Here is a 144,179-nt window from a genome sequence, read left to right on the forward strand (position 1 = left end):
CCCACCCTGACAGACTCGCGTCTGTCGTGACCACTGCCCAGGATGGGGGCAGGAATGATCTTCCCTGCGTTAATGAGGTGGGAAGGAGCCACCATAGCAGAGAATCCTTGGCCGTCTGAGAAAGGGAGACTTTCCTGTCTAGGGAAGTTGTCTTCCCGTCCCACTGGCGGAGAATGTCCCATTGAAGTGGACGCAGATGAAACTGCGCGAACGGGACTGCCTCCATTGCTGCCACCATCTTCCCTAGGAAGTGCATGAGGCGCCTTAAGGGGTGCGACTGACCCTGAAGGAGAGACTGCACCCCTGTCCGTAGAGACCGCTGCTTGTCCAGCGGAAGCTTCACTATCGCTGAGAGAGTATGAAACTCCATGCCAAGATACGTTAGTGATTGAGTCGGTGCCAGGTTTGACTTTGAAAAGTTGATGATCCACCCGAAAGTCTGGAGAGTCTCCAGCGCAACATTCAGGCTGTGTTGGCATGCCTCTTGAGAGGGTGCTTTGACAAGTAGATCGTCTAAGTAAGGGATCACCGAATGACCCTGAGAATGCAAGACTGCTACCACTGCCGCCATGACCTTGGTGAAAACCCGTGGGGCTGTCGCCAGACCAAATGGCAGAGCTACGAACTGGAGATGGTCGTCTCCTATCACGAAACGTAGGAAACGTTGGTGCTCTGTAGCAATCGGCACGTGGAGATAAGCATCTTTGATGTCTATTGATGCAAGGAAATCTCCTTGAGACATTGAGGCAATGACAGAGCGGAGGGATTCCATCCGGAACCGCCTGGCGTTCACATGCTTGTTGAGCAGCTTTAGGTCCAGAACAGGACGGAATGAGCCGTCCTTTTTTGGAACCACGAAGAGATTGGAGTAAAAACCTTGCCCTTGTTCCTGCAGAAGAACAGGGATCACCACTCCTTCTGCTTTTAGTGAGCACACCGCCTGCAGAAGGGCATCTGCTCGGTCGGGATGTGGGGAGGTTCTGAAGAACCGAGGCGGAGGACGAGAACTGAATTCTATCCTGTACCCGTGAGACAAAATGTCTGCTACCCACCGGTCTTTGACCTGTGGCAGCCAAATGTCGCAAAAGCGGGAGAGCCTGCCACCGACCGAGGATGCGGAGGGCTGAGGCCGAAAGTCATGAGGCAGCCGCCTTGGAAGCGGTTCCTCCGGTTGCTTTCTTGGGGCGTGACTGAGCCCGCCAGGAATCTGAGCTCCTTTGCTCCTTCTGAGTCCCTTTGGACGAGGAGAAATGGGTCTTGCTGGAGCCTCGAAAGGACCGAAACCTCGACTGCCACTTCCTCTGTTGAGGTTGCTTGATCTGGGCTGGGGTAAGGAGGAGTCTTTACCCTTGGATTGTTTAATGATTTCAGCCAATTGTTCACCAAACAGTCTATCTACAGATAGTGGCAAGCTGGTTAAACATTTTTTGGAAGCAGAATCCGCTTTCCATTCCTTTAACCACAAGGCTCTGCGCAAGACAACAGAGTTGGCAGACGCAATTGAGGTACGGCTTGTAGAGTCCAGGACAGCGTTGATAGCGTAAGTCGCAAACGCAGACATTTGCGAGGTTAGGGACGCTACTCGCGGCACTGCTGGACATATGATAGAGTCCACCTGTGCCAGGCCAGCTGAAATAGCTTGGAGTGCCCACACGGCCGCGAATGCTGGAGCAAACGACGCGCCAATAGCTTCATAGACAGACTTTAACCAAAGGTCCATCTGTCTGTCATTGGCATCTTTAAGTGAAGCCCCATCTTCCACTGCAACTATGGATCTAGCTGCAAGCCTGGAGATTGGGGGATCCACCTTTGGACACTGGGTCCAGCGTTTGACCACGTCAGGGGGAAAGGGATAACGTGTATCCTTAAGACGTTTGGAGAAACGCTTATCTGGGTAGGCATGGTGTTTCTGGACTGATTCTCTGAAGTCAGCGTGGTCCAGAAAAGTACTCAGTTTAGGCTTGGGATACCTGAAATGGAACTTCTCCTGCTGTGCAGCTGCCTCCTCTGCAGAAGGGGCTGGGGGAGAAATATCCAACAGTCTATTGATGGCCGCTATGAGGTCATTTACCATGGCGTCACCATCAGGAGTATCCAGATTGAGAGCGGTTTCAGGATTAGACTCCTGATCACCCTCCTCTGTCTCATCATGTAGAGACTCTTCTCGCTGAGACCCTGATCCGCGTGATGACGTGGGGGGTCTCTCCCAGCGAGCACGCTTAGGCTGCCTGGGACTGTCATCTGAATCAGAGCCGTCAGGCTGAGATGCCTGGGACCCCCTTGAAGCACTGATTAACTCCAACTGAGGGGGACCGGGGAACATTGCCGCAGCAGTGTCCATGGACTGAGTAACTGGCCTGGCCTGCAAGGTCTCTAGGATTTTTGTCATAGTGACAGACATCCTGTCAGCAAAAACAGCAAACTCTGTCCCCGTCACCGGGACAGGGTTCACCGGCGACTCTGCCTGGGCCACTACCACAATAGGCTCCGGCTGACGAAGTGGCACAGGGACCGAACATTGCACACAATGGGGGTCATTGTAACCTGCCGGTAGATTAGCCCCACAAGCGGCACAAGCAGCGTTCACAGCCTGTGTCTTGGCACCCTTGCGTTTTGCAGATGACATGTTGTCGTCTCCTCAGAGCAATAGGGGTATACAGCCAAGAAGCGACCTTACAGTGCAATATATATAGATATATCTGGTACAGGAAAAAGTACACCAAATAACACTGTGGCACTAGTGGGGCCAGCACGAATGTGCTGCTTACCGCCCGCTTAACGCGGGTGTGTGGTCGCCAGAAATCCCTTGTCTGGGTCTCCCAGAGCCTGACGTCTCTGTGGAGGGGGGGCGGGCCCTGGGTGTGCTCAGACAAAAAGCGGGAAACCTGCGTCCCACTGTGCCCAGTGAGAGGGCTGGAGCATGTAAATAAGGCTCCAGCCCTCGGCGCTGACGATTGCACAACGCCTGTCCCCTTCCCTGATTGACAGGGAGGGGGCGGGAACGAAGCGGAGCTAGGCCGCAAAAGCCGGGGACTAGATTTATAAGCGCCGCCGTCGTAAAAGCACGGTCGGCGCTAAGTCCCCGGCGCACTACAAGTCCCAGCCGCGCCGCCGCTCCCGGAGCGGCCGGCGCGGTAGTTCCCAACACATAAAGTCACTCAGCCAAGCTGCAGTGACTCAAACCCCAGCGCGCAGCGCTACTGTCCCCGGCGCACTAGCACACCCAGCAAGTCTGGAGTGTGCGCGGCCAGTCCATAGGGGGACACAGAGTACCTGAATGTTGCAGGGCCTTGTCCCTGAACGGTACCCCGGCTCCTTATCCAGCAGGTTCAATGGGTCTGTGGACGGAGCCCGGCCTCAGGGCTTGGAGGCCGGTAAGATCCCACTTCCTCAGAGCCCCTCAGGGGGATGGGGAAGGAAAACAGCATGTGGGCTCCCGCCTCCGTACCCGCAATGGGTACCTCAACCTTACAAACCGCAAGTGGGGTGAGAAGGGAGCATGCTGGGGGCCCTAGTATGGGCCCTCTTTTCTTCCATCCGACATAGTCAGCAGCTGCTGCTGACTAAACAGTGGAGCTATGCGTGGATGTCCGACCTCCTTCGCACAAAGCAGAAAACTGGTGAGCCAGTGATCCCACTGGGGGTGTATAGCCAGAAGGGGAGGGGCCTTACACTTTTTAGTGTAATGCTTTGTGTGGCCTCCGGAGGCAGTGCTATACACCCAATCGTCTGGGTCTCCCAATGGAGCGCCGAAGAAATGGATGTGTTCTTCTATTCAAGCAAAGTCTATGGGAATTTGGGTTTCTTGTTCACACTATGTTGTTCAAAATGCTGCCTTTTTGTGGCAGAACTTTGGTCAAAAACTCAGCTTTGCAGTGCAAAACCCAAATGGCAAAAACAATTGACATGTTGCTTCTTTGAAAAGCTGAGTTTTTGACCAAAGTTCTGCCTCAGAAAGGCAGCATTTTGAACAACATAGTGTGAACAAGAAACCCAAATTCCCATAGACTTTGCTTGAATAGAAGAACACATCCATTTTGGCATTAAACAGCGCAGAAGAAAAAGCAGCAAAAAAGCAGGTAAAAAGCAACGTGCGCACATACCCTTAGTCTTTCTGATGCAGTCCCCTCTTTTGTGAAACGGATGCCAGTTTCTCAGTCAGCTGTCTGCAATCTGCTTTTGTGGTCAGATTTTGTCCCTTTTTTCTCATGTCTGCACCAGCCGGGAGAAAGGCAATGATTTAGGGGTCCCATACACAATAGACAGGTATCAGCCCCCTGATGGTTCCTCCAGCAGCGCTCTCCCGACTACTCCAAAATTATGCATTTATTGTGCCATTTTTATTTAAGTCAGAGGATTTCTTTAATATTTTCTCTTAACCCCTTAAGGACGAAGCCAGTTTTGTACTTAATGACCAGGCCATTTTTTGCAATTCTGACCAGTGTCACTTTATGAGGTCATAACTCTGGAACGCTTCAACGGATCCCGGTGATTCTGACATTGTTTTTTCGTGACATATTGTACTTCATGATAGTTATAAATTTAGAACGATATTTTTTGCTTTTATTTGTGAAAAAATCGGAAATTTGATGAAAATTTTGAAAATTTTGCAATTTTCAAACTTTTAATTTTTATGCCCTTAACCCAGAGAGTTATGTCACACAAAACAGTTAATAAATAACATTTCCCACATGTCTACTTTACATTAGCGCAATTTCTGAAACAAAATGTTTTGGGGTTAGGAAGTTAGAAGGGGTCAAAGTTCATCAGCAATTTCCCATTTTTTCAACAAAATTCACAAAACCATTTTTTTAGGGACCACATCACATTTGAAGTGACTTTGAGAGGCCTAAGTGACAGAAAATACCTAAAAGTGACACCATTCTCAAAACAGCACGCCTCAAAGTACTCAAAACCACATCCAAGAAGTTTATTAACCCTTCAGGTGCTTCACAGGAACTAAAGCAAAGTGGAATGAAAAAAAGCAAAAAAATAAAATTTTACCTAAAATGTTGCTCTACCCCAAATTTGTTCACTTTTAGAAGAAATAACACAACAAAATGAACCCCAAAACTTGTTACCCACTTTCTTATGAACGCGCCGATACCCCACATGTGGTCAGAAACCTTTGTTTGGACAAATGGGAGGGCTCGGAACAGAAGGAGCAATATTTGAATTTTGGAAAGCAAATTTGGCTGAAATAGATTGCGGGCACCATGTTGCATTTACATGTCCGCCAAGGTACCTAAACAGCAGAAACCCCTTACAAGTGACACCATTTTGGAAACTAGACCCCTTAAGGCTTCTATCTAGGGGTATAGTGAGCATTTTGGATCCACAGGTACTTCACAGATTTTGATAACGTTACGTTGTCACATTGAAAATTTTCATTTTTTTCTCAAAAATGTTGCTTTAGCATCAATTTTTTCACTTTTTCAAGAGGTAATTCCAAAAATGTGACCCCAATGTTTGTTACCCACTTTTTTATGAGCGCGGTGATACCTCACTTGTGGTCTGAAACCTTTGTTTGGAGAAATGGGAGGGCTTGGAACGGAAGGAGCAATATTTGAATTTTGGAAAGGAAATTTGGCTGAAAAAGATTGCGGGCACCATGTCGCATTTGGAGGACCCCTAAGGTACGTAAACAGCAAAAAAACACCACAAGTGACCCCATATTGGAAACTAGGCCCCTCAAGGAATTTATCTTGATGTTTGGTGAGTACCCTGAACCCCCAGGTGCTTTACAGAAGTTTATAACGTTGAGCCATGAAAATAAAAAAATAAAATTTTACCACAAAATTGTTACTTCAACCAGGTAGCTTTTTTTTTCACAAGGGTAACAGGAAAAAAATCACCATGAAATTTATTGCGCAATTTCTCCTGAGTTTGTTGATATCTTGTATGTGGTGGAAATCAACTGTTTGGGCACACTACAGGGCTCAGAAGAGAAGGAGTGCAATTTGACTGCAAAATTGGCTGGAATCAATAGCGGACGCCATGTTGCATTAGGAGAACCCCTGAGGTGCCTAAGCAGTGGAGGTCCCCCACAAGTGACCCCATTCTGGAAATAAGACCCCTCAAGGCTTTAATCTAGGTGTATATTGAGCATTTTGAATCCACGAATACTTCACAGAATTTGATAAGCTTAGGTTGCCATATTGAAATTTTCATTTTTTTCACAAAAATGTTGATTTAGCGACACATTTTTCACTTTTTCAAGAGGCAACAACAAAACGTGTACCCCACAGGTTGTTATCTAATTTCTTGTGAGCGCAGGGATACCACACATGTGGCCAAAAACCTTTGTTTGGATAAATGGGAGGGCTTGGAATGGAAGGAGCACCATTTGAATTTTGGAAAAGTTGAAGTAAATTGCGCGCACCATGTCACATTAGCAGGGCCCCTTGGGCACCTATACATCAGAAACCCCCCACAAGTGACCTCATTTTGGAAACTGGACCCCTCAAGGATTTTATTCAGGAGTATAGTAAACATTTTGAATCCACAGGTACTTCACAAAACTGTTGCTGTATCAAAAAATTTCTCACTGTTAAGGGGGCTTTACACGCTGCGACATCGCTAATGCGGAGTCGTTAGGGTCACGGAATTGGTGACGCACATCCGGCCGCATTAGCGATGTTGCTGCGTGTGACACCGATGAGCGATTTTGCATCGTTGCAAAAACGTGCAAAATCGCTCATCGGTGACATGGGGGTCCATTCTCGATTATCGTTACTGCAGCAGTAACGATGTAGTTCGTCGCTCCTGCGGCAGCACACATCGCTATGTGTGACGCCGCAGGAACGAGGAAGCTCCCCTTACCTGCCTTTCATGTGACACTAAAGGATGCCTAGCCTTGTATTTAGCCCAAAAAAAAAAAAAGAATTAAAATAAATGACGTGGGGTCCCCCCTATTTTTGATAGCCAGCTAGGGTAAAGCAGACAGCTGTAGCCTGCAAACCACAGCTGACAGCTTCATCTTGTCTGGTGATCAATTTGGAGGGCTCCCCAAGCTGTTTTTTTTTTTTAATTATTTATAAATAAATAATTAAAAAAAAAAACAAACGTGGGGTCCCCCCAAATTAGATCACCAGCCAAGGTGAAGCTGACAGCTGGGGTCTGGTATTCTCAGGATGGGAAGAGCCACGGTTATTGGACTCTTCCCAGCCTAAAAATAGCAGGCCGCAGCCGCCCCAGAAGTGGCGCATCCATTAGATGCGCCAATTCTGGCGCTTCGCCCCAGCTCATCCCGCGCCCTGGTGCGTTGGCTAACGGGGTAATGAATGGGGTTGATACCAGGTGTGTAATGTCACCTGGCATCAAGCCCAGCAATTAGTTATGTCACGGCGTCTATCAGATACCCGACATAACTAATTGACAGTAATAAAAAAAAAATTGACAACAAAAAAAAATTTATTTGAAAAAACACTCCCCCAAACATTCCCTGATTGACCAATTTATTGAAAAGAAAAAAAAAAAATCCACAATAATCCATTTGGATGTCCCACGTCGCCTCTGGACCTTCTAGAATATGGGGGACACGTTCAGGGAACGTATCCCCCATTTTCTAGGAGGGCAGACCCTCCATTTGAGGAGAGTGGGTGCAAAGAATCTGCACCCACTCTCCCTGGGTCACAGCTGCAGAGTGCGAGCAGCCAGCGTCCTGAACACAGGAAGCTGACAGCTGCGCTCTGCTCATGTGACCGGAGTCTGCAGAGAAGGAGCCGGAGGAGGGGGCCGCGGGGGATCAGGGCTCCGACAGGTATGTATGACACCGGGGGACACCGGGGAACACCAGGGGGGGGTAGGGGGGGACCCGGCGGGGCCTAGGGAGCAGGTTTCTGTCGTATGTGTTATGGCACATACGACAGAAACCATAGGAACAGTGGAAATGCGGCCGGCGCGCTGCTGTGATCGCCGGTGCGCGCGGCCATCTTGGATTTTCGGGAGGGGGTTGGGGGTCGGGGGGGGCACTTTGGGGACACCGGGGGACCGGAGGGAACCGGGAAAAAGATTTATCTCCCATCTGGCATGTTTGATCATGCCAGATGGGAGATAAATCATTTTTTACCGGCGAGGTCATTTACTATAACTTGATGATCGGTATACGGTGTATACCGGTCATCAGGTGAGCGGGGACCGGAAAAACCGGCCCGAATCATGATCTCCAGGGTCTCAGCTACCCCCGGCAGCTGAGACCCCGGAAATTTTCTGACTCTGGGGGGCGCTAGACCCTTTTTTCCGACCGCCGTTAAAAAGCGGCGGATCGGAAAAAGTACCCTTATTTACCGCCGTTAAAAGGCGTATCGGCGGTCGTAAAGGGGTTAAATATCCCAAGAATTTAAATGCCTTATACCGTAGTATACACTTTGGTCATACCAACACTTTATTTGCAATTTACATATAGATCCCACATATGTGTATTTTGGATATATACAACCCCCCAGTGGAGCTCCTCCGTGGGTGCTCTACCTGCTTTCACGCTGCGCCTCACGTTTCTTCGGTTCCTGTATATACAGATGAGATTCGGATGAGTCTATTTCAGCCCCTCTCACAGATGACCTCGATCACACTCTGCTCCATGGGGGCCGGATCCAAGCACCGGTGAGCAGCGCTACCTACAACCTCATCCAAAAGGCAATGGACTAGATTCTCATCACTGACAAAGCGCCATAAGTAGAGCTGCAGGTAGTGACAATCCACCTGGATCTGCTGGAGACCAAAGCGGCCAAATGTCCTCAGGCGGACGCACTCCAGGAATGTCTTCAGGCTGATCTTTATAATTCCTGTAAGAATAGACACCTGAAATGAGAGAAACGGAATATAAATATTAAAAAGTAAAACAGGACCATGAATTAAATCAATAATTGGGATGGGGTGGGGAATCTAATTCCTACGACTCCTGCTAACCAGCAGAATAAAGCAACCACTGTGCTTCCCTAACTAAGTATGGACAATGGAGACAATACCTATGTTAAAGGGGCGGTTTTACCATCGATCATCAGGACCCAGTCTCTTGCTTGATTGACAGATCGGATCTGCAACTTCTTTGTTCTGCTGACCAGAACTTTGGGCTTTCCAATGCTGCTATATGAGACAGCTTCGGGACAGCGCAAGGGCACGGACGCTGATAAGATTCAGCAAAGTAGGAAAATTTCAGCGCAGCACTTACAAGCTTCATAAAAAAAAAAAAAGGAAGATCTTGTACGTGCTGTACTCCCTGATAAAAATCCCTGCACTCTTCAGAACGGATAGGATTTGTAATATCAAGCAAATTGCAAAGTTACTCTTTTTTTACAAGCGCTTTACAATTTTAACAATCTAATATAATGAGAATGACCCTTTAAGAATAAGTTATTTCTGGTTGACAGTAATCCAGGGAGTTAAATCTTATGGTGATTGTCTATACTGAAGATACACCATTAAAAAGTCTTGGAAAACTTCTTTAAAGGGAATCTGTCACCAGGTTTTTTTCTCCCCCATCTGAGAGCAGCAAAATGTAGAGACAGAGACCCTGATTCCAGCAATGTGTCACTTACTGAGCTGTTTGCTGTCATTTTGATTGAATCAATATTTTCTCTGCTGCAGATCTAGCAGTTATACAGAGCTCATGAATATGCTGGACTACCTGCAGCACGCCAAGTAGTCCTGTAATGATAATCTACTTCTGATTAAACAGTGACTTTATGAAAGAAGGGAATTTTGTTTACTTACCGTAAATTCCTTTTCTTCTAGCTCCAATTGGGAGACCCAGCCAATTGGGTGTATAGCTATTGCCTCCGGAGGCCACACAAAGTATTACACTTAAAAGTGTAAGGCCCCTCCCCTTCTGGCTATACACCCCCAGTGGGATCACTGGCTCACCAGTTTTAGTGCCAAAGCAAGAAGGAGGAAAGCCAATAACTGGTTTAAAGACCAATTCAATCCGAGGAAACATCGGAGAACTGAACCATACCACATGAACAACATGTGTACCCGAAAAAACAGAAAAACCCCGAGAAAACAGGGCGGGTGCTGGGTCTCCCAATTGGAGCTAGAAGAAAAGGAATTTACGGTAAGTAAACAAAATTCCCTTCTTCTTTTTCGCTCCTAATTGGGAGACCCAGACAATCGGGACGTCCAAAAGCAGTCCCTGGGTGGGTAAAAGAATACCTCGTGATAGGGCCGTCAAACAGCCCTTTCCTACAGGTGGGCAATCGCCGCCTGAAGGACTTATCTACCTAGGCTGGCGTCTGCCGAAGCGTAGGTATGCACCTGAAAATGCTTGGTAAAAGTATGCAGACTCAATCAGGTAGGTGCCTGACACACCTGCTGAGCCGTAGCCTGGTGCCGTAATGCCCAGGATGCACCCACGGCTCTGGTAGAATGGACCTTCAGCCTTGAGAGAACCAGAAGCCCAGTAGAACTGTAGGTTTCAAGAATTGGTTCCTCGATCCCCCGAGCCAGGGTGGATTCAGAAGCTTGCGACTGTTTACGCCGACCAGCGACAAGGACAAAGAGTGCATCCGGGTGGCGCAGGAGCGCCATGCGGGAAGTAGAACCTGAGTGCTCTCACCAGAACCAACAGATGCAAATCCTTCTGAAATTGATGGACTGGACGAGGACACAAAGAAGGTGAGGTGATATCCTGATTGATATGAAAGTGGGATACCACCTTAGGGAGAAATTCCGGAATCGGACGCAGAACTACCCTGTCCTGGTGAAGGACCAGGAAGGGAGATTTGTATGAGAGCGTTGCTAGCTCGGAAACTCTCCTAAGAGACGAGACCGTTACTAGAAGGCCACTTCCCGAGAAAAGCGGGAAGGGAGACCTCTTTCAAAGGCTCGAAAGGCGGCATCTGGAGAGCAATTAGAACCTTGTTCAGATCCCAGGGCTCTAACGGCCGCTTGTACGGAGTGCTGAGACGACAAACTCCCCGTAGGAACGTGCGTACCTGAGGAAGTCGTTTCTGAAAAAATACAGATAGCGCTGAGACTTGTCCCTAAAGGGAACTGAGCGACAACCCTTTTTCCAACCTAGATTGCAGGAAGGAAGGAAACATAGACGATGCAACCGGCCAGGGAGAAACACCCTGCGCCGAGCACCGAGATAAGAATATCTTCCACGTCCTGTGGTCAATCTTGGCGGACGTTGGTATGCTAGCCTGTCTCATGGTGGCAACCACGTCCTGAGGTAATCCTGACGACACTAGGTTCCAGGACTCAATGCCACACCATCAGGTTGAGGGCCGTAAAATTCAAATGGAAGAATGGCCCTTGAGACAGCCAGTCTGATTGGTCTGGTAGTGCCCCCGGTTAGCCTACCGTGAGGCACCACAGAACCGGGAACCACAACATCCTCGGCCAATCTGTAGCGACGAGGATGGCGCGGCCGCAGTCGGTCCTGATCTAGCGCAGCACTCTGGGCAACAATGCCAGAGGTGGCGCATAAGGTAGCTGGAACTGCGACCAATGCTGAACTAAGGCGTCTGCCGCCAGAGCTCGATGATTGTGAAACCGTGCCATGAAGCTGGCACATTGTTGTTGTGCCGTGACGCCATTAGATCGACGTCCGGCCTCTGTCAGCGGCGCCAGATCTCCTGAAACCCGTCCGGGTGAAGAGACCATACCCTTTCGGCCACACCCCGGCGACTTAGGAAGTCAGCTTCCTAGTTTTCCACGCCTGGGATGTGAACTGTGGATATGGTGGATGCCGTGTCTTCCACCCACATCAGAACCTGCCGGACTTCCTGGAAGGCTTGCCGGTTGCGCGTTCTTCCTTGGTGGTTGATGTATGCCACCGCTGTGGAGTTGTCCGACTGAAGTCGGATTTGCTTGCTGTCCAGCTGCTGTTGGAAGGTTTGTAGGGCAAGATACACTGCTCTGTGTTCAAGAACATTGATCTGAAGGGTGGACTCTTGCTGAGTCCACGTACCCTGAGCGCTGTGGTGGAGAAAAACTGCTCCCCACCCTGATAGACTCGCGTCTGTCGTAACTATCGCCCAGGATGGGGATAGGAAGGACCTTCTTTTTGACCATGAGGTGGGAAGAAGCCACCACCGTAGAGATTCCTTGGCCGCCTGAGAAAGAAAGACGACTCTGTTGAGGGAGGTCGACTCCCCGTCCCATTGGCGGAGAATGTCACATTGTAGTGGACGCAGATGAAACTGCGCGAAAAGAACTGCCTCCATTGCTACCATCTTACGTAGGAAGTGCATGAGGCGTCTCAATGTGTGCGACTGGTTCTAAAGAAGAGATTGCAGCCCGTAGTGAATGCTGTTTGTCTAGCGGAAGCTTCACTATCGCTGAGAGAGTATGAAACTCCATGCCTAGATATGTTAGCGATAGGGTCGGGGTCGGATCTGACTTCAAAAAGTTGATGATCCACCCAAAACTCTAGAGAGTCTCCAGCGCAACGTTCGGGCAGTGTCGGCATGTTTCCTAAGAGAGTGCCTTGACAAGTAGATCGTCTAAATATGGGATCACAGAGTGACCCTGAGAGTGCAGGACTGTGACTACTGCTGCCCTGACCTTGGCGAAGACCAGTGGGACTGTCGCTAGCCGGAAGGTAGAGCTACGAACAGAAGGTGTTCGTCTGCTATAACGAAGCGTAGAAACGCTAATGCTCTGGATCAATCGGCACGTGTGGATAAGCATCCTTGATGCCTAATGATGCTAGGAAATCTCCTTGGGACATTGAGGCGATGACATGGCGGAGGGATTCCATCCGGAACCGCCTGGTGTCCACGAGCTTGCTGAGCAGTTTTAGATCCAGAACGGGACGGAACGGCCCGTTCTTATAGGCACCGCAAATAATTTGGGGTAGAAACCGTGACCTTGTTCCTGAAGAGGAACGGGGGTCATCACTCTTTCTGCCTATAGAGTGCACCCTGTTTGCAGAAGAGCAGCGGCTCGGCCGGGAGGTGGAGAAGTTCTGAAGAATCGAGTTGGAGGACGAGAAGTGAGCTCTATCCTGTACCCGTGAGACAGAATGTCTCACACCCACCGGTCATTGACCTATGGCAGCTAAATATCGCCAAGGCGGGTGAGCCTGCTACCGACCGAGGATGCGGAGAGAGGAGGCCGCAAGTCATGAGGAAGCCGCCTTGGAAGCGGGTTTTCAGACTGTCTCTTTTTTGGGCGTGACTGAGCCCGCCAAGAATCTGAGCTCCTCTGATCCTTTTGAGTCCACATTGGACGAGGAAAAATGGGACCTGCCCGAGCCTCGAAAAGACCGAAACCACGACTGCCTCCTGCTCTGTTGGGGTTTGTTGTGTCCGGGCTGAGGAAAGGATGAATCCTTACCCCTGGACTGTTTAATGGTTACATCCAAACGCTCACCAAACAGTCGGTCAGCAGAAAAAGGCAACTGGTTAAGCAACCTTTTTTGGAAGCAGAATCTGCCTTCCATTCACTTAACGAGCAGACCAGGCTCTGCTTAAAAACACGGAGCAGCGTAGGCTACTGCCGTACGGTTCGCAGAGTCTAGGGCAACCTGAATCGCGTAAGAAACAAATGCAGACATTTGAGAGGTTAAGGATGCCACCTGCGGCACAGATGTACGTGTAACCGTGTCAATCTGTGTAAGACAAGCTGAAATAGCTTGGAGTGCCCCAAGGATGAGAATGCTGGGGCCAACGGTGCGCCGACAGTCTCATAGATGGATTTAGACCAGAGATCCATCTGTCTGTCAGTGGCATCTTTAAGTGCAGCTCCATCTCCCACTGCAACTATGGATCTAGCTACAAGCCTGGAGATTGGAGGATGCCGCCTGGGACACTGGGTCCAGTCCTTGACCACGTCAGGGGGCAGGGATAACGTGTATCCTAAGCCGTTTGGAGAAGCGCATATCTGGATAAGTGTGGTGTTCCTGGACTGCCTCTCTGAAGGCAGAGTGGTCCAGAAAAATACGTGAAGCTGACTCCTCCACTGGAGGAGCTGGGTGAGAAATAACCAACATTCTATTGATGGACGCTATAAGATTATTCACTATGGCGTCACCATTAGGTGTATCCAGATTGAGAGCGGTCTCAGGATCAGAATCCTGAGCCGCTACTTCCGCCTCATTACACAGAGAGTCCTTCTGCTAGGACCCTGATGAAACCGAGGGCCGCTCATAGTGAGCCCGCTTAGGCTGTCTGGGACTGACGTCTGTGCAGAGCCGTGACTCTGGGATGCGTGTGACATTCCCGGAGCTGTTAGTTGTTCACACTGAGGGGGGCCATGGATCAATGATTCAACAGTGCCCATGTTGTGAGAGACATGTCCGGACTGCTAGGCTTCTAGTATCATAGCCATAGTCTCAGAAAATCTGTCAGTAAATACTGCAGACACCGTCCTCATCCTCTGGCCATTAGCAGAGACTCCGGCTGAGTTAGACATAATGGGGGTCTATGTAACCTGCCGGCCGTATAGCCGTACATGCTGTACCGGCTGCATAGAAAAACATGTGGTTCTGCACCTTTGTTTTACACAGAGAATATGCTGATAACTCCTCCGCACAATCCAGGAGGGTATATACAACGTGCGACCAAACAGTGCAATGTATATAGTACAAGCATATCTATAAGTGCACTTCTGCACTAGTGGGGTTAGCACCACAGGTGCTGCTTAACGCCTGTTGCAGCGATTGTGTGACTATCAGAATGCCAGGGTCTTCCACACTTGTCTCTGTATCGTACAGAAACTGACACTAATGGCTGCCGGCGTCCTTGTAGAGAAGGAAGCCGTGGGCGTGCCTGAGAAAGTGCGGGAATCCGGTTTCACAGTGCACACAGTGAGAGGGGTGGAGTATGCAAAACATACTCCAGCTCTCAGCGCTGCTGTGCTATGCAGCGTCACGCCCCTACCCTGACTGTCAGGCCTGTGGGCGGTAACGAAGGGAGACTAGGCCCAGAAGCCGGGGACTCGAGTTAATAAGCGCGGCCGGCATATCAGTGCTGGCCGGCGCGGAAGTCCCCGGCGCACCACAAATCCCAGCGGCGCCTTAAATAAAAGTGGCAGCGGCGGTTAGCGCAGTAGTCACCCAATACACTAACACACCCAGCAACGCTGTGGTGTGCGATGGCACTAGTGCGGACAGCGCCGCTGTCCCTGGCGCACTAACACACCCAGCAGTGCTGCCGTGTGTCTGCGCGGTCCCCACAGGGACACAGAGTACCTCCATGTAGCAGGGCCATGTCCCTGAAGATACTCCGCTCCATGTCCAGCAGATACCAGGGGCTGTGGATGGAGCACGGTCTCAGTGCCTGGAGACCGATAGAATCCCACTTCACCCAGAGCCCTGTAAAAAGGGATGGGGAAGGAAGCAGCATGTGGGCTCCAGCCTCCGTACCCGCAATGGGTACCTCAACCTTAACAAACACCTCCGACATGAAGTGGGGTGAGAAGGGAGCATGCTGGGAGCCCTGTATGGGCCCTCTTTTCTTCCATCCGACATAGTCAGCAGCTGCTGCTGACTAAACAGTGGAGCTATGCGTGGATGTGTTGCCTCCTTCGCACAAAGCACAAAACTGGTGAGCCAGTGATCCCACTGGGGGTGTATAGCCAGAAGGGGAGGGGCCTTACACTTTTAAGTGTAATACTTTGTGTGGCCTCCGGAGGCAATAGCTATACACCCAATTGGCTGGGTCTCCCAATTAGGAGCGAAAAAGAAAACTACACTAAACAGCCCAGTAAGTGACACATCGCTGGTATCAGGCTCTCTACCCTACACTATGCTGATCTCAGATTAGGTGTTAAAAACCTGGTGACAGATTCCCTTTAATACATAGGGCGGCTTTGCACATTGCAATATCGCACGTGCGATGTCGGTGGGGTCAAATCGAAAGTGACGCACTTCCGGCGTCACTTTCGACATCGTTGTGTGTAAATCCTAGATGATACGATTAACGAGCGCAAAAGCGTCGTTATCGTATCATTGGTGCAGGCTCCGACTTTTTCATAATTACGGTGCCGCGACAGGTACGATGTTATTCCTCGTTCCTGCGGCAGCACACATTGCTGAGTGTAAAGCCGCAGGAGCGAGGAACATCCCCTTACCTGCCGCCGGCGGCTATGCGGAAGGAAGAAGGTGGGCGGGATGTTTACATCCTGCTCATCTCCGCCCCTCCGCCGCTATTGGCCACCTGCCGTGTGACGTCGCTATGACGCCGCACGACCCGCCCCCTTAGGAAGGAGGCGGGTCGCCGGCCAGAGCGACGGTCGCAGGGTAGGTGAGTGCATGTGAAGCTGGCGTAGCGATAATTTTCGCTACGGCAGCTATCACAAGATATCGTACCTGCGACGGGGGCGGGGACTATCGCGTGCGACATTGCAGCTTCGGCTTGCGATGTCGCAACGTGCAAAGCCCGCCTTAGGGTGTGGATTCACCTTGACACTAAACTAGGGTCTAAAGCAATACAATCATTTTACCTTGTTAAACTGGACGGTGCTGAAGATATCGATTCTCTCGGAGAACAACTTTTGGATGTTGCTGAGAAGGTTTGTATCGAGAGGAGCACTTGTAGTAGAAAAGGAAAAGCATTATTAGTCCACTTATTGGAGGACCCAAATGTGGTAATCTCGAATAATGGTATATTTACCTTGGAGTGTAGCTCTGAGCATATCTGCCCTGCAGCCGAGAGCTGCTATACACAGAGAAGGTGCGTTTACTGGAATCACTGCTGTGGGCTTTCCGGACCCCTTCCTCGTATAAAAGCCCCACCTGGGAAAAGAAGCAGATAAGTGGTTTGTACATCATGAAGTACTATAAGGCTATGTGCACACGCTGCGTTTTTTTGACGCTGCGTTTTTGGCCGCTAAAAACGCACAAAAACGCACCTACAGCAAAAAAAGCGGCGAAAAATGCATGCGTTATTACAGCGGTCTGGTGCGTTTTTGCCTGCGTTTTGCTGCGTTTTTGAGCTCTGCGTTTTTCCAATGCACTGCATGGGGGGAAAACGCAGAAAAACGCAGGAAAGAATTGACATGTGCATTTTTTTTTTAAGCTCAAAAACGCAGCTTAAAAAACCCCCCAAAAAAACGCTGTGTGCGGACAGCAAATGAAAACTCAGACTTTGCTGGGGAAGCAAAGTCATGCAGTTTTGAGGCCAAAAACGCACCTGAAAAACGCGCAAAAAACGCACTGTGTGAACTTACCCTAAGGCTGCGTCCACAAGTAGTGGTCAATGTGCTGCGGAAGAGGGGTGTTCTCACCAAAATAAGCAATGACAAACAAAGATAGGTCATCACTTGTGACCGGAGATGGTGCAAACGCTACGTTCAAAGTATTCCTCGGAGTGAAGAAGCAGTATAATGCTTCTTCCCACTATTTCCCTCCACAGCGACGCTCCCGTCCACCACAGTCCTAGGCATATAAATGAGGGGATGATGCAGTCATTTGCACACCGGGGTCTAGGGAATGAACTGAACGCACTGTGATAGGGAACTGCTCTGACGCCACCAAGCACATTATATCATATGGATTCCTACTGTACAATAACCAGGAGAACCCAGTGCCCATCATCCCCAACCCCATTAATCCATAATTGCCATATTTTTGCTTTTGCAAGGCGAGTGGATAATGTATTTTTTGGATTATAAAACCCCTTTTTCTTCCCAAAAATTTGGGAGGAAAATGAGGGTGTATCTTATAATCCAAATGTAGCTTACCGGGAGGTGGTGAAGAGGCGACCAGGGGTGATGTGCTGGTGGTTGCGGGCGCTGTGCTGGTGGTTGCGGGCGCTGTGCTGGTGGTTGCGGGCGCTGTGCTGGTGGTTGCGGGCGCTGTGCTGGTGGTTGCGGGCGCTGTGCTGGTGGTTGCGGGCGCTGTGGGCTGCTGCGCTGCAGGCAGTAAGGCAGGGACCATCCTGAAAGCGTCAGTGGTGCAGGCTTCACATAATGGCTGCCTGAGTTGGGGCCTGCGCAAATGGAGCTCTTGACTCAATATCTAATCTGCACATGCGCCGCCTCCGGCCCATTGATCTCCTAGTAGTGGACTTAAGAAAAATGGCGCCCAGAGGTGGCACATGTGCAGATGAGATCTTGGCTTGTTACTGAGCCAATAGCTCAATCTGCACACGCGCCGACTCTGGGTGCCATTTCTTTGAAGCCCGCACCGCCGACAGATTCTGGATGTTGCCGACTTCAAAGTGCCCGCAGCGAGCATCTGGGACACCCACCACACTGCCCGCAGCATTGCCCTGGTCCACCACCACCCCTTCCTCCTGTGACCCCGCTTCACCACCACTGCCACCACCCCTCCCCTAATAAGACGCCACTGAAGACGGTCCTTTTTTTTTTTTACCTTTTTTTCCCTCTAAATTTGAGGTGCATTTTATAATCTGGTGCGTTATATAAACCGAAAAATACGATACATATGAAGATGAAGAGACGTGGCAGCAGAAATCTGCCAGACAATGGAGTTCTGGTAAGGAAAAAGATGAAGGGAATTTTGTTTACTTACCGTAAATTCCTTTTCTTCTAGCTCTAATTGGGAGACCCAGACAATTGGGTGTATAGGCTATGCCTCCGGAGGCCGCACAAAGTATTACACTCAAAAGTGTTAAGCCCCTCCCCTTCTGCCTATACACCCCCCGTGCTCCCACGGGCTCCTCAGTGTTGGTGCAAAAGCAAGAAGGAGGAAAAAGAATTATAAACTGGTTAAAAGTAACTTCAATCCGAAGGAATATCGGAGAACTGAAACCATTCAACATGAACAACATGTGTACACAAAAAAACAGGGGCGGGCGCTGGGTCTCCCAATTAGAGCTAGAAGAAAAGGAATTTACGGTAAGTAAACAAAATTCCCTTCTTCTTTGTCGCTCTATTGGGAGACCCAGACAATTGGGACGTCCAAAAGCAGTCCCTGGGTGGGTAAAATAATACCTCATAATAGAGCCGTAAAACGGCCTCTTCCTACAGGTGGGCAACCACCGCCTGAAGGACTCGTCTACCTAGGCTGGCAGCCGCCGAAGCATAGGTATGCACCTGATAGTGCTTCGTGAAAGTGTGCAGGCTCGACCAGGTAGCCGCCTGACACACCTGCTGAGCCGTAGCCTGGTGCCTCAAAGCCCAGGACGCGCCCACGGCTCTGGTAGAATGGGCCTTCAGCCCTGAGGGAACCGGAAGCCCAGCAGAACGGTAGGCTTTGATAATTGGCTCCTTGATCCACCGAGCCAGGGTTGATTTGGAAGCCTGTGACCCTTTACGCTGGCCAGCGACAAGGACAAAGAGTGCATCCGAGCGGCGCAGGGGCGCCGTACGAGAAATGTAGAGTCTGAGTGCTCTCACCCAATCTAACAAGTGCCAATCCTTTTCACATTGGTGAACTGGATGAGGATAAAAAGAAGGTAAGGAGATATCCTGATTAAGATGAAAGGAGGATACCACCTTAGGGAGAAAATCCGGAACCGGACGTAGAACCACCTTGTCCTGGTGAAACACCAGGAAAGGGGCTTTGCACGACAATGCTGCTAGCTCAGACACTCTCCGAAGAGAAGTGACTGCTACTAGAAAAACCACTTTCTGCGAAAGTCGTGAGAGGGAAATATCTCTCATTGGCTCGAATGGTGGTTTCTGAAGAACCATCAGAACCCTGTTTAGATCCCAGGGTTCTAACGGCCGCTTGTAAGGAGGAACGATGTGACAAACCCCCTGCAGGAACGTGCGTACCTGTGGAAGCCTGGCTAGGCGCTTCTGGAAAAACACAGAGAGCGCTGAGACTTGTCCCTTAAGGGAGCCGAGCGACAAACCCTTTTCCAGTCCAGATTGAAGGAAGGACAGAAAAGTGGTCAAGTCAAAAGGCCAGGGAGAAAAACCCTGAGCAGAGCACCACGACAGGAAAATTTTCCACATCCTGTGGTAGATCTTGGCGGACGTTGGTTTCCTAGCCTGTCTCATAGTGGCAATGACGTCTTGAGATAACCCTGAAGACGCTAGGGTCCAGGACTCAATAGCCACACAGTCAGGTTGAAAGCCGCAGAATTCAGATGGAAAAAACGGCCCTCGAGATAGCAAGTCTGTTCGGTCTGGTAGTGTCCACGGTTGGCCGACCGTGAGATGCCACAGATCCGAATACCACGACCTCCTTGGCCAGCCTGGAGCGACGAGGATGGCGCGGCGGCAGTCGGTCCTGATCTTGCGTAACACTCTGGGCAACAGTGCCAGCGGAGGAAACACATAAGGGAGCTGAAACTGCGACCATCCTGAACTAAGGCGTCTGCCGCCAGAGCTCTGGGATCTTGAGACCGTGCCATGAACATTGGTACCTTGTTGTTGTGCCGGGACGCCACGAGGTCGACGTCCGGCACCCCCCAGCAGCAACGGATCTCCTGAAACACGTCCGTGTGAAGGGACCATTCCCCTGCGTCCATGCCCTGGCAACTGAGATAATCTGCTTCCCAGTTTTCCACGCCTGGGATGTGAACTGCGGATATGGTGGATGCCGTGGCTTCCACCCACATCAAAATCCGCCGGACTTCCTGGAAGGCTTGCCGGCTGCGTGTGCCGCCTTGGTGGTTGATGTATGCCACCGCTGTTGAATTGTCCGACTGAATTCGGATCTGCTTGCCCTTCAACCACTGCTGGAACGCTTTCTGGGCAAGATACACTGCCCGTATTTCCAGAACGTTGATCTGAAGCGAGGACTCTTGCTGGGTCCACGTACCCTGAGCCCTGTGGTGGGGAAAAAACCGCTCCCCACCCTGACAGACTCGCGTCCGTCGTGACTACTTCCCAGGATGGGGGTAGGAAGGATTTCCCCTTCGATAACGAAGTGGGAAGAAGCCACCACCGAAGGGAAGCTTTGGTCGCCTGAGAGAGGGAGACGGTCCTGTCGAGGGACGTCGGCTTCCTGTCCCATTTGTGTAGGATGTCCCATTGAAGGGGACGCAGGTGAAACTGCGCGAAAGGGACTGCCTCCATTGCTGCCACCATCTTCCCCAGGAAGTGCATGAGGCGCCTCAAGGGGTGTGACTGGCCTTGAAGGAGAGATTGTACCCCTTTCTGTAGTGCCTACTGCTTGAACAGCGGAAGCTTCACTATCGCTGAGAGGGTATGAAACTCCATGCCAAGATATGTCAGCGATTGGGCCGGTGTCAGATTTGACTTTGGAAAATTGATGATCCACCCGACACCCTGGAGAGTCTCCAGGGAAGCGTCGAGGATGCGTTGGCATGCCTCTTGAGAGGGTGCCTTGATCAGCATCCAAGTTCGGGATCACCGAGTGACCCTGCGAGTGTAGGAGCGCTACTACAGTAGCCATAACCTTGGTAAAAACCCGTGGGGCTGTTGCCAGGCCGAACGGCAGTGCCACGAATTGCAGGTGTTCGTTTCCTATGTCGAAGCGCAAGAAGCGCTGGGCTCTGGAGCAATCGGTACGTGGAGATAAGCATCTTTGATATCGATCGATGCAAGGAAATCTCCTTGGTACATTGAGGCGATGACGGAGCGGAGGGATTCCATCCTGAACCGTCTGGTTTTACATGTTTGTTGAGCAGTTTCAGGTCCAGGACCGGGCGGAAAGACCCGTCCTCCTTTGGGACCACAAACAAGATGGAGTAAAAACCGTGGCTCAGTTGCTGAAGAGGAACCGGGATAACCACTCCTTCTGCCTTCAGAGTGCACAGCGCCTGCAGAAGAGCCTCGGCTCGCTAGGGAGGCGGGAATGACCTGAAGAATCGAGTCGGGGGACGAGAGGTGAACTCAATCTTGTAACCGTGAGACAGAATGTCTCTCACCCAGCGGTCTTTTATTTGTGGCAGCCAGGTGTCGCAAAAGCGGGAGAGCCTGCCACCGACCGAGGATGCTACTAGAGGAGGTCGAAGTCATGAGGAAGCCGCTTTGTTAGCGGCGCCTCCGGTGGCCTTTTAAGGACGTGACTTAGACCGCCATGCATCAGAGTTCCTTTGTTCTTTCTGAGACCTTTTGGACGAGGAGAATTGGGACCTGCCCCGCCCTGAAAGGACCGAAACCTCGACTGCCCTCTCCTCTGTTGTGGTATGTCCTGTTTGGACTGGGGTAAGGATGTATCCTTTCCCTTGGATTGTGTGATGATTTCATCCAGACGCTCGCCAAACAGCCTGTCGCCAGAAATTGGCAAACTGGTTAAGCGCTTTTTTGGAAGCAAAATCTGCCTTCCATTCCCGTAGCCACAAGGTCCTGCGGAGTACCACCGAATTGGCGGCCGCGACCGCCGTACGGCTCGCAGAGTCCAGGACAGCAATAATAGCGTAAGACGCAATTGCCGAGGTCTGGGTGGTAATGGATGCCACTTGTGGCGCGGCCGTGCATGTGGCTGCTTCAATTTGCGCTTGACCTGCTGAGATAGCTTGTAGCGCCCATACGGCTGCGAATGCTGGGGCAAAAGAAGCTCCGATAGCTTCATAGATGGATTTCAACCAGAGCTCCATCTGCCTGTCAGTGGCATCCTTGAGCGAGGCCCCCTCTTCCACTGCAAGTATGGATCTAGCCGCCAGTCTGGAGATTGGAGGATCCACTTTGGGACACTGAGTCCAACCTTTAACCACGTCAGGGGGAAAAGGATAACGTGTATCCTTAAGGCGCTTAGAAAACCGCTTATCTGGACAAGCATGGTGATTCTGGACTGCCTCTCTGAAATCAGAGTGGTCCAGAAACATACTCGGTGTAAGAGAAGCTGACTCCTCCGCCGGAGGAGCTGAGGGAGAAATATCCAGCATTTGATCGATGGACGCAATAAGAACGTTCACTATGGCGTCCCCGTCTGGAGTATTAAGATTGAGAGCGCCCTCAGGATCAGAATCCTGATCAGCTGTCTCCGCATTACCACCAGAGATTCCCCCCGCTGAGACCCTGAACAATATGATGTCGAGGGAAATTCTAAGCGAGCCCGCTTAGTCGGTCTGGGGCTGGGGTCTAAGTCAGAACCCTCAGTCTGGGATGTATGAGATACCCCGGGAGGACATTGTTGGTCCAACTGAGGGGGGCCAGGGAACAATGATTCAACAGAGTCCCTTTGCTGAGATACCGGCCTGGACTGCAAGGCTTCTAGTATCTTAGTCATAGTCTCAGAGAGTTTTGCAAACTCCGTCCCCATCACTAGGACAGTGTCAACAGGTGGCTCCCCCTGGGCCCCTCTTAGCAGAGGCCCTGGCTGAAGAAGTGTCACAGGGGCCGAACATTGCACACAATGAGGGTCAATGGAACCTGCCGGCAGCTGGGTCGTACAAGCGACGCAGGCAGCATAATAAGCCTGTGCTTTGGCACCCCTGCCTTTTGTGGGCGCCATGCTATTGTTTTCCCTGAGTAACACACTAGGGTATATAGCCAGAATGAACTGTGCTCATACAGTGTAAAATATATACTATAAACAAATAATGTATCAATACACTACAGCACCATGGGGCTAGCACCACAGGTGCTGCTTACCATCCGCCTAAAGCGGTTATGAGGCCACCAGAGACCGTGCCTGGGTCTCCCAGGGTTAATCCCTCTCTGCAGCGTCGGAGGAGCTGACAGGAATGGCTGCGGCGTCCTGACGAGAGGAGGGAGCCGTGGGCGTGGCCGAGGTGCTCACACTGTGCACAGTGAGGGGGGTGGAGTATGGAAATCATACTCCAGCCCTCAGTGCTGCTCGTTCCGTGCAGCGTCCCGCCCTTCCCCTGCCTGTCAGGGCTGAGGGCGGGAGAAAGCGAAACTAGGCCGCAAGCAAGCCGGGGACTCGAGTATACGCGTGGCCGCCGTAAAAGCGCGGCCGACGCCGAAGTCCCCGGCGAACTACAAGTCCCAGCCGCGCCGCAGTTTCCCATGGCAGCGGCGGTTAGCGCGGTAGCCCCCTACATATAAACACACTCAGCGACGCTGAGTGTGTAATGGCACAGTTTAACCCGGTCAGCGCCGCGGTCCCCGGTGCACTAGCACACCCAGCAAAGCTGAGGTGTTGCCGTGCGCGGTCCCCACAGGGATACAGAGTACCTTCACGTAGCAGGGCCATGTCCCTGAACTGTACCCGGCTCCTATCCAGCAGGCTCCACAGGAGTTGTGGATGAAGCACGGTCTCAGTGCCTGGAGACCGATAGGATCCCACTTCACCCAGAGCCCTGAGGGGGATGGGGAAGGAAAGCAGCATGTGGGCTCCAGCCTCTGTACCCGCAATGGATACCTCAACCTTAACAACACCGCCGACAAGAGTGGGGTGAGACGGGAGCATGCTGGGGGCCCTATATGGGCCCACTTTTCTTCCAACCGACATAGTCAGCAGCTGCTGCTGACTAATCTGTGGAGCTGTGCTGTGCGTGTCTGACCTCCTTCGCACAAAGCAAAAAACTGAGGAGCCCGTGGGAGCACGGGGGGTGTATAGGCAGAAGGGGAGGGGCTTAACACTTTTGAGTGTAATACTTTGTGCGGCCTCCGGAGGCATACCCTATACACCCAATTGTCTGGGTCTCCCAATAGAGCGACAAAGAAAAGAACGATTCTGCTATACAGAAAACTACACAAAAAAACAGACCTACGGCACATTTTCATTAAAGTATAGGGCCAACCACACTATAACAGAAAAGTGTTGAACCCATAACCTACTCCAATAGTGATACAAACAGGAAAAGGACAATGGAGTTTTATAGGTGAAAACATTAAAATGCAATTTTATTACCATATAAATATACTTTAAAAATACAGGATTATGTGCTAGTTTACATGACATGGACAATAAATGCAAGGATAAATATACAATAAATAGCAAAAAGAAGCACAGTGGGTGGACATGAGATAGTGACTGGAAATACACAGTCTCCTGGCGCAGCCCAAATAACACAATCCCCAAACCTAGACGCATAATGGCGTTACATACTAAGAAGGAATTGGGAAGCAGAAAGATTATTACCTATGGTGCCAGTACACATAGCGTGCCGATGGAAGGAGAGCTCCATGTGGAGGACCCGACGTACGTTTCGCAAAGAATTATGGTCGCTTATTGATTAATAATAATAATAATAATAATAATAATAATAAAGGTTTTCACCTATAAAACTCCATTGTCCTTTCCCTGTTTGTATACAGCAAACTAGCAGAGTAACAAACAGCTGAATTCACCTGCACATCTACGCCAGTGATATCTTCCACAACTCGCTTCATGACAGCTCGGACATTTCGGGGTTCGATGGTGGTCACCCAGTCCCTGGTCTCAACACTCTTGCGTAACATCTGAGAAATGACCAGCCCTTGAGACTTTACATACTGATTGAGGAGGGTCTGGGCTGTGGATCGAGCCAAGGTGCAGAGAGTGCTGACGGGGGTTACTGGAGAGCGGTCCTAAACACGTGAGAATATGATTAGGCTTATGTACAAGAACATATATACTCAGACTACCCATCTAGCCGTATTCCTTTTACCTGTCCCAGAAACTGTTCGTCTGTTAGAGTCAGGATGTAGCTGATGGTTGAAGTTTCATAATCCAGGCAGAGGCGAGAAAGAAGCAACAGGAGCAGTGGTGGGGTATTGGCTCCTTTCTCTCCCGGGGAATCGCAGAACTGTCGAGCAGTCTGGCACACGGACTTGATAAAAGCCACGATCAATCCTTCTCGGACGCCCTGACTGCAGAACTCGCCCTGGGAGAAGATATAAATGGAAGGTGTATTAGAATAAAAGAAAATAGGACAACCATCGACCCGTATAGTTCTCCTTCCTCTCACCTTGAAGTATTGCTTGTCGGAGAAAGCCACATCTTTAGCTGTGAAGAGATGTACAGAAGCCAAAACAGATTTAATTTGGTTTAGAACGGATCCGGACAGCACAGACAATAAATCACCCAGTGCTGGCGACTCTTTCCCGGGAATCCTTGGAGCAGCAAGGGCCTGTCTAACATCGGTAATGCAGACCTGGAAGAAGTCCTTCAAGGTTTGCAGGTATTGCGATAACCGCTCCTGTGCTGCCCTTACTACAATCTCTGTGCCCCGTCTATTAAAGCTGCATCCTGGTACTAACTTAGATGGTGCCTGCAGGCGTCTGTGGAATCGGTCCAAGGCTCTTACTAGTAGAGAGTTGTCCCCTGGATTCTTCTCTTCTCGCAGACGTTTCTCCACCAACTCAAAGTAACCCTCACTCAGCTCATCTAAGAACTGGGTCAGCTTCTCCTCAGCCATTTGAGCGGTGCCTCCAGGCTCCTTGCAGAAAAGGCTTTGATAAGAGGCTGCCAGAAGGCAGGCGTCACTTATAAAGCCACCACAACCCCGGTCAACAAACTCCAGAATGTCACTGGCTTCCTCTAACTCCGAGAGGTGGGACGCCAACCGTCCACGTCCGTGGGCAAGGAATTCGTCACACAGGAGATGAGCTGGTTCCTCCAAGCTCAAGAGGAGCTCCACACATTCAGAAAGGTCCTGAGGGGAAGATGAAGGATCCCTACAAAACAAAGAAGGGAATTTTGTTTACTTACCGTAAATTCCTTTTCTTCTAGCTCTAATTGGGAGACCCAGACAATTGGGTTGTATAGGCTGTGCCTCCGGAGGCCGCACAAAGTACTACACTTAAAAGTGTTAAGCCCCTCCCCTTCTGCCTATACACCCCCGTGCTCCCACGGGCTCCTCAGTTTTGGTGCAAAAGCAAGAAGGAGGAAAAAGAATTATAAACTGGTTTAAAGTAACTTCAATCCGAAGGAATATCGGAGAACTGAAACCATTCAACATGAACAACATGTGTACACAAAAAAACAGGGGCGGGTGCTGGGTCTCCCAATTAGAGCTAGAAGAAAAGGAATTTACGGTAAGTAAACAAAATTCCCTTCTTCTTTGTCGCTCTATTGGGAGACCCAGACAATTGGGACGTCCAAAAGCAGTCCCTGGGTGGGTAAAATAATACCTCGTAAGAGAGCCGTAAAACGGCCTCTTCCTACAGGTGGGCAACCGCCGCCTGAAGGACTCGTCTACCTAGGCTGGCATCCGCCGAAGCATAGGTATGCACTTGATAGTGCTTCGTGAAAGTGTGCAGACTCGACCAGGTAGCCGCCTGACACACCTGCTGAGCCGTAGCCTGGTGCCTCAAAGCCCAGGACGCGCCCACGGCTCTGGTAGAATGGGCCTTCAGCCCTGAGGGAACCGGAAGCCCAGCCGAACGGTAAGCTTCGATAATTGGCTCCTTAATCCACCGAGCCAGGGTTGATTTGGAAGCCTGTGACCCTTTACGCTGGCCAGCGACAAGGACAAAGAGTGCATCCGAGCGGCGCAGGGGCGCCGTACGAGAAATGTAGATTCTGAGTGCTCTCACCAGATCTAACAAGTGCAAATCCTTTTCACATTGGTGAACTGGATGAGGACAAAAAGAAGGTAAGGAGATATCCTGATTGAGATGAAAGGGGGATACCACCTTAGGGAGAAATTCCGGAACCGGACGTAGAACCACCTTGTCCTGGTGAAACACCAGGAAAGGGGTTTTGCATGAAAGCGCTGCTAGCTCAGACACTCTCCGAAGTGAAGTGACTGCTACTAGAAAAACCACTTTCTGCGAAAGGCGTGAGAGAGGAATATCCCTCATTGGCTCGAATGGTGGTTTCTGAAGAACCATCAGCACCCTGTTCAGATCCCAGGGTTCTAACGGCCGCTTGTAAGGAGGGACGATGTGACAAACCCCCTGCAGGAACGTGCGTACCTGTGGAAGTCTGGCTAGGCGCTTCTGGAAAAACACAGAGAGCGCTGAGACTTGTCCCTTAAGAGAGCCGAGCGACAAACCCTTTTCCAGTCCAGATTGAAGGAAGGACAGAAAAGCGGGCAAGGCAAAAGGCCAGGGAGAAATACCCTGAGCAGAACACCACGACAGGAAAATTTTCCACGTCCTGTGGTAGATTTTAGCGGACGTTGGTTTCCTAGCTTGTCTCATAGTGGCAATGACGTCTTGAGATAACCCTGAAGACGCTAGGATCCAGGACTCAATGGCCACACAGTCAGGTTGAGGGCCGCAGAATTCAGATGGAAAAACGGCCCTTGAGATAGCAAGTCTGGTCGGTCTGGTAGTGCCCACGGTTGGCCGACCGTGAGATGCCACAGATCCGGGTACCACGACCGCCTCGGCCAGTCTGGAGCGACGAGGATGATGCGGCGGCATTCGGCCCTGATCTTGCGTAACACTCTGGGCAACAGTGCCAGCGGAGGAAACGCATAAGGGAGCTGAAACTGCGACCAATCCTGAACTAAGGCGTCTGCCGCCAGAGCTCTGGGATCTTGAGACCGTGCCATGAACATTGGTACCTTGTTGTTGTGCCGGGACGCCATGAGGTCGACGTCCGGCACCCCCCAGCGGCAACAGATCTCCTGAAACATGTCCGGGTGAAGGGACCATTCCCCTGCGTCCATGCCCTGGCGACTGAGATAATCTGCTTCCCAGTTTTCCACGCCTGGGATGTGAACTGCGGATATGGTGGAGGCCGTGGCTTCCACCCACATCAAAATCCGCCGGACTTCCTGGAAGGCTTGCCGGCTGCGTGTGCCGCCTTGGTGGTTGATGTATGCCACCGCTGTGGAGTTGTCCGACTGAATTCGGATCTGCTTGCCCTTCAACCACTGCTGGAACGCTTTCAGGGCAAGATACACTGCCCGTATTTCCAGAACATTGATCTGAAGCGAGGACTCTTGCTGGGTCCACGTACCCTGAGCCCTGTGGTGGAGAAAAAACGCTCCCCACCCTGACAGACTCGCGTCCGTCGTGACTACTTCCCAGGATGGGGGTAGGAAGGATTTCCCCTTCGATAATGAAGTGGGAAGGAGCCACCACCGAAGGGAAGCTTTGGTCGCCTGAGAGAGGGAGACGGTCCTGTCGAGGGACGTCGGCTTCCTGTCCCATTTGCGTAAGATGTCCCATTGAAGGGGACGCAGGTGAAACTGCGCGAAAGGGACTGCCTCCATTGCTGCCACCATCTTCCCCAGGAAGTGCATGAGGCGCCTCAAGGGGTGTGACTGGCCTTGAAGGAGAGATTGTACCCCTTTCTGTAGTGACTGCTGCTTGATCAGCGGAAGCTTCACTATCGCTGAGAGGGTATGAAACTCCATGCCAAGATATGTCAGCGATTGGGCCGGTGTCAGATTTGACTTTGGAAAATTGATGATCCACCCGAAACCCTGGAGAGTCTCCATGGTAGCGTCGAGGCTGCGTTGGCATGCCTCTTGAGAGGGTGCCTTGATCAGCAGATCGTCCAAATACGGAATCACCGAGTGACCCTGCGAGTGTAGGAGCGCTACTACAGTAGCCATCACCTTGGTAAAGACCCGTGGGGCTGTTGACAGGCCGAACGGCAGTGCCACAAATTGCAGGTGTTCGTTTCCTATGGCGAAGCGCAAGAAGCGCTGGTGCTCTGGAGCAATCGGTACGTGGAGATAAGCATCTTTGATATCGATCGATGCAAGGAAATCTCCTTGGGACATTGAGGCGATGACGGAGCGGAGGGATTCCATCCTGAACCGTCGGGTTTTTACGTGTTTGTTGAGCAGTTTCAGGTCCAGGACCGGGCAGAAAAACCCGTCCTTCTTTGGGACCACAAACAAGTTGGAGTAAAAACCGTGGCTCTGTTGCTGAAGAGGAACAGGGACCACCACTCCTTCCGCCTTCAGAGTGCCCAGCGCCTGCAGAAGAGCCTCGGCTCGCTCGGGAGGCGGGGATGACCTGAAGAATCGAGTCGGGGGACGAGAGGTGAACTCTATCTTGTAACCGTGAGACAGAATGTCTCTCACCCAGCGGTCTTTTATTTGTGGCAGCCAGGTGTCGCAAAAGCGGGAGAGCCTGCCACCGACCGAGGATGCTACTAGAGGAGGTCGAAAGTCATGAGGAAGCCGCTTTGTTAGCGGCGCCTCCGGTGGTCTTTTTAGGACGTGACTTAGACCGCCATGCATCAGAGTTCCTTTGTTCCTTCTGAGACCCTTTGGACGAGGAGAATTGGGACCTGCCCGCGCCCCGAAAGGACCGAAACCTCGACTGCCCTCTCCTCTGTTGGGGTATGTTCTGTTTGGGCTGGGGTAAGGATGTATCCTTTCCCTTGGATTGTTTGATGATTTCATCCAGACGCTCGCCAAACAGCCTGTCGCCAGAAATTGGCAAACTGGTTAAGCGCTTTTTGGAAGCAGAATCTGCCTTCCATTCCCGTAGCCACAAGGCCCTGCGGAGTACCACCGAATTGGCGGCCGCAACCGCCGTACGGCTCGCAGAGTCCAGGACAGCATTAATAGCGTAAGACGCAATTGCCGAGGTCTGGGTGGTAATGGATGCCACTTGTGGCGCGGCCGCTTCAATTTGCGCCTGACCTGCTGAGATAGCTTGTAGCGCCCATACGGCTGCGAATGCTGGGGCAAAAGAAGCTCCGATAGCTTCATAGATGGATTTCAACCAGAGCTCCATCTGCCTGTCAGTGGCATCTTTGAGCGAGGCCCCATCTTCCACTGCAAGTATGGATCTAGCCGCCAGTCTGGAGATTGGAGGATCCACTTTGGGACACTGAGTCCAACCTTTAACCACGTCAGGGGGAAAAGGATAACGTGTATCCTTAAGGCGCTTAGAAAAACGCTTATCTGGACAAGCATGGTGATTCTGGACTGCCTCTCTGAAATCAGACTGGTCTAGAAACATACTCGGTGTACGCTTGGGGAACCTGAAACGGAATTTCTCCTGCTGAGACACTGACTCCTCCGCCGGAGGAGCTGAGGGAGAGATATCCAGCATTTGATTGATGGACGCAATAAGATCGTTCACTATGGCGTCCCCGTCTGGAGTATTAAGATTGAGAGCGCCCTCAGGATCAGAATCCTGATCAGCTGTCTCCGCATCATCAACCAGAGATTCCCCCCGCTGAGACCCTGAACAATATGATGTCGAGGGAAATTCTAAGCGAGCCCGCTTATTCGGTCTGGGGCTGGGGTCTAAGTCATAACCCTCAGCCTGGGATGTATGAGATACCCCGGGAGGACATTGTTGGACCAACTGAGGGGGGTCAGGGGACAATGATTCAACAGAGTCCCTTTGCTGAGATACCGGCCTGGACTGCAAGGCTTCTAGTATCTTAGCCATAGTCTCAGAGAGTTTTGCAAACTCAGTCCCCGTCACCTGGACAGTGTCAACAGGTGGCTCCCCCTGGGCCCCTCTTAGCAGAGGCTCTGGCTGAATAAGTGCCACAGGGGCCGAACAGTGCACACAATGAGGGTCAGTGGAACCTGCCGGTAGTGGGGTCATACATGCGGCGCAGGCAGCATAATAAGCCTGTGTTTTGGCACCCCTGCCTTTTGTGGGCGCCATGCTATTGTTTTCCCTGTGTAACACAATAGGGTATATAGCCAGAATGAACTGTGCTCATACAGTGTAGAGTATATACTATAAACAAATAATGTATCAATACACTACAGCACCATGGGGCTAGCACCAACAGGTGCTGCTTACCACCCGCTTTAAAACGGTTGTGAGGCCACCAGAGACCGTGTCTGGGTCTCCCAGGGTTTGTCCCTCTCTGCAGCGTCGGAGGAGCTGACAGGAATGGCTGCGGCGTCCTGACGAGAGGAGGGAGCCGTGGGCGTGGCCGAGAAAGTGCGGGAACTGGTGCCCGCACTGTGCACAGTGAGGGGGGGTGGAGTATGCAAATCATACTCCAGCCCTCAGTGCTGCTCGTTCCATGCAGCGTCCCGCCCTTCCCCCTGCCTGTCAGGGCTGAGGGCGGGAGAAAGGGAAAACTAGGCCGCAAGCAAGCCGGGGACTCGAGTATAAGCGTGGCCGCCGTAAAAGCGCGGCACACGCCGAAGTCCCCGGCGAACTACAAGTCCCAGCCGCGCCGCAGTTTCCCATGGCAGCGGCGGTTAGCGCGGTAGCCCCTACATATAAACACACTCAGCGACGCTGAGTGTATAATGGCACATTTAACCCGGTCAGCGCCGCGGCCCGGTGCACTAGCACACCCAGCAAAGCTGAGGTGTTGCCGTGCGCGGTCCCCACAGGGATACAGAGTACCTTCACGTAGCAGGGCCATGTCCCTGAACGGTACCCGGCTCCTATCCAGCAGTCTCCACAGGAGTTGTGGATGAAGCACGGTCTCAGTGCCTGGAGACCGATAGGATCCCACTTCGCCCAGAGCCCTGAGGGGGATGGGGAAGGAAAGCAGCATGTGGGCTCCAGCCTCCGTACCCGCAATGGATACCTCAACCTTAACAACACCGCCGACAAGAGTGGGGTGAGAAGGGAGCATGCTGGGGGCCCTATATGGGCCCACTTTTCTTCCATCCGACATGGTCAGCAGCTGCTGCTGACCAATCTGTGGAGCTGTGCTGTGCGTGTCTGACCTCCTTCGCACAAAGCAAAAAACTGAGGAGCCCGTGGGAGCACGGGGGGTGTATAGGCAGAAGGGGAGGGGCTTAACACTTTTAAGTGTAGTACTTTGTGCGGCCTCCGGAGGCACAGCCTATACAACCCAATTGTCTGGGTCTCCCAATAGAGCGACAAAGAAAAGCTTGTTGTCCAATCATATGCTAGAGAATTAGGAGAACAAGGCTACCAAATGAAACTCTTAAGTAATGCAACACATGTACAACCAGTCCTTCACTTCAGAAGTGGATCGGTCACAAGATTTCACAAAGAAAGTTGCACACAAGATCTGAATCCTAATGACACTGGTGTATTTATTTTGAAAACCCATGGCAGAATGACTGTACAATCCGGATATTAAGAGGTGAGCATTCACCATTGAATACGATCACGGTTTATTTGACATGTCCAAGCTAATTGCACTAATCTCGAGTATTTATTTTTGTTGTTTCATTTTCGTGTTATCATCCATACTGACTGACGTGTTAGTGTACAAACAGTAAGCAATGTGTTTTCAAGATGTATGCTTAATACATTCCTCATGTTTCCATGAAAATTAATAAAAAAAATAATTGGTAAAAAAAAAACCAAGAAGCTTGTAGTGAGCAGTGCGAGATCTCAGCAGGGAGGAGGGACATTGAGGTCTTTATTTTGAAAACCGATGGCAACATAACTATATAAACCAGACATTAAAGGTGAGCATTTTATGAGAGCAGCTACAAAAGTGAGACCTCAAGAATCCAAGCGTATTTAGCCTGTCTGACAGCTGCAGCTTATAGTAAGCAGTGGGAGATCTCCTCGGGGAGGAGGAACACTGAGAAGCTGTCAATAAGGTTAGGTGGACAAACATGGAGGTAAAGCTGCACAAAAGACAATACAGCTAGTGTGACGTGCATTTTCAAAGTTAACACAATCACCTTATCAGGTTTAGGACACCTGTTTAGTAATGTATGCCGTTTTTACTGTGAAATCTGGTGACAGATCTGCTCTAAAGACCCCTTTACACACTGCAACATCGCTAGCGATATCGCTGTAACGTCACCGGTTTTGTGATGTAATAGTGACCTCCCCAGCGACATTGCAGTGTGAAACGCATCAGTGACCTGGCCCCCGCTGTGAGGTCGCTGATTGCTACAAATCCTTCAGGAACATTTTTTTGGTCCTTTGTTTCCTGCTGCACAGCATGTATCGGTGTGTTTAACATCATTACAACAACTTCGTTAGCGACTTCCCTTTCAAATAGCTGCTTTGACACGTCCCCAACAACCAGCGGGGTTGTTCTGCAGGTCTGTATCGCTGCTGCGTTGCTTGACAGCTCACCGGAGACTTTCCAGCGATCTCGGCCAAGTCGGGATCGCTGGTGGGATCGCTAGAAAGCCTCAGTGTATAAAGGGGCCTTTACAGACTAAAACCTCATCTAGATGTCTGATTGATTGACAGACTGCTCATAAGTTTGCAAAGCAGGCTGTCAATCAACGCGCTGGGGAGTGATTACAGTGCACTTATTATGTAGTGATGGGTGACTGTACCTTCTCCCTGCACCACTACGATGACAGTAAGCGAGCAGCTGCAGAGAGGATAATCATTTCATTTTTTCCCTGTAGCTGCTGCTCCAGCAGTAAGGCAGTCTAACAAGATTTACCTGAAGAGTAATCCCATAGCAAAAGGTAAAATAGTATTTGTGAACTTAACAGATTGCCTTTACTTTCTGGTGAGTGTACCAATGCAGGGAGACATTTAGCCTTCCGTCGGGAATCACTTGCAGGTTTCCTCTCATATCATACATGTCGGTTGTTAATTAGCAACAAACCTTTCCCTTCTTTATTATTACATGCTCCATTTCCACCCTATTTTTACCCTTCTGCTTGGATGTGACTGATGTCATTCTTAGTGCAGAAATCTCTAAAAAGTTTGTGAAAATACCTGAATCTTTGGCGAAGCGTTTCGGCCAAGCCTGCCATGATGGCCTGGCAGTCGGTCTGGATCCCGTGGAAGGAGGGCATGTGCTGGTATTGGTGGAGCACGCTGCGGGCTTTGGCATGATAGGACACAGCCTGGACATAGGCCCGGAGCTCGATGCATTTTTTCAGACGAGCTGGGAGTTCGAACAAGAACTGCAACTTTCGAAGTAAAGTGTGGACACCTGGAGGGTACAGACAGTGTCAGAGGAGAGCCCTTATATTTAACGTTCGATAGTTACCTCTTCCTCTATTATAACCACATCTGCATTACTATATACTCCATAAAACAGGTCAGACCTTTCTATAATTTATGGCTTTGCCTCCCATTCATGCAAAATGACTAGTAAATAATGTACAAGTCCTCTTCTGTTAACCCCTTCACGACCATGGACGGATATATCCGTCATGGAGCGTGTCCCGTTAAGCCCGTTAAGTTTTCAACAGCTGACATGTGTGCCTGCATGTTGCGAGCGGAATCGCTTTCACTTGCAACATTTAACCCCTTAAATCTCGCTGACAAAGTCTGGCAGCGAGATCTATATGCGCGCGGCCATGATTTTTACTTACCGCCGCCCCCACCGGAAGTCACGTGCGTGATCACGTGACTTTCGGTGGTTGCCACCGTAGCACAGGGTCATGTGATGACGCCTGCAGCTATGAAGTTTCACTTTTGTTTTCCCTCGGCCGGGAGCAGAGAGAAACAGGAAGTGACTGAATCTGCTGTTTACAGCTGTATAGCTGTGATCAGCAGATAGATAAGAGCGATCGGATTGCTGATCGCTATAGCCCTCTAGGGGGACTAGTAAAATAAAAAAAAAAAAAAAAACCCCAAAAGTTCAAATCACCCCCATTTCCCACCATTGAAAATTAAAGGGTTAAAAAATAAATAAGTATACACATATTTGGTATCGCCGCGTTCAGAAATGCCCGATCAAAATATAAAATCAATTAATCTGATTGGTAAACGGCGTAGTGGCAAAAAAGTTCCAAACGCCAAAATTACGTTTTTTAGTCGCCGCAAATTTTACGCAAAATGCAATAACAGGCGATCAAAACGTAGCATCTGCGCAAAAATGGTACCATTAGAAACGACAGCTCGAGAAAAGAAGGGAATTTTGTTTACTTACCGTAAATTCCTTTTCTTCTAGCTCTAATTGGGAGACCCAGACAATTGGGTGTATAGGCTATGCCTCCGGAGGCCGCACAAAGTATTACACTCAAAAGTGTTAAGCCCCTCCCCTTCTGCCTATACACCCCCCGTGCTCCCACGGGCTCCTCAGTTTTGGTGCAAAAGCAAGAAGGAGGAAAAAGAATTATAAACTGGTTTAAAGTAACTTCAATCCGAAGGAATATCGGAGAACTGAAACCATTCAACATGAACAACATGTGTACACAAAAAAACAGGGGCGGGTGCTGGGTCTCCCAATTAGAGCTAGAAGAAAAGGAATTTACGGTAAGTAAACAAAATTCCCTTCTTCTTTGTCGCTCTATTGGGAGACCCAGACAATTGGGACGTCCAAAAGCAGTCCCTGGGTGGGTAAAATAATACCTCGTAAGAGAGCCGTAAAACGGCCCTTTCCTACAGGTGGGCAACCGCCGCCTGAAGGACTCGTCTATCTAGGCTGGCATCCGCCGAAGCATAGGTATGCACCTGATAGTGTTTCGTGAAAGTGTGCAGGCTCGACCAGGTAGCCGCCTGACACACCTGCTGAGCCGCAGCCTGGTGCCTCAAAGCCCAGGACACGCCCACGGCTCTGGTAGAATGGGCCCTCAGCCCTGATGGAACCGGAAGCCCAGCCGAACGGTAAGCTTCGATAATTGGCTCCTTGATCCACCGAGCCAGGGTTGATTTGGAAACCTGTGACCCTTTACGCTGGCCAGCAACAAGGACAAAGAGTGCATCCGAGCGGCGCAAGGGCGCCGTACGAGAAATGTAGAGTCTGAGTGCTCTCACCAAATCTAACAAGTGCAAATCCTTTTCACATTGGTGAACTGGATGAGGATAAAAAGAAGGTAAGGAGATATCCTGATTGAGATGAAAGGAGGATACCACCTTAGGGAGAAAATCCGGAACCGGACGTAGAACCACCTTGTCCTGGTGAAACACCAGGAAAGGGGCTTTGCACGACAATGCTGCTAGCTCAGACACTCTCCGAAGAGAAGTGACTGCTACTAGAAAAAACCACTTTCTGCGAAAGTTGTGAGAGGGAAATATCTCTCATTGGCTCGAATGGTGGTTTCTGAAGAACCATCAGAACCCTGTTTAGATCCCAGGGTTCTAACAGCCTCTTGTAAGGTGGAACGATGTGACAAACCCCCTGCAGGAACGTGCGTACCTGTGGAAGCCTGGCTAGGCGCTTCTGGAAAAACACAGAGAGCGCTGAGACTTGTCCCTTAAGGGAGCCGAGCGACAAACCCTTTTCCAGTCCAGATTGAAAGAAGGACAGAAAAGTGGGCAAGGCAAAAGGCCAGGGAGAAAAAACCCTGAGCAGAGCACCACGACAGGAAAATTTTCCACGTCCTGTGGTAGATCTTGGCGGACGTTGGTTTCCTAGCCTGTCTCATAGTGGCAAAGACGTCTTGAGATAACCCTGAAGACGCTAGGGTCCAGGACTCAATGGCCACACAGTCAGGTTGAGGGCCGCAGAATTCAGATGGAAAAAACGGCCCTCGAGATAGCCAGTCTGTTTGGTCTGGTAGAGTCCACGGTCTGCCGACCGTGAGATGCCACAGATCCGGGTACCACGACCTCCTTGGCCAGTCTGGAGCGACGAGGATGGCGCGGCGGCAGTCGGTCCTGATCTTGCGTAACACTCTGGGCAACAGTGCCAGCGGAGGAAACACATAAGGGAGCTGAAACTGCGACCAATCCTGAACTAAGGCGTCTGCCGCCAGAGCTCTGGGATCTTGAGACCGTGCCATGAACATTGGTACCTTGTTGTTGTGCCGGGACGCCATGAGGTCGACGTCCGGCACCCCCCAGCCGCAACAGATCTCCTGAAACACGTCCGGGTGAAGGGACCATTCCCCTGCGTCCATGCCCTGGCAACTGAAATAATCTGCTTCCCAGTTTTCCACGCCTGGGATGTGAACTGCGGATATGGTGGATGCCGTGGCTTCCACCCACATCAAAATCCGCCGGACTTCCTGGAAGGCTTGCCGGCTGCGTGTGTCGCCTTGGTGGTTGAAGTATGCCACCGCTGTGGAATTGTCCGACTGAATTCGGATCTGCTTGCCCTCCAGCCACTGCTGGAACGCTTTCTGGGCAAGATACACTGCCCGTATGTCCAGAACGTTGAACTGAAGCGAGAACTCTTGCTGGGTCCACGTACCCTGAGCCCTGTGGTGGAGAAAAACCGCTCCCCACCCTGACAGACTCGCGTCTGTCGTGACTACTTCCCAGGATGGGGGTAGGAAGGATATCCCCTTCGATAATGAAGTGGGAAGGAGCCACCACCGAAGGGAAGCTTTGGTCGCCTGAGAGAGGGAGACGGTCCTGTCGAGGGACGTCGGTTTCCTGTCCCATTTGCGTAGGATGTCCCATTGAAGGGGACGCAGGTGAAACTGCGCGAAAGGGACTGCCTCCATTGCTGCCACCATCTTCCCCAGGAAGTGCATGAGGCGCCTCAAGGGGTGTGACTGGCCTTGAAGGAGAGATTGTACCCCTTTCTGTAGTGACTACTGCTTGATCAGCGGAAGCTTCACTATCGCTGAGAGGGTATGAAACTCCATGCCAAGATATGTCAGCGATTGGGCCGGTGTCAGATTTGACTTTGTAAAATTGATGATCCACCCGACACCCTGGAGAGTCTCCAGGGAAGCGTCGAGGCTGCGTTGGCATGCCTCTTGAGAGGGTGCCTTGATCAGTATCCAAGTACGGGATCACCGAGTGACCCTGAGAGTGGAGGACCGCTACTACAGTAGCCATAACCTTGGTAAAAACCCGTGGGGCTGTTGCCAGGCCGAACGGCAGTGCCACGAACTGCAGGTGTTTATTTCCTATGGCGAAGCGCAAGAAGCGCTGGTGCTCTGGAGCAATCGGTACGTGGAGATAAGCATCTTTGATATCGATCGACGCAAGGAAATCTCCTTGGGACATTGAGGCGATGACGGAGCGGGGGGATTCCATCCTGAACCGTCTGGTTTTTACATGTTTGTTGAGCAGTTTCAGGTCCAGGACCGGGCAGAAAGACCCGTCCTCCTTTGGGACCACAAACAAGTTGGAGTAAAAACCGTGGCTCAGTTGCTGAAGAGGAACCGGGATCACCACTCCTTCTGTCTTCAGAGTGCGCAGCGCCTGCAGAAGAGCCTCGGCTCGCTAGTGAGGCGGGGATGACCTGAAGAATCGAGTCGGGGGACGAGAGGTGAACTCTATCTTGTAACCGTGAGACAGAATGTCTCTCACCCAGCGGTCTTTTATTTGTGGCAGCCAGGTGTCGCAAAAGCGGGAAAGCCTGCCACCGACCGAGGATGCAGATTGCGGAGGCCGAAAGTCATGAGGAAGCCGCTTTGTTAGCGGCGCCTCCGGTGGCCTTTTAAGGACGTGACTTAGACCGCCATGCATCAGAGTTCCTTTGTACTTTCTGAGACCTTTTGGATGAGGAGAATTGGGACCTGCCCGCGCCCTGAAAGGACCGAAACCTCGACTGCCCTCTCCTCCGTTGGAGTATGTCCTGTTTGGACTGGGGTAAGGATGTATCCTTTCCCTTGGATTGTTTGATGATTTCATCCAGACGCTCGCCAAACAGTCTGTCGCCAGAAATTGGCAAACTGGTTAAGCGCTTTTTGGAAGCAGAATCTGCCTTCCATTCCCGTAGCCACAAGGCCCTGCGGAGTACCACCGAATTGGCGGCCGCGACCGCCGTACGGCTCGCAGAGTCCAGGACAGCAATAATAGCGTAAGACGCAATTGCCGAGGTCTGGGTGGTAATGGATGCCACTTGTGGCGCGGCCGTGCATGTGGCTGCTTCAATTTGTGCTTGACCTGCTGAGATAGCTTGTAGCGCCCATACAGCTGCGAATGCTGGGGCAAAAGAAGCTCCGATAGCTTCATAGATGGATTTCAACCAGAGCTCCATCTGCCTGTCAGTGGCATCCTTGAGCGAGGCCCCCTCGTCCACTGCAAGAATGGATCTAGCCGCCAGTCTGGAGATTGGAGGATCCACTTTGGGACACTGAGTCCAACCTTTAACCACGTCAGGGGGAAAAAGATAACGTGTATCCTTAAGGCGCTTAGAAAAAACGCTTATCTGGACAAGCATGATGAGTCTGGACTGCCTCTCTGAAATCAGAGTGGTCCAGAAACATACTCGGTGTAAGAGAAGCTGACTCCTCCGCCGGAGGAGCTGAGGGAGAAATATCCAGCATTTGATCGATGGACGCAATAAGAACGTTCAGTATGGCGTCCCCGTCTGGAGTATTAAGATTGAGAGCGCCCTCAGGATCAGAATCCTGATCAGCTGTCTCCGCAGTATCAACCAGAGATTCCCCCCACTGAGACCCTGAACAATATGATGTCGAGGGAAATTCTAAGCGAGCCCGCTTAGTCGGTCTGGGGCTGGGGTTTACGTCAGAACCCTCAGCCTGGGATGTATGAGATACCCCGGGAGGACATTGTTGGTCCAACTGAGGGGGGCCAGGGAACAATGATTCAACAGAGTCCCTTTGCTGAGATACCGGCCTGGACTGCAAGGCTTCTAGTGTCTTAGCCATAGTCTCAGAGAGTTTTGCAAACTCCGTCCCCGTCACTAGGACAGTGTCAACAGGTGGCTCCCCCTGGGCCCCTCTTAGCAGAGGCCCTGGCTGAAGAAGTGTCACAGGGCCGAACATTGCACACAATGAGGGTCAATGGAACCTGCCGGCAGCTGGGTCGTACAAGCGACGCAGGCAGCATAATAAGCCTGTGCTTTGGCACCCCTGCCTTTTGTGGGCGCCATGCTATTGTTTTCCCTGAGTAACACACTAGGGTATATAGCCAGAATGAACTGTGCTCATACAGTGTAAAATATATACTAAAAACAAATAATGTATCAGTACACTACAGCACCATGAGGCTAGCACCACAGGTGCTGCTTACCATCCGCCTAAAGCGGTTATGAGGCCACCAGAGACCGTGTCTGGGTCTCTCAGGATTTGTCCCTCTCTGCAGCGTCGTAGGAGCTGACAGGAAATGGCTGCGGCGTCCTGACGAGAGGAGGGAGCCGTGGGCGTAGCCGAGGTGCTCACACTGTGCACAGTGAGGGGGGTGGAGTATGGAAATCATACTCCAGCCCTCAGTGCTGCTCGTTCCGTGCAGCGTCCCGCCCTTCCCCTGCCTGTCAGGGCTGAGGGCGGGAGAAAGGGAAACTAGGCCGCAAGCCAAGCCAGGGACTCGAGTATAAGCGTGGCCGCCGTAAAAGCGCGGCCAACGCCGAAGTCCCCGGCGAACTACAAGTCCCAGCCGCGCCACAGTTTCCCCTGGCAGCGGCGGTTAGCGCGGTAGCCCCTACATATAAACACACTCAGCGACGCTGAGTGTGTAATGGCACAGTTTAACCCGGTCCCCCGGTGCACTAGCACACCCAGCAAAGCTGAGGTGTTGCCGTGCGCGGTCCCCACAGGGATACAGAGTACCTTCACGTAGTAGGGCCATGTCCCTGAACGGTACCCGGCTCCTATCCAGCAGTCTCCACAGGAGTTGTGGATGAAGCACGGTCTCAGTGCCTGGAGACCGATAGGATCCCACTTCACCCAGAGCCCTGAGGGGGATGGGGAAGGAAAGCAGCATGTGGGCTCCAGCCTCCGTACCCGCAATGGATACCTCAACCTTAACAACACCGCCGACAAGAGTGGGGTGAGAAGGGAGCATGCTGGGGGCCCTATATGGGCCCACTTTTCTTCCAACCGACATAGTCAGCAGCTGCTGCTGACTAATCTGTGGAGCTGTGCTGTGCGTGTCTGCCTCCTTCGCACAAAGCAAAAAACTGAGGAGCCCGTGGGAGCACGGGGGGGTGTATAGGCAGAAGGGGAGGGGCTTAACACTTTTGAGTGTGATACTTTGTGTGGCCTCCGGAGGCATAGCCTATACACCCAATTGTCTGGGTCTCCCAATAGAGCGACAAAGAAATAAAGCCGTCACTGTGCCATAGATCCCAAAAAATGAGAACTCTACGGTTTTCGGAAAATGGCGCAAAACGTGCGCCACTTTTATTGGACAAGCTTGTGAATTTTTTTTAACCCCTTAGATACAAGTAAACCTATACATGTTTGGTGTGTACAAACTCGCACCGACCTCAGGCATCATACCCATACATCGGTTTTACCATATAGTGAACACCGTGAATAAAACATCCCAAAAACTATTGTGCCATCACACTTGTTTTGCAGTTTTTCCACACTTGGAATTTTTTTGCTGTTTTCCAGTACACCATATGGTAAAACTTATGGTTTCATTTAAAAGTACAACTTGTCCCGCAAGAAACAAGCCTTCATATGGCAAGATTGACGGAAAAATAAAAAATTTACGGCTCTCGGACGAAGGGGAGCAAAACACAAAAACGCAAGAACGGAAAGTGCCCCGGGGCTGAAGAGGTTAAAGATCCAGAATAGGAACTACCCCTTTTCATTTGGTAATGGTTTGCAGGGGAAATTTGGAACCCCAGAACCATGGATACCAATTATGTTAGACGTCTTCCTACCCTACTTATCATAGAACGCTTTAAGACATCATAATGAACAGTGTCCTAACTTCTCTCACAATTTCAACTCAAGTTTAAAGGGAACGAACCAGCAGGATTTTTATATATAAAGTAAAGCCAGTGCCATACTGGTGCTAGGATGCTGAATGTAAGCATAGCTTCTGTTACGAGATTGGAGGTTTTATTTCAGAAATATTTGCAAGTAAAGTTCCAGCAATGCCCTGCTATTTGATTGACAGGTGCAACAGGAAGGGAATCTGTGGGTCAGGTCTTGCTATCTATTTCCGCCCGTCTGCTTGCGCCAGAATTAACATCTATGACAGGGACAGGTGGAGGAAGGCCAGGCAGACATACAGGTTCGGGAATAGATAGCAAGACCCTACCCATATATTTCCTTCCTGTTGCACCTGTCAATCAAATAGCAGTGCATTGCTGGAACTTTACTTACACATATTTTTTAAATAAAACATCCAATCTCTGAACAAAAGCTATACTTACATTCAGCATCCTAGCCCTACTATAGCACTGGTATTCTTTATATAAGAAAATCTTGATGGTTGGTTCCCTTTAAAGGCCCCTACGCATTATATTAAACCTGTCTATATCGGCTGACAGCTAATGTGAATAGGGGCCTCCGGACTATCCCCACACAAGTGATGTCCAGAGAAGAGGACATCATCAGCGGTCACCACTAGCCTGGGAGGAAACGAATAACTGGACATTTTGAACCTAAAAACATTACACCCTCACTCTCTGTTATTTTTTTTTTTTTTTGCGAAAGCTCCTAAATTTCAAAATGGTGAAATAATGATGAGTAATTTACTTCTTTTTTTTTTTTTTGCAGAGTGACACCAACATACTTGGATCGGTTATTATACATATATATATATATATATATATATATATATATATACACACACACATATACATATACATACACACATATATATAATTTTTTTTTTTTTTTTTTAAAAAAAAAAAAATAACAACCTCTTGTCCATTTTCTGTTTCTTATTAACTTGATAGTGGCTGATCTGCAAAGCCAGCCATAGACCAAGCACAAGAGAATAGGACCCCTTTAAAGGAAATCTGTCAGCAGGTTTTTGCTATGTAATCTGAAGACAACATGAAGTACAGGTTAAAAAACAGATTTCAGCAATTCCTCTCTTACCAAGGTTCATGCTGTTTGCCTGCAATGTTTGTTTTAGTACCAGGAGATTATCATTCCTGCACTACCTTGCCTCACTCTGGTTGATCCTCCAGGATGTCGCGGCTACTATGGCTGGATTTTTAATTTTGCCTTAATAAAGACTGTATGTTTTATCTTACCTATACTATGTAGTTTTTGGAGATTTGCCCTCTTCTGGTTGCCTCACTCACAGTCTGACACGCCCCCTACTGTGATTAGCAGTTCACTGTCTATAGATATTGTCTATATAGAGCCTGGTGTGGGTGGGAGCAGCTTTTTCAGCTGCATTGCTAAATCTAAAAACTATGATGGTGTCAGAACAGCGGCACCCAGTAATCTAAGCCATACATCAATGGATTCAGGGTCTCTTTGTCTACATCGTGCTGCTGTCAGATGAAGTAGAAAAAACCTGCTGACAAATTCCCTTTAAGGATTGCTGATTAACAAGGCCAACAGCACTATATAGAAAATTCACAAAAGACACTTTCCACCATTTATAAAATGCATCTTTGGTAGAGATGAGCACATAAATGTGCAGGAATCTGATCCAGAAGCCATTGGAGACCACCCTGTACCTGCTAGAATTCCCGATGCCTCTCCTTATCTGTAGGCCCGGTGAGACACGACAAATATGGTGTCCAGCTGGGCCTACTGATCAGCAGAGGCTCAGAGGATGCCGGCAGGTAGGCGGCTGTTCGCACAGCTCTCTTAGGCCGCTTTCACACATCAGTTTTTTGCCATCAGGCACAATCTGGGAAAAACTAAAAAAAACGGATCCAGCGTCTGTTGCCACCGGATCCCTTTTTTCCCCCATAGACTTTCATTAGCGCTGGATTGTGCCGGATGGCCTTGCGTTTCATCGGCAAAATGTACTTGTCCGGCGGCCGGATGAAACGTTGAAGTGAAAGTTTTTGTGTCCGGCAAAAAAACAAACGGATTGCGCCGTCGTACGGCATGTTTTATAATGGAAGCTTATGGACGCCGGATCCGGCGTACTGCGGCAAAAAACGGATCCGGCCGCCGGATCAGTTTTTTTTTAACTGAGCATGCTCAAAATCACACCGGATCTGCCAAAAAACTGAAGGAACTGATGGAAAAAACTGATGCAACTGATCCGTTTTTTTGCCAGATCGGTCTTAGGCTACTTTCACAGATCAGTTTTTTTGCCATCAGCCACGATCTGGCGAAAAAACTGATCAGTCGCATCAGTTTTTTCCATCAGTTCCTTCAGTTTTTTGACAGATCCATTGTGTTACTGAGCATGATCAGTAGCAAAAAACAGAATCCGTCGCTGTAAAACGTTGTATGCTGCAATAAGACAGATCCGGCGCAATGCGGCTTTTTGCCAGGGACAAAAACCATTTCATTCTGCGTTCTTTCCGGCTGCTGGACAAGCAAATTTTGCCGAAAACCGGACAGAACGCAGAGCCATGCGACACAATCCGGCACTAATGCAAGTCTATGAAGAGAAAAATGGATATGGCTGCAGCAGACGACGGATCCGGTTTTTCTGCAAAGCGCCGGATTGTGCCTGACGGCAAAAAAACGGATGTACGAGAGCATCCTTATAGGTCCTGGACATCGATTTACTCATCTGTAATCTCCAGCTATTGTAACACAACAGAACAAGCCCCTTGAAGGGTGAAGTCCTGTCCATCCTTTATTCTGGAGGTACAAATAGTAGCGTTACAACATATAATCTGAAATCTACAGCAAATTAACAATCCGGGTCATAGGAAACACGTCCAATAAAAAATGCCGCCACTCACCGCTGAGCTTAGTAATGTGCTGATGTCTCTCCTGCAGGGTGCTACTGATGGAGGCACTAAACTCAGTGATCACCGCCATGTTGGTGGCTAGTCCATCCATTTCATCTTCCATCTTTTTGAAGTCGTTTTTCATTTTCCGGATGGTGTCTGAGGATTTAGAGCATGTCGGTCAGCGCTTTGCCTGGTGGATGCGGGTCCATCCGATCTACACATCTGCCCTCAGCAGCGCAGTGGCCACATATCTGCTGTGTGCACCTACCTGTGGCCGAGATGAACTTATTGTAATTCTCATACACCAGAGTCTGCATGTCGCTGTCCAGCGCTCGGATCTGACGCACCATGTCAGCCTCGATGTCCATCAGCTCAGCCAGGGACTTTTCTTTTCTCAGCTGAGAAGAAATGAGGAAAATACCAGAAAAAATTATCCACATATATACATTTATTTTCAAAAGCATTGTAATCAAGGATCTTTACCTTTGCCATGGCTATCTACAACAATACAGACCTCAAATTAGAGGGAATCTGTCTGCAGGTTTTTGATATGTAATCTGAGAGCAGCATAATGTAGGGGCTGAGATCCTGATTCCAGCGATGTGTCACTTACTGGGCTGCTCACTACAGATCTAAGCTCTGTATAACCCTGCCCACAGCTCTGATTGGCTACTTTCTGCTTATCAGCGGAGGGGTAGGAGTAGGACTACATAGATGCAAGCTTACTAGACATTTAGTGATAATTTCCTGGTGATAAAACAATTATTTTATCAAAACTACAGCAAGCAGCCCAGTAAGTGACACATGACATTATGTTACAGTCACTTGACCGCTGCAGCCAATCACCAATAAAATGATTGTAGAATAGGAAATCATCACTTCCTCTTCCACCAAAGACCGCTGTGCGGGAGCATCAGGGTAAGGGTGGGGCGATTACAGCTTCTATCATAATTTCATATCCTTCTGCAACTTCTGCAATTTAGTTTTCAAGTTGGACAAATCCTTTACCCTCCGTGCACAATATATTGTATAGTTCTTTTGCCATGCAATATTATATATGAATAAATTATTATTATTATATACACACACAGGCTCTTTATTGTCCTGTGTATTCAATGTGATGATGTGCTCTAAGGTCATAAATCAGCTAAAATTAATACAAAACCACAGGTCAAAATGGACCATAAGAATGAGCTCACTGATGAATTCACAGTTACTTCATTCTACAGCTGGTATTAATCAGTGCACAAGGGTTATAGAGGGCACATGGTGCAAAACTTTTAATGAAAGCGAAATAGAGAAGTGATTATTAGCCCAACATACATGTTTTTAAGTAAAAAAAAAAAAAAAAAAAAATATTAACAAAAGTGGACATCCCCTTTAAGTGTCATTTCCTGTATGAGCGGCCGCCTGTATAACCTGACGGATGACGTCACACCCTCTGCGCTCAGGTGTCGTCACCTTGGTGAGGTACAGCTCCGGGTTGAAGAGCACGCCATCGATATCCGTCGGGTCCAGCGACCTCTCGCTGCTCTTCCCTTCGTCATTAATTCCATAGTACAGCTTCAGCATCCCGTGAGCCTTCCGCCTCTTCCCTTCCTCTTCCTCCATCGCAGCTGTAGTCGCCATATTCGCCGAATCGCAAAGTAAAGCAAAACTACGCATGCGCGGAAACAGCTAATGTCTGCGCGTGCGCAGTGAAAGCAGAACGTCTTGTTGTTGTGAGCTGCGCATGCGCGGCCGAGCGTCCTGAGCGCTGTGCGGTGATGAGGTGCAGCCATGCACCCTGCTGCATTGTGAGGGAATACACTAATGGTAAAAGTGGCAAGGAGCCAAAAAAAAAAAATAGATCCTCCCACAAACAAACAACCCCACTCTTGTTTCTAGGCTGCGTCAGGTATTGCAGTTTAGCCTCATCTACTTGAATGGGGAGGAGCTGCAATACCGGTATCAACCTCTGGACTGGGGTGGCGCTGTTTAATGAAGAAAAAAAAACAAACAACTTATTACAAGTATTACTTGCCGATTTAATTCCTTCCATTGTAAGCCTTGCATATTTAATGCAGATTTTATTTTGTTTCAAAGCAACATTTTTTTTTTGCAATTTTTTTTAAAAAAACTGCAGTATATCTATTGCAGAAATGCATCTTTTCGGTGTTGATTTTCCCATTCATTTCAATAGCAACCTTAAATCTGCAGGGTAACTAGTGGCCTGGCAGTGCTTTGGTCTGTTTGTTATTTGTCTGGTACATTTCTGCAAAAAAACAAAAAAAAAAAACAAACACCCCCTCCCCAAGAAACCAAAAAAAAAAACCCCCTCAAAAAAACCAAAACGCACACATGTGAATAAGCGCAGATCTTCCATGCCGAAACGTTGTGTTTTGGAATCTGCAGCAAATTGTAGCAGCTGGACGAACGGGGAAGTCAGGGGAGCTAGCGGCTGGCCGAACGGGGAAGTCAGGGGAAGTAGCGGCTGGCCGAACGGGGAAGTCAGGGGAGCTAGCGGCTGGCCGAACGGGGAAGTCAGGGGAGCTAGCGGCTGGCCGAACGGGGAAGTCAGGGGAAGTAGCGGCTGGCCGAACGGGGAAGTCAGGGGAGCTAGCGGCTGGCCGAACGGGGAAGTCAGGGGAAGTAGCGGCTGGGCGAACGGGGAAGTCAGGGGAGCTAGCGGCTGGCCGAACGGGGAAGTCAGGGGAGCTAGCGGCTGGCCAAACGGGGAAGTCAGGGGAAGTAGCGGCTGGCCGAACGGGGAAGTCAGGGGAGCTAGCGGCTGGCCGAACGGGGAAGTCAGGGGAGCTAGCGGCTGGCCAAACGGGGAAGTCAGGGGAAGTAGCGGCTGGCCGAACGGGGAAGTCAGGGGAAGTAGCGGCTGGCCGATTGGGGAAGTCAGGGGAAGTAGCGGCTAGACGAACGGGGAAGTAGCGGATGGCCAAAACGGGGAAGTCAGGGGGAGTAGTGGCTGGTCAATTGGAGGAGAGGAGTCAAGGAAGGTAGCGGTTGGCCGTAACAGGAATCAGGGGAGCTAGCAGCTGGCCGAACGGGGATGTCAGGGGAGCTAGCGGCTGGCCGAACGGGGATGTCAGGGGAGCTAGCGGCTGGCTGAACGGGGAAGTAGCGGATTGTCAATCGGAGGAGAGGAGTCAAGGAAGGTAGCGGTTGGCCGAAACAGAGGAATCAGGGGAGCTAGCGGTTGGATGAACGATCGGCTGGACTAATTGTTCAGCTGACACTTGTCCATGGAGAGCTTAAAAGGGAACCTGTCACCAGGTTTTTGCCACCTCATCTGAGAGCAGTATGATACAGGAAGTGTAGTTTTGATAAAATCACTGATTAATCAGTAGATTATAATTACAGGACTTTGTTTTCCACAGCTGCATCATTGTGGCCAAATAAAATGTAATCTCAGACCATAAAAGTGAAGACATATGTGTCGCCCTGGGCAAGCCAGGGGACACAGGTCACAACACCACCACACCCCACACTCCAGGTAGGCACATCACAGCTAACCTACAAATCCTTGTTGCCTTCCTCCAGGAGTCTGATGATGCACACCAGGGGGTGGGCCAGGCGGTTGGCTCCGCCCACCGAGGAGCTCACAGCTCTGGAGGCAGGAAGTAACCAGGCAGTTGAGCCCAGGCAGGGCAAGAGTGAAGTTGAGTTAAGTAGAGGAGTTAAGAAAGTGAAAGTAGAAAAGTGGAGAAAGGAGGAAAGCAAGTGAAGTGACAGAAGAGAAAGAAGCCTGAAGGGTCCAGCTTTGTGTAGGGCCAGATCAGCAAGGTCAGCGACGGCGGTGACTGTCTGGAGGGGGACCGTTTGGAAGTTCCTGGAAGGACCCCGTTGGCTGTGTGCCCGGTGGTCTGGAGCAGTGTTCCGAAGGACAGTCAGCACCAGGGCAGGGGCCTCTCGGACCCCGGCAAGGCTAGGAGTCGCCAAATTTGCCGAATCCGTCAGTGACGGGGACGCAGATCCCCCAACAACCAAATCCCGATTGAAGGCAACAGCCCAACCGGAACCGGAGAGACACCGCCACCGCCACGGCACCAGTTTCTCAGGGCCAACGCCTGCGGGCAAAGTGTAGAGCTCCTCCGGCCCAGATTGCAGCCGGGGAGCGGGTAACCGGAGGGAGTCCACCGCTACCACAAGTAAAACATAGGTGCAAGGAAGAGGGACATCACCGTCACCTACCGGGAGTGCAGGTGCAGCCGTCTGTGGGACCGTCCTACCAGCCGTTTGGTTTACCGTACAAACTGTGTCCACGTCTCAGGCTGAGTGAGTACCACAGTGCCGCAAGGCACAGCGCTGCCCCCGCGTCCCTGCGCCCACCAGGCCCTACACTTTACATCTCATCACTGGGCCCCGGGATCACCAACCCCTACCCACGGAGGGGCAACACAACACCTGGCTGCTCCGCATCACCATCCCCGGGACCCCCATACTGAGCAGCGGTGGTGCAATTACCACAACCGTGGGTGGCGTCACGAACTATAACAATCCCCACACCCAACAAACCCCCTTTCACTCACGGGCGAGGAGTGTCGCTCGAGAAACCCCGGGATCCGGCCCACAGCTCGAGCCACCACTGAGCAGCTGCCGGACCCGAGCAGAAGGGGTGAGCGCAGTGTGCTGACACCCTCCTCCCCGCCCGCGACACATACACATGTTCAGCCTCCGCTCCAGTCATTGTCTACAGGACTGCCAGTGAATGCAGTGCACTATTTCTAACACTCCTATGGACAATGGAGCACAGTTTGAGCTTGGGCACCATTGAAGATGGGGGCCAAGAGCACAGTTCTTGGGATTGCCGGGATTCTCAGAGGTTGGATAACTTGCCCCCCCAGTGTTTTTCCTGGCCAACCATGCAAATTTGGGTGCAGATTCTGTGTGTACATAAATCCTATAAATAGAGAGAAATTCATCGCACATGCATTAACCATAAAAGTTTAGCTCGGTAATATAAACAAATATATACCCCACAAAATATTCCATAAACACTTTGTGCAAAAAATTGTTTTTATTGGTTAAAAAAACTAAACACATTTTTAAAATCAAAGTGCACAGAAAAAAGCATGAGGGAAAAGACATGGAAGAAAGGTAATGAGTAGCCTCATATAATATGCAGTAATGTCACATGTGTGATAATAGATAAAGTGCTATACACAGCCAGCAAAAATATTTGATATATAATGTCTTAGTCCTGTCTATGTCCTTGATATATGTGCCATTTGATATATATCTTGAGTCCAAGTTCATATATATATTTCAGAGTTAAAGCTATTTAAAGTGCCAGGTGCATAAATACATAGCATATACATATAATGAGGTAGAAAAAAGGTATATAGCAGCAATGCGTGTATAGCAACAATCAATAGACATAGGGATATTAAATGATGTATCAGGCCATAAAAGTTAATTACCACTCCCTGACGAAGCGGTAGCGAAACGGTTGTTGGAGTGGCAGTGAGGGACTGGTAATTAACTTTTGTTATGGCCTGATACATCATGTAATATCCCTATATCTATTGATTGTTGCCATACACGCATTGCTGCTATTTACCTTTTTTCTCCCTCATTATATGTATATGCTGCTATGTATTTATGCACCTGGCACTTTAAATAGCTTTAACCCTCTGAAATTATATATATATATTATATATATATATATATATATATATATATATGAACTTGGACTCTATATATGTGCCATTTGATATATATCTTATGTCTTGGTCCTGTCTATGTCCTTGATATATCAAATATTTTTGCTGGCTGTGTATAGCACTTTATTATCACACATGTGAGATTACTGTATATGATATGAGGCTACTCATTACCTTTCTTCCATGTCTTTTCCCTCATGCTTTTTTTCTGTGCACTTTGATTTTAAAGAAGATGTCTGTGTGTACATAGCCTAAATGTTTAGTTTCTTTTCAAAGTTTGTGTTTAGACAGATGGAAAAATAAAGAAACCATGCCTGCTGTGTCCACGAAATACAGATACAGAGCCAATTGTATGCTATACCGCATAGTGGCCGTGAGAAAAATCGCTTGTGTTCAATGACCCATAAGTTACTATGTTGTACATTGCGAACAAGGACACCACACTGACCAATATTTAACAACTGCATCTCCAGGTGTTGCTTTTTGCAATATTGGTGCACAATAGCACCTGTGTTCTGCTGTTCTGAAAGCAGCTATCATTTAAGGAAGTAATATTTTGGTAAAGTTTCCTGCATCGGAGTGAAAATAGTTCAACTATAGTAGTAACCGGAAAACCCTCTTTTCATTTCCTATTAATTCAAAATAGGTTTCTTCTTACATAGCAATAGGTCTAAAAGTAAAAACTGTTAAGATTTTCCATTGTCACTAGATAAAAAAAAAAAAAAAATCTCGTAAAAATCCCCAAGCGCTCCCGATTATGCTGCTCTGTTTCATTTTGTTCTGCGTCTCTCCATTGCAGAGATATACACATTTGATCATTCATGAGCACAGTATGTGAAATCTCTGCTTGGAGTCCAACAGGGCATTTGAGTGCTCTCTGGGGGCGGTACCTTTACAGCTCCCTCCTACATGCTGCCAATCACAGCTCAGTAGATTGCTAAATCAGCTGTGATTGGCAGAGCCTGGGAGGAATGGAAACACATCCTCAGAAAAAAACTGAAGAAATGCCCATTTGGGACTGCAAGCAGAGATTTCACATATTGCACTCCAGAATAAACAAATGTCATCTGCACAAAGGAGCAATGCAGTGCAAAACAGAAAATGTCTGCAGAATCGGCTGCTCTCGAGTATTTTTACAGGGCTGTTAAATGTATTTATTAAAGCACCACTGCAGCAGTTTGTTTTTTTTTGTTTTCACACTGCTGGAGTGCTGCTTTAAATGTAGGTCCCTACCACCTGTCTGATACCCACCTGCCACCATTGTGTCATCTTTTTCCAATGGTGCTCCTGTCAGTCTCCTACGATTTGTAACCTGCCAGCAGCTCAAGTGTTTCACGGGGCGTGCCAGAGTACACAACGCCATAAAAGTCTATGAGAGCCTCATTCTGGCTCTCAGAGATGCACTGAGACGCAAATTGTGGCTTCAGAAGTTACGGGCACAAGATGGTGCTGCGGGACAAGAGCAGCGTGGGGGGGGACAAAAAAAAACAAAAAACAGACGAAGCGGCCAAAGGAGAGTATATGACAAGGCTTATATTTAAAGTGCCACTCCACTGGAATACTGATTTAGAGAAAAAAGGTGGTAGGAACATGGCATGATTTATAGGCGGAAACTTATTTTTTCCTACATGGAGCTGAGTTCTCAAATACCAAAGTTACCTTTGTTCTGCTATGGTTAGTAATTTTATATGTGCTTCCTTTAAGTAGGCTGCTCACAAAAGGATATAGGTATTCAACAATCAAAAATACCCAACTTAAAAAAAAATAAAAAAAAAAAAAAATATTCTGGGTTTAACTACATCCATTAAAAAGGACTCGTGACAGATGAGGGCAGGAACTAAGTGGCCCCAAGAGAAGTCAATAGCAAAACCATTTTCAACTTTTTTTTTGTATGTGTATGGCTTTCCCCAGACACCACTAGGGGGAGCACACTGCATATACTTATACAGTGAAAACCATTATGCAAGCTTCCCCTCTATTAGTGCCCACAGTCAGCCAAAATTTTTATTTTAGGTCACTGAACAATTACATTTTAGAACCAAGAGGAAATGGAGAGGCAAGTGGAAAGGAAAAAAAAAAAAAAGAAGGAGGGGGGGGGGGGGAAGAAGAAAAAAAAGGAGCAGGGGGGGAGAAGAGAAATAAGGAGCGGGGGGGGGGAGAAGAGAAATAAGGAGCGGGGGGGGGGGAGAAGAGAAAAAAGGAGCGGGGGGGAGAAGAGAAAAAAGGAGCGGGGGGGAGAAGAGAAATAAGGAGCGGGGGGGAGAAGAGAAATAAGGAGCGGGGGGGAGAAGAGAAATAAGGAGCGGGGGGGGGGGAGAAGAGAAAAAAGGAGCGGGGGGGAGAAGAGAAATAAGGAGCGGGGGGGGGGGGGAGAAGAGAAAAAAGGAGCGGGGGGGGGGAGAAGAGAAAAAAGGAGGGGGGGGGAGGAAGAGGAAAAAACGAGGGGGGAGTGAGAAAAAAAAAAGGGAGGGGGGGGGGGGGAGGAAAGCATTGGGTAACAGATTTGCTTTGTAGTTGAGAATACCGGCCCTTCTTCTTACATGTTCCATAGATGAATGAGAGCCTGTATACAGAGAGATGGTGGAAACAAACCAGATACCCAACTTATGTAATGGTGAAGGCAGTGGTATTTATTACCAGGCATGTACGGCATCCATACACCCTGACAGCATGGCATAGCTTTATGTTCTATGTGACTTTAGAAGCCTACTCATTCCATTTAGGGCGATAAATGAAGATCACAGCGGCCCGGAGCCCACCCGAATACTGACGACCGGGCACTATAATTCACACTTTTTCAGCAATCTCACGAACGAGAATGACCACCATTGTGCTCGGTAAGAGGTACAAAATTAGGGTAAAATAATCAGCATTTTGCTTTTCTGCACATCCAGGATACAAGTAGGTCAACTCTATAGAAGCTTGGATAAAAACTTTTATATTTTTTCATAACAGAAATCACATAGAATCAGAAGGAAAGGCACAGGTTGGTGTTCTGCATTATATATGTTAAGTATGTGCACTGTATAAAGGATAAACCTGCATCACAATATAGGAAATAAAATACTAAACAACGTCAATGTCCATGAAAAAATGACAATGGCACGAAACCAGTCCAGCGACCTTGTGACAATCCGTCCTAATTTGTGCTTTGCATCCATGGATCCTAATCACCATCCATGTGGTGGCAGCTTTGGCCACACAATGTCCCGTTCCAACAATAAGTAGTAGAAGAGCTATTAAAGACTTTCTTGTCCACTCCTTTAAAAGTGGTACTACCACCTTAGAAAGTTATGACCCCCTTAGGATAGTCCATATCGGTTTGATAGATGCAGGTACAACATCCGGGACCCCACCTATGTCTATAAACCCATAGTGAATGGAGGTGGCAGCGCATTTCTATAGAAATGAATAGAGATTTGCACATGTGTGGCTACAAAGAAAGGGGGTCAGTGGACCCCCCCCAGTCTGGAGATAGCTGTGGAACCTGCATTTACCAAGTGAATGTGCCATATCCATGTGAAATGTGGATAGCCCTTAACAGGAACCTGTCAGGTGCAATACAGTATACATCCAGAACCACGAGCAGTTCTGGCTAATCCCTGCCTAACCGTCCCAGTATCTAGTAACATAAAGAGATCTTTAGAAAAAGTATTTCCAAAGATCCTTTATGATATGCTAATGAGCGCATGAGGGATTAGTCAAAAGGGCGTTAGTTCCTGCGCTCATTCTGCCCTCTTCGCAATGTTAGCAAACATGCTATTCAATGCCCATGGCCCAGCATCATCGTCAACCGTGATGCACGTACCCGTGTCCATTGCACCATCTCAGAACGCTGGGCAGTGTGCATGGATCAGAAATCACCGCACATCCGGTTATGCGCACTAGACCTCTTCTGAAGCCGGGATGTGTACACCCAGCTTCATAGTGCACATGACCGGACGCGTGGTGACTTCTGATCACGTGCACTGACCCGGTGACAACGGTACACATGTCCCTGCTGATGACAATGGGCAGTGGGCATTGAATAGCATGTTAGCACGCCCCTATGGGTGTGCAAAACATGCGAAGAGAGCAGGAACTATGACTAGTCCCTGACCTCATTAGCATATCATAAAGGATCTTTAGAAATACTTTTTCTAAAGATCTCTTTATCTATGCTAGTGTATACAGGGACGGTTAGGCAGGGATTAGTATTCGTGGTTCTGGGTGCATATTGCACCTGACAGGTTCCCTTTAAATAACACTTCAGCTTATAATTAAGGCAATGAAAAGAGAAAAAAAAATGCAAATCTCAATATTTAATACTGCAGAAGGCTGGAGTGTTGGTCAGTCTAATAACCATCATGTTCATTGTTTAGGACAGGTATTAAAGCAACTATACTGGAAAAGTAACACTGTGGGTGCGGGCAATGTTCACAATTCTTAGCAGCTTCACGGTTTTGCAAGGCAATAAAATAAGGTGAAAAAACAGGAGGGGTATTAGACCCCCAGCATGTTGTGATCGGACGCGTCTCCCTTTACAGACTTCTGTTCCTGCAAATGAGGCAAGATGGTGTCGGGACCCCCGGAACAGAATAGCTTTATATAAGACATAAGAATGACAATGGCCCCCCCAAGTCCTCAGCTGCAGCCCGGACGTAACATTCGCACGGACACATCACCTTGGCTCCATCGGTAAATCAGTCTTGTTTTATTTCCAGCGCTTTTGTAAGAATATATTTTAAACATTTTATTAAAAAGTTATGTACGCACTGAATCTCCGATTTACCGCTGAAGTTCTTTCCGATGAGGCATTCAAAAAAAAAAATCAAGAAAAACAAAAAAATAATGGAAGACTCTGAAGATGTACAGAGGGGTGGGAGAAGCTGGTGTCACTCGCCTCGCCGTTTCGAGGGAGGGATAAGGTGAGTAGGAAGATCTGCCGGAAGCTCGTGCCCTTCTAACTTGACCTTTATTAAGTGATTGGCTAAAGCAAATTCTTCGTCGTCAAGAAAGCCGTCTCGGTCCACATCTGCTAACTTCCAGATTTTGCCCAAAACAGTGTTGGGCAGCTTGGATTTCACCATCTCCTTTTTGGCACTGGCACCGGTGATTTTTCCATTGACCGGAGAAAGTGTGTAAAAGATCTCATCGTAGGTGGGTTTATCTTTACCTACTACCCATTCTACGTCATCAATGCCCTCTCCGGCTCCTTCCCCATATCCATGGCCGAAAGGACCATTCATGGTTCCCTCAAAGGCTCCACCTTTGACTATTTGGTTTGTCATTTGGGATTCCTCCTGTCTGACCAGGACCATAAGCTTAGCAATGTCGTGAGCCAGCATGTCGTCCACTGCGTCCAGTAACTTTGGCTTTATGGACTGGAACTTCGAGAAGTCCTGGGTCATTAAAATTTCCTTAAAAAGGAGAAGAAAAAAAAATAAGACATTCTATGAGACCTTTACATGGTGAATACACAGATTTACATTTTGTCTATACCTATCGGCTTAAACTACTTTACAAGGTCTAGATTGCATCCAACGTGTCATGTAGCGGCGTAACCTAAACCTCCCCCTTCCTTCCCAATGCCAAAATCTCCACAAGGGCCCCCAATTATCACAGGCCTTTAGTAGTAATGATGTTCTCAAGAGACTTTTTGGGTCCCACCAGGCTTCATGGCGTAGGTGCCATGCACGTGTAATACAACACTACAATGGGTGAAGCTTCACAGACTGGCATTGCAAAAAGGAATTGCTGGAAACTTAATGACGAGGGATAGAGGTGAAGGGCAGCCTTTGGCAAACTAGTTGTATATTTGCAACTTACTTGTCCGCATAAATGCGTGTATTTTTCTTAAAGAGAACCTGTCACCAGGTTTTTCCCATATCAGCTGCGGCCACCACCAGTGAGCCCTTATATACAGCATTGTAGAATACTGTATATTAGAGCCCAGGTCACTCTGTAGAACGTAAAAAACACCTTTATTATACTCCCCTGCGGCGCAGTCCAGTTTGACGGGTGTCACTGGTCTTGGTCCGGCACCTCTTCTCTGCTTGCTCTGCTCGCCGTCCTACTTTCTTTGTGTGGGTGACACGTGCTACGTCATCCACACAGTGTCCTCCATTGCTATCCTGCGCACGAGCACTTCTCTCTGTCCTGCTGAAGGCAGATCAAAAGAATTGTAGTGCGCACACGCGGGCGGTCTTTGACCTTTACCCTCGCATGCGCACTACAATACCTAGCTCTTAACCTTTGTAGGGCAGAGAGAAGTGAGCGTGCATAGGAGCACAACGGAGGACACTGTGTGGATGACATAGGAGGCGCCAGACAGACACCCATAAGACCCAACTGCCCTGCAGGTGAGTATAATAAAAGCTGTTTTTTATGCTATACAGATTGGCTTGGGGACCTGTATATAGTATCCTGGAATGTTGTATATAAGGGCTCAATGGCGGTGGCCGTAGCTCTTCGGTAACAAATCTGGTGACAGGTTCCCTTTAATATGACAGCATCTTATGGCTGGTCTCTGAATGAACAGAAAGCCACACTCATGCATGAAATACAAGGCCATTCTCACATTGGAAAACCTGGCACAACTGCTGCTTTCTATTTTTGCGAGAATGGTCTGGATATTTTTGCATTACAATTATGGACCAGCCATGGGTCTCCTGGCCCAAACTCAACAACCTGATAGACTTATATTATATGAGGCTGCTGAGTTTCAGTCCAGATACCTGCCGTCAGTCTGTGCACGCTGTCCGTACTCAGGCATGTGCTCTTCTAATACACCAGAGACTATGAACTGCAAAAACAGGGGAAGTTACTGTATTGCTGTATGCAATTTCCTGGGCAGATTAGAATGAATAAATTATATATATATATATATATATATATATATATATATATATATATATATATATATATATATATATATATATATATATATATATATATATATATATATATATATATATATATATATATATATATACCTAATATACTGTGCAACTGCAGTGAAATTGGTACTATTTTTTTTAAAATAATCCACCTGCATGCTGCTCACTTTACTACCTTAGTGGGTGCATTAGTGTGGCGTCCTGCATGACTGATTCTCCTGCGCTGTCCCTGCAGATGCCGTCTTGTTAAGTTGCCTAACAGCCAGTTGTCAATCACTGAGGGGAAGAACTACACATCTGTTGTATTAGATTGCTCATTAATGAACAATTAAGACATTTTTTGCATTCCAGTGGAACCTTGCTTAACGAGAACAATCCGTTCTGGGACTGTGCTTGTAAACCAAGTTACTCGTTCAGCAAAGCAAGATTTCCCATAGGAAATCATTGCAATGCAGACAATTCGTTCCACAAATAGTTAAATGTCCCATCCTGGTCCCCTATTGTGCCATTGCGCGCGTACACACACACACACACACACACACACACACACACACACCTACCTTACGTTCCATCACCACACACACACCTTACGTTCCATCACCGGTCTCCTGGAACTTGCAGTTCGCCGGTACAGGATGTGTATCGGGTAACCATCGCGATGAGGGAGGAACTTCCGCTGCTAGAGCGCTGACGTCAAATTTACCTTTGATTGTTCAGCGCGCTGCCTTTGAGTAGCGGCTGACAGAGGAAGGTCCGGCATCGGTCGCGATTGTTACCGATACACATCCTGTATCGGCGGACTACAGGACCCAGGAGGCTGGCGATGGAACGGAAGGTGAGGTGAGCATAAAATGTGAGTGCTTCAGTGTGTTTGTGTGGACTGCATGAGCGGGTTAGAGCGCAGTGGATGTACGGAACCAGAAGTGTGTGCGGTGAGGATTTGCTCGTACAGCAAAGCATTGCTCGTAAACGGAGTTACAAATTTACAGCAAGCTTTGCTCGTATAGCAAGGTTCCACTGTATTTGGGTTAATTGGAGAGCAGACCTGTCCCCCATAATATGCAACCTTTGCACATGGCAGAACATTCAGGTGACATTGTTAAAAGCCATCGGGTCACACAGTTCAGTATCCGTTAAATCTGAACACAGCACTAGTGATGAGCGGGCACTACTATGCTCAGGTGCTCAGTACTCGTAACTAGTGATGAGCGGGCACTACCATGCTCGGGTGCTCGGTACTCAGAACGAGCAGTCGGGAGGCTCAGATGGTCGTGACCGAGTATAATGGAAGTCAATGGGCAACTCAAGTATTTTTCTGGAAGGATTTCCCAGAAAAATGCTTGAGTTCCCCATTGACTACTATTATACTCCATACTTGAATCGCGCCCATCTGAGCATCCAACGGCTCGTTACGAGTACTGAGCACCAGAGCATGGCAGTGTTCACTCATCACTAGTTACAAGTACTGAGCACCAGAGCATGGTAGTGCCCGCTCATCACTAGTTACGAGTACAGAGCACCCGAGCATGGTAGTGCCCGCTCATCACTAGTTACGAGTACTGAGCACCCGAGCATGGTAGTGCCCGCTCATCACTAGTTACGAGTACAGAGCACCCGAGCATGGTAGTGCCCGCTCATCACTAGTTACGAGTACTGAGCACCCAAGCATGGTAGTGCCCGCTCATCACTAGTTACGAGTACCGAGCACCTGAGCATGGTAGTGCCCGCTCATCACTGGTTACGAGTACTGAGCACCCGAGCATGGTAGTGCCCGCTCATCACTAGTTACGAGTACCGAGCACCCGAGCATGGTAGTGCCCGCTCATCACTAGTTACGAGTACTGAGCACCCGAGCATGGTAGTGCCTGCTCATCACTAGTTACGAGTACAGCGCACCCGAGCATGGTAGTGCCCGCTCATCACTAGTTACGAGTACTGAGCACCCGAGCATGGCAGTGCCCGCTCATCACTAGTTACGAGTACTGAGCACCCGAGCATGGTAGTGCCCGCTCATTACTAGTTACGAGTACTGAGCACCTGAGCATGGTAGTTTCCGCTCATCACTAGTTATGAGTACTGAGCACCCGAGCATGGTAGGGCCAGCTCATCAATAGTTACAAGTACTGAGCACCCGAGCATGGTAGTGCCCACTCATCAATAGTTACAAATACTGAGCACCTGAGCATCACCCTTATATTCTTGTACCTGCATTTTCTTAAGGCTGGGAAAGTCACCGGGTGAGATCTGCTGCTCTTTTTCTATTTTCATGTAAATCTCGGCCAGGTTGTTGATCAGCTCCTTCTTCTTGTTATCTTTACCAAAGACGTTTGGCATTTCCTTTTTTAATGCACTAATGATATAAGCGTGGACCTGAAAGGAAAAAAAAAAAAAAGGGCAGATTACAAAAAGGCTTTGATTTAGTACATGTAACGTTTGTCCCCCAACACATTATTAAAGGTGTTGTTCATGACTAAGTAGAGCGAGCTCATACATATGAGATCGATGAGGGTCCAAAATCCGTTTTTACAGTGTTTTCAGGTCCTGGATGCACGGTATATAGAGTGGAAACACCACAGCTGTGTATATTGTGTAGCGGCAGCTCATAAGTACTGCAGATCAGCTCCTACTGAAATAAATAGGAGCAGAGTAGCATTGCCCAAAAGAATGCCACATGGAGAGAAACTGATGCCTGGCCTTGAATGGCTCACTATTACATGTATACTGCTGTTTCAAAAGGAAACACTTATTCATAGAAGCCACTGCAAAGCAATATGTATCCGCTGCATGGACCACTTTCTCATTTTGCGCTGCGCAGTGCGCACCATTCAGTCGCCATCTAGGGGTTGAATGTCAAAGGGTCTTCCACTTTGGACCATTTTTGGAACCAGAATAAATCACAATCAATCCCTTCCGCTTACCTTAGCCAGTCTGGCTCTTTTAATGAGGTCGTTTAGCTTGCGGAGAGCAGCGTTCCTCGGTAAGGACTGAATGTCCTTGAATAAGTCTTGTTCCTCGGCCTCAAATAATTTGCGGTTGTCCGGGATGAGCAGAGGATGGGACCAGAATGACCCGATGTACACACGCACCACCTCGGGAGTGTTAATGATCTTCCCCAGTGACCACATGAGGGCCCCATAGACTCTCATCAGCTGTTGGGTTTCAATCTGATCAGCCTTATTTAGGACAACTCGGATTTTATCCTCGTGGTTTTTGAGAGCTTTGATGACCTCGGAAAATTCATCGGATATGTCCAACTTGTGAGCATCGAAAAGCAGAATGATGCGATCCACGCGTTCAGCGAACCACTCCAAGACTGCCGCAAAGTCATACCCTGTGGGAAAGAAGAAGAAAAGAAGTTTAGGGCCTTCACAAGAGACGAGACGCAGAGACATATACTATCTACCCTATACAAGAAGACATCTGCTAACACTTAGAGGATGTAGTAAAATAAAAATGGTGTTTGGCACGTGACGTAAGACAACAACTGTTCTGGGGAAGCCTCGTCTGCCGAAATTTAGGTACAAGAATTATTATAGGTGGTTTCTCCTACCACTTTGACCAATATCTTACAGATTACATGGCCATCCCCTAATAGATGGTTTGGCTAATCACCCGTCCAGCAGCTCGCCCGACTATGCTCCTGTGCTGAGCTATAAGGAACATCACTGGAGACGACTTATCTCTTCTAGAACCAAAAGGAACGGTAGTGCGAAACCAGACTCGCTGGATCATTCACTGTCCTGACAATCATCTGCCAGGAGTCCACCTTCTCACATACTGTTGGTGGAACCCAATATCGGTAGGTTCGATCGAGGGGTGGCTTTAGGTTTGCATTAAGATGTAAGTATGCAGGCTTTCTATATATCCGCTAGATACCATACAGGCGATTCGCAGATCTGAGTATTGGTGTGGCATCACAGCCATATAACCCCCACCCCCAGTAATGATTACATTTTACCAAGTGCAGCTTCTGTCACAAAGGCCTTTTTTTCTGCAAACTGCAGCAGAAAATTAAAGCCCTGAACGCACGGCTGGCATCACAACACACAAGAAAGCCTACATGCTTCCCACTGACAACAATGTGAGCTTAGAAACTGAAAGAATCATCTGTGTACATGCCAGGAAACAACACAGTGTCACCCGGGCACTTGTGCCCTATTATGCGTCCAATACTTATAGACATGGAAGGTCGTAGACTGCAGTCAACCAGCCAGGCCAAACCTCCCTCAATATAAGACAGGGCGACTGCAGAGGTGCATGGGTGTCACCTCCACGACGAGACATCAGAATGAATCGCACATCGCAGAAGCATTTTTAGATTGTGTGCAACAACCCGCAGAAACACTCTATGGACAACAGAATTGGAACACCTATACGAGCTCGTTTGACATCCCATAAGTATTGATATGGAGTTGTTATTCTGCAAATAGATCAGCTCCAACGTTTCAGTGGCAAGACTTTTTTTTTTTTTTTTTGGAGGTGTCCATTGGAATTTTTCCCCCTTTCATCCAGAATAGCATGTGAGGTCAGACACTGAGCATGGCCGCTCCTCAAACATCAATCATCCAAGAGATGTTGGTTGTGGTTGCATGTTTTCCGTGGTATCACGCCCCTATGGGCACAATACCACGGATTTACATGAGCGACGTCCTCGTCAGCTCCTTGAGATCCCGCGTGTGCGCTCTTACCATTCCCGCCGCCTTGTTAGCCGTGTGTACGCTTGTCTGCTTCACACGCGCACTGCACATGCTCAGAAAACTCCTGCGGTTCCGACCATGCGCAGAGCACGTCTAAATCGGGCAAGTAAACAGCCGAGACAGCGCATGACTGGAACTGCAGGAGTCTTCTGAGCATGGGCAGTGCACGTCTGAAGCTGAGAAGCAAGCACCCGGATGAGAAGGCTGCGGGAATGGTAAGTTCACATGTGCGGGATCTCAAGGAGCAACGGGGACGTCGCTCATGTAAATGCATGATGATATGCCCACAGGGGCGTAATACCATGGAAAACATGGGCAATGCGACGCACAGGGGGCTAGAGCCCCTGCTCATTTACATACGGAACACATAAGTAACATTTTTATACATTCATAATACACACTATTACAACACAGGGATGGCTAGGAAGGGATTACTAGGCCCCACATCACCCTGCGTCTAGGTTGGAACGCATAAGGGACCTGACAGGTTCACTTTAAGATTTCCTTTCTCTGAAACCAAGGGCCCAATGCCGACCCTGAAAAACAAGCCCATAGTATCTGTCCTCGGGTGAAATTCAGTAAGGAAGGTAGATAGAGCAGTGTGATCCATCACTTTACAGAACAGGTTTCCTTTAAAAGTACACTACTGTACTCCAAACTACTACACTAGTAAACTAAACTAGTACTAGACTAGTACTAGACTAAACTAGTACTAAACTAGTACACTACTGTACTCCACTTCTCAATAACTTCACTCACGGGTGATTGAGAAGATTTAGGAGGAAGAGATGTCATGAATGGACTGGTGGCTACTATTTCATGACCATGCTGGTATCCGTGAGCTCTGCACCACCAGCTGGTCTGTCACAAATTAGTAAGGGCAGATGGCATGGCAGGGAGCCGGAGGTCACACACCGGGGGACGAGGGCCCAGATGTTGTTCACTGGAGCTGAATAATAATGATGATTAAGACATGCATCACAATACTTTTCTCCATATAGTGTGCTCAATTCTTGCATTACCATTGAGCGCTCATGTTTTTTGGGCTGTCACACCTCTATACGTATATCATATACAGCAGCGATCTGTACGGCAATAAAGCACATGAAGTGTCATCCAACCTTGGGTGACCACAGGGCGTTTGTAGGACAGACTCGGTGTGAAGGACACATGATGCCGGCACTCAGCAGCTATTTTTACACTTGAAGATCGCTTCTCCAGATCATGCCGAAGATAAGTCAGTGACTTGCAGCCTCAAGTATGACACTTTCACTTTCTCTACTGATGAGGGGGTTTCATGGGGTGGGGTGGGCCGGAGAACGGCTGCCAGCCATGACTACAGGATCCCTGGAGACCACGGCCTTTCTGTTTCTATCGCTACCGATGACAACCAGCTACAAAAATGTATTTTCTGCATTTAGCCTGAGAGTGACAACAGATTTTCCTATTTTTTCCCCAATTCACTTAGTGTTTCCTTGACGACAGGCTTTCAAAACTAAGAAAGAAGCTCCAAGATTTCCTTAGTGCTGTCATTACTCTTGTGGGATTTGGAAGGTCAGGGGTCAGATGTAAGTTCCCTTTTAAGGCCAGAAATGAGATTCTCCCCCCATTTATAAAAAGAACCGTCTGATTCAACATCTGGGACAAATACACGAACCGCCCCGGACTGTGGGCAACACCGCGCGGCTCTACAGCTGCTACTATTAGGTAATTTGGTCACACTGTCAAAAAGTGCTATAAACCATTGCTACATCATAGCGCAATGCTGGTGACTGTAGTCGCATGTCCAAGTCTTGTGTACAAAAAATAAAAAATTTAAAGGGTTACCTTGTACCATTTACCAGAATCACTTTATACAGCAGCATATTTTATTGTCTACACAACCTGGGTTGTGGCCAAGATTGCTGTGTAGCCCCAGCATTAGGGTTTGTGAACAAGTATCTGCCACCCACGGTAAGCATGGGCACAGTGGGGGGGCCCCCCCCGCCACGGTAAGCATGGGCACAGTGGGGGGGCCCCCCGCCACGGTAAGCATGGGCACAGTGGGGCCGCCGCCACGGTAAGCATGGGCACAGTGGGGCCGCCGCCACGGTAAGCATGGGCACAGTGGGGGGGCCCCCCCGCCACGGTAAGCATGGGCACAGTGGGGGGGCCCCCCGCCACGGTAAGCATGGGCACAGTGGGGCCGCCGCCACGGTAAGCATGGGCACAGTGGGGCCGCCGCCACGGTAAGCATGGGCACAGTGGGCCCTCCGCCACGGTAAGCATGGGCACAGTGGGCCCTCCGCCACGGTAAGCATGGGCACAGTGGGCCCTCCAGCAATCACAAGCCTCTGTTAAATAATTCCTGGCCTCCATGAGACTCTCAAATTCACTTCAGATATCCTCTACAAGTGCAAACTCAGACTTCTGGGTGTTTATAGAAGATTTTTTTATTTATTTAATTTTTTTTTTTAAAGAGCAAAATCCAAAAATGTATCCCACTCACAATTAAAGGTAATCTTTCAGCAGGTTTTTCTCTACCTCATCTGCGAGTAGCATAATGTAGGCAAAGAGATCCTGGATCCAACGATGTCTCACTTGGATTACTGGGTACAGCCAGACAGTTTATTAATCAGATACCAATCAGAATATTTAGATTTAGCCATGTAGCAGAGCTAAGAGAGCCAGGCTCTGTATAGAGACTGTACATTGACAGTGAGGTGTCATACAGAGGAGAGGGAGTGGTGTGTGTGTGTGTGTGTGTGTGTGTGTGTGTGTGTGTGTGTGTGTGTGTGTGTGTGTGTGTGTGTGTGTGTGTGTGTGTGACAAAAGTCCTGCAGGTTGAACAAGCATAGCAAATAAACAGAAGATCAGACTGTAACAAGACAGACTTCCCTTAAATTCTAGGTTTTAACCCTTGCAGTATGCGGACTTCAGCGTACATAGCAAAAACCCTCTGACAGATTCCCTTTAATAGTGTGTATGATACATACAGTGCTGGCCAAAAGAATTGGCACCGATGCAATTCTGTCAGATAATACTCAAATTCTTTGGTATTATTAACTTCATTTAATTTGTCTTCAATGAAAAAAAAATTTAAAAAAATTGTCATAAAGCCAAATTGGATATAATTCCACACCAAACATAAAAAAGGGGGTGGACAAAAGTATTGGCACTGTTTGAAAAATCATGTGATGCTTCTCTAATTTGTGTAATAACAGCACCTGTAACTTACCTGTGGCACCTAAAAGGTGTTGGCAATAACTAACTTGTTTGCACACCGCATCAGGGAGCACCCACTTTGATTATTTCTAAGATTAGTGGTGCGCACCAATCCTATCCCCTTCCCTTGGCAATTACTAAATCACACTTGCAGCCAGTTGACATGGATTAAAGTTGACTCAACCTCTGTCCTGTGTCCTTGTGTGCACCACATTGAGCATGGAGAAAAGAAAGAAGACCAAAGAACTGTCTGAGGACTTGAGAATCCAAATTGTGAGGAAGCATGAGCAATCTCAATGCTACAAGTCCATCTCCAAAGACCTGAAAGTTCCTGTGTCTACGGTGCGCAGTGTCATCAAGAGGTTTAAAGCCCATGACACTGTGACTATCCTCCCTAGATGTGGAAGGAAAAGAAAAATTGCCGAGAGATTTCAACGCAAGATTGTGCGGATGGTGGATAAAGAACCTCGACTAACATCCAAACAAGTTCAAGCTGCCCTGCAGTCCGAGGGTACAACAGTGTCAACCCGTACTATCCGTCGGCGTCTGAATGAAAAGGGACTATATGGTAGGATACCCAGGAAGACCCCACTTCTTACCCCGCGACATAAAAAAGCCAGGCTGGAGTTTGCCAAAACTTACCTGAGAAAGCCTAAAACGTTTTGGAAGAATGTTCTCTGGTCAGATGAGACAAAAGTAGAGCTTTTTGGGAAAAGCCATCAACAGAGTTTACAGGGGAAAAAAAGGAGGCATTCAAAGAAAAGAACATGGTCCCTACAGTCAAACATGGCGGAGGTTCCCTGATGTTTTGGGGTTGCTTTGCTGCCTCTGGCACTGGACTGCTTGACCGTGTGCATGGCATTATGAAGTCTGAAGACTACCAACAAATTTTGCAGCATAATGTAGGGCCCAGTGTGAGAAAGCTGGGTCTTCCTCAGAGGTCATGGGTCTTCCAGCAGGACAATGACCCAAAACACACTTCAAAAAGCACTAAAAAATGGTTTGAGAGAAAGCACTGGAGACTACTAAAGTGGCCAGCAATGAGTCCAGACCTGAACCCCATAGAACACCTGTGGAGAGATCTCAAAATGGCAGTTTGGAGAAGGCACCTTCAAATCTCAGGGACCTGGAGCAGTTTGCCAAAGAAGAATGGTCTAAAATTCCAGCAGAGCATTGTAAGAAACTCATTGATGGTTACCGGAAGCGGTTCGCAGTTATATTGGCTAAAGGTTGTGCAACCAAGTATTAGGCTGAGGGTGCCAATACTTTTGTCTGGCCCATTTTTGGAGTTTGTGTGAAATGATCAATGATTTGATTTTTGTTTCATTCTCTTTTGTGTTTTTTCATTGCAAGCAAAATAAATGAAGATAATAATACCAAAGAATTTGTGATTGCAATCATTTTCAAGAAGAAACTGAGTATTATCTGACAGAATTGCAGGGGTGCCAATACTTTTGGCCAGCACTGTAAATATTACTCCACGTTCATTGAATGTAATATAGGTTTTGTGTCTTTAACTAAACAAACGTCTCTGTAACCCAACCTCACCACTCCTCCGCGATGAGCTAATAAGAATCTCGTGCTCCGGATTTTCCACAGGACAAGCCCCACTGACTCAAGAAAGAAAGTCAGAACTGGAGAGAGAAAATTCATCTACAAATATTACACAGAGGTGTGCGGGGAAAAGGAAAGAAGACTTCAATGGGCGATCGAAAATGAAGACACAACTTTAAAGTGTATCAGCAGACAGACCTCTATAAGATGCAAGGAGGAAAAAAAAAGGAATAGTATTGCATTTCTTTTACAGGCAAGCATAAAATTACTTCAGGTCCCATCAATCATGTTCATCAAGAAAAACCATGACTAGGTAGATCGGATTGCCTTACGATCAAAGTCTCATATATAAAATCACATACATCATTCACAAAAAGCGGCCGTCCTCGGCTTACCATACAAATCACTCCGAACACACAAGAAACTGATATGGGAAAAGGAAATGTGACCCAGATACTGCTGTAACCTATGTTGGAGACATTGAAGGGCTCGTCCCCTTACAGAAAAAGTTTTTTCTATTAATGTTGCGGGTTAAAAACTACACACACAAAAAAAACAAAAAAAAACACCCCGTCCTCCACTCATCCTCCCCAGGTCCAATGTTGCTTACAAGGTCTGCTGTAGTTGGCAGCACTGATATCACATCAGCAACACTGCAGACATGTGAGCTAAGCGGTTTTGCAGATGTAAACGGCATGAGCTACTGAGATCAGCAACTGGTTGGCCGGCCGACATGATGTTGGTACTGGAGACAACAGGGTGGCGGGGAGAGGCAACATTGGACCCTAGAAGGGTGAAGACGACATTTTTATTTATTTTAACCACTAATAGAGTTTACAAGGAGATAAAAAAAATAAACAAATTCTGAAAGGGATCTCTTGGACCCACAGGGGATTAGATTATAAATTCACTGTATAAAATCTGCTTGATTATTCCCAGGACCCTTCACGACTCCTCGACTAGGGAACACCTTACCCAATGTCTAGAATAGAGGAAATCTCTGGCAGTCAGATATGATAGGGATTAATTCCTAAAATTTAATAATCTATATCAACCCCTCACATGGGAACCCCCACCAGATGGAAACCCCTGGCTTTCTGATTATCTGGTTTGGTGTGATCTCATCGTTGCGGTATGACACACACGACATCAGGCAGGGTGATCAAAATAACAGCCGAAGATGCTGTCACTTATCGGGAAAGGAGAACATTACTGTGAAAGGAGCCTCGAAATTAGCAGAGGAGATTTTAAAGGCAATCCAGGACATGGCAAAGGAATGCCCCTGGGAGGTTTACATTAAGTATCTCGATATTGCCCTGAAACTTCTCAAAATATATCACGCATTGAACCTTGTTCTCATACAGATCCTTTATAAGATACTGAAATCCGGTAAGTGTACGAATGAGGGTGGGTCTTCTAGACCCCACATTTTTTTTATACATTGGTAAGAACTGCATAATCAAACTAACGCCAAAAGAAATTTCATACAGTAATCCCCGACGTGATACGCCCTGACCAGCGAGGCTTCACAACAATCTTGGGAAATCACTGAAGAGCGTTAGGACAAAAATGGTCAAACGGGAAGGAGAAATGGAAAAGATCACTGTCACGAACCACCGGGGGGGTCACTCAGAAATCCCCCGCGCTGGCTACCAGTACGTCACAATCGGGGGGTAACAAGTGGGGGTCACCCCTCCTTTATACCTCCCGACCGACAGACAGAGCACGTGACGCGCTCTCTAGCGCCCCTCTTATAGTCAGGCCAATTATGGAATTGCCCGACAATAAGCAAGGAGGCCGCTATACTACTTATGCCGATTATTGAAGGGTCCCCGGTGAGAGTAGGGTATATATTCCCCCGACCTCCGCGGGCGGAATATATAAAACCTCCCCGAATCTCACTGGCCTCCCCACAATAATCCTTGGCACAACTCGCTGCCACCAACCGCTTCACGGTAACTATTAGCCGAACACACAGACGTGGGATTCAAGATCGAGATAACAGAGCAGCCCAAGATTAATTATATAATTTAATCAGCCTAAAGCCACACTAGAAACTACAATATATACAATAGGGAATCTACAGAATATACATATGTCAGAGTACAGTTACAATCAAAGCATGGGTTACAAACAGGCATACACAGTTCCAGCAGTTACCTTGTGCGTCTGGCCACAGGGGGGCGCTGTAGACCAGGTTTCTAGGATCCTTCCCACAGATGTTTCCTACACGTGACCCCCAGCGAAAGAACACTGGAAAATGGCCGAAGTAGGGTTATCAACCTGGGCAAATCCAGGTCCCCTCCTACCTTAGTGACCTCAGAGGGAGCACTGCTCCACCCCTGGCTGGAGTTATGGACAATATCCACAACAGGGGATATGGCCATAACTTGGCCTGGGAGCGTCGTAGGCGGACGCCAACGCTCTCATTGTGACAGTTATGAATTTAGCTACAGAACGAGAGGACTCATGACTTGTCTACTAGTTCCCCATTGGCTGATATCACGCCTGGGGTATTTCCCCAGGTCCTGCTCCCATAAAAAGGGTGTGCCAGCATCGTCCGCATGCGGAGACACCATTTTTATGGTTGCCATATTTATCGGAAATATGGCTTGCGAGATATGAACCATTTTTTACTGGAGTCGTTCTGTCTGGATAGTTCCATAGCCTTATAATGAGATACAACTCTTGTTACAGGGTGACGGCAGGGGGTCATCCTGCGTCCATTGTTCCCAAGTCATCTAATCTCCATATCAGAGGAGATGGCTGTTGGAGGTGTAAGTGGAACACAGACCAGTTCCTTTGACACCTATCTGCTAAACAAACCGTTTATCCCTGTGGTAAATTTTCTGATTGAAGGAGTTGTGTGAAGGAAAGGGGGGGGGTGACACCAGGAGAGGGCTTCCTGACATAACTTGAATATCATGATTTATCGTCATATCTCCGGATTTACCTCACACCTCCCCCCTTTTGAGGGCGCTAGGGGGCAGCACACTCCGGTGTTCCCCCGTGCGCCCGTCCGCGACCTCTCCTTGTCGGGACAGCCCGTCTGCGTTACCGTGGTCACGGCCCCTTTTGTGGCGAATGGTGAAGTTGTATTGCTGGAGCGCCAGGCTCCATCGCAACAACCTGCCATTCGTCCCGGAGACAGTGTGTAACCAGCCGAGGGGATTGTGGTCCGTCTCCACGATGAAGTGGCGCCCGTATAGATAGGGTTGCAGACGCTGCAGGGCCCACACTATGGCCAGGCACTCCTTTTCCATCGTGGAATAGGCCACTTCCCTTGGTAACAGCTTCCTGCTCAGGTACAAGACTGGGTGCTCTTGGCTCGCAGAGTCCACCTGGCTGAGCACCGCACCGAGGCCGAAGTCACTGGCGTCGGTCTGTACTACAAACGGCCGCGTGAAGTCGGCTGCCTGTAGCACGGGCGGGCTGGACAGGGCGTCCTTTAGGGCCCGGAAGGCTGTCTCGCAGTCCATTGTCCAATCGACTGCAGAGGGCAGCTTCTTCTTGGTGAGGTCCGTCAAGGGCTTTGCCAGGCTACTATAGCATGGAACAAACCTCCTATAGTACCCAGCGGTCCCCAAGAAGGACATCACCTGCTTCTTGGTCCTGGGGGTGGGCCAGGATGCGATGGCCTCCACTTTCTCAGGCTCGGGCTTCAGTGTTCTCCCGCCTACCCGGTGACCGAGGTACTGGACCTCGCTCATGGCCAGCTGACACTTTCCCGGCTTGATGGTCAAACCTGCATGGTGGACCCGCCTGAGCACCTGTGCTAGATGCTCTAGGTGATCTTCCCAGGTGGGACTGAAGACGGCAATGTCATCCAGGTACGCGGCCGCGTACCCTTCAAGTCCCTTGAGCAGGGTGTTGACCATCCGCTGGAAAGTGGCAGGGGCATTCCTCATCCCGAATGGCATCACCGTGGACTCGTACAGTCCAAATGGGGTAATAAAGGCAGAGCGTTCCCTGGCCTTGCGAGTCAGGGGGATCTGCCAATATCCCCGGCTCAGATCCATGATGGTCAGGTACTGAGCCCCGGCCAACTGATCGAGCAGGTCATCGATGCGTGGCATTGGGTACGCATCGGCGACCGTGACAGCATTGAGCCCCCTGTAGTCCACGCAGAACCGAGTGGTTCGGTCCTTCTTAGGGACGAGGACTACAGGCGAGGCCCAAGCGCTGTTGGATGCCTGGATCACCCCCAGCTTCAGCATCTCGTCAATTTCCTGGCGCATGTGTTGCTGCACCTCCAGGGAGACCCGGTATGCTGAACGCCGGATTGGGGGATGATCCCCAGTGTCCACGTGATGGACAGCCAAGTTAGTCCTTCCGGGCTGGTTGGTAAACAACCCCCGGAAGGGGTGTAGGGTGGCCCACAGCTGGGACCGTTGGTCTTCCAAGAGCTGGTGGCCAACCTCCACATCCTCAATGGATCCGCCTGCCCTAACCTGGGCTAGCATATCCAAGAGGGTTTCCGCTTCTCCCTCCTCGGGCAGGTTGCACACGGGGAGCGCACACGCCTCCCGCTCATGATGTGCCTTCATCATGTTCACATGGAAGGGCTTCCGCCTTCCACGGGCAGGGTCCAGGGTGACCAGGTACGTTACAGGGTTGAGCTGCTGGTACACGAGGTATGGGCCTTCCCAGGCTGCCTGAAGCTTGTCCTGTGGTACGGGGACCAGTACCCACACCTTTTGACCCACTTGGTAGGTCCTCTCACAAGCGTTCTGGTCGTACCAATGCTTCTGATCGGCCTGGGCTTGAGCCATATTGTCGTGTACCAGTTGCGTCAAGGCCTGCATTTTGTCCCGGAAGCGCATGACATACTCGATAACCGACACTCCAGGGGTGGCCAAATCCCCTTCCCAAGCCTCTTTCACCAGAGCCAGGGGGCCCCGCACACGTCGCCCGTACAGGAGCTCAAACGGTGAGAATCCTGTTGAGGCCTGTGGAACCTCCCGGTAAGCAAATAACAGGTGTGGGAGATACCGCTCCCAGTCACGCCCATGGGAGTCGACCAACATCTTAAGCATCTGCTTTAAGGTGCCATTGAACCGCTCGCACAGGCCATTAGTCTGTGGATGGTACGGGCTGGCCACCAGATGTCGCACCTGGACTTGCTTACAGAGGGCCTCCATCAGCTGGGACATGAATTGGGTCCCCCGGTCAGTGAGCATTTCCTGGGGAAAACCCACTCTGGAGAAAATCTCCAGCAATGCGGTGGCCACCTTGTCAGCCCGAATGGACGACAAGGCCACTGCTTCTGGGTACCGGGTGGCATAGTCCACTACCGTCAGTATGAAGCGTTTCCCGGAGCTGCTGGGGATGGCCAGCGGGCCGACCAGATCCACAGCCACCCTCCTGAAAGGCTCATCGATGATGGGCAGAGATACCAGTGGGGCTTTGGGGTGTGGCCCCGCCTTCCCCACTCTCTGACAGGTTTCACACGAACGGCAGTAGGCAGCCACATCGGCCCCCATTTTTGGCCAGTAGAAATGCTGGTTTAACCTGGCCTTGGTCTTAGCGATCCCTAGGTGTCCGGCCATCGGAATCTCATGTGCGATCCGCAACAACTCCGTCCGGAACGGATATGGTACCACTAACTGTCGGTCCCTGGGCCACGCCTCCGGTGAACCCTGCTGGACCGTGACCCGGTACAGCCGTCCTTGGTCCCAGACCACTCGCTCCGGGTCCGAGTCCGAGGGAGGCTGTGCCGCCGGCACCTTTAGAGCTTTCAGGCTGTCGTCAGCTTCTAACGCTGCCTGAAACCCCTGACTAGATGTGGCCAGAATCGACGAGACTGTCACATCTTCGGTCAGTACCACGGGACCTGTGTCCTGGCCTCCACCTGACTCGGCTGCCACTTGGTCAGAAGGGGAAGAGCTATCGGACCTCCGGGAGGCCCCTTGGCTTCCAGCACTCCCACTGCGGGTGACAGCGGCCACAGCCGCTGCGACCGTGGGTCGTGCCTGCTCCTCCTCCGTTCCTGACCAAGTCGCCGGTTCAGGCAGACCTACCTGGCTTCCTGACACCCCGGTTGTGGGGGAACCCTGCACCGAGATCTTACCTGGGAGCACTTCCGCTCCGGGACCGGCCCCAATCTCACCTGCCTGTTCCCCCCCTGCAGCAACAGAACCCCGCTGTGAAATCTCTGGGGACCCCACATTTGCTGTGGTAGCCCCCACCCCACACACTGGTCCTCCCCCTGCAGCACCCTGCTCTCTGCTTATCCCTGCAGAGGGCAACAGATCCCAGCTCACAGGCTGATTACTTGTAGAGGCATTGTCACACCTTTCTCTGACCCCCTCCCCTGTCACAGCTGCAGCTGAGTGTGTGTCTATGGTGTCTATGCAAGCAGAGATATCAGAGTTCACTCCCCCCTCCCTTACATCATTCATAGAGAACACATTAACATTGTCAGGAGTCATGTCAGTACTGGCTGAAGGTTCAGCCTTTGGGGGGGGCCCAAACTGGGAGGTTATCTGCCCCAAATCTGTCCCAAGTAGCACGTTTGCAGGGATCCGATCAGTTACCCCTACCTCCCTCACCCCTCGCCCTGCGCCCCAGTCCACATAAATGCCAGCAACAGGCAGCGCCGGGTCAATGCCTCCAATCCCGGAGACAGCGAGGGTTTTTCCAGGTATCAAGTCTTGGGGGGACACCATCTCAGGCCGCACCAGAGTCACCTCCGAGGCGCTGTCTCGCAGTCCTATGGTCACAGACTGGCCGACGGTGACAGGTTGGAAGCTGTCCAGGGACCTACCACCACCCCCACCCACACAATACACCTTGGGCGGCCCTTGGGACGGGGACGGAGCCGGGGCCTTGGGACGCTGAGGGCACATGGCCTTGAAGTGTCCAGGTAAGTTGCACTGGTGGCACCGTCTTGGTTCTGCCACGGGCCTGGAGAGGGGAGGTGAGGGGGACACCCCCTGCAGTCTAGGGGCAGGTGGGGCAGTCGCAGAGTTCATCTTACCCCCTCTCCAGGTGCTGCTGGTGGCTGCTCTCCTGGCCTCAGGAGCCCGATTGTTGGTGTAGTCATCGGCCAGGGCAGCTGTAGCCGTGGACCCCTTTGGCTTCTGGTCTCGGATGAACTGGCGGAGATCCTCAGGGCAGTTCCACAAGAGTTGCTCCGTGATGAACAAGTCCAGGATCTCCGGTCCGGTGGAAAGCTGCAGGCCTTGGGTCCAGTGGTCGGCAGCTCGGGCAAGTGCCCGCCGGTGGTCAGCCCAGGAGTCCTTTGGTCCCTTCTGTAGGCTCTGGAACTTCTTGCGGTAGGACTCTGGAGTGAGGTTGTACTGTTGGATCAGGGCCCGCTTGATGGTGTCGTAGCCCTGATCTGCCTCAGCAGGCAAGTCCCCAAGGATATCCAGGGCCTTACCCCTTAAACGGGGGGTCAGGTATTTGGCCCACTGGTCCTTGTCCAGATGGTGCTGCAGGCAAGTCCGTTCAAAAGCAGTCAAGAAAGAGTCCAAGTCTCCATCCTTCTCCAGCACTGGGAAGTCCTCAACACGGACCTTTGGAAGTTTGGTGTCTTGAAGGTCACGTGTGGCTGATGAGGGCCGGAGCTGAGCTAGCTGCAGCTGGTGGTCACGGTCTGCCTGTTGCCGTCGCTCCGCAGCCTCACGCTCTGCCTGGCGCTCTTCACGCGCTGCCTGCCGCTCTGCCCTGCGCTCTGCCAGGAGTTCCTTGTAGCCCTCCTGGTCTCCAGCCTGGAGAAGGGCCATAGCCATTTGAAGAAGGCTATCCGAGCCTCCCAGGCTCGGTGGAATGGCACGTGGTGATCTGCGACCCGCTGCGGAGCCTGGTGATTCACTGTCCATTGCAGAGCGGAGGGCTGGCATCTGGCTCGTTGAGGACCCTTGGGTGAGCTGCTCCTCATCTTGTCCATAATTGCCAGGTTGTGCGCTGTCCTCTGCAGAACGGTTTTCTGGCGTCGAGCTCCTGGAGGACTCGTGGGCAACCTCCTCATTACTGTCCACAGCACCGTCCTCCCTCTCTTCGGCTCCTGCTTTAGCATTGGCCAGTTGCATAGCTCTGCTCCTGGTGCCATCAGCCATTCTTGCAGACTTTTGGTCACTGACACAGAACTGACACCTGATGCCTCCACACACCTTACAGTATCTGCACTCTGACACTCTAGTGTTGAGCTAGTCTGAAGACCCCAGCAGCCACAGCTGCTGCAGGCAGTCTTTAGTGTCTGGGAGTATGGGTCTCACACTCACACACACTATTATCTCGATCCCACCGCTTGCCACCAATATGTCACGAACCACCGGGGGGGTCACTCAGAAATCCCCCGCGCTGGCTACCAGTACGTCACAATCGGGGGGTAACAAGTGGGGGTCACCCCTCCTTTATACCTCCCGACCGACAGACAGAGCACGTGACGCGCTCTCTAGCGCCCCTCTTATAGTCAGGCCAATTATGGAATTGCCCGACAATAAGCAAGGAGGCCGCTATACTACTTATGCCGATTATTGAAGGGTCCCCGGTGAGAGTAGGGTATATATTCCCCCGACCTCCGCGGGCGGAATATATAAAACCTCCCCGAATCTCACTGGCCTCCCCACAATAATCCTTGGCACAACTCGCTGCCACCAACCGCTTCACGGTAACTATTAGCCGAACACACAGACGTGGGATTCAAGATCGAGATAACAGAGCAGCCCAAGATTAATTATATAATTTAATCAGCCTAAAGCCACACTAGAAACTACAATATATACAATAGGGAATCTACAGAATATACATATGTCAGAGTACAGTTACAATCAAAGCATGGGTTACAAACAGGCATACACAGTTCCAGCAGTTACCTTGTGCGTCTGGCCACAGGGGGGCGCTGTAGACCAGGTTTCTAGGATCCTTCCCACAGATGTTTCCTACACGTGACCCCCAGCGAAAGAACACTGGAAAATGGCCGAAGTAGGGTTATCAACCTGGGAAAATCCAGGTCCCCTCCTACCTTAGTGACCTCAGAGGGAGCACTGCTCCACCCCTGGCTGGAGTTATGGACAATATCCACAACAGGGGATATGGCCATAACTTGGCCTGGGAGCGTCGTAGGCAGACGCCAACGCTCTCATTGTGACAGTTATGAATTTAGCTACAGAACGAGAGGACTCATGACTTGTCTACTAGTTCCCCATTGGCTGATATCACGCCTGGGGTATTTCCCCAGGTCCTGCTCCCATAAAAAGGGTGTGCCAGCATCGTCCGCATGCGGAGACACCATTTTTATGGTTGCCATATTTATCGGAAATATGGCTTGCGAGATATGAACCATTTTTTACTGGAGTCGTTCTGTCTGGATAGTTCCATAGCCTTATAATGAGATACAACTCTTGTTACAGGGTGACGGCAGGGGGTCATCCTGCGTCCATTGTTCCCAAGTCATCTAATCTCCATATCAGAGGAGATGGCTGTTGGAGGTGTAAGTGGAACACAGACCAGTTCCTTTGACACCTATCTGCTAAACAAACCGTTTATCCCTGTGGTAAATTTTCTGATTGAAGGAGTTGTGTGAAGGAAAGGGGGGGTGACACCAGGAGAGGGCTTCCTGACATAACTTGAATATCATGATTTATCGTCATATCTCCGGATTTACCTCACAATCACGCTTAGGCATCCCAAGATGTAGACATGGCATTTGATTGAGGGGGGGTGGGAATAGTTACTTGAAACAATGACAAGATTTGGGTTTGGACCAGGATTCTGTAAAAGGGTTTCCATATTATACCACACCCCAAGGACCCGAATTCAGGTCAATGGTCATCATAAAGGCATGAAGCAGGGGTGCCTCCATTATTCGTGATTCCGATTGAGCCAATTGCAACAATCGGACGAATATAGGGGAATGAGAATAGGTTCTAGAGATTACGTTGGCCTCTAAGCTGACGATCTAACCCTGTCCACACAATCTTTCCCTCAAGCCATGGAGCCATTTTTTTTGGAAGCATCACATCAATTGGCATAAATCAATTTATTTTGCCTTTATACTTCTAGGCCTATCAGTAAAGAATTCTGGAGATTGAAAATTAGAAGCCATTTGAAATATCTGGCCATTCTGAGAAAAAAAATAGCACCTTACCCTTCTATAATAAAATGGAAATTAATTATACAGTGAAAGCGACTTAAGGTGGCTTTACACGCTACGATATCGTTAATGTTTTATCGTCAGGGTCACATTGTTAGTGACGCACATCCGGCGTCATTAACGATATCGCAGCGTGTGACACTGACCAGCGACCTTAAGCGACCTCAAAAATGGTGAAAATCGTTCACCATGGAGAGGTCGTCCCAAAACCAAAAATCGGTAATGGTTGTTTATCCAGGTGGTTCATCGCTCCTGCAGCAGCACACATCACTATGTGTGACACCGCAGGAGCGATGAACGTCTCCTTACCTGCCGCCGGCCACAATGCGGAAGGAAGGAGGTGGGCGGGATGTTACGTCCTGCTCATCTCCGCCCCTCCGCTTTGATTGGCCGGCTGCTTAGTGACGTTGCAGTGACGTCGCTGTGATGCCGAATGTCCCTCCCCCTTGAAGGAGGGATTGTTCGGCAGTCACAGCGACGACCAGGTAAGTATGTGTGACGCTGCCGTAGCGATAATGTTCGCTACGGCAGCGATCACAAACAATCGCATGCGCAACGGGGGCGGGTACTTACACGCTCGCTATCGCTACAAATTGCTAGCGATATCGCTACCGTGTAAAGCCCCCTTTAGTCCCAGTTGTCAGACTTTTTGCTTGAACTTTCCAATACTAGAGACATTTTGGGGCATTAACGCCTACTGGTCGAGATGTCTTCTGGTGGAGAGCCGATTTCCGTATCGGAAGGAAGAGACCAAGCTGGCATGGATCCTTCCAACGAGAATCCGTGCCATACCGCATTGCCAACCCGCGGCATGTACATATGAACGTGCAAAAATGGCCTAAAGTGTAACAAGTCTTATAAGGACAGAATTCAGGCCGTAAGGAGCTCTGCCGGTAAAGAAGGTCAGTGTTCATTTATAGCCATTTCACATCAACTGATCCCCATACAGTTTACAGAATATTCCCACTTTATGCAAGAAAATCTGTTGAATGGACACACGTCACCTTTGCCCCCCGATTGCTACATGTACCATCACCTCCGACTCCTCGGGTCTCCTCGATCATGATGATGATGATGATGATGATGATGATGATGCACTGCCTGGTGGTGGTTAGAACATAGTATCACGCACTTATTACATAGAAGAAGGATCTTCTGAATTCTGACGATAATCTGGAAAACATTTCTCACACACCTCATCTAAGTGTATGCCAAGTATCTGCCAGATTCCAGCCCATCTTTCCTTCCCGGCTTTCAGATTTTATCTGCCTTCTCCAAGAGGTCACATTCCAAAGATTACGTAAAAGCTGATGGAAACCGCCAGCAATAAAACTTCTGCAGATCTTTAAATATGAGATATTTGGGAGAAAGTAAATGGGGTTGTATGGGATCAGAAAATATGGCGGCTTTCATCCAAAAACAGCGCTATACCTGTCCGCAGGTTGTACGTATCGCATTCACATTAATGGAGCTAAAATCGGCAACATCTGACAACCCATGGACGACGGAGGCGCTGTTTTTTTGGGAGGTGGTTTATAAATTGCAGGCAATCATCTACTTGTTGGTTGCAGCCTTTCCAAAAATTAGTCCGTGCAGACGTCAGTAATGATTGTCTGCAGCAAGACAGAAGCCCAAACCACTGGCAGCATGAACTACAGCCAAATATGTTTTCTCTGCAGCGCTCCGGGAAAATATAGTTTGAAATGTTGATTGACAGGTCTGTAGATCAGTACTAGTGATGAGCGAGCACTACCACCTTCGGAGAAATCGCTTGCGTTCCCCACTGACTTCCATTATACTTGGGTACTCGAGTTGCGCTCATCCAAGTGTCCAACTGCTCATTATGAGACCCGAGCATGATAGTGTGCGCTCATCACTACTCAGTGCAGAAATTGAATACACCTGTCAATCACCTGGTGAGCACAAGGAAAAACTATGTTCTCTGAAATACTGTAGTGCTTCAAAAGGAAAAAAAACAAAAAACATATTTGCCTGCAAACATGGAATCTGCGGTTTGGGCAGCATGAATCGAGTGATTGCAGGAGTTAATTTGTCCTAGCCTGCTGGTTACCTCTTGGATCACATGTTGTGGGAGACATATCACAGTTACTTCCTGCCTTTTTAAGCTAGTGGAGCCTGTCCTCCCATGCTGACTATAGCTTTTGCTAAACCGGTCCATGTGCTATGGTGTCCCAATCCTGCTGGTGATTGTATTGCATTGTGCTTGGAGTTGTTGTGGAATTCTCATCGTCTTGTTGTTTCCTCCCTGCTTTTGTTTTCCTACTAAGCTCTTATTTTCTCATATATCTGTGTGTGCACCTTGAGATAGAGATTTGGTTTCCCCTCTTTGTCTGTCGGCTTTATCACTCCTACCCTGGCCCTCCCCAAGAGTTGGGGGTATAAGATCAGGGATGCTCATGAGTAGGGCAAAGAAGGCGGCTCATACATCCTCACTATCAGAGGTTTCTCTGGGATTACGGATAGTTAGGGTCCCCTAGCCTGAGGGCCAGTCCCCAGCTCTCCACCTTCACCGTGACAGCTTTCTTCCAAGATGGTAGAAGATGCAACTTTGTCTCTGCAGCATCCAAAGTCTATAGAGCCTTCAAGAGGCATGCGTTCATTCCCTAGGCAAATGGCCACCCTGCAGCCTTCAGGTGCAACACTATTGAATATATGATCCCTCCATTGTGAAAATGAGGATATTTTTCTTTAAAAGGGTATATTTCAAACTTGCTTGTTTTTAGAAGAACTTTGCAACGTTAATGATCTAAGAACTTGGGGACAACCCCTTTAAGTCTACGGTATCCTTCTGCTCCTCAGGTCCCGCTGTTGCAATAAGCTTGGACTTTGGTATAAACGGAGGATAAAGTGCACTCCTGCTCGCTCTCGTACCTCTGCATAAACCTCCTCCCTGCAACTTATTCTTCCGCTCAGTGAAGTGGAACAAGTGAGTATTTCAGGTCGGGGCGTCCCAGGGTGCACTCAGGTCGGGGCGTCCCAGGGTGCACAGAACACAATGGGCCCGACCGTCCCCTGCCGACTCCAGCTTCCTGCGCAGAAAATTATGCTACGGAGAACGGCAATAAAACTGTTATCAGACATCTCATTCAGTCCTAGGAGCCGTGCTGATATTTTTATTGCCTGAACTGTGCAAAGATCATTTTATCATAACCACAGTCCAAAAAATGCAGGCGGTTACTTTGTTCATAGTTACTGTAACCTGGTCCAAAAAAACCCAGGGTGGTCCGATAACCGCTGCGCACGGCACTGGAGGACAACGGGGAGCCCCGAAAATGTAATTTGGCCTAATGAATAGCCCTTACATCCATATATCCAGTCTAAATCTGCCCAGGACTGGGAGGTCCATGCAGAGGGTTCATTTTTTGGCAGTAAAAATGATACAGGGTCATAGGCACCAATCCCCCTCTCCAAAACCCTCCCCAAAAACTACAACTTTGGTCTGCACAGTCATGCTGTGGTTACAGGATCCCTTTGAAAAGGATTTCCCACTAGATATAAAAAAAAAAAAAAAATTGCATATATTCTTGTATACATCTTAGACTTGATGAGCCTGGTGTACTTAATCTAAAAATCAGAGTCAGTGGCTGTATAATCCAGATATCAATTTAAATGTGTCAGTCCAGATAAGTAGAAATAGAGCTCATAAATCCAAGTGTCTTCAGTTTCCGTCCACCCAGACTAATAGCTGCGGCTTGTACTGAGGGGTGTGAGAGCTCAGCAGCAGGGAGGGGGGGGACCCTGAGGCGCTGTCAATCAGTAGGCAGACATTAACCCACAAGGAGAGGGACACTTAAGTGCTGGCACTGAGGGAAAGGCTGACATGAATCTACAAAAAAATGACTATACAGCCATTCTGACATGAATCTACAAAGTAAGCACACTAGCCTCATCAGGTCTAAGATCCATTTCATATTGTATGCAGGTTATATTGTGCAATCTGGTGTCAAATAAGATTTAATCACAAAAAACCAAACCTTTTGTCTAGAAAGCCTGAGGCTGCTTCCTGGCCGGCACCTGGGGCGGCCGGCGCCTGGGGCGGCCGGCGCCTGGGGCGGCGCCTGGGGCGGCCGGCGCCTGGGGCCTGGCCGGCGCCTGGCCGGCGCCTGGGGCGGCCGGCGCCTGGGGCCTGGCCGGCGCCTGGCCGGCGCCTGGGGCGGCCGGCGCCTGGCCGGCGCCTGGGGCGGCCGGCGCCTGGCCGGCGCCTGGCCGGCGCCTGGGGCGGCCGGCGCCTGGCCGGCGCCTGGCCGGCGCCTGGGGCGGCCGGCGCCTGGCCGGCGCCTGGCCGGCGCCTGGGGCGGCCGGCGCCTGGCCGGCGCCTGGGGCGGCCGGCGCCTGGGGCGGCCGGCGCCTGGCCGGCGCCTGGGGCGGCCGGCGCCTGGCCGGCGCCTGGGGCGGCCGGCGCCTGGCCGGCGCCTGGGGCGGCCGGCGCCTGGGGCTCTGCACTCAGACGTGAATCCGGAGGGTGGACGTCGCCTATATGAAGTCTTGATGGGACAACCCATTGGTATCCAAGCTAAAATAATCTGGCGTCGTAGGATATGCTCCGTGGGCTGAATGGAGATGAAAGGAGCCGCTGTCAGGGATAACCCCCATTCTTCATTCCTTGGAGATTAACCATTGTTAAAGACACTTCCTAGCTCTGGTCTTTGGACTTGTTACTGGGGGGTCTTATCTCCCGCAACACAACTTTTCCTGCTGCCGGCACGAAGGAACTGCTGACCAGGCAGGGAAGAGAGAGGAACAAATACAGGAACAATTGACTTAGTCGGATGGAAATAAAAGTATAGCTAGTATTTAAGCAAGCACCAGCTGCCAAAGTCATCACCGCGCTTGTGTGCACGCTGGGAGGGGCGCTGCGCATCACTCTCCATGAAAAGCTCACTTTCCACCGTGCTATGGAGAAACATGATGGATCAGGAGAGGACGGAGATTGGATATCATTGGATTATAAAATCTATTGTGTCTTTTTTTTTCCTTAAAGGGGGCTTTTCATTGGGAATTTTTTATTTCATCAGATTTCCTCTTTAAATTGCTGCTACTCCTCTGATCCTGGAACAGATTTTCGTTTTCTTCTGTGCCCCTCTGTTCCAAAGTTATGCCCCCCTTTGTAACATTGGTGCAAATATTTCCTTCAACTAACTGGGCGTGTACCAGAGAACTGGGCGTTGGCTCTGAACTTGGCCAATCAAATCAAGGCCACACCCACATAAGTTCTGAGATATACGCCCAGCTGTTAAAAGGGACTACTTGCAAGATATTTTAATCAGGGGCATAACTTTGGAATGGAGGGGCACAGAAGAAAAAGAAAAAATGTACCGGAATCTGTGAGGTGGCGCCAATTAAAGGAGGTACACTGATATAGATCACACAAATAAATAAATAAATATAATATATATATATATATATATATATATATATATATATATATATATATATATATATATATATATATATATATATATATATATATATATATATATATATATATATATATATATATATATATATATATATATATATATATATATATATATATATATATATATATATATATATATATATATATATATATATATATATATATATATATATATATATATATATATATATATATATATATATATATATATATATATCGGATGTCCTGGCATCTGTTATTGGTTGCAGTCAGACACGCCCCCAGCGTGTGTTACTGCAATCAATCGCCACCACACCCTCAGCTAGTCATCAAGGGGTGGGTTATGGACTCTTTTCCACCACTAAGTAGACTTACGTGCTATCCAAAAGTTTTTAAAGGGAATGTGTCATTAGAATGTTTTCTTCATACCAATATGTGAAAATAAATAAAGCAAAAATAAAAACAAAAACACACACACAATTGAAGCAAAAAAAAAAAAAAAAAAAGTTTCAAAAGGCTTTTGAATGTGCATGCAACATAAAAACCGGATTTCAATAATAGGTCATTTTGTGATGACACATTCCCTTTAAGATGCGGATCACTCCTTAGTGACGGCCATTAGCACTTGTCATCCGGCCTCGGGATTATTATAGCCCAGAAACAGCTGAATATTAGGAGATTAGTGAGTGCGTCCCAAATGCCGTCAATTAGATGTTCTGCTTTTTATTTTTAGACGTCGGGTGAATCTACGCCCGTGTTCACTTCTCCCCGTGGGGGCAGCTATTATATACGATCAGCAGAAAGTTATAGATATATCAGGGATTCATTTTAGGGAGAGCAGCAAGTAAACCGAATTCCGCGCGCGCACGTGTGATGTACACCGCGCGCGCACGTGTGATGTACACCGCGCGCGCACGTGTGATGTACACCGCGCGCGCACGTGTGATGTACACCGCGCGCGCACGTGTGATGTACACCGCGCGCGCACGTGTGATGTACACCGCGCGCGCACGTGTGATGTACACCGCGCGCGCACGTGTGATGTACACCGCGCGCGCACGTGTGATGTACACCGCGCGCGCACGTGTGATGTACACCGCGCGCGCACGTGTGATGTACACCGCGCGCGCACGTGTGATGTACACCGCGCGCGCACGTGTGATGTACACCGCGCGCGCACGTGTGATGTACACCGCGCGCGCACGTGTGATGTACACCGCGCGCGCACGTGTGATGTACACCGCGCGCGCACGTGTGATGTACACCGCGCGCGCACGTGTGATGTACACCGCGCGCGCACGTGTGATGTACACCGTATTCCATGCACACGTGTGATGTATACCGTATTCCATGCACATGTATCATGTATACCGTAAACACGTATAATGTATACCGTATTTTGTGCACACATGATTTATACCGTAAACAGTATTCTGTGCACAAGTATGATATATACCATATTCTGTGCACACATATGATGTAAATGGTCGAGCGTCGCTGGGACACACAATATTCTCTAAAACAAAAGGGTATGTGATGACCGCAGCTAATTAGTGGCCGTCTACAGGCATTATTCTTCAGTATGATGGTGGTGGTAGTAGTAGTACGGCATATGACGGCCATACCAGAGTTATTTTCACATTTCCTGCCTTTTTTTCCCCTCTCGCTTTCCCAAGAAGGTCAGAAAGTCACACTACTGTACCACTATCCCCAGCAATGAATACGGGATTCAGGAAACTGCGTGTCAGATTGATCATGTGTGAACACGCGGCGTATGTAGGAACACGTTACGATATGGCGGCGCCTGGTACAGTTATCCAGGGAACGTCAGGGTGGGGAATTCTCACATGGAAAGAAATCCCCAGTGATTGAATAGCTGTTCCTCTATGTTGGCGGTGGTCCCACAACGCCCGGCATTCCTGCTCCCCCTCCACACGCTGAGGAATGTGCTACACCCTCTGGGTTATTGCATATTCTCGTACCATCTATAAGGGGCGAGCGCAGCACCGGAGGATCTCACATTGTTAACGACGAACATCTGAGACCGTAAAACGGAAGAAGAATTTCTCATGGCCCTAAAATCGGTTGTGATGTGCAATTTTTTTTACAGCAGCATGGTGCAGGGATAGAGACACTGATTCCACTAATGTCATTTAGTTTACTGGGTGCTCAAAATCCTGCCTATACCACTGATTGACAGCTTTCTGTCTACACTGTGCATAGGCAGAAAGTTGCTAATCAGTGCTGGGGGGGTGGGGTTGCAACCGGGAGGCACAAGACACCTAGTCCTGGAGTGATAATCTCTTACTTATAAAAACACTGATTTTATTGAAACCACAAAACACAGCACAGTAAGTAACATCACTGGAATCAGGGTCTCTGCTATGTAATCCGAGAGCAGCATGAAGTGGGGTTAGAGATGAGCGAATACTAAATATTTGGGTTACTTGTACCAAATACCTAGTACTACTCCGGTATTCATTACAAATAATGAACCTAATACAATACAATGGGGAACCCAGGCAGTTTTCTTGACATTTTTCCAATAAAATACTCGGGTTCCCCATGGACTTGCATTAGATCCATTGTTCGTGACAAATACCGGAATAGTACTAGGTATTCGGTAGGAATAATCCAAACCCAAATATTTAGTATCCACTCATCACTAGGGGCAAAAACTTTAAAATAACCAATATGGGATATAAAAACCCTTATTACTGTTCAATATACTACTACTGGAGTCACCAAGAAAGTCAAGAGTACCAATAAAATGACTACCAGAGAATTTAATTATTTATATATATATATATATATATATATATATATATATATATATATATATATATATATATATATATATATATATATATATATATATATATATATATATATATATATATATATATATATATATATATATATATACATACAAATACACACACATACATATATATATACACACACACACATATACACATATATGTGTGTATATATATATATATGTGTATATATATATATATATGTGTATATGTGTATATATATATGTGTATATATGTGTATATGTGTATATGTGTATATATATATATATATATATATATATATATATATATATGCCCATAACAGAATCAAATTGGAAAGAAATGATTATTATCCAGAGTAAGTCAATTGCACAATAATAAATCCAATGAGTCAATATACATGCAGAGCGTATCAGAAGGAACGGACCCCTACTGCCGAAGTAGACATATAAAGTGCCATAGTGTAAATTATAAAGATACCCACCGAAGTATGCCAAAATACGTGTGATAAAATGGAAACCATACTGCCAAGTGCCACGATGCGCGTTTTGCCCGCAGCTTTGTCAGGAGGCCTCCTGACTATGCTGCAGGTGAAACGTTTATCAAGGCATTTTTATTTTTTATAGAAGTTTCTGGTAGACATTTATTGGTACTAGGGGCAAAATCTTGCTCCCTTTTAATTCTGCTATATATCCGGAAGGAGGAGGAATCAGTAGTTGAAATTACTTTAATTAACTTGATTACAAAATGTGAGCTTTTAGAGGTTGTCCGCTATTAATACATCAAAGGACTAAAATATAACTTAATATATCTAGAAGATCATCCAAAAACAATACATGTCCAGGATAAAAAAATAAAAATGCACCATTCTCAACGATGGTGTGTGTCTAAATTGGCACAGAGTCAAGCTAACTACTTCAGTCCCAATCTGCACAGACAGGGAAATAATGGTAAAGGGCCAAAATCTTCAATTATTACATAAGCCGAGCGGGAAGATGTGGTCTCATCATGAAAACACATGACGGCCATGTGCACGGCTGAAAACCCATGCTCACAATTAAAAAGGGACTCAATCCTTTCAATCTATGGAAAAAAAGCAGCCTTTTATGCCTGCGAGCAGATGTTTGTAGCCCATCACTATACTGACCCATCTGGCGACTCCGAAAACATCCATTATGAGCATCACTATATGGCTACGTTCACACCATGTATAAAAAGTGTCAGATTTTCAGCCAGAAAACAGTTTTCGTCTGTATTGACGTTCCAAGACACATTTTCGCATTTTACAAAATCCAATAGTCTCCTGTGTTAATAATGACAATGTAGTTGGAAAAATCAGATTCTATATGGATGATCCGTATGTGATCAGCTTTTTTTTTTTTTTTTTTTTTTTTTACACACCCATAGACTTGAACAGTCTACTGCATGCTGAGATTTCTTCACAAGGATATTCGGTCGATGATGAGGAAAAAAAAAAAAAAAAAGAAACCGGTCATCTGAACAGCCCCATGAGATAAAATTGGTTTGAGTGCAGTCCATTTTTTTTTTCACAGCGGTGTGAACACGCCCTATATATCGGCTTGCAGCACTTACCTCTACTGATTCGCTGTTTCTCCCCAGACAGGATCCCAGGGGTGTCTATGATGCTGATGCTCTCCAGGACGGGGTTAGGTAGTTGTGCACACATGAACCTGATAGTAAGGACATAAAAATCGGTTAGTGCAAAATTCCTAATTTTAACATTAATTCATCAGAAGTGTCCGCAGTAGGCATCTCGTCATATTGCTGAGGTCACCCGGCCACATCGGATCAGACAAATAAAGAGTATTTCTAGTTCTGGCGTGGGTGTCAGTGCCCATTGCGGTACCTTTAGAGACCAGGCAGGGAGCACAATTTTAAGTATGTTCTTTGGTTACAGAGACTGTACCATAATGTCACTGTTTACCTGCCTTGCCTTTATATCAGCTGCTACATTATATATTCTACATATATCACGGATTCCGGGTGTTCCTGTGCTGCAGACATTGGCACAGCTCACCACCAGTGAATCACACACATTTCTCAGGGTGGGAGCGGCCAATGCACAAAATCCATCTAGGGGTGAAGTTAAGTGCAGCAGTGTACGAAGCAAGAAATGGGATAGGAGTTCTCTGAAATCACTGTGAAAACTAGCGACCGTCTGTTAAAAGGGCATGGATGCATTCTTATATGATGTGATGTCATGAGAACACAGCATTAGTGCTGAGCCCCGCCATCAACCAGCAGGAGGGGGCCCCGACATTCCAGAGGTACAAGTGTCCAAAAAATGGATCAAAAGTATGTGCTGCGTGTCCGTTTATGGGGGTAACAGCTGTTATTTGACCGGCATCGCGTATAGCTGGGAGGATGATCCCAAGATAATACATTAGTGATCAGCAGGACAGCTCAGTCTGTAAGCTATAGGCAGATCCATTGTGAATGGTACATACAGAACCCCAAAACAAGCCCGAGATTCTGCTTATACCGAGTGCTCCAGCCCAGTACAGGCCCGTGATATTCCACTTATACCCAGTGCACCGGCCCAATAACAGGCCCGCGATATTCCGCTTATACCTAGTGCATCAGCCCAGTACAGGCCCGCGATATTCCGCTTATACCCAGTGCTCCAGCCCAGCACAGGCCCGTGATATCCCGCTCATACCCAGTGCTCCAGCCCAGCACAGGCCCGTGATATCCCGCTTATACCCAGTGCTCCAGCCCAGCACAGGCCCGCGATATTCCGCTTATACCCAGTGCTCCAGCCCAGCACAGGCCCGTGATATCCCGCTCATACCCAGTGCTCCAGCCCAGCACAGGCCCGCGATATCCCGCTTATACCCAGTGCTCCAGCCCAGCACAGGCCCGTGATATCCCGCTTATACCCAGTGCTCCAGCCCAGCACAGGCCCGTGATATCCCGCTTATACCCAGTGCTCCAGCCCAGCACAGGCCCGTGATATCCCGCTTATACCCAGTGCTCCAGCCCAGCACAGGCCCGTGATATCCCGCTTATACCCAGTGCATCAGCCCAGTACAGGCCCGCGATATTCTGCTTATACCCAGTGCCCCAGCCCAGCACAGGCCCGCGATATTCCGCTTATACCCAGTGCCCCAGCCCAGCACAGGCCCGCGATATTCCGCTTATACCTAGTGCATCAGCCCAGTACAGGCCCGCGATATTCCGCTTATATCCAGTGTACCGGCCTAGCACAGGCATGCGATATTCCACTTCTATCCAATGTACCGGCCCAGCACAGGCCCAGGATATACATGGCCCCCTCCCAGTATACCTGCTCAATTCAATCCCCAACACACGACCCTAAGGGGTACCTCTCACATAGCGAGATCGCTGCTGAGTCACAGGTTTTTGTGACGTACCAGTGACCTCATCAGCGATCTCGCTCTGTGTGACACTAAGCAGAGACCTGGCCCCTGCTGTGAGATCGCTGCTCGTTACACACTTCTCTGGTTCATTTTCTGGACGTTGCTCTCCCGCTGTGAAGCACACATCGCTGTGTTTGACAGCAAGAGAGCAACGATCTGAATGTGCAGGGAGCAGGGAGCCAGCTTCTGCGGACGCTGGTAACCAAGGTACACATCGGGTAACCAAGCAAAGTGCTTTGCTTGGTTACCCGATATTTACCTTGGTTACCAGCGTCCACAGCTTCTAGAAGCCGGCTCCCAGCACACATAGCCAAGATACACATCGGGTAACTATAAGCAAAGCGCTTTGTTTAGTAACCCAATGTGTACTATGCTAACCAAGCACAGCGTCGTTACACGGGTCGCTGGTGGCTCATCTCTGATCGCTGTGGAGATCTGCCTGATTGACAGCTCACCAGCGACCATGTAGCGACGCTCCAGCGATCCCTGCCAGGTCAGATCGCTGGTGAGATCGCTGGAGCATCGCTTAAGTGTGATGGTACCCTAACGCAACGAATGCTCATAGATTTCAAAGTAATCTGAAGTGAAATTAACCCTTTACCTTGGTATTATCTGTATCATTTATCCACAGCTTGCCTTCACAAAATAGCTCATTTCTAACAGGTATTGACACAGGAGTAACAGCCAAAAATCACCCAACATGCAATTTAGCACTAATTGGCACAACTGATAGGACTGCACGATTCTGCAGATAAAGAAGTCTTACCTGAAAACCATACAGCTTGTAAGAACTTGGCACAATAAGAATTTGCCTTAAAGGGAACCAATCACCAGGATTTTCGTATATAAGCTAAAGCCAGTGCTATACTGGCACGATCAGGCTGAGTCTATACATACCTGTAGTGGTCCGCTCAGATGTATAGGTTTTGAAATCTGAGAAAGTAAATTTATAAGATCCCCCACTTCTTGAGTGACAGCAGCTGAGGATCAGATATATCTGGGGCTGTTTTCAGAGTTATCCCCTCCTCCTGTTAGAATTAGTATAAGTATGATACAATTTATTTAATTTTTGACTTGCAGGACCTGTGCTGAGGTCATACCCATGTGACCAGAAGGGGCGGGGCCTCAGCCAACAGAAAACGTTGCTTCCTGGTATCAGCTTTGTTGGCTGAGGCCCCGCCCCTTCTGGTCACATGGGTATGACCTCAGCACAGGTCTTGCAAGTCAAAAAATAAATCGTTTGTATAATACTTAAGCTAATTCTAACAGGGGGAGTGGATAACTATGAATACCTCCCCCTGCTATTATCTGATCCTCAGCTGCTGTCACTCAAGAAGCTGACGAATGTATAAACTTTACTTTCTTGGGTTTCAAAATCTATACATCTGAGCTGACCACTACAGGTATGTATAGAATCAGCCTGATCGTGCCAGTATAGCACTGGCTTTAGCTTATATACAAAAATCCTTGTGATTGGTTATCTTTAAGACCGTGTCAGTGCAGTTTTCCACCTCGGCTCAGGCTGCAGTCACGCATCAATGCCCGCACATTGCACAATAGATGAACCTCAGCCTCAAATTCACAGGAGAATAGAACACGCCGAGTCTCATCCTAAAATCTGTGACTTCAACAGATGTCTAAATAGATCTAATTTTTTATCAGTGGGTTGTATGCTTTTAGATAACACTATACACTGCTCAAAAAATTAAATCAGACGGTCCACTTAGGAAGCGACACTGATTGACAATCAATAGCACATGCTGTTGTGTAAATGGAATAGACATCAGATGGAAATTATTGGCTATTATCAAGACACACTCAATAAAGGAGTGTTTCTGCAGGTGGGGAGTACAGACCACATCCCAGTAGTAATGCTTTCTGGCTGATGTTTCGGTCACTTTTGGATGTTGGTTGTGCTCTCACCCTCGTGGTAGCATGGGAAGGACCCTACAACCCACACAAGTGGCACAGGTAGTGCAACTCATCCAGGATGGCACATCAAGAAGGTTTGCTGTGTCTGTCAGCGTAGTGTCCAGAGAATGGAGGTGCTACCAGGAGACAGGCCAGTACACCAGGAGACGTGGAGGGGGTCGTAGGAGGGCAACATCCCAGCATCAGGACCGCTACCTCCACCTTTGTGCAGGGAGGAACAGGATGAGCATTGCCAGAGCCCTGCAAAAGGACGTCCAGCAGCCACAAATGTGCATGTGTCTGCACAAATGGTTAGAAACTGACTCCATGAGGATGGCATGAGGGCCTGACGTCCACAGATGGGGGTTGTTCTCACTGCCCAACACCGTGCAGGACGCTTGGCATTTGCCACAGAACACCAGGATTGGCAAATTCACCACTGGCGCCCTGTGCTCTTCACAGATGAAAGCAGGTTCACACTGAGCACATGTGACAGAGTCTGGAGACGCCATGGAAAGTGATCTGCTGACTGCAGCATTCTTCAGCATGACCGGTTTGGCAGTGGGTCAGTAATGGTGTGGGGTGGCATTTCTTTGTAGGGCCGCACAGCCCTCCATGTGCTCGTTAGAGGTAGCCTGACTGCCATTAGGTACCGAAATGAGATCCTCAGACCCCTTATGAGACCATATGCTGGTGCGGTTGGCCATGGGTTCCTCCTAATGCAGGACAATGCCAGACCTCATGTGGCTGTAGTGTGTCAGCAGTTCCTGTAAGATGAAAGCATTGAAGCTATGAACTGGCCTGCCCGTTCCCCAGACCTGAATCCGATTGAGCACATCTGGGGCATCATGTCTCCCTCCATCCACCAACGTCACGTTGCACCACAGACTGTCCAGGAGTTAACGGATGCTTTAGTCCAGGTCTGGGAGGAGATCCCTCAGGAGACCATCCGCAACCTCACCAGGAGCATGCCCAGTCATTGTATGAAGGTCATACAGGCACGTGGAGGCCACACACAATACTGAGACTCATTTTGACTTGTTTCCACTTTCATTTTGTCTTGTTTTGATTTTCATTTTGACTTGTTTCTACTTTCATTTTGTGTTTCTCTTCAAATCCAGGCCTCCATTGGTTAAAACATTTGATTTCCATTGATGATTTTTGTGTGATTTTGTTCTCAGCACATTCAACTGTGTACAGAACAAAGTATTCAATGAGACTATTTCATTCAGATCTAGAATGTGTTATTTGACTGGTCCCTTTAATTTTTTGAGCAGTGAATATACTGTATATATTCCCAGAATAACAAAAAAAAAAAAAAGTCCCTACTGCAGCAATTATACCTGAGGTTCCCCCCGTGGGGCTGACAATAGACCCGTCATTAGCTGCTTGTGTCCCTGAGAGTCATATAAAGCTTCCATGGAAGAAGTACCCAAACGTTCCTACAGAGTGGATGAGGACAGAGTTACACCGGCCGTTCTGCTCGTTCATCTGCACCCAGTTTCCGTTGCCCGATGATAAAGAAACGATTGTTCACGGCCAGTATAAGTGCACCAATGGTGACATCAGCCGTCTCCCGAAAATCAACACGTAACATACGGAAACATAGCTACTGTTCTGGTGTTGAATTGTGCAAACAATTAGGCTCAAACACCCCCATAAATCTAATGTAAAAGCCGCCCATAAATCTCAGATTGCAACTTGTCAAATGCTCATTTGGGGATCAGTTATCTCTTCCAGCTCACAATACGCATGCATGCTCAACTCAATCGAGCATGCATGTATGTATGTCTTAGGCCTCTTTCACACGTGCGTGACTCGGTACGTGTTTGTCAGTTTTCTCACGTACCGGAGACGCGTACACACGTAGACCTAGGTATTCCTATGGTTTTGGACACACGTAAGTATTTTCGCACGGAACGTGTGTCCGTTCCGTACTTATGAGTGTCCATGTGTTTCTCACGCCGACATGTCCGTTTTATCTCCGGCATCACTGGTGTCACACGGAACGCAAACGTGTCACACGTAATGCAAACGGACCACACGGATGTGTGCCATGTGACACGCACCGGAGAAAAGACGTGTTTTGTGAGAAAAAAAGAAAAGAAAAAACCCCCAAAAAATTACTCATTTTCTCCAGCCCTCCTGTCTCTGCCGCTGCTGTCACTTGCTGACGACCACCGCTCATTATGCTCATTTAATATTCACTTCACTGCGGCCGGAAGCAGCAGCGGGAAGTTGGCAGGACCGGAGACCGAAGATCAGCACCACGGACAGCGAAACCTGGGACAGGTGAGCAGAAAGTTCCCGTTCTCCATGTGTTATCACGGATAACACACGGAGAACACACGTGAGTCATAAACACGGCACACGGAGGGCAAAACGCACCTCTGACACGTCCATGAAAAACGTGCGTGGTTTTTCACGAATGTGTGAAAGAGGCCTTGGGGATAGTGATAGAAGCCACTGCCTGACACCCCATTATAAGGCAACCCAACAATAAGCTGATCACATCTCGGGTGCCCTCACAGGGGAACTAGGATCCCAAAAAACAATACTTAATATTGGGGTACAGGAGAACTAAAGTCTGCTCACATGATTTCCTGAGGTCAGGCCTGAGAGATATAAAACATCTGAAAATAGGGAAACAGCACAAGTCAGGACTAATAGGAAAACACGTTCTCCCGGTCGTAGCAGCAATCTAGATGCATTTTGTGCCCCCTTAGTCATGGTGGAGTCACACAAGATGTTATGGAGCCGCTCCACCTACATGAGTCCGGTATGTGGCCATGACACAAGGAGCCATCAGACAGTGACGACCCATCAGGACAAAGATCTATTGGGGACCGGTCACAGAGTTCCATCAAAGTGACAAAAAAAGGGACATCACATCTCCCCAGAATAGGTGGTGGTGGGGCGGGGTCATTGCCGATCCTGAGGACCGTCTCTGCAGAGCCCACTATGGATGGAGCATTGCCCACATATTGCACCATCGATCCATTCATTCTCTATGGGACTGTCGAAAGCTCGACTTTTTACAGCAGTCCCATAAAGAATGGACAAAGCGGAGGTCAAGCAGCGCACCTCCACTCCATTCTATGGATAGGGGAGAACTTGTGATCCAGGGAATATCTATAGTATCTATAAGTGATATCCTCTAAGGATGGGAATAACCTAGCACATATATTGGCCTCCAGAGATGGGACTCTCCAAGATGTACGGAGAAGTGCGGTCACTTTATTTGGGGAATTCATTGAAATCAAAAGGTCACAGACATTTAGCAATCGCAATTCAGTGAAATCCTTCTACAGTAATTAAAGGGAACCTGTCATCTGACTCATGTGTCGGTCTGGTGGCACGGCTACACTCCGGTATATTATCCTCTGAAACGACGGCATTTTACATAGAATATCATTTACACATCCAGCTGGGGAGCGATATAGTTGGCCGTCCCCCAGAGGTGATTGACAGCTCTCCTGTGTGTGTACATATCAAGAGACCTGTCAATCACCAACAGCAGCGCTGGGAAGAGCCGGCTGGGGTCGGACTAATCTCATTTCCAGTTATGGTCCCTGGCTGGATCTTCAAAAGCAGTTTCTCTGAAATCCTAGAGCATTGGTTCGGATTCATGCCGCCCGCAGACTGGGCAGAATAAAGGCAACAGGTTCCACCTTAATGCTGCGTGCCCACAGGACAATGTACCCATGGATATATCCGCAGGTACCCCGCAGCAGCTCCCTGGAATCCGCAGCTATCCATTGCTGCGGGATTCTAGCGAAATAGCTGCGGTAAAACCTGCGGACATTCATGCGACTTACCTGCGGAAGTCCCTGCCTCTATCTCCATAATGGAGGGTTGGGATTTCCGCAGATATTTCCGCAGGAATAATTGACATGCAGTTATGTGCGGCTGCGGGACATCCACTGCATATTCTGCATCCGCACGTACCGCAGCATGGACACAGACACTCCCCATGTCCCATAGGATAACATGGGGAGTGTCTGTACATGCTGAAACCTGCGGATTTATCTAGAAAATCCAGACAAATCCGCAGGTACATAGTTCCGTGGGCACATAGCCTAAGGGTCTGTGCATATTGGGAAATGTATGTTTCTTAAGAAAATTCCGCACCCGCGGCAAAAACGATAAAAACGCATGCGGTTTTACCACGGGTTGGTCCCTGCGGGGTTTTTTTTTTACCATTATCTATGGCAAAAACGCAGGTACCTGTGGAAAAGAAGTGACATGCTACTTTTTTTTGCTGCAGAGAAGCTGCAGAAATTCTGCAGCAAAACCTATAGGGAAAAAAATGCAGTGTGTGCACAGGGTCTTACAATAAAGAGCATCACTGACTCCATACAAGTCGCTGGAGCTCTGAGGGTGAAGGACACAAGCAATGACGGGCGATTGCAATGAAATATGTCGTCACAGAATCATTTGTTTAGGATTTTGCTACCTGTCTACATAACTCCTGACTGTGAACTGTTCTCCGGCCACGAATGCTTGGTAGACTTCATGGGAAACAAAAAAAAAAAGACAATTTGCTTTTGAGCTTCCAAAAATGAGGAAGATGATGACCTGCAATGACATGGAAGGGGTCACCGGAGACAGTGCTCGTATGGTTAAGGCTACTTTCACACATCCGGTTTGAGCCATGCGGCTCAATCCGGCTGTGAAAACTATGCAACGGATGCGGCAAAAACACCGCATCCTTTGCATAAGTTTTTACATGCAGCCCGTCCGTTTTTTTCCGGTTGCGGCATGCTACTGAGCATGCGCAGTGGAAAAAAACGCATGCGGCGAGCGGATGCGGTTTTTTCCGCATCGCGCCGCATCCGGCCTCCATAGGTATGCATTGAAAAATGCGCCGCAGCGGCCGGATGCGGTGTTTTTTGCCGGAGCAAAAACGTTGCAGGGAACGTTCGATCCGGCCGCGGCATCGGCTAAATCTGCCGCATGCGGCAAAAACTGGACCGAACGCAAGCCCCTGCGGCACAATACGGCACTAATGTAAGTCTATGCAAAAAAAAACCGCAACCGGCGTTACAAAAGCCGGTTGCGGTTTTTCTGCAGAACGCCGTATTGTGCCGCAGAGCAAAAATCCGGATGTGTGAAAGTAGCCTAAGGCTACTTTCACACATCCGGTTTGAGCTGTCCGGCTCAATCCGGCTGTGAAACCTATGCAACGGATGCGGTGAAAACACCGCATCCTTTGCATAAGTTTTTACATGCGGCCGGTCCGGTTTTTTCCGGTTGCGGCACGCTACTGAGCATGCGCAGTGGGAAAAAACGCATGCGGCGGCCGGATGCGTTTTTTTTCCGCATCGCGCCGCATCCGGCATCCATAGGCATGCATTGAAAATGCGCCGCAGCGGCCGGATGCGGCGTGATGCGGTTTTTTTTTTGCCGGAGCAAAAAACGTTGCAGGGAACGTTCTATCCGGCCGCCGCATTTATTAATTTTGCCGCATCCGGAAAAAACCGGATGCACCGCAAAGCCATCAGGTACAATCCGGTTACAATGCAAGTCTATGGGGATAAACCGGATGCGATACCGGATCCGGTTTACCCATTTTTTTCCGGATTGTACCTGATGGGAAAAAACTGATGTGTGAAAGTAGCCTTACTGTGTGCACAAGTGACCTATTGCCCATTTACATGGACAGGTCGTGACCGCAAATCACTGATCAGCTGGAGAGAAGTTCATATTCTGTGTATGTGTGTGATCGCACAGAACATGGAGCGTAAAAGTCTTCGGTGATTGCAGACCAGTATGGAAAGGCCGATAGCGGAGATCCATGCTGCTACACCGGCTCGTCCACTCGTCTAAGCGGAATCTGACCACAGGTTTCATCCTTCTTTTAACATAGCAAATTCAAAGATGAATGCATCAAAAGCTATTTGCTATCTGTTGCGTTATTCCTGACAATATTATCAAGATGAGGAGTTAAAGGGAATCTGTCACCAGGTTTTTGCCACCTAATCTGAGAGCAGCATAATGTAGGGGCAGAGATCCTGATTCCAGAGATGTGTCACTTACTGAGCTGCTTAGTGTAGTTTTGATAAAATCACAGTTTAATCAGCAATAGATTATCATTACGGGACTACTTGGCATGTTGCAGGTAGTCCAGCATATTCATGAACTCTGTATAACTGCAGCAGAGAAAACAGTGATTTCATCAAAATGACAACAGCTCAGTAAGTGACACATCACTGGAATCAGGGTCTGTATCTAAATCATGGTTCTCTCAGATTAGGTTGCAAAAACCTGCTGACAGATTCCTGTTACATAAAAGGATACAAAAGGTATCTGTTATGCCGAGTTCGACAGGACACCCGGAGAGCGGCGCAACACAAAGGGAAAACCAGGGGAGGCCCTGGCAATAGGAGGTGACCCTCCTTAACACTCAAATTCCTGGTGACTGATTCCCTTTAAGTGCTTTGTCCCACCCAGAGCACCTAGCGCCTCAGTTGCATATCAATAAAATAGTGGATTTTTCCAGAATAACACAACGGAAAATAAAAAGGCATCGGAGCATTCATCTTTCGATCACCTACAGGAGCATTAAAAGGGATCTGTCAGTGGGATCAGCCCTCCAAAATGTCTATATGGGTGTGAAGGTCACAGAAAGATGAAGAAAATGATACTTTGATGTCTTGTAGAAAACTGTCAGTCATTACATGTCTCAACTGGTAACACCTCCTTTTATTTACGATAATATCTGGAGTCAGATTCTTGGGGAGATCTGTGACCAACCCGTAGATCTTAGCTTATTTACATATTCAGAAAACAGATCTCAAGGTGTCATTTTATTCAGCCTCCTATGACCTGTATGCCTGTATAGATGGCTTAGGAGGGCTGATCCTACCAACTGCTCCAACGCCGGGAGATGTCAGATCGCCCGGCTCATTTTGGACTAGAATGATGTCTTCTGCCAGGCGTCGGCCCCCCGGACAGCGCTCTGCTGCCACCGGAAAGCTCATCATATGATTTAGAGTCACGTGTGGGGTCTCACAGTGCAGTTTGTAGTGAAAAAATACAAACCATGCTTTACTCACCCTCCCCAGGTCCGCGTCGGATTCTCCACCAGTGCTTGTCATTGTCTGCAGTGCTGACGTCACGCGTTGACACGGCTGCAGCCAATCAGTGAGCTCAGCGTCGCCTAACCACAGCACTCTGTCAGCAAGAGTAACACAGTGGAGCTCACTGATTGACTGCAGCGCCATCAATGTGATATCAGCGCTGTTCTGACAATCCAGCATGGAAGAGTTAGAGCTGGACCAGGGGAGGGGGAGTTCAGCACAGTTATATATGCAGTAGGGGTACAGGGGTCTTTGGAGAGTGGACAACCCCTTTAAGGCTACTACTGTCAAAGTTTGGGCCAAGTAACCTTTTTCCTCTCCATTGACTTCTATAGGCAGCAACACCAGGACAAATAGGGTGACGCTGCCGCTGTGGATGTGGCCAGAGGCTGAGACTTGCAGTTCCCCTGGTACAGCCAGTGTTACCGACCTGTTGAGGAAGGCGTTCCCGAAGGCGCTGAGTTTCCGGAACGGTTTCTTGGGGTCCACGACGAGCGCGTTCCCGGGCAGGACCCCCTCCACCGGGCCGTGCATGACCGCGATGAAGGAGTCGGTGGTGGGCTCCGGACCGATCCTCATGCCCGGGAAGTCCTGCTCCATCAGGTGGCGGATGAAGGTGGTCTTGCCCGTGCTGTACTGCCCCACCAGCAGCACCATCGGCTTGTTGTGGAAGTCCGCATCCTCCAGCGCCGGGGAGTGGAAGTCGTGGAAGCGGTACGTCTCCTCCAGCGGCAGCAGCTTCCCGGTGTACAGCTTGCGGAGCCCGTCCGCCACCGTCTGGAAGAGCTCGGGCTCGTTCTTCCTGCGCCCGTCTTTACTGGCCCAGCTGAACATGGCGGTGACCGGAGCGGCTGTAACGGACCCGGCGGCTCTGATCCCTGCTGCGGCTACTGCTGGGCGTGGTGCAGGGGCGTGGCCGAGGCGCTGACGTCACCGCAGTCCCGGCCGCTGCCCACGTGCACGTGGTAGTAGCTCGCTCGTCAGTCAGTCCTCCCGGTGACGGAGCCGTGAGCTCAGGACAGACCGTCACATGTCCGGTCATTCATCATCATTATCCTCCCATACACGGCTCACCCCCATAGTAGTGGTGTATGGAAGTCCCGCCCCACCCTGGTGACGTCACCTGCAATGATGACGTCACCTAGAGCATCCCTGCGCTGCTGTGCAGATTCATGATGACACGTGTGTGAGAAATCCGGGGCGGGCGGGCGCCTACAGGAAATGTGTGGGAGCAGCTATCAGCCCTCAGGGTGTCCTGGAGGTCAGAGGTGGGCACCAACCAGAGGGTACAGGTCAACCCTAATCATAGGTGCCACACCATACTGATATTACCGCCATACAGTGCCCTGACAGCTCCAGTGATTACGCTGTATATGTGTTACTCCCTGGTGTCGTCCTTCACCTCATCGGTTACATCCCTCAACTTTTCCCGTGTTTTCCATCTGGCCCAGACCGCCATGATAACTAAAGAATGTACTGTATGTCTGGACCACCATGGTGTGAACATGGTGCAAGACTCAAAAACATAACTATACAATAGGATAACTACCATGCTCGGGTGCTCAGTACTCGTAACTAGTGATGAGCGGGCACTACCATGCTCGGGTGCTCAGTACTCGTAACTAGTGATGAGCGGGCACTACCATGCTCGGGTGCTCAGTACTCGTAACTAGTGATGAGTGGGCACTACCATGCTCGGGTGCTCTGTACTCGTAACTAGTGATGAGCGGGCACTACCATGCTCAGGTGCTCTGTACTCGTAACTAGTGATGAGTGAGCACTACCATGCTCGGGTGCTCAGTACTCGTAACTAGTGATGAGCGGGCACTACCATGCTTGGGTGCTCAGTACTCGTAACTAGTGATGAGTGAGCACTACCATGCTTGGGTGCTCAGTACTCGTAACTAGTGATGAACGGGCACTACCATGCTCTGGTGCTCAGTACTGGTAACTAGTGATGAGTGAGCACTACCATGCTCTGGTGCTCAGTACTGGTAACTAGTGATGAGTGAGCACTACCATGCTCTGGTGCTCAGTACTGGTAACTAGTGATGAGCGGGCACTACCATGCTCTGGTGCTCAGTACTGGTAACTAGTGATGAGTGAGCACTACCATGCTCTGGTGCTCAGTACTGGTAACTAGTGATGAGCGGGCACTACCATGCTCAGGTGTTCAGTGCTCGTAACTAGTGATGAGTGAGCACTACTATGCTCAGGTGCTCAGTACTCGTTAAGAGCAGTCAGACACTCGGATGGGTGCGACTCATGTACCGAGTATAATGGAAGTCAATGGGGGACTCAAGCATTTTTCCGGAAGATGTCCCATTGACTTCCATTATACTCGGGTACTCCTGTTAAGCCCATCCAAGCATCCGATTGCTGGTTAAGAGTACCTGAGCATGGTAGCGCCCGCTCATCATTACGAGTACTGAGCTCCTGAGCATGGTAGTGTTTGCTCATCATTACGAGTACCGCGCACCCGAGTGTGCCGCCCCCGTGTCAGCAGCATGCCTCTGCTGCTCAGATCTGGATCCGCGGTGGCTCAAGGGGGTCTCCGGACCCGGGGGTCGGGGTCGCGCAGCCACTCGGAATTAAAAGGGGGATATTTACAAGGGAGGATGTGGAAAGTTCGTGACGCCACCCGTGGTGTGTCGTAAGATGGAGTACCACCGCTGCAGTTGGGAGTACCCGGTGGCGATGGTGTGGGCATCCAGGTGTTTAATTCCTCCACGGGTAGGGGGGATGCCCCGGGACTCGGTGATGGCGACGGGGAGGCGGCATTGGGTCGGTAAGGGTCACTTTTGTGCTCACTCAGTCCAATAACGCTGAAACCGAAAACTGTGGTAAACCAAAGTAATTGATATCGCTGCAGCAGGGGAGGAGCACGCCTGGATCCCGTGCCCGTTGGTGTTGCCTGTTAGTCTGTGACCTTTACCTTGGCACCTTTTCTTCCAACTGGTCCCTTTAGCATAAAACTAGTCGAGTCCCGCTCCCCAGTGTGGCTAACTGGGTGAGCTTGCTCTCAGCGTTCACGCTTGGGATTTCCTGGACTGTGTATTGGGAAAGTCCTATCCCCCTTGTTGCGCTAGTACCCCGATTTTGGAGTGGGTGGTGAATGGATCTTGAAGGCTCCGTCCTCGTCGGTTAAATTACCAGGACGCCTGAAGCTACTTCCTGGCCTAGGGTCCATGTACCCCGTCGTGCCCTGGCCCCTGCCCGGTGATGGCACAAGGCCGCCGGCTGTCCTCCTCGGCAAATCCGTGCCCCTTGTCACGATCCCCTGTGACCGGGGTCCAGCTCCTACCAGGCCCAGACCAACGTCTGCCACCTAGTAACTGAGGAGCCCAGCTCCTGACCTCTCCTCTCGAGAGTCACCACTCAACTACTGTCTCCTAACACCTCTGACTCTCCCCTACCAACTACCCAAGTGCCCAACCCTATTCCCTTCAGGCCGTCCACTGGTGTGTCTGGTGGGTGTGGTGCAGAGTGTTCCTAGGATTTTGATTGGCTCGTTCTTGGCAACACCAAAGGCCAAGGATCCGTAACCGAGGAGGAAGTGGATACCGTGCAGAAGGGCAGATTGCACAATGCCCTGTGACTACCTGATAGGCCCGGGCGTCACACGAGCATGGTAGTGTTCGCTCATCATTACGAGTACCAAGCACCCGAGCATGGTAGTGCCCGCTCATCACTAGTGGATTCCCATGCTGAATTGTTTTTCACATAAGTAAAAGAAGGAGAGCTCATATGGGAAATTCCTAATCCTGAAGTATATAGGGACTGTGGAAGTGCAGAATTTAAAGTCACACCAAGGTCACTGGTGAAAGAATGCAAGCAATGCGCACAGTGGCTTACTGCAGCTGTTATGTGGCATTGTCTCACATAGGATCAACGTAAAGGCCATATTCACATGTCCAGTAATCATCTATTAGAATGGATCCGTTGACAAAAAAAAGTTGTGCAACCAACTTTTTTTGTCCATTTTTACACTGATTTCAGCTCAATCCGTTTTTTTTTTTTAACATTGAAGTCTATGGAAAACAGATCCGCTATTTAGCTATCTGTTTTTCTTTTATTTGTTAAGGATCCTTTTTTTTGCTTAGGCTGAGTTCATATGTCCGGCAATCATCTGGTAGAACGGATTCTGCAGAGATCCGTTGGAAAAAAAAAATCTGCAGACACAATTTTTTTGTTTGTTGTTAAATAACTGATTTCTGCCCGATACGTTTTCTTTTTTGTTTTTTTTTTCTTTTAACTGGGAGTCTATGGAGAACAGATCTGTTAACAGATTACTATTTGTCCGATTCTTCTATTTTCTTACCGGATCCGTTCTCCATAGACTCTAATGTTAAAAAAAGAATCCGTTATAAATCAGTTATTTAACAACGGACAAAAAAGTTGTGTTTTCATAAGTTTTTTGCCAATGGATCTCTGCAGAATACATTCTAACCGATCATTGCTGGACATGTGAACTCAGCCTTATCGGATCAGTTTGGAATGGAAGAAAAGGTGGCTACTGAACTGATCCGTTTTCCATAGACTTCAATGTTAAAAAAAAACAGATCCAGCTGAAATTAGTTTTTAAAAAACGGAAAAAAAAGTTTTGTTTGCATAACTTTTTGCCAACTGATCTCTGCAGGATCCATTCTAACGGATGATTACTGGACATGTGAACTCAGCCTGAGAGTTCATGAGTACAGTCACATTACCACTCTGCACAAACTGTAGGGTTCTGTCCTGCAGTGCTCATAGAAGTTTACGGGTCCACATTATGTACAATAGGACTACCTAATAAACAGAGAGAGAAACTTGATGGCACACTCTATTAGAAACATAAAACTTCCAGGGGATATTGTTTCTATGGTATGGTGCCGTATGGTGGCAACATTGTGTTTCAAAGCCCAAAAGTCACTATGTGCTACATATGACTGTGTGCATATGACTGTGTGCATAGGACTGTGTGCATAGGACTGTGTGCATAGGACTGTGTGCATAGGACTGTGTGCATAGGACTGTGTGCATAGGACTGTGTGCATGACGCCTGAATATTTCCCGTAATGGCACCAGAGATTTGACTGGACTTCAACTCCAAACCTACCAAAGTGCAATTTGCCACTGGAAGCGCTTGTCATCCTCCCCTCCCTATAAGGCTTCCACGCTGCGGAAAATGCGCGGATTTTGCCACGGATTTCTCGCGAAAAAGCCGTGGATTTCCCGAAAATCTGCAGCTCAGGCACTTCCCAGCCATTTCTATGGCATTTTGGAAATGCTGTGCCCACGCTGCGGATTTTTCCGCAGCGGATTTCCTGCGGATTTTGATCCGGAAAAATCTGCAACATGTCAATTATTGTTGCGGATTTTCATCCGGATTTTGGCTTTAAAATTGGGGAAAAAAAAAATCCGCACCAAAATCCGCATCAAATCCGCGGCAATTCCGCCGTAAATCCGCGGCAAATCCGCACCTTTGATAAGGTGCGGATTTTGCGGGAAAGCTGCGGATTTTGATGCAGAAAAATCTGCAGCTACATTCTCCCGTGGACACATAGCCTTATACTTATCAGGCGCCGTCACGTGAGAAGCACTTACATATATAGGAAGACATATCTGCTGTTTTCCGCTAGAGACAATAGTTTGTCACATCCTTCCTAATTGCAGCAGAACAGGCAGGTGCTCGTAAAAAAATAGTTTAACCCCTTCCTGTCACTGACAACTTTCATTTTTGCAGGAAAAGTTGATGTTTTTAAATGATAAGTGTCCTGAAGCACGGAAGAAAAATTCTAAGTGCAGTGAAATAGTGAAAAACCACAATTCCGCCATTTTGGGGGGGGGTTCTTTTCACACTGTTCACTGTGCCCTAAGGCTGTGTGCGCACGTTGCGTTTTTTCATGCGTTTACGCAGCGTTTTAAACTGCAGCGTAAATGCATGCGTTCTGCGTCCCCAGCAAAGTCTATGAGAATTTAGCAAATTGCACGTGCACATTGCTTTTTAAAACGCAGCGTTTGGGATGCCAAATTTTTTACAAAATTGATGCGGTCTAAAAAGCAACATGTCACTTCTTTTGTGCGTTTTGAATGCTTTTCCCTCTCTGTCTGTGGCAGAGCAAGCGTCCAGAACGCATCCAAACTGCATTCAAAACGCATCCAAAATGTCAAGCCAGAACGCAACGTGCACACATACCCTAAAAATGACCTGGCAACATAATTCTCCAAATTAGTAAGATTATGGCAATATCAAACGTTTGTTGTTTTTTTTTTTTCATAAATATATATATATATATTTTGGGGCGGGGGGGTTAAAAAAAACATGGAACTTTATGGGAAAAAAATGATTTTGCCTGTGTTGTAATTGTTGTTATTATTATTATTATTATTATTATATTTTTGGAAATATAAGAAAAGTAGAGATGACTTCTATTCCAAAGATTTATATTTTACCTTTTTTTTATTTAAAAAAAAAAAAAAAAAAAAGAAATTCCATTGAAAGAGCTGTATTAAGAAACATTATCCTTTATTTGTTATTCAAATAATGCTACTATGTGCATAATTACATCTTAGTAAGTTGGGGAGCCCATTACTGATTTTACTGTGGTTCCCCATGATTTTTAGTAATGGGGCTGATCTGGTGTCAAGTGCAAAACATAATGTCCCTGATGTTAAATTAAATAATTAGGGTGGTCTAAAGGCCCCATTGCAGATAGCGATGTCGTAAGCGAGATCACTGAAACGTCATGGGTTTTGTGACGCAACAGCGACCTCGCTAGTGATCTGGCTACGTGTGACACACAGCAGCGACCGGCCTCCCGCTGCGATATCGCCGATTGTATCTGAATGTCCTGGTTCATTTTTTGATCGTTGCTGTCCCGCTGGGCAGCATACATCGCTGTGTTTGACGCCATAACAACGACGAGCAACCTCGTTGGGACGCCTGGGTGGAAACACTACGCCTCTATCGAGATCTGAGTCGTCAGAATAGCTGCTGTGTGACAGGGTCCCAACGACCGCCGAGGTCATTATACGGATCGCCGTATCGCTGCTGCGTCGTTAATTAGATCTGCCTGTTTGACAGCTCACTAGCGAAAATGTAGCGACGTAACAGCGATCCTGAGCAGGTCGTATCGTTGTCGGGATCGCTGTAACGTCGCTACGTGTAACGGGACCCTTAGGGTACCGTCACACTTTAGCGACGCAGCAGCGATCCCACCAGCGATCTGACCTGGTCAGGATCGCTGCTGCGTCGCTACATGGTCGCTGGTGAGCTGTCAAACAGGCAGATCTCACTAGTGAGCAGCCCCCAGCCAGCAGCGACGTGCAAGCGACGCGCTTGCACGGAGGCGGCGTCTGGAAGCTGCGGACACTGGTAACTAAGGTAAACATCGGGTATGGTTACCCGATGTTTACCTTAGTTACCAGCGCACACCGCTTAGCTTAGCGTGTGGATGGAGCAGGAGCCGGCACTGGCAGCGTGAGAGCTGCGGAGGCTGGTAACGAAGGTAAATATCGGGTAACCACCTTGGTTACCCGATGTTTACCTTGGTTACAGCTTACCGCAGGCTGTCAGATGCCGGCTCCTGCTCCCTGCACATTCAGGATTGTTGCTCTCTCGCTGTCACACACAGCGGTGTGTGCTTATCAGCGGGAGAGCAACAATAAAAAAACGAACCAGAGCTGTGTGTAACGAGCAGCGATCTCACAGCAGGGGCCAGATCGCTGCTCAGTGTCACACACAGCGAGATCGCTAATGAGGTCACAAAAAACGGGACTCAGCAGCGATCTCAGCAGCGATCTCAGCAGCGATCTCAGCAGCGATCTCGCTGTGTGTGAAGTACCCCTTACTGTATAGGAACACAGCAGAATACACTTTCCTACAAGGGCATATTGAGAGTCACTATCAATGCAGAGGTAATAAGGATACAACTTTTGGTATCCAAATTGGCATTGATGTTTATAAGCTCTTGTCAATGCATGCAAGGTTCTTTATCAGGAGAACTTTTGCTTAAGACTAGTGATGAACAGGCACTACCATGCTCGGGTGCTCGGTACCCGTAAGATGAGTGAGCACTACCATGCTTGGGTGCTCGGTACCCGTAAGATGAGTGAGCACTACCATGCTTGGGTGCTCGGTACCCGTAAGATGAGTGAGCACTACCATGCTTGGGTGTGCGGTACCCGTAAGGATGAGCAGGCAATACCATGCTCAGGTGCTGATGAGTGAGCACTACCATGCTCGAGTGCTCAGTACCAGTAATGATGAGCGAGCACTGCCATGCTCGAGTGCTCGGTACCCGTAATGATGAGTGAGCACTACCATGCTCGAGTGCTGGTGAGTGAGCACCACCATGCCCGGCTGCTCGGTACCTGTAATGAAGAGCGAGTACTGCCATGCTCAGGGTGTTCAGTACTCGTAACTAGCAGTCGGATGGGTGTGACTCGAGTATCCAAGTATAATGGAAGTCAATGGGAAACTCAAGCATTTTTCCGGAATAATACTCCATGTCCCCATTGACTTCCATTGTACTTAGGTACTCTAGTCGTGCCCATCCAAACATCCAACTGCTTGTTTCGAGTACTGAGCACCCGAACATGGTAGAGGTCATTCATCACTAATTAAAGGGATTGTCCACTACTAGGATAACCCCTTCGGATTCCACATTTCCCCCAGGTAAAGTAATAAAGCCTATACTCCTATCCCATGCTAGCGCCGTTCCAGCGGTGCCGTGGCTCATGTGGGGTTGTGACATTATGAGAGCCCCGGGTCCAATTATTGCCAGCTTCTGCCTCCCTGTCTTCGGAGCAATGAACAGGAAGTCAGTAGCACTCAATTCTTGTTGATTGTTCGTTTGGTCTGAAGCCGGGAAGAAGCAAGCCAGTACTGAGTGGATGTGGGGCTCGCATGACACCACCACCCCACGTGAGCACCGGCACCGCTGGAACGGCCCCAGCACGAGAGGTGAGTACGGGCTTCAGAGGGGGTTGCCCTAGTAGTGGACAACCCCTTTAAGATCTTTGTGAGGGTCTATATATTTGGTTTATGTCAGTAATTATATTAGATACCCCCAAAGCTTCTTTTTTGGATGACAATCTGTAAGTGAGATTCCTGCCAGTTCCCACTGATTCCTGTACCATCCGCCATTTGCCCTATTAATCCTTCCAAGAAAAAAAATGTCCAATAAACACTGTGGATATAATGTATTTGCTGAAGGTATTGAAGGAAGGCAATATGGCTGCTTCAATTGTAAACAAACTGTGAGAATGGAAATTTTCTGGCTACTATGTACACTTCCAATCTCAATGTGGTCTTAAAACAAACTCAGTTTTTTGGGTTGTCCAGCCTCATGATATTGATGACTCCATTGGATAGGGGGTCGGACACCCCACAATGCCACTGATTAGCTGCTGTCAACCATGCGTTGGATGGAAATAGTCAACGACCTGAGAACTGCTGTTCATCTCCTTTTCAAGAGAGTAAAGGGGGTGTTACACGCAGCAATATCGCTGGTGAAAGCACCCGCCCCCGTCGTTTGTGCGTCACGGGCAAATCTCTGTCCGTGGCGCACAATATCATTTGGAGCTGTCACATGGGACTTACCTGCCTAGCGACGTCGCTGTTCCCGCGAACCGCCTCCTTTCTAAGGGGGTGGTTCGTGCGGCGTCACTAAGCGGCCGCCCAATAGAAGCGGAGGGGCGGAGATGAGCGGCCGTAACATCCCGCCCACCTCCTTCCTTCCTCATTGCTGGCGGCCGCAGGTAAGCTGCAGTTTGTCGTTCCCGGGGTGTCACACGTAGCGATGTGTGCTGCCTCGGGGACAACGAACAACCTGCGTCCTCAACAATTTTTTAAAAAGGAATGACGTGTCAACGATGGACGATTTGGTTAGTATTTTCCATCGTTAACGGACGCTCGGGTGTGTCACACACAACGACGTCGCTAGTGATGCCGGATGTGCGTCACGGAATCCGTGATCCCGGCGATATATCATTAGATACGTCGTTGCGTGTAACGGGGCCTTAATTTAACACTAGAAGTCCCAGAGAGGGGTCAGTTAACATTTCTACCATTGGAACCCTGTGGAGCTCGAAATTTCTGGGACTTCTAGTATTAAGACTAGATAAACTAAACTGATAAAAATGGATCATTTCACCCAAAACAAAAAATTGTTGAAATGCCAATTTACATCAGACGATGAGATATGATCATCAGAAATAAAGATACTTAGATAATAGATCTTTCTTTGAAATATTGTCCCCGGAATGTTCGCCTGGTGTCGTGGAACGCGATTGGCCGGTTTGAAAGACTGTTACAAGCAATTTAAACTATGTCTGCAAAGCAGTCGTCACCAGATCAGCTCTTGCTTCCGACCGAGCAGCTGTACTCCATGTGTAGAGACTTGTGATGTCTGTGCCAGCTGGTGTGTGCGGCCAGCGTAGCAGGAGTGAACACGCCATGGGGAACGTGTATCCAGTCTGTGCAAGGAAACCCTTGATTTTTCTATTGACATCAGTTGCAAGAAAACAAAAATATCAGAACTGAGACACAATGTACTTTAAAGGGAGTGCATCAGACCAGGGGTAAGGCCTAAGCCACACGGCATGAAAATCGGACCGAGTGGAATGCGATAAAACATCACATTCCACTCAGACCAATATTAGCCGATGTGACAGCTCCCATGAGCGATTATTTTCTCGGCCCTAATCGGACTGAGAAAACAATCGCAGCATGCTGCGATTGTAATGCGAGACTCTTTTTCTCGCTCCCATTCAAGTCTATAGAGCACGAGAAAGATCGCACTGCACTCACATTACACCGGTGTTCCGCGAGTGCAGGGCGAGAATGGCAATAGCCGGCAACGGAGGAGAGAGGGAGATAAATCCCTCCCTCTCCTCCTCTGTGCCAGCCCGCCCCTCCTCAGCGCTGGCCCGTCCCTCCTCAGCATCGGCCCGTCCCTCCTCAGTGCTGGCCCGCCCCTCCTCAGCATCGGCCCATCCCTCCTCAGTGCTGGCCCGCCCCCCGCAGCTGAGGTCTGATCACATGACCTCAGTCGCAGGGACACTCGCATGACAATCGGCTCCCGCTGTGCTGCCAGCGTGACCCAAGTGTCATGCGAGGATCGCAGTAGTCCCCGGCCTTAGACAGATCATTCATGCAGCCGCACAAGGGCCCAAGGGGGCCCATTTCTATGGTACCTTCAAAGCAGTTGGAGTTGTGCATTTTTATGAACTCTTAGGCTGCAAAGGGCCCGTATACTGTTCTTGCACAGGGGTCGTTTTCGGTCTGTGTCTGCAAGTGCATCAGACAACAGATTGCTTTGGGGGAATTCCCACATTGCAGAAATTTCTTCTACAACTGAGAGTTCCATTCCTCTAAATCAGGTCGTATCTGCATTATGCACGTGGAATTCTGCATGGCAGCCCCCATTCAGATAAATAGGACAGTCACAGAAACGTCTGCTGCAAATCTGCCGCCTGGGAATCCCTTGTGTTTGGCAAAATCTCTTTATTGTACATAGAATACAAAAGGATCTTAAAATGACCCAAATGCAACCACCTACCACACAAGAAGACTTTACCATTATAAACGGTGCATGCTAGGTAGGTGAAAGACCCTAACTACCTGTGTTTACCCCAAAAATAAGAAGGGGTCTTATATAATTTTTTGCACCGAAAAATGTTCTAGGGCTTATTTTTCTTTTTCCCATGAACAAAAAAAAATCAACATTTATTTAAATATAATCATATTACATTCTGGAACATCAACATTCTGTGTTAATCCTATTACTGCTTTAGATGCACATTCTCTTATCTAGTCTGCTATTCTCATGGTACAGAACCTGCCCTATAGTGGTGGGTACATCCCATATTTACAAATTACCTGCTTATATGTATTATTCTCTATGTACTGCTAAGTTTACCCCCAAAAGAAAGCAGACACGCCCTAAAAGAATCACACTTATCAGACCCCAAACAATTAGAGTTGGCAAGTGAATGGGCTCTCACATACAAATCTGCGTTGCTGTTAGGTCCTCTACGTTCTACAGCGGTTGGCTCCTCCTGATGACTGGAAGTAGTATCACCTGTGCGGAGTGAGACTGGTACCTATATGTTTGTGAGGCTGCAGTGCAATGCAGCTAGAATGTTTAGGGACCTGACAACGATGCAGATCTCTGTGTGAGAGCCCATCCACCATCGGCACTTTCCAACTGTAATTGGGAATGAGGGGCGATTACTTTCTTCTGGGGGTGTCTGCTTTCTTTGATGAAGAGTTCTGCTGTGTTTTTTAACTTTTTATTGCTGCTTAGACGCTTCCTTATGGAACCACAACTGGAGCTTATTTTTGGAGTAGGGCTTATATTTATATATAAACATACTTTAAAAAGGTCCAAAAATCCTACTAGGGCTTATTTTCAGGGTAGGTCTTATTTTTGGGTTAAAAAGGTTCTATTCTTGCGTTAGGGCCCAGCAACTCATATCTTAGCACACATATATTTGCAGGAGGCTTTACCCTATCTCTTCATGCTTCCAATTTTATATGTGACATGTTCTACCACATTCTCTGTAATGAAGTTATTCTACCCGAAGGGAGTAGATCTCTGACATAGGACACCAACAGAGAGCATTATATGGCTGAAAACAGTTACTGTAGAGTCCTAACCATGTGGATGAGAGCTGGGCCACATTCACACAGTGAGAAAATGTTTTAAAGGTACGCACTTCTTAATAAATTTGGAACATCTTTGACTGTTTGTGCGGTGTAGATTTCAGATAGTAAATGTGACGTAAGGGTGTTAGCCATTGCACTTTTCTGCTATGTCCTGCTTCTTTTTTTTGGGGGGGGGGGGGGGTGGGGTGGCGGAGGGGGATGTGACCAAGCTACTAAAAAAAGTACATAAAGTTGCAACATTTTTGCACTAATACAGCACACGCCAAATTGTGCTATGTTTTAATTTCAGAAAAGTGGCATAGAGGGCATGATGAATTCCTCCATTGTGTTTCTTACGGAATTTTTTGTATGTTGTTTTAATTTAATTCTTTTGTGTGTGTGTCTGTATTACTTTTTTGTGCATTTTCTCTATCCAAGTGGAAATTGTAATAGACCTGCTAGACTCAGTGGATACAGCAAAATTAGTGTTTATACAATATATACAATACGGCTTAGGATAGATTTACATTTACACAGTGCATTCCGCTGAATGTATATGCATGAATTGCAAAAAAAAAAAAAATGTATTCAGACGTATATGGCATAGTTGTCCACATTCTTTTTTATTCTTAAAAAACGTATGGTAGCTGTATGTTTTTCTCCATTATTCTCAATGGGAGACCTATTGCAAACGTATATGTAGCACCCAGGGATATGGAGTCTCTATTGGGAATGTCACGGTGGTGGCCGTTACCCGGTTCTGTGCCCTGGGCCCTTTTTGTAATGGGGATATTTACAGGGGAGAATATGATAATGTTCACTTGTGATGCCACTTGCGGTGTTGTGGCTAAGTGTAGGGAGCCGCCGCTGCAGAATGTCTCTACTGGGGCTGGTGGTATTGGCAGCTAGAATGGTAGTGCCTCCGCAAGTAGGGAGTTTTGCCCCAGCGGGTGTATGGTGCAATGGGTGTCGGAAGAAGGAGTCCACACAGATGTTCAGTGCAACTGGTTTACTCACTATTGGTGTTAACTGGTTGCCCGAGGCCGGCTGGTTTCGCCTCCAGATCCCTTTCATCTTAGTGCCAGTCTGGTCCTCTGGTACCTTCTTCCGCTACACCTGTCTCTGGTATGTGGGTCCCCGTGGTATAGAACACGGCGGGTCCCCGTTCTGTGGTTTGTCCACTTCTGTCCGCCTGACGGTAGTGTGAACCCTGTGGGGTTGGAGTCTCTGGTCCTGTCCCCGGTTCTCCTTTTGCTACTGAGTCTTCGGATTCTTTATGGTTAGGGAGGTCCTTGATGGTCCCCTTTGCTGTGTAGGTGTTAACCGGTCAGCTTAAAGCTCTTTCTTGTCCTAGGGTCCTGTACCCCGTCAGTGCGTAGTCCCGGGAGTACTCCACCGTACTCCACTGGCAACTACTTCTCCCGGGTACCAGGTCACCGTCAACCTGAGCCAGGACATCACTTCGCTTCCACCTTCACACTCCTGCGGTCTGACAGTTTCAACAGTCACACCCGTTCTGTCTCCTGTCTTCCCGACTACTCTCCAGTCTGCCCCTTCCACCTGGTCAACTAGTGGACTGGATTGGCTGCACCTCTAGGCGGCCATCCATGGTCCCACCCTAGCTGGGTACCATTGTATGGGGGATTGTTGGGGAAAACTGGGATTACCTGGGTTTTTGGTGTTACCAACAATGGGGCTCTGGGTCCCTAAGGGGGGTAGGCCTTGCATCCTTGTGGGGATGCAGAACATTGTAGCACTCTGATGGTTTCAGGGGTGCTACATATACCAGTATATTTCAGCATGTCTAAACCGTACGTTTTAATGTCTGTATCAGTAAACAAATAGTTAAAAACTATAAAAAAGTTAGTTTTTTTAAAAAAAAAGGGGAAAAAAACACATATAGACATAGAGCGATGTATAAGTCGAAATTTAGACAGATGTAATTCGACATATGGCTGACACTTGCTTATTCTTTGACATTTCGCTCGACATTTTCCAGCAGCCCTATAGAACATGAATGGGCGCAGTGGTCGGGCAGCTGACCTAGTGCTCCATTTTGAAACGAGAATTAGACTATCTGCGGAGTATTTGGTGTAGGAATTTTCTGCAACAAATCTGCATCTTCTGGCAGAAAACCGCACCAAAAACGAGGTGCATTTTTGGTGCATTTTTTACCATGCGTTTTGCATAATGAAATCAATGGATGGAAGGGCTGAAAAATGCAGAGGAAAACACACCAAGAATTGACATGGTGCAGATTATTTTTTGCACCAAGTCTGCAAGACAAAAATAAGCAACATGTGCAAAAAACTTCAGGATTCTCATTGACCTCCATTGTGCTCCCGCGCATGCGCACTTTGATCTGCCCAGCTGAAGGCAGAGAAAAGTACTATAGTGCGTAGGCGTGGGGAAAGGTCAAAGAACACCGGCGCATGAGCACTACATTACTTTGCACTGCCATCAGGCAGAACAAAGTGCGCCTGCGCAGGAGTGCAATGGAGGCCTCTGTGTGGATGATTCAGGACGTGTCATCCACTTGGAGCTGGGAAGGAGTGTTAAGGAGAGTCATTGGATCAAATACTTAATTAACCTCTGGACATAGGGGATTGTGGGAAATGTGTTCAATGAAATCGATTCTCTACACATAAGCAAGTCTTAAGAGATACCCAAGATGGCCCCCGATGACATCATAGACCCACCCATCAGCATCACCACAGATCCACCCCTATGACGTCATAGACCCACCCATCAGCATCACCACAGATCCACCCCTATGACATCATAGACCCACCCATCAGCATCACCACAGATCCACCCCTATGACATCATAGACCCACCCATCAGCATCACCACAGATCCACCCCTATGACATCATAGACCCACCCATCAGCATCACCACAGATCCACCCCTATGACATCATAGACCCACCCATCAGCATCACCACAGATCCACCCCTATGACATCATAGACCCACCCATCAGCATCACCACAGATCCACCCCTATGACATCATAGACCCACCCATCAGCATCACCACAGATCCACTCCTATGACGTCATAGACCTGTCTACGATAACGCTCACCAATCAGCCTATGGACTAATACATTGTTCAACCTCCTGACCAATGGGCACATCTGAACATGCCTACAGAGCTACCCATGCCCCATACCCTAGTTTATATAAGAGCCCACCACTAACTCTGTCTCTCGGGCCATTTCACATCTAATCCTTTGTCCGGTGTAAATTCTTTTAACCCCTTAACGACCGCGGGCCGTAAAATTACGTCCTAAATGACATAATCTTACTGCCCGCGGTCCTCCGGCGGCAGCATGCCGCGATCGGCACACATCTCAGCTGATTTTCACAGCTGAGATGTGTGCCTGCTAGGCACGAGCAGAATCGTTATCTGCTCGTGCCGATTAACCCCTTATAATGGCGCTATCAATACATGACAGCGCCATTATAAGCGCAATCGCGGTAAAGTTTTACTTACCGCCGAAACCGGAAGTCACGTGACGCGATCACGTGACTCCCGATAGTTGTCATGGTAGTACAGGGTCATGTGATGACTCCTGTACTACACATGAATTGGTTTCACTTTCGCTGTGCCCGGGGCACAGCAAAAGAGAAAGACAGCGTATCTGCTGTTTACAGCCTTCCAGCTGTGATCAGCAGATACTGCAGAGCGATCGGAATGCTGATCGCAATAGCCCCCTAGGGGGACTAGTAAAATAAAAAAAAAAAGTAATAAAATAAGTTTTAAAAAATTAAAAAAAAACCTAAAAGTTCAAATCACCCCCCATTCGCCCCATTAAAAATTAAAGGGTTAAAAAAATAAAAAATATACACACATTTGGTATCGCCGCGTTCAGAAACGCCCGATCTATCAAAATATAAAATCAATTAATCTGATCAGTAAACGGCGTAGCGGCAAAAAAATTCCAAACGCCAAAACGACGTTTTTTTGTCGCCACAACTTTTGCGCAAAATGCAATAAGAGGCGATCAAAACGTAGCATCTGCGCAAAAATGGTACCGTTAAAAACGTCAGCTCGAGACGCAAAAAATAAGCCGTCATTGAGCCTAAGATCCCGAAAAATGAGAACGCTACGGGTCACGGAATATGGCGTAAAACGTGCGCCACTTTTTTCGGACAAACTTCCGATTTTTTTTTAACCCCTTATATAAAAGTAAACCTATACATGTTTGGTGTCTACGAACTCGCACTGACCTGAGGCATCACACCCACACATCAGTTTTACCATATAGTGAACACAGTGAATAAAATATCTCAAAAACCATAGTGCTATCGCACTTTTTTTGCAATTTTTCAGCATTTGGAATTTTTTTGCCATTTTCTAGTACACAATATGGTAAAACTGATGGTTTCATTTAAAAGTACAGCTCGTTCCGCAAAAAATGAGCCCTCACATGACCATATTGACTGAAAAATAAAAAAGTTACGTCTCTCAGAAAAAGAATGGCGAAAAAAAAAAACGGAAAGCGAAAAATCGGCCGGTCGTGAAAGGGTTAAGCATGTACTTGATCCACACCAATTAGGTCAGTCAGTAGGTAACACGTGAAACCTGATCAAGAGTTCACCCTAAGGAAGACCTGGGCAAGGGGTGGCCCGCGGGCCACATCCGGCCCGCCTACTCTCTGTGACAGGCCCGCCTGGCTCCGGGCGTCCTTGCTGGCCGGTCAGTGATGAGAGCAATCTGACCTGTTGACGGAGCTCCAGGCTCCGGGAGGCCCGTGTTCAGATTGCCCTCATCACACGTTGCGTGCCGTGCAGGGAACAGAGAACAGATCCTGCAGCGTCGCACAGTTAGTGCAGGCAGCGGAACGCAGGAATCTGTCCTCTGTTCCCTGCCCGGCAGATGCTCTGTGTGACACACGCGCGCCCTGATGTCGTCAGTACGGCGTGCGTGTCATTTGGAAAGTTCCCGCCCGGCAGCAGAAGAAGCTGCAGCAGCCGGGGCCTCTATGGAGAGAGGAAGCAGCTCAGCGGGGGCTCCTAGGAACACAGAACACAGCATCGGTGCAGCCTGGCCATGTGAAGGAGAAGCAGCTGAGCGGGGGGCACATACAGAGGTGCCTGAGGAGGGACAGTAAGAAGGGAGAGGTGAGTGGTTACTAGTAACCTATGGGGGCAGGGGGGCCGCCCGACTACCTGTCTCATTGGTGTGTGTGGCCGCTCCGACCCTGAAGCTTCCTGTCTGCAGTGACAGGAGGCCGGCAGCTGCACACACACTGCAGTACGGAAGCTGCATTCAGCCTCTCACACGGAGCAGACCTGGGGGCGGGGCCGGAGCTTCACTTCAAAGAAGCTGATTCCTGACCTCCTGCACTGTCTGCTCTCCGCTGAGGCCGGCTCCACTGCGTGTACAGACACTTTTTTTTAAGGTAAATATTCATACGTGGTTCTGTGTTTGTGCTTTGTGTGTGTGTGTGTATATATATATATATATATATATATATATATATATATAAAAAATGTGTGTGTGTATATATATATATATATATGTATATATGTGTGTGTGTGTGTGTGTATGTGTGTGTGTGTATATGTGTGTGTGTATGTGTGTGTATATATGTGTGTGTGTGTATGTGTGTGTATATGTATGTGTGTGTATATGTGTGTGTGTGTATATGTTTGTGTGTGTGTGTGTGTATATATATGTGTGTGGGTGTGTGTATGTGTGTGGGTGTGTGTATATGTGTGGGTGTGTGTATATGTGTGGGTGTGTGTATATGTGTGGGTGTGTGTATATGTGTGGGTGTGTGTATATGTGTGTATATATGTATGTGTGTGTATATATGTGTGTGTGTATATATATGTGTGTGTGTGTGTGTGTATATATATGTGTGGGTGTGTGTATATATGTGTGTGTGTGTGTGTATATGTGTGTGGGTGTGTGTATGTGTGTGTGTGTGTGTGTGTGTGTGTGCGCTTGCGCATGTAGGAGGCCTGGTTGTGTGTGTGTGTATGCATGTGTATAGGAGGCCTGGCTGTGTGTGTGTGTGCGTGCATGTAGGAGGCCTGGCTGTGTGTGTGTGTGTGTGTGCGCGCATGCGTGCTTGTATGTAGGAGGCCCGGCTGTGTGTGTGTGTGTGTGTGCGTGTGTGTATACACACGCACACATATACATACATACACACATACAGTGCCTACAAGTAGTATTCAACCCCCTGCAGATTTAGCAGGTTTACACATTCGAAATTAACTTGGCATTGTGACATATGGACTGTAGATCAGCCTGGAAGTGTGAAATGCAGCAAAAAAGAATGTTATTTCTTTTTTTATTTTTTTTTTAAATTGTGAAAAGTTTATTCAGAGGGTCATTTATTATTCAACCCCTCAAACCACCAGAATTCTGTTTGGTTCCCCTAAAGTATTAAGAAGTATTTCAGGCACAAAGAACAATGAGCTTCACATGTTTGGATTAATTATCTCTTTTTCCAGCCTTTTCTGACTAATTAAGACCCTCCCCAAACTTGTGAACAGCACTCATACTTGGTCAACATGGGAAAGACAAAGGAGCATTCCAAGGCCATCAGAGACAAGATCGTGGAGGGTCACAAGGCTGGCAAGGGGTACAAAACCCTTTCCAAGGAGTTGGGCCTACCTGTCTCCACTGTTGGGAGCATCATCCAGAAGTGGAAGGCTTATGGAACTACTGTTAGCCTTCCACGGCCTGGACAGCCTTTGAAAGTTTCCACCCGTGCCGAGGCCAGGCTTGTCCGAAGAGTCAAGGCTAACCCAAGGACAACAAGGAAGGAGCTCCGGGAAGATCTCATGGCAGTGGGGACATTGGTTTCAGTCAATACCATAAGTAACGTACTCCATCGCAATGGTCTCCGTTCCAGACGAGCCCGTAAGGTACCTTTACTTTCAAAGCGTCATGTCAAGGCTCGTCTACACTTTGCTCATGATCACTTGGAGGACTCTGAGACAGACTGGTTCAAGGTTCTCTGGTCTGATGAGACCAAGATCGAGATCTTTGGTGCCAACCACACACGTGACATTTGGAGACTGGATGGCACTGCATACGACCCCAAGAATACCATCCCTACAGTCAAGCATGGTGGTGGCAGCATCATGCTGTGGGGCTGTTTCTCAGCCAAGGGGCCTGGCCATCTGGTCCACATCCATGGGAAGATGGATAGCACGGCCTACCTGGAGATTTTGGCCAAGAACCTCCGCTCCTCCATCAAGGATCTTAAGATGGGTCGTCATTTCATCTTCCAACAAGACAACGACCCAAAGCACACAGCCAAGAAAACCAAGGCCTGGTTCAAGAGGGAAAAAATCAAGGTGTTGCAGTGGCCTAGTTAGTCTCCTGACCTTAACCCAATTGAAAACTTGTGGAAGGAGCTCAAGATTAAAGTCCACATGAGACACCCAAAGAACCTAGATAACTTGGAGAAGATCTGCATGGAGGAGTGGGCCAAGATAACTCCAGAGACCTGTGCCGGCCTGATCAGGTCTTATAAAAGACGATTATTAGCTGTATTTGCAAACAAGGGTTATTCCACAAAATATTAAACCTAGGGGTTGAATAATAATTGACCCACACTTTTATGTTGAAAATTTATTAAAATTTAACTGAGCAACATAACTTGTTGGTTTGTAAGATTTATGCATCTGGTAATAAATCCTGCTCTTGTTTGAAGTTTGCAGGCTCTAACTTATTTGCATCTTATCAAACCTGCTAAATCTGCAGGGGGTTGAATACTACTTGTAGGCACTGTACATACACATACACACACATACATACATATATATATATATATATATATATATATATAATATAAAATGCCGGACCACTATAACTAACTCGGTTCTACATCTTTATATATATATATAATGATGTAGAACCGAGGTAATTATATTAGTCCGGCCCTCTAAAACCATCCCAATTTCTTATGCGGCCCCATGGAAAAATTAATTGCCCACCCCTGCCCTAAGGGGTACTTTGAACGATGCGACATTGCTACTGCGATCTTGTTGGGGTCAAATCGAAAGTGACGCACATCCGGCGCCGGTAACGACGTCGCAACATGTAAAGCCTAGATGCGCCGATAAACGATGGCAAAAGCGTTGTAAATCGGCGATCTGTGTAGCGTCGGTCATTTTCATAATGTTGCACCAATAGGAGCTATGATGTTCCTCGTTCTTGCGGCAGCACACATCGCTGTGTATGAAGCCGCAGGAGCGAGGAACATCACCTTACCTGCCTCCACCGTCAATGCGGAAGGAAGGAGGTGGGCGGGATGTTTACGTCCCGCTCATCTCCGCCCCTCCGCTTCTATTGGCCGCCTGCCATGTGACGTCGCTGTGACGCCGCACGACCCGCCCCCTTAGGAAGGAGGTGGGTCGCCGGCCAGAGCGACGTCACAGGGCAAGTTAAGTGCGTGTGAAGCTGCCGTAGCGATAATGTTCGCTACGGCAGCTATCACAAGATATCGTATGTGCAACGGGGGCGGGGCCTATCGCGCTCGGCATGGCTAGCGATGTCGCAGCGTGCAAAGTACCCCTAACAGGAGGACAGCAAGTGCACAAGCTGGAGGTGCCGGACCTGAGAGCAGCGACACCTGCCCCCTAGATCAGTATAATAAAGTTGTTTTTTACGGTATACACAGCGGCCTGGGCTCTTGGTGGCCGCAGGTCATAGGGGATAATCCTGGTGACAGGTTCCCTTTAATGTAATATCCCTAGTGTAAGCACAAACTGCAACCGAGACAAAAAAAAATGTAATGTCCCAACATGTGTAGCACTTCACCTGTTGTAAAGGAATCTGCGGTGCTGGCTGCTGTGTCATGTAGCCCGAAGACAGAATATGAAGAGATACAATAATGTAACTCCCATTAGCCATTGTTACACTCTTGTTTATTAAATAGAACAATAAAGTAGCGGCTCCTGATTACTTAAACAATACATGTTGTGTGATTTGCGACTATTCCTGTCTACACAGCATCATTCATGATTGAGAAACTCCAGGTAAGACAAATAAAGACACAATCACTCATCTAAAAGTAAGGAGAATACAAACACACAGCAATTGTCCTTGTGTATGAGGATCCACAATGGGTTTCACATCACAGGTGTTAATATAAATGTTTACAAAGATGATTTAACCACTAAATCCTCCCTTATTTTGTAACATTTTACATATTTTACAGTCACTGAGGAAGTGGTGACGAGCGGCCAAAGGATGAGAAAGGTATGAAAGTCGTGTATGCTGTAGACCTCGGCAAGTAACCATGCAGCGTGTTATGGTGACCTTCAGCTCATATTTATCTCACATCTTGTAGCCCTTAGGCTATGTGCGCACGTTGCGTATTTGCATGCAGTTACGCTGCGATCTGCACCGCAGCGTAACTGCATGCGTCCTGCGTCCCCTGCATAATCTATGAAGATTATGCAGGAGCCGTGCGCGCGTGGCATATTAGAGCGCAGCACTTTGGCAGCTGCCCGAAGCGCGTGTTCTAAGAAGTGACATGTCACTTCTTCCGTGCGCTCTGCATGCAGCCCCCGCTCTGTCTATGGGAGGGGCTGCACTCAGAGCGCATGAAATCGGCTTTTTTTTTTCATTATGGACTCTCTGCAGTGATTTGAAGCGCACGTGTGCTGTTCAAATCGCTGCAGACATTTCTGCAGGGACAAACGCTACGTGCGCACATAGCCTTACAAAGTCATTTTCCTCTTATTGAAGCCCCTAGATTCCCCTTTCATTGCAGCCATAAAGTGTGATGCCAACAAAAGTGCCCCCCAAACACTGTATGATAACCTACACTGAATTAATCCACAGTACCCTCCACATGCACAGTATCATGACCCTACTGTATCCCGCTCAACTACTGTGGCGCCCTGGACAAGCCAGGTCGTCACAGGTACTGCAACAACACACCCCGGCTAGGCACACCGAAGTCAGACAAAAATCCTTGTTGCCTTCCTCCAGGGGCTGATGTCCACACCAGGGGGTGGAGCCAGGCGGTTGGCCCCACCCACTGAGGAGCTCACAGTCCTGGAGGCGGGAAAAGGCAGTCAGATTAGTTAGGGAGGTGAAGAGTGAAGTGATAGTAGAGGAGACTGACCGTGTCCGGGTGTGTGGCCCGGGCACATACAGCAAGGTTGGCAGACGGTGGTGACCGTCTGCAGGTGAGGCTGATTGAAGTGAACCGTAAGGACCGGGGACGGGCGGTGGCCCGCCGGTACCGGATCAGGGAGCGAAGAGAAGCCAGCACCATTCGGCAGGGCCTATGGACCCCGACCAGGCTAGGAGTCGCCGTAAAACCGGTCAAATCCGTTAGCGAAGGGAACCTCCGGGGTTTCCCAGCAGTCAAGACCCGATTGAAGGCAACAGCTCAAACCATTAAGGGAAACACAGTCACCGCCAAGACTACAGTTCCCAGGGCAAGAGCCTGCGGGCAAAAGGGGCTCCCTCAGCATCCATCCAAGCTGGGGAGCTGGTTACCGGTGGGAAGCCACCAGAACCGAGAACACAACACAGGTGCAGGGAAAGGCAGTCACCACCAACCTACTGGGAGAAGAACAACCGCAGCCGTCTGTGGGACCCGTCCATCCAGCCGTGTGTTTTATCGGAGACTTTGTGTTCATCATTGGCTGAGTGAGTACCACTGTGCCGTGCGGCACAGCGCTGCCCCTGCGACCCTGCACCTCACTAGGTCCTCCCCTCACCATGCCCCGGGACAACCAACCCCCTACCCACGGAGGGGAAAAACAACATCCAGGCTGCTCCCTGTCATCGCTCCCGGGATCCCCGTCCAGAGCAGCGGTGGTGTCACAACCTCACCACAACCGTGCGTGGCGTCACGGACAATAAATCCCCAAAATCATTCCCCTTTTCACTCACGGGCGAGGAACGCCGCTCGAGTCCCCGGGATCCGGCCCACCGCTCGAGCCACCACCGAGCAGCAGCAGCAGCCGGACCCGAGCAGTGGGTGAGCGCAGCGTCCCCTCCTCCGCCCGCGACACTACCACAGCAGAGTATGGTGACCCCAACACAGTATTGTCTCTAAATTGTGACCCCCCCACTCAGCCCTCCATGCAGTATAATGGCCCTCACTACCATACTCAGGAGATTGCTCAATAATGGGGGACTCAAGCAAATCTTGAAGAAAAATGCTTGAGTTCCCCATTGACTTCCATTATACTCCGGAACTTGAGTCACGCCCATCCAAGTGCTCGACTGCTTGATACGAATACCAAGAACCCGAGCATGGTAGTGCCCGCTCATCACTAGTTACGAGTACCCGAGCATGGTAGTGCCCGCTCATCACTAGTTACGAGTATCGAGTACCCGAGCATGGTAGTGCCCGCTCAACACTAGTTACGAGTATCGAGTACCCGAGCATGGTAGTGCCCGCTCATCACTAGTTACCAGTACTGAGCACCCGAGCATGGTAGTGCCCGCTCATCACTAGTTACGAGTACAGAGCACCCGAGCATGGTAGTGCCTGCTCATCACTAGTTACGAGTACAGAGCACCCGTGTATGGTAGTGCCTGCTCATCACTAGTTACGAGTACTGAGCACCTGAGCATGGTAGTGCCCGCTCATCACTAGTTACGAGTACTGAGCACCCGAGCATGGTAGTGCCCGCTCATCACTAGTTACGAGTACTGAGCACCCGAGCATGGTAATGCTCGCTCATCACTAGTTACTAGTACAGAACACCCGAGCATTGTAGTGCCCGCTCATCACTAGTTATGAGTACTGAGCACCCGAGCATGGTAGTGCCCGCTCATCACTAGTTCTGAGTACTGAGCACCTGAGCATGGTAGTGCCCACTCATCACTAGTTACGAGTACAGAACACCCGAGCATGATAGTGCCCGCTCATCACTAGTTACGAGTACAGAGCACCCGAGCATGGTAGTGCCCGCTCATCACTAGTTACGAGTACAGAGCACCCGAGCATGGTAGTGCCCGCTCATCACTAGTTACGAGTACAGAGCACCCGAGCATTGTAGTGCTCGCTCATCACTAGTTACGAGTACTGAGCAGCCGAGCATGGTAGTGCCTGCTCATCACTAGTTATGAGTACTGAGCACCCGAGCATGGTAGTGCTCACTCATCACTAGTTACGAGTACAGAACACCCGAGCATGGTAGTGCCCGCTCATCACTAGTTACGAGTACTGAGCAGCCGAGCATTGTAGTGCCTGCTCATCACTAGTTATGAGTACTGAGCACCCGAGCATGGTAGTGCCCGCTCATCACTAGTTACAAGTACAGAGCACCCGAGCATGGTAGTGCCCGCTCATCACTAGTTACGAGTACTGAGCACCCGAGCATGGTAGTGCCCGCTCATCACTAGTTACGAGTACTGAGCACCCGAGCATGGTAATGCTCGATCATCACTAGTTACTAGTACAGAACACCCGAGCATTGTAGTGCCCGCTCATCACTAGTTATGAGTACTGAGCACCCGAGCATGGTAGTGCCCGCTCATCACAGTTCTGAGTACTGAGCACCTGAGCATGGTAGTGCCCACTCATCACTAGTTACGAGTACAGAACACCCGAGCATGATAGTGCCCGCTCATCACTAGTTACGAGTACAGAGCACCCGAGCATGGTAGTGCCCGCTCATCACTAGTTACGAGTACAGAGCACCCGAGCATGGTAGTGCCCGCTCATCACTAGTTACGAGTACAGAGCACCCGAGCATTGTAGTGCTCGCTCATCACTAGTTACGAGTACTGAGCAGCCGAGCATGGTAGTGCCTGCTCATCACTAGTTATGAGTACTGAGCACCCGAGCATGGTAGTGCTCACTCATCACTAGTTACGAGTACAGAACACCCGAGCATGGTAGTGCCCGCTCATCACTAGTTACGAGTACTGAGCAGCCGAGCATTGTAGTGCCTGCTCATCACTAGTTATGAGTACTGAGCACCCGAGCATGGTAGTGCCCGCTCATCACTAGTTACAAGTACAGAGCACCCGAGCATAGTAGTGCCCGCTCATCACTAGTTACGAGTACTGAGAACCCGAGCATGGTAGTGCCCGCTCATCACTAGTTACGAGTACAGAGCACCTGAACATGGTAGTGCCCGCTCATCACTAGTTACGAGTACTGAACACCCAAGCATGGTAGTGCCCGCTCATCACTAGTTACGAGTACTGAACACCCAAGCATGGTAGTGCCCGCTCATCACTAGTTACTAGTACAGAGCACCTGAGCATGGTAGTGCCCGCTCATCACTAGTTACGAGTACTGAACACCCAAGCATGGTAGTGCCCGCTCATCACTAGTTACCAGTACTGAGCACCCGAGCATGGTAGTGCCTGCTCATCACTAGTTACGAGTACTGAGCACCCGAGCATGTTAGTGCCCGCTCATCACTAGTTACGAGTACTGAACACCCAAGCATGGTAGTGCTCACTCGTCACTAGCCTTGATATGTATAATCCAATGTCTTATTCCAGAGAAATCCACATTTTTCTTAATATACAAATGAGCTGTTAGGCTTTGTGTGCCGGACACTGATAACCCTGAAAATCCGCCTCCAGAGCACATTGTAAATGAAAGGGGACGTTACCAGTGTGAGACATGTAATGACTGACAGCCTCCTCTCCTGATCTTCATGTCTCACACTGGTAATGCCCACTTTCATTTACAATAATCTCTGGAGTCAGATTCTCAGGGAGATCTGTATCTGGCCCATAGATTTTAACAGCTTATTTACATATTAAGATTAATGTGGATTTCTCCAGAATAGGATATCAGATCACAGATATCAAGGTATCATTTTATTCATCTTTCTATGACCTACATGTCCATATAGACGGCTTAAGCGGCTTTACACGCTGCGATATCGGTATCGATATCGCTAGTGTGCGACCCGCCCCCATCGCTTGTGCGACACGGGCATTTCGCTGCCCGTCGCGCACAAAATCACGCACCACCGTCACACGTACCTACCTGCATAGCAACGTCGCTGTGACCGGCGTACCGCCTCCTTTCTAAGGGGGCGGTCCGTTCGGCGTCACAGCGACGTCACTAAGCGGCCGCCCAATCAAAGCGGAGGGGAGGAGATGAGCGGGACGAACATCCCGCCCACCTCCTTTCTTCCTCATTGCGGGCGGGACGCAGGTAAGGTGAGGTTCCTCGTTCCTGCGGTGTCGCACATAGCGATGTGTGCTGCCGCAGGAATACCGAACTACATCGCCCAAATATCAGCAACGATAATTGGGAATAGGGGGGCATGTCACCGATGAGCGATTTTGAACGTTTTTGCGTCGATTCAGAATTGCTCATAGGAGTCACACACAACGAGATCGCTAACGCGGCCGGATGTGCGTCACAAAATCCGTGACCCCAACGAGATCGCTGTAGCGAAATCGTGTAAAGCCACCTTTAGAGGGGTTAAGCCTAGTGACAGATTCCCTGTAAATAATTGAGGCATACGCTAATACTTTTGTTTGTTTAGTGCAGGGGCAGACATACCAGTGGTGCAACCTGTGCGGCCACTCAAGGGCCCAAAAGTAAGGGGGCCCATGTCTACCTCCAAAGCAGGTGCAATTTAGCATTTTTATGAGTTCTTGGGCTGCAAAGAGTCCATATATTGGCCTTACACAACGGCCCTTTTCTCTTTGTCCGCCAGTGGTTTAGTGTATGTCACACCTTTGAATACATACTTTGCAGTCTGGTTCTTCTTGCTTTGTGAGAGGCCCGTAGCTTCTAAAAACTTCTCACAAGCTGCAGGGTTTTATGCAACTGCTTTCTAATAAAGTCCACTTGTGCTGCAAGAAACAGGTGGGACCCGGAGACCTCCCTTGTATCAGCTGGATGTCACATCATCTCAGCTGTTGTGTCAGAACTGAGGCTAAAATAAGACGAAATACCATGTTGGTGAAGTTGTGAGGGACTTTCTTGAACCTTTATCCTTCATGAATGTGTCGTCCAGATACATGATTTTCTGTTTTAACATGACTATATACCCAAAGCAAGGTCCATACAGACATGTTTGGATGAGTTTGGTGTAGAAGAACACGACTGGACACACAGATCCCGACCATAACCCCAACCAACACGTTTTGGATGAACTTGAATGGAGATTGTGAGCTCAGTCTCTCCTCCTACATCAGTGTCCGACCTCACAAATGATCTTCCTCTTATGCCAGTAATGTCAAGACCTGTTAGAGTACCTGTCAACTTCCATTCTTCCATGAGCCAAGTGGATGTTGGCCTTGGCTGAATGAAGAAGGAGATGAGTGACTGCCAGAAACCCTGGCTGGGCTTTTTTTTTCCTGGGGAAACAGAAGGACCATCCTGTCCTCACATTGGGTTTCCATGATATGTACATATTGGGCTGTGACCAGATCCACCATCAAACATGTGAAATGATATTCCAAGCGCAAAAACATTGCGTTTCTTTTCCTGCTGGTGTCTGAATCAAAATAAACAATAGCAATTTCCTTTGATCATTGTGTTTTTGCATTGTTCAATATGTTTTCTCCTATTTTATGTATTCGGTGGATTATTTTTTTAATGTGTTTTTTAGTGCAAAACCGACGAAATATCTGCACCTAAAAGGGTTAACGTATTGTCATGAGTGTGTCCCGCTCTGGGGAGACCTCAGGCGAGTCTAAGACCAGAAGGTCACAACGCCTTATGGTTTGCAAGTTTACAACTGGTATTCGAGTGAATCTACAGTCTGTTAGTGCTGCAAGGGTTAAAGGCTTTTTTCTATCTGGCTGTTCTTTGGAGCCTTAATCTCAGGTGCAGCTCTTTTGTGACCATTCCCCCTCGCTATACAAAATCATGTGTCTTATCATCTGACGCCTGTTATAGATTAATATTTCTATGCTGACCACTTTTTTGTAAAGTGCCTGTCTCTTGAAGAAGCTGGAGTCATGACTATTGTAGCTTTGGTGTTTAGCTGCAGTGGAGGAGCTTGGAGTGTTGTCACATGTCTTACAAACTGACACCGGTTATAGAGTCTCACTTCTATGCTGACTACTTTGGAAGGAGCCTGTCTGTAGAAGAAGCTGAGGAATCATGACTATTGCAGCCGTGATGTTTAGTTGCAATGGAGGAGCTTGGCATTTTTTTCTTTTTGTGTTTACTTTGCCTCTGTTTGTCTCCCTTACATTGTGTATATATTATTCTTGCAGTTGTGAGACTAGTGTTCTCGTCGGCCTTCCACTAGCCAGGGTGAGATCAGGGCTAGTGAGGGCTTAGGCACGTGATGGCGACAGGGAAAGGACCTGTATAGGGACTTTAGAGAGTGTAGGGTCTCTTCTCCCCTCTCCCTATCTCCAGGGCCTTCCTTCTATACCATTCCCGCTCTTACCCTTGTGTTGTGCTGTGCACTACACAGCACAACACTGTTTGCTCCAGTGTGACAATAGGTGTGGATATCGCTAGTACATCCTTCTTATGATGTCTTGTGGTATTGTTTTTGTTACCTCTCAACATATTCCACCTATTATCATCAGATTTTGTAAAAGAAAGCAGAATCTGATGTGCTGACTCTCTTACTTTGTGTCGTATTATTGCAGTGGTGAGACTAGTGTTCTTGCCGGCCTTCTCACTAGCCATGGTGAGATCAGGGCTAGCGAGGTCCTAGGCATGTCACTGTGATGGGGGGGAGGACTTGTATAGGGACGTTAGGGAGCGCAAGATACACACTCATGCGAGTTGCAGCAAAAAACCCACAGCTCAATAGCAACTTACGGTGAGTAGAAGTTTTTGTAAAGTCACAGCCACTTTGATTAAATTGTTAAATGCAGCAATTTTCTGCACAAATAAAAAGCAGAAAAAAACCTCTTGGTTTATGCTACACAGGAACATAGTCTGATGGTTGCTAAATGAAGAACAATTTGACTAGCTTGCGGAAGACCTGGGGAGTTTTGCATTGAATTCTTAGTATCTTGCAAGATTCCTGTTTTAGCTTCTTGGAAGCCACTTCCCATTGTGTAGGATTAGTGGTGCTGTATCTGCTAAACCAAACAAATATTCTTCAGTGTCGCTTTGTTTAAGGCTTTTGCTTAGTTAAAAGATTCTTCCACTTAGAATACACAAGTCCACTGTTTCATTACTACCTTATTCCTTTTTTTGTGCCATCACTTTCTATTTTACTTAGGGGGTCACAATGTTGGCAGTTAATTATGTTATCATGTTAGTTGCCCTTTGCTTATCAGACACTTATAAGATCAAATATATTCCATTATAAAAACATATTTACCAGAACTGATCCTCTTTCAAGTAAAGTGTTCTTGTCCACACCCACATACTTAAGTGTATTTTTATTGGGATTTTATGTGCTCTATCAACACCCAGTATCAAGTATTTGGGAGGTGTTAATTTCAAGCCTTGACACAGATTTCCAATGGGATTTAGGGGTACTTCTCACATAGCGAGATCGCTGCTGAGTCACAGGTTTTGTGACATACCAGTGACCTCATTAGCGATCTGTGTGTGACACTGAGCAGCGATCTGGCCCCTGCTGTGAAATCGCTGATCGTTACACACTGTTCTGGTTCATTTTTTGCTCGTTGGTCTCCCGCTGATAAGCACACATCGCTGTGTTTGACTGCGGGAGACCAACGAGCACCGACTCTGTGTAAGAAGCGTACGCTGGTAACCAGGGTAAATATTGGGTAACTAAGCAAAGCGCTTTTATCATAAAGAAGAGAAGTTTTGGCAGCACTCTACAGTGTCAAGAAATCTATTTTATTTTTATTTTTTGCAAACAGGTGATACAAACATGAGGGAGCAGGGGGAGCGGAGCACAAGGACGACGGTACCGTTTCGCACCTCTAGGGGTGCTTTCACGGGTCCACACAGAGCAACGTGAGTGTTAACCACTTAAATAGGGTAATTTTTTAACTCAACGTGTTACTTGTTAAAAACAAATTTCTTGGCATATAGCACCACGGTAGTTCAGGACTTCCACTTGCCGTCAGCTGTTTTTTTCAGCCAAAGTCCAATGTGAGGATACAGCAGCTGATCTGCACTTCAAGCACCCACAAGACAGGTTCTACATGGAATTGAGCCAAAGGACTTTCTTGCAGCATTTTCCACAGAGTGGTAAGCAGTGCAGTGCACAACTTCTGTTTTTTTAAGCAAAGCGCTTTGCTTAGTAACCCGATGTGTACCCTAGGTATGTATACAGGGAGCCAGCGCTGGCAGCCTGTGAGCGGTGTACGCTGGTAACCAGGGTAAATATCAGGTAACCAAGCAAAGCGCTTTGCTTAGTTACCCGATATTTACCCTGGTTACCAAGTGCAGCATCATTACACGAGTCGCTGGTGGCTAATGGCTGGTCGCTGGTGAGATCTGCCTGATTGACAGCTCACCAGCGACCATGTAGCGACGCACCAACGATCCCTGACAGGTCGGATCACTGGTGGGATCGTTGGTGCGTCGCTACGTGTGACCCCAGCCTTAGGTCTGGACTGTGACTGGGCTATTAACACATATGAATATGCTTTGATCTAAACCATCCATTGTAGCTCTGGCAGTTGTTTAGGGTCGTTGTCCTGCTGGAGGGTGAAAGTATACTCCAATCTCAAGTTTTTTCAGCCTCTAACAGGTTTTCCTCCAGGATTACCCTGTATTTAGCTCCATCCATTTTCTCAACATCTTCCTTTTAGGGTCACCGAGGGGCGGCGACCATCTGGTGGGTAGACCAACTGTATCGTGCACCAGACTCCCCCAAAGGAGCAACCAGCAGCGAACCCCTATACAGGGATTGTGTGGTGCTCCCAACGGGAGCACTCTGGTGGTGGCTTAGACCTGTTGACATGTGCTGAGGAACACGGAACGGCCGTCGTCCATTTTTCGTTTCAGCTACTCTCGCTGTCTTAATTTTAAAGATGTTTGCTCAATAAAGAATTATTTTTTTATTTACAAAGGACGGTGAATGCTACTTCTTTTTCCTACTTTTGTGGATGGCACTGTATATTGGCTCAGACATGATTGCACTCTGGTGATGGCTCAGACGTTACGGCACTGACAATGGTGGAGAAAAGGTTCTAGGACGATACAGAAGTTAGACACACGAGACTGGTACTGGGAATAGACACAGTAACATACAGGGACCTGGGAACTAGCAACACACACCATAGGCAACATTGCTCAGGGGAGACAGTCTTAAATACCTTAAGGGTAACAGGTGACCTCAGGGATTGCTTCCAGGTAATGGGACGCCGGCCCTTTAAGAAAGGGGTTGTGGCCACGAACACTCTACGGGCACTTACTGGAGACTTGTGCACGGCCTGGAAGCAGGAAGAGGTTGCAGCAGACTCTGGGACAGGAGAAGAGGCCATGGAGGTGCTGGGCAGTAGAGGAGGAGAAGGACGTACCTGCTGGAGCCTGGGAGCGGGAGTGCACGTTGATGCCACATTGGAACCAGGAGCTACAGAGTTGCTGGAAAGGTGAGATAGGGGATGCCCTCGCTGGAGCCTGGGAGCGGTGGCACTCGAGGACACCACATTGGGACTGGGGCCGGGCGCTACGCCTCCCATCAACTCTGGCCAACTTCCCCCTGCTGAAGAAACTCATGATGCTGCCACCACCATGTTTGACAGTGGGGATGGTGTTTTCAGAGTGAAGTGCATTGTTAGTTTTCCGCCACATAGAGCATTTTGAATTTAACAAAGTTGAGGACAACCCTTTAATATACTGCAGTTAATTCCACTGCTGTTTGTCTATGTAGATGGCCTGCCAGGCAAGGTTCAGATTCGGATGATACGGACATGTACTGTTTGAGTAAAAATCAGACGACACTCAAACCAACGTACTCATCATTATTGTCCATGCAAAAAAAACTGCAGCATGCACAATTCTCTTCAATGTCTTGGAAGAGACCGGCCCACTCCAGTCTATGGGTGAATAAAAAGAAAAATCGGATCCCATAAAGAACATCCATGTGAAATCCATTTTTACTGAGACATTTCCATTAATCTAGAAAACTGTAGATGAACATTTTTGAATGTAGATCTAAAGAAACAAAATGGCAGCTGGATGAATTCGGAAGATTTTTCATATGCAGCGTTAACGATATGGCTAGAATAGCTGATGCCTTTAGTAGATCCTTTTTGCCTTTGTGGATTTGGCATAGGCCAATGCTCCTGCGTTGCGTTACCCATCCCATTTTGCTGTGAGTAGTATTGTCCTATGGAAAACGCAGAGAACTGTGCAGTGTCCCGCTTGTGCGGGGAGAGGGCTGGGATGTGGTCACCGCTTTCCCCTTATTGTATAAATTCCCTGCGGTTGCTCATTTCTTGAAAACCACTTCCCATTTTGGTTTCAGGAATTGGTGCGGTTGTACCACTTGTTGTTTCCTCTTTTTCCTGAGATATGACCTATGGTATTGGGTATTTCCTACAGTTTAAAATAGGTTTAATGGAGGTAAATGGCTCATAAGCATGAAAACAACAATCAGCAGGACGGAGAACAAAGGACACATTCAGGGCAAGTGTGAGGCGGACAGAGGTCCTCAGGCTCCACAGCTGATCAGTCGTGATGCTTCTCTTCTCATACAATCACATCACTTTATTGTGTGAAGATCCTGACACCTCTTCTGCCCTGTTATTTATACTTTATTGTTGTAGTCCCTATTAATTTACAAACTTAAAGCATGCTTTCTCAGAACTTTGCATTGTGCTTTACCTCTTTTATTACACTTGGAAATGTATCAACAAACTCAATTCTGTTTGTCAGTAAGATGTATTGATGGAGTCTGGTGCTCAGCAGGGGATACGCCCCATTGACAATAACAAAAATAAGACCGAAGAGGAGTAACTAGAGGTTGATGGGCCCCGATGCAGAATTTGGACCATCCCCGCCCCCCTCGGGGTATGGGATAATTACCCTGACACTTGGCTCTTTCCCTCAGCACCCAGCTTTCCCATATTCCGATATCCCGATATAATACCCAATTTTATAATGCATCTCATAGCCCTCCATATATTATAATACACTCCCCATAGTCCTCCACATATTATAATGCACCCCCCATAGTCTTCCATATATTATAATGCACCCCCATAGTCCTCCACATATTATAATGCACCCCGCATAGTCCTCCACATATTATAATGCACCCTGCATAGTCCTCCACATATTATAATTCACCCCGCATAGTCCTCCACATATTATAATGCACCCCCATAGTCTTCCATATATTATAATGCACTTCTTAAACTCTTCCATATATTATAATACACTCCCCATAGTCATCCCCATATTATAATGCACTCCCCATAGTCCTCCATATATTATAATGCACTCCCCATAGTCCTCCCCATATAATAATACACTCCCCATAGTCCTCCATATATTATAATGCACTCCCCATAGTCCTCCATATATTATAATTCACTCCCCATAGTCCTCCCCATATTATAATGCACTCCCCATAGTCCTCCCCATATTATAATGCACTCCCCATAGTCCTCCATATATTATAATGCACTCCCCATAGTCCTCCCCATATTATAATACACTCCCCATAGTCCTCCCCATATTATAATACACTCCCCATAGTCCTCCCCATATTATAATGCACTCCCCATAGTCCTCCATACATTATAATGCACTCCCCATAGTCCTCCATATATTATAATGCACTCCCCATAGTCCTCCATATATTATAATACACTCTCCATAGTCCTCCATATATTATAATTCACTCCCCATAGTCCTCCATATATTATAATGCACTCCCCATAGTCCTCCCCATATTATAATGCACTCCCCATAGTCCTCCCCATATTATAATGCACTCCCCATAGTCCTCCATATATTATAATACACTCCCCATAGTCCTCCATATATTATAATACACTCCCCATAGTCCTCCATATATTATAATTCACTCCCCATAGTCCTCCATATATTATAATGCACTCCCCATAGTCCTCCCCATATTATAATGCACTCCCCATAGTCCTCCATATATTATAATACACTCCCCATAGTCCTCCATATATTATAATACACTCCCCATAGTCCTCCATATATTATAATGCACTCCCCATAGTCCTCCCCATATTATAATGCACTCCCCATAGTCCTCCATATATTATAATACACTCCCCATAGTCCTCCATATATTATAATACACTCCCCATAGTCCTCCATATATTATAATACACTCCCCATAGTCCTCCATATATTATAATACACTCCCCATAGTCCTCCATATATTATAATGCACTCCCCATAGTCCTCCATATATTATAATGCACTCCCCATAGTCCTCCCCATATTATAATGCACTCCCCATAGTCCTCCATATATTATAATACACTCCCCATAGTCCTCCATATATTATAATACACTCCCCATAGTCCTCCATATATTATAATGCACTCCCCATAGTCCTCCATATATTATAATGCACTCCCCATAGTCCTCCATATATTATAATGCATTCCCCATAGTCCTCCATATATTATAATGCACTCCCCATAGTCCTCCCCATATTATAATGCACTCCTCATAGTCCTCCATATATTATAATGCACTCCCCATAGTCCTCCCCATATTATAATACACTCCCCATAGTCCTCCCCATATTATAATACACTCCCCATAGTCCTCCATATATTATAATGCACTCCCCATAGTCCTCCCCATATTATAATGCACTCCCCATAGTCCTCCCCATATTATAATACACTCCCCATAGTCCTCCATATATTATAATACACTCCCCATAGTCCTCCATATATTATAATGCACTCCCCATAGTCCTCCCCATATTATAATGCACTCCCCATAGTCTTCCCCGTATTATAATGCCCTCCCCATAGTCCTCCATATATTATAATGCACTCCCCATAGTCCTCCACAGATGATAATGCACTCCCCATAGAACTCCATGTATAATAATGCACTCCTTATATTCCTCCATATAGTAGTATGCCCCCTTATATTCTGCCATGTAGTAGCATGCAGCCCCCATATCGTTTAATGCACCCCCATAGTTCTCTGGCCAATGTGATTAAATACATATACTAACTTTTCCTCGTTCCCCCGCTGCTCCGGTCTCCTCAGCATATGTCCACTGTTCTGCTGCTCTGCACATCTCAGCACCGCAGTCAGTCTTGCAGTAGTGATGTCATCGCGCTCCGCTGTGCTGAGCTGTCAGAGCACAGACACAGTGGGAGAATGATGAGAGAGAGTGCGCCGCTCACTTTCTCATCATTGATTGTATCGGCATCTCATTGAAAGTGCGGTCCTCGGCCTGGGACCTGGTGCCAGTGCTGGCACCAGGCCCCATAGTGGTCGCGTGGTCTGCTGCCACTGGCGGAGGTCCTCAGGCCCCCTGAACCCGTGGGCCCAGTCACGATGGCGACCCCTGAAACCGTGATCATTCCACCCCTGAGAATGGTCAATTTATTCATTATAATTCATGAATGGAACAGGGATCAGTTTTAAGAAAAGATGCTCCATGATTCATTTTCAATGCATTTCAGATAACAAACAGAATATTCTTTGCTTATCTCCTCTTTGTACAACCTCTTCTCTGCTCCCTAATATAACATCAATGATGTGCCTGGTACAGGACCTGTACAGTCTCTGACAGAAGTTCTGTCTTATGTAAATAAAAGCTTATAACCTGACTTTAAATTCATCCATTGGTTTCATAAATTACTCTTTTGAAAGTTGAAACCCTCCCAAATTTGGTTTAGGTTCTGAAAATAAAGTTTCTGCAAAGCTGAAATATTGATCATTTAATGAACACAGAAAGGTCAGATTTTGGCAAGACAAAAGTTTTTTCGCCTTGTCATATAATGCACCCAATCCTAGTTCACATCCTCACTTGTGCTCACTAAATGGTCGGTTAATTAGTGGGTGTGTATAAAAAGTAACCCAGCACCCCAGACCTTCAGTTGAACTGCAACTTGACCTCTGACAACATGCCAAAAATACACCCTGCGACCAAAGCCTTGTTTATCAAGAGGCTGAAGACCAGATCTACTGCAGAGGTGGCTGGGACCTTTAATGTGTCTCAGCGTCAAGTACAAAGAATTAAAAAAAAAAGATTTGAAGAGACTGGAGATGTTTTTGACAAGCCCAGGTCCGGCAGACCCCACAAGACAACTGCACAGGAGGAACGTTTGTTGGTTAGAAAATCCAAAGCCAGACCCTCTTCCACTGCAGCAGAGCTCCAACAGACCTGGTCACCTCAAGTCCCTGTGTCAACTAGAACAGTTTGTAGGATTCTGTCTCGAAATGGCTTCCATGGTCGAATCAGTGCCCAGAAGCCAGCACTAAACAAAAGGCAATTAAAAAGGCGGGTGTCATTTGCCAAGTCCCACAGCCTGCTAAACAGATGGACGCTGGAAAAGGGGCAGAAGGTGGATTTCTCTGATGAATCTTCAGTTGAATTACACCACAGCCGCCGCAAATAATGCAGGAGACCTACTGGAGCCTGTATGAATCCAGAAAACAGTTAAGTTTGGTGGTGGAAAGATCATGGTCTGGGGTTACATTCAGTATGGGGGTGTGTACGAAACATTTGCAAGGTGGAAGGCAATATCAATAGCCTAAAATATCCAGAAGTATTAGCTACCTCTTACATTCCCAATCATAAAAGGGGTCAAATTCTGCAGCAGGATGGTGCTCCATCTCATACATCCATCTCTATAACAAAGTTCCTCCTGGCAAAGAAGATCAAGGTGCTCAAGGACTGGCCAGCCCAGTCACCAGACATGAACATCACTGAGCATGTTTGGGGTAGGATGAAAGAGGAAGCTTGGAAGACAAAACCAAAGAATCTAGATGAACTCTGGGAGGCATGTAAGATTGCATTCTTTGCTATTCCTGATGACTTCATCAATAAATTGTATGAATCCTTGTTGAACCGCATGGATGCAGTCCTTCAAGCTCATGGAAGTCACACAAAATATTAAATATGGCTCTAATAGCACCACATTCACCAATGTTATGCAACATATCTTTGTATTAGAAGTTAATTATTTGTTTGAATTTCACATTACTTTCTGTGGGCAACAAAACTTTTGTCTTGCCAAAATCTGACCTTTCTATGTTCATTAAATGATCAATATTTCAGCTTTGCAGCAACTTTATTTTCATAACCTAAACCAAATTTGGGAGGGTTTCAGCTTTCAATAGAGTAATTTATGAAACCAATGGATGAATTTAAAGTCAGGTTATAAGCTTTTATTTACATAACATGGATAAGCGACAGAACTTCTGTCAGGGAGTGTAGGTTCTGCATCCTGTGTACCTATGTTTACCTCATTCAGACTGAATAAAGCAAGTACAGCTGTCAGCGTGACCACACTTTGAAAATAGTATAGAATCCCAGCTGAAACAGCATAATATAGGGGCAGATAACCTTATTCCAGGGATGTGTTATTTATTAGCCTGTGTGCTGTAATTTCTATACAATCAGTGTTTTATATGCAATAGATTATCACTGTAGGACTGGGACTCACATGCAGGCCAGTCCAGCTAATGTGTGTAATCCCCCACTCCTAACACTGATTGGCAGCTTGCTGACAATGTTCTACTGTGTACACAGGAAACTGCCAATCAGTGGTGTGGGCAGGGTTATACACAACATTCTGAGGACTGCTACATCTATAGTAGAGAAAACAGGGATTTTATCAAAACTGCACCAAGGAGTTCAGCAAGTGATACCTCGCTGGAATCAGCGTCTCTGCCTCTACATCATGCTTTTCTGAAATTGCGTAGCAAAAACCTGCTGACAATGTCCCTTTAAATGATTAGTTCTATCTTAACCTTTCAAGTCAGAGCCATCCGGGCTCAGACCACTAAAGGAGTTACACAAACAGCAAGAAGAGGCTGAGCTGCCAGGTTTTCTTTGCTTCCATGGAAATGATTATGCCCTTTCCAGCTAAGGTGTATTCCCTCATCCAGCACAAAGAGTGTCTAAAACACATGATAAATGTCTGCTATATCACAACCTGATTTATGGTCCAATTCGGGTAGTAAATCTGCACATTGTTTTAAAAGAAGAGTGCGGTTTGGTTTGTTTAATTCAACAATGGTGAAGACTGAACAGGATAGTTTCAGTTTATTTTGCACAATCTGAGTTCACTGCAGGATTCCAGCCGACAGATGTAGATTGTATATTTTAGATGCAGAACGCAGATAGGAAGCTCAGAGGTAATATCAGGAAGTATTAATTCCCCACTACCACGCTGGATGCTTGGGATATTCTGCCAAACAGGTGGTGAGAAGACTAGAAGACTAGCAGATAATGTGTAGAGCCACATGATCACTAGTCGTTGGAATGTAGCAGAAATCTCACAAATGACATATATTTTATTTTTTTGCACTCAGAATACCCAAAAATGCACAAAATGTATGAGGTCTGTGCCTTTCAAGTGTATGGGAGTTGTACCTGAGAAGGGCCACTGCACAGTGTAATTCCGGCTCCAGGGGTGGACATGTTATATAGCTACATAGGTTGAAAAAAGCCCTCGGTCCATCTAGTTCAATCTTCCTCCATCAATTCTACATTTTGTCCCTAAGTCACTTATAACCAACAATGTTGTGTAGTGAGGAAATCATCCAGCCCTGATATAAAAGCTGTTATAGTATCTGCCATTACTACCTCTTGTGGTCGTCATTCCACAGTCTGACTGCTCTAACTGTAAAGAACCCTTTCCTATTTAGCTGTTGGAATTGCTTTTCTTCCACTCGCAGTGAGTGCCCCCTGGTCCTTAGTATTGTCTTTGGAAGAAATAAGTCATGTGCCAGTCCTTTATATTGACCACACATGTATTTATACATATAAATGAGATCTCCCCTGAGACGTCTTTTCAAAGCTAAACATATCTCACTTTTCCATCCTCTCATCATATGTGAGGCCTCCATTCCTTCCATTCCTTGTAATAGTTTAGTTACCGCCTTTGAACTGACTGTAACTTCTAAATGTCCTTTTTAAAATGTGGAGCCCAAAACTGGATCCCATATTCCAGATGTTGTCATGCTTTGTATGGGGGAATACCAGATGAATGGCAAAAAGGGCGGAGGGTCGAGGGAAATTCTGTCTCTAAAGAAGGGGGAGATGGTGACCCCTGGTAAAACCTACTGTACCGCCCCGCACTCGGCTGCAGCCGAGCCGCTCGGATCCGGGCTCGTTGGTGGTGGCTCGAGCGCCTCCGGACCCGGGGTCACTTCGCTCTGAAAGGGTGCTGGCGCTACGTAGGGGGGTGGTAGGTAGGTGTACGGCCGGAGCCGTGTTTGAGTTCGTGACGCCACCCACGGGATGTGGTGAAGGTGTAGACACCACCGCTGCAGTTACGGAGCACCCAGGGGAGATGGTTATGCAGCAAGATGTTAACCCCTCCGTGGGCAGGGATGATGGCCCCGGGACCCATTGGGGAGAGCTGGGCAGTGCAGGGCGATGTGCGCGGCCGGATGGCACTGTTGTACTCACAGTTATTGACACACACAAGTCTCTGGTAAACAAAGTTGATGGTGGTCGGTGCCCGCAGCCGGCTGCGTCTGGTCCCCCACCCGGTTCAGTGGTCTTTGCCTTTCTCCTGCACCGTGTAGTGTACTGTATGTGTAGACTGCCTGCGCTTCAGCGACGGGAGTCCGCTCCCCAGCTGTATGTATGTCGGAGGAGCCTATTTGCCCGCAGACGCTGGCCCATGGGATCTCTCTGCCTGTGCGGTGGCTTTCTATCCCCCTAGGTGGGCTGTTGTCTTCAGTCGGGACTTGGGTGGGAAAGGACCTATAGTCCAGATCGCAATCAGTAAATTAACTCAGTCCAGTGGATTCTGGACCTCGTTTCAGGGTCTGAGTACCCCCCTGTGTGCTCCGGTTTCCAGTCGGTTCCCCAAGTCAGTACAGGCGGGCCACTACCCTGTCCCGGTCCACCACAGTTCCACCGAGCCGTCTTCCCGACTCCTGCAGGCTAAGGCCATCGTATGCCTCCTAGCCAAAGGTGCCCGGGCTCCAACCCCGGCAACTGTCAGACTGCTGCAGACCTGCTACACAGGCCTGCTTCCACTCTCCTTCACTACTGTCACTAATCTGCTCTTGTTTTCTGCCTCAGGCCCTCTGAACTCCTCGGTGGGCGTGGCCAACCGCCTGGCTCTGCCCCCCCTGGTGTGTCCATTAAGCTTTGATGGAGGTGACTAGGGTTTATGTGGTTTGGATGGTGTTACCTTGTGTGGAACTGGTGTTGTGCGGGGCGCTATCTGTGACTACCTTTCTAGTCCAGGGCGTCACACTACCACTGGCTGCCCTGATGTCCTGGATAGGTTCCGCACCTATCCGCCGATCAGTATCATGATTAAAAGGTGTTCACACACCAGAAACGCGTTGAGAGTGCATTGGAATTTAATTGATTTTAAGTTTTTTTATCCTTCCTGGATTTTTATGTAGCTACAATAAAGGAAATTTACTTGTAAAGCTGGATTAAATTTTCTTACTGTCGATCAGGATACCTAGGCCCTGTCTGACCCTGAAATAGGCCTTAGGTAGTGACTGGACTGAATGAGCACTAGTCAACCCCACCAAGACCTAAAGAACACACAGGAAAAACAAGCACTGTAATGCAAATGGACAACTTATGTGCAAGATGACTTGAGAGAATGACAGCAACATACAATGTGTTTCAACAGGAGATTTCTAACCAATTGCTTGCAATCTGGACAGCATAGGAGTAATCTCTATCACCGGCAACAAACCAAGGGGAAATACAGGTATATATGTAGACACAGGGAGTGTGGATAAAAATTTGCAGTTGAACTGCCAAGATATCTGCAGGGTCCAAAAGGGAAAGAGTTAAGCCTAAAGGTACCGTCACACTAAGCAACTTACCAGCGATCCCAACAACGATAGGGATCGCTGGTAAGTTGCTAGGAGGTTGCTGGTGAGATGTCACACTGCAACGCTCCAGCGATCCCACCAGCAACCTGACCTGGCAGGGATCGCTGGAGCGTCGCTACACAAGTTGCTGGTGAGCTCACCAGCAACCAGTGACCAGCCCCCAGCGCTGCGTGGAAGATGCTGCGCTTGGTAACTAAGGTAAATATCGGGTAACCAACCCGATATTTACCTTGGTTACCACCGCACGTGCAGAGAGCAGGGAGCAGCGCACACTGAGCGCTGGCTCCCTGCTCTCCTAGTTACAGCACACATCGGGTTAATTAACCCGATGTGTGCTGCAGCTAAATGTGCACAGAGCAGGGAGCAGCGCACACTGCTTAGCGCTGGCTCCCTGCTCTCCTAGTTACAGCACACATCGGGTTAATTACCCGATGTGTGCTGCAGCTAAATGTGCACAGAGCAGGGAGCAGCGCACAATGCTTAGCGCTGGCTCCTTGCTCTCCTAGTTACAGCACACATCGGGTTAATTACCCGATGTGTGCTGCAGCTAAATGTGCACAGAGCAGGGAGCAGCGCACAATGCTTAGCGCTGGCTCCTTGCTCTCCTAGTTACAGCACACATCGGGTTAATTAACCCGATGTGTGCTGCAGCTACATGTGCACAGAGCAGGAGCCGGCAGCACAGGCAGTGAGAGCGGCGGAGGCTGGTATCAAAGGTAAATATCGGGTAACCAAGGACAGGGCTTCTTGGTTACCCGATGTTTACATTGGTTACCAGCCTCCGCAGAAGCCGGCTCCTGCTGCCTGCACATTTAGTTGTTGCTCTGTCGCTGTCACACACACAGCGATCTGTGCTTCACAGCAGGACAGCAACAACTAAAAAATGGCCCAGGACATTCAGCAACAACCAACGACCTCACAGCAGGGGCCAGGTTGTTGCTGGATGTCACACACAGCAACATCGCTAGCAACGTCACAAAAGTTGTTCGTTAGCAGCGATGTTGCTTAGTGTGACGGGGCCTTAAGGCTATGTGTCCACGGGAGAATGTAGCTGCGGATTTTTCTGCATCAAAATCTGCAGCTTTCCCGCAAAATCCGCACCTTTTCAAAGGTGCAGATTTGCCGCGGATTTACCGCGGAATTGCCGCAGATTTGATGCGGATTTTGGTGCGGATTTTTTTTTTTTTTTTTCCCAATTTTAAAGCCAAAATCCGGATGAAAATCCGCAACAATAATTGACATGTTGCAGATTTTTCCGGATCAAAATCCACACGAAATCCGCTGCAGAAAAATCCGCAGCGTGGGCACAGCATTTCCAAAATGCCATAGAAATGGCTGGGAAGTGCCTGAGCTGCAGATTTTCGGGAAATCCGCCGCTTTTCCGCGAGAAATCCGCGGCAAAATCCGCGCATTTTCCGCAGCGTGGGCACATAGCCTAACAGGGAAGATACATAGAACTCCAGTCACACCAAGGAAGAAAAAATGGAATATAAAGGAGCAGTTTTTGCAGCCAAACACAGCGACCTCCTGCAGCCAGACACCACAGGGCTATCTGTTATCTGTGATACACCAGTGACACATATTATTTGTGTAACATGCACAGGGGCCCAAGAGGTAAAGGGGGTCACTACCACCTACAAAGCAGGTGGAATTTTGCATCTTGATGAGCTTTTTGACTACAAAGGACCCATACGATGTTCTTGCACAGGGGCCCTTTTTTGTCTGTTTCCACCAGTATTCAGCTCTGTACACTATGTCCATCTCATGCCAAGGATGCTGCTGATCAGATGGTTTGCCAGGTTTCAGACTCACACCAATTAGATATTGGTGACCTATCCATCAGATAGCTCATCAATAAAGGTGTGTAAATTGATTAGATGTAAATTGAATTTATGTCAAATTTTAGGAATTCCACTGGTCTCTGCAAATTTGAACAATTTGCAATTTGATTATTAAAAAAAAGCCCACCGCTATTTTACACAATGCAAAATATTGTATCAACCAGAGAAGGCTGACATGACCTGTGGCGTGACCGTGCAGGCATCCCCAAAATACCTTGCAATTATCACATCACATTGAGTGATACTCAATGTCATGTGATAATTGCAAGGTATTTTGGGGATGCCTGCACGGTCACGCCACAGGTCATGTCAGCCTTCTCTGGTTGATACAATATTTTGCATTGTGTAAAATAGCGGTGGGCTTTTTTTTAATAATCAAATTGCAAATTGTTCAAATTTGCAGAGACCAGTGGAATTCCTAAAATTTGACATAAATTCAATTTACATCTAATCAATTTACACACCTTTATTGATGAGCTATCTGATGGATAGGTCACCAATATCTAATTGGTGTGAGTCTGAAACCTGGCAAACCATCTGATCAGCAGCATCCTTGGCATGAGATGGACATAGTGTACAGAGCTGAATACTGGTGGAAACAGCCTGTATAAAAGCTGAGGCAGGGAATGCAGCAGCCAGGTTCCGGTGAATCTGGATAGTGAGACGACGTCTCAGCTCAATAATAGACTTGGGGAAAAAAAAAAAACCTAAAACATTGAACAAATATTACAGACAATGTAGGTTGTTCAACTGCAGCAAAGAAGATGAGAGTGGGGTTGGATACAATCCTAGGAGACCTCGGAGTGGCAGCTTTGCAGTATTTTCAAATTGTGACTAATCAAATTCTTGAAAAAAACAACTGGTCAAACTAACAGATTCAAAGTTTGAAAGATCCGATGATCTCAAGTGATCAATGTAGAAGACTTAAGGCCCCGTCACACAATATATCTCCGGGGTCACTGATTCCGTGACGCACATCCGGCATCGTTAGCGACGTCGTTGTGTGACACCAACGAGCGGCTGTTAACGATGGAAAATACTCACCATATCGTCCATCGTTGACACATCATTCCTTTTCATGAAATCGTTGATTGTGGAGGACGCAGGTTGTTCGTCGTTCCTGCGGCAGCACACATCGCTACATGTGACACCCCGGGAACGACGAACTACAGCTTACCTGCGGCCGCCGGCAATGAGGAAGGAAGGAGGTGGGCGGGATGTTCCGCTCGCTCATCTCCGCCCCTCTGCTTCTTATGGGTGGCCGCTTAGTGACGCCACTGTGACTCCGCACGAACCGCCCCCTTAGAAAGGAGGCGGTTCGCCGGCCACAGCAATGTCGCTAGGCAGGTAAGTCCATGTGACGGGTGTAAACGATGTTGTGCGCCACGGGCAGCGATTTGCCCGTGACGCACAACCAACGGGGACAGGTGCTTTCACCAGCGATATCGCTAGCAATGTCTCTGTGTGTAAGGCCCGCTTAAGACTTAAGGCTGCTTTACACACAACGATATCGCTAGCGATCTCGTTAGCGATGTGACACGCCCAGATCGTTATGACTTGCCGAGATCGCTCATAAGTCGTTTTGTAGCGGTCACACGTGCACATCTCACAAACGACGCTACATCATTCAGCGATATATTGTTTGACCAAGGCGGTCGTGTGGATGTTGTTCGTCGTTGGCAGGGTGTCAAACATAGCAATATGTCTGCTGCGTTCCAAACGACGAACAATATTTTGAAACTGAACGATGTGTCAACGATCAACAATTTTCACCCTATTTGCGATTGTTCGGAGTCGCACGTAGGTGTCGCACGCAACGACGTCACTAACGATGCCGGATGTGTGTCACGGAAAGTGTGACCCCGAAGACATATCGTCAGATAAATCGTAGCGTGTAAAACGGCCTTTAGACAACTCCCTTTATTAATTGCAGGGGGTCTGACCCCTGGGATCCCCCACTGATCCTGACAATAAAGAGGTCGCAACATTGCATATCCTTTTACTCTCAACGGGGCCGTTCCCACCCTCTCTCTTTGATGTGTTTCACTTTTTTTATTTTAATACATAATGAAAAGTTTATAAGAGATTCCAAAGATGTTATTTTATGGGGAACGCTGTTATTTACTTAAACACGTCAGAAGAATGAAACGCGCCTCTTGGATACTAGAATATTGCCCCTCGAAGCGTTTCCATCCAAAATATTACGAGCATGAACGAATAATCACACTTTCCTGAACTATCTACAGGAAGCTGGACACATAAAAAGCCTGCGGCTGCCAAGTGGTGCTTGTGTCTTATTAGAGATAACATTTATGAACCATTCGCCACATTCTGAGTCAGATACAAAGGAATGAAACTCTGGAAAGAATGTGATAACCTTCTGGTAAGTCTGAAAAAAGTGCAGGTTATTTTTACTATATTCCACAATTTAAAAACTTACAATTTGGAACATTTAGAGGTCACCAGGGAAAGCCTCCAAAATATCAGAAATGCCCCCAAAACAACCAATTTTGGGCATATTTTGCTAAATCATTGCTCTTCTGAAGTCAGGTTTTTGGGAAGGACCTGGCAATATTAAGATCCATGAAAAATAATTAGCATAATATCTACTTTACTGTTTTTGTTGTTTAGAAAACAAACTTAAAGGAGTTCATCAACCTAGAAGAGCTTCTCCAAAAGGAGAAGAGGGTCCTGTACAAAATTCAAAACCAAAGAGGGTTTCTCCCATAAGGAGGTGGCATGAATATTCCGTTTTACTTATGCCACCTCCTTATGGGAGAAACCCTATTTGGTTTTAAACTTAAAGGAGTTGTCCACTACTCAGACAACCACTTCTTGATCCGTATGTTTCTCCCTTTTAAAATAGCAACACTTAGGCCTAAGACACACGGCATGAAAATCGGAGCGAGTGGAGTGCGATAAAACATCACACTCCACTAGGACCAATATTAGCCAATGTGTTAGCACCCATGAGCGATTATTTTCTCAGCCCTAATCGGACTGAGAAAACAATCGCAGCATGCTGCGGGTGCAATGCGATCCTAGTTTCTTTCGCACCCATTCAAGTGTATGGGGCAAGAGAAAAATTGTACTGCACCGGTGTACCGCGAGTGCAGGGCAAGAATAGCAATAGCCGGCTACTATGGAGAGAGGGAGATAAATCCCTCCCTTTCCTCCTTAGCGCCGGCCCGCCCCTCCTCAGAGCCGGCCCTCCCCTCCTCAGCGCTGGCCCTCCTCAGCACTAGCCCGCCCCTTCTCAGAGCCGGCCCTCCCCTCCTCAGCGCTGGCCCTCCTCAGCACTAGCCTGACCCTCCTCAGAGGCGGCC

General features: G+C 48.3%; 2 protein-coding genes across 2 annotated transcripts; both read right to left on the minus strand.

Moving 5' to 3' along the window:
* Positions 1-8,346: 8,346 nt before the first annotated feature.
* Positions 8,347-46,501, minus strand: VPS51 (VPS51 subunit of GARP complex). The gene is made up of 10 exons (XM_075326758.1): positions 46,307-46,501; positions 45,114-45,243; positions 44,855-45,001; positions 34,183-34,402; positions 25,632-26,340; positions 25,332-25,547; positions 25,033-25,251; positions 16,563-16,684; positions 16,393-16,480; positions 8,347-8,802 (listed from the first exon to the last, which is right to left on the minus strand). Exons 1-10 carry the CDS (start codon positions 46,472-46,474, stop codon positions 8,542-8,544), a joined length of 2,280 nt encoding a protein of 759 aa, XP_075182873.1. The 5' UTR covers positions 46,475-46,501; the 3' UTR covers positions 8,347-8,541.
* Positions 46,502-53,424: 6,923 nt separating this feature from the next.
* EHD1 (EH domain containing 1) lies at positions 53,425-98,599 on the minus strand. The gene is made up of 5 exons (XM_075326759.1): positions 97,979-98,599; positions 86,748-86,845; positions 60,299-60,711; positions 59,586-59,750; positions 53,425-55,901 (listed from the first exon to the last, which is right to left on the minus strand). The coding sequence occupies exons 1-5, from the start codon at positions 98,380-98,382 to the stop codon at positions 55,377-55,379; spliced, it is 1,605 nt and encodes a 534-aa protein (XP_075182874.1). The 5' UTR covers positions 98,383-98,599; the 3' UTR covers positions 53,425-55,376.
* Between the last annotated feature and the right edge of the window lie 45,580 nt (positions 98,600-144,179).

This window comes from Anomaloglossus baeobatrachus, chromosome 10 (assembly GCF_048569485.1).
Source record: "Anomaloglossus baeobatrachus isolate aAnoBae1 chromosome 10, aAnoBae1.hap1, whole genome shotgun sequence".
NCBI classification, from domain to species: domain Eukaryota; kingdom Metazoa; phylum Chordata; class Amphibia; order Anura; family Aromobatidae; genus Anomaloglossus; species Anomaloglossus baeobatrachus.

Excerpts from the sequence above, each read along its gene's own strand:
- VPS51 (XM_075326758.1), bottom strand. The coding sequence starts at position 46,474 with ATGGCGACTACAGCTGCGATGGAGGAAGAGGAAGGGAAGAGGCGGAAG. Across the intron at positions 45,244-46,306 it reads CGGAGCTGTACCTCACCAAG|CTGAGAAAAGAAAAGTCCCT; the intron begins GTGACGACACCT and ends ATTTCTTCTCAG. Across the intron at positions 25,252-25,331 it reads ACGAACAGTTTCTGGGACAG|GACCGCTCTCCAGTAACCCC; the intron begins GTAAAAGGAATA and ends TCACGTGTTTAG.
- EHD1 (XM_075326759.1), bottom strand. The coding sequence starts at position 98,382 with ATGTTCAGCTGGGCCAGTAAAGACGGGCGCAGGAAGAACGAGCCCGAG. Across the intron at positions 60,712-86,747 it reads GAAACAGCGAATCAGTAGAG|GGTATGACTTTGCGGCAGTC; the intron begins GTAAGTGCTGCA and ends TCTTTCCCACAG. Across the intron at positions 59,751-60,298 it reads AAAGAGCCAGACTGGCTAAG|GTCCACGCTTATATCATTAG; the intron begins GTAAGCGGAAGG and ends TTTTCCTTTCAG.